Source organism: Notamacropus eugenii, chromosome 2 (assembly GCF_028372415.1).
Source record: "Notamacropus eugenii isolate mMacEug1 chromosome 2, mMacEug1.pri_v2, whole genome shotgun sequence".
Taxonomy (NCBI): domain Eukaryota; kingdom Metazoa; phylum Chordata; class Mammalia; order Diprotodontia; family Macropodidae; genus Notamacropus; species Notamacropus eugenii.
Window position 1 is genome coordinate 226,995,561 of NC_092873.1, and position 144,179 is coordinate 227,139,739.

Below are 144,179 nucleotides of genomic sequence, written 5' to 3' on the forward strand. Positions count from 1 at the left end.
CTTGAAGGAAGATGATGGTGATCAGGGAGAGAATTCTAGAAGTAGTTGGCAACCAATACAAAAGCCAGAAGGAGGAAAATAGAATGTCCTGTTTCCGTCATTGCAAGTAGGCCAGTGCAGCTAGATTAGAGAGGCATGGACCTGGGTGTCAGGTGTAAGAAGCCTGGAAAGCAGGGAGGAAGGGACAAGGTGATGAAGGGCTTCATTAAGAGAGAAGACTTGAAACAGCTACTGGAGGGGAGGAACAGAAGAAACAGGGAAGAACAAAAGGACCCTTTGCCTTGAGGTCATGAGAACCCTCTAATGGTACCGAGGGAAGGAGGGGATGTCTTTCCATCCAGATTAAAAGACTATCAGCAGGTCAGATGTGGCAACTCCTAAAGTAATTTGTAAGAATAGCTGCATTGTCTCACCCCTTTAACTGAATCCAAATCCTCTACTGCTGTAAATTTTTTCCAGGTTTTGGTGTTCCAACAGCACGTCATTGATTTTCACAACAGGTGCTAACACAATATTTGCCTACTAAGTGATAACAAAGAAGTCAAATAAAATTGGTAACAAAGAGTTCGTTTGAGGAGCGCCAGTACACATACCAGCCACCAAAGGCTCCACAAAGCTTCAGACTTAAGAGGAATCACCCACTCATTAGCTCAATTCTAGCTTTTCCCCTATGTAACTGAATCATAACATTGACACTAAATACCAGTAGGCAAAAACACTAGTGTTTATGTAAGAGCAGTTATAATCAATGTTTTAATTACTCACCAATTTATTCTTTATCCCCCTTGCAGGCTTGTGCTAATTTGCTAAGGCGTCTATGTAAAACCTGTAACACAGGCAGGCTGAGAGAACTCCAAGGCCAACCACTGGTAAGTTTATTGGCCAATGTGGGAAGGCTGTTCGCAGTTTCAACTAAGCTCTGTTTAACAGGGATGTTGGACTATATGAGGGGGCTGAAGGGGTCTATTTCCTAAAACACTAAAGTGATCTTATCTTTCTTCCCCATCACATTTGACCCTGTAATCTATTTACCTATGTGCATGTTGTGTTTTCCTCTCCCTTCTCATATAATGGAAGCTCCAACAATATTCATTTTTAAAGTTTATATCTTCTCCAATGCCTAGAGTAATGCTTGACACTTTTAGGTGCTTATGGAATTAAATGGTTCAGTTCTTTAGGAAACGTTGTAGATATGGGGTATAAAGGCAATCACTAAATTAACTTTCCCAGTAAATTGTCTTGCTAAAGATGACCAATCTTTCTGACTCAGGTTGAACTTCACAAGGCCAGGGGTGGTAGATAAAGCAACAGGGGTAACAAGGGTCACCCAGATGCTTGATTTTCAGAATTTCCCACTATGTCATAGTCCCACAGATCAGCTTCTTGGCAAATGTTACCTTTCCCTTCTCAGAATTGATTAACCACATCTTTTCTCCATAAAATTGCAATAATCACCAGTATTCAGATAAGAACCAATTTAACTTAGCCCTAAATTTCCAATCACTTCTGTCACAATGCCAAGATTGTTACTAAATTTCAGTCACACTAAAATTGTACTTGCATGTAGATAGACTCTGCTTGATCAATGAGATTAAAGGCAATAGTTAAAACAATTTGGGAATGTTTTGCCATTTATAAAAATAACTTCATGGAAACAAGGAATACTTAAAGAAGGTGGAGGATCGCAGAAACAATCTAGTCCAGACTCCTTTCATAGATAATGTATCTGCATTTCAGAAAGGGTGGTATAATATGTTAAAGGTAACTACCAATAGTAAACAAATAACAGTCAGAAATTAAAATCTGAACTTACTCCTAAAAATCTCGTATTCTTTAGAGCAGCAGCACATAGAAATGGTGCCATTGACTTATATGGATCTATGTATTCTCATAGAGATCCCTGTGGTGCTCCAATTAACTCAAAAAATGCATATTAATATTATCCATGTTGTACTGTGTTTTCATTTATTTTGTTAAATATTTCTCAATTACATTTTACTCTAGTTTGGGCTGTGCTTAGGAGTGTTACAGGCTGCGAGTGCCCATGGGCTGTCCACAGGACAGAATCATCCTGCAGCATGTGGAAGCCTGGAACTGAATAGAGCAGGCTGGAGTCAGGAGAGTTAAGGATCAAATAGAAGTTTAAATTCCAAGTGAGGGAAGCAGTTTGTTAGCAAGGAACAGAAGCAAAGAACTAGCTCAGCACTCTCTTAACCTGGGGTGGGGGTGGGGTGAGTGGGCAGGAAGCTGGAACAGAGCAGGTAAGAGCCTCCTGGCCTGTGGAGTCCAGAACCAAACAGAACAAGCTGGAACTGTTGGTTAGGGGAACAGAGCACGCAGAAAGGATAGCCTTACCATAGAGACCTGAGATGAATAGGGTCACTGCAGGGCTCTTGAGGATTTTCCTCACAAAGAATCAAGAGCTTGACCAAAGCAGGAGCTTGGAGATTTGAGCAGGAACAAGGGCAAAGGGTTCATCAGACAAGGCCCTGGTTGGACCCCGGAGAAATAAATGATCTGGTTTATTCCTACTGGTGCCAGAGACTGTCACGGTTTGGTTCTATGTTTAATCCCACTTCTTCTACTAACTAATATCAACGAAATGGAACTGGTCTCTAACCTGTGGATGGTTGGAGCTGAACAGAGGAGGCTAGAGACAGGAGAGTCAAGGATCTAACTGAAGTTTAATTTTAAAGTGAGGGAAGTGGTTTGCAAGGAAGGACACATGCACTAGAGCCCCACCTCTAGTGGCAGAGTGAGGTGAGGGAAGACCTGAGGCAGCGTGGGGAGATCTCAGTACACATACCTATGGCTTCATAGTGACCTGTAACCCTGACAATGAGGGGTAACAGTAACAATGAGACAAGTTTGATTCATAGCAGGGCTTCATGACCACAGCATGGATACAGCAGATGCTTGTCTAAGCTCAGAGAACACCTAGTGTTGATAAAAGGAATGCAATAATTATATGAAACAGTTTTGGGCTTTTGCTGTGGCTGAGATCATCCAGAGGGTGAGAGTAATGGATTATTGCTACCAAGCTCAGGGCACCATTGCTTGCTGGGCCTTAGTTATGGAAATCAGGATGTCTCCTAATATCTTGACAGGGTCTTGTGTTTGACAACTCTATAGTATAGCATACTGGATTGTGTGTGTGTGTGTGTGTGTGTGTGTGTGTGTGTGTATCTAAATCTATTATATAATCCACACAGAGAACGCTCAGCATAGAACACCTTCCACCAAAGTACTTTGACAAATCCTCTGTAACATATTGGGAAAGAGAGATATTAAGAGGTTAAGTGATTTGTTACCTGTAGGCAATAGTCACCCTTGGATCTCAGGCCAGTTTTCAAGCCACTCTGCAGTATTTCCCTTCAGATGGAATAAACATGAGCAAATGAAGATTGGACTCAATACAAATTTGATTCTCTGACTAGACTTTCTGTTGACATGCTTTTTGAAAATTCTCAGTAACAAGTATCCATATACATCAAGCTATTCAGAATGCCTTTGGTATCCCTGAGCTCTTGGGATACTCAACTCTCCTAAAAGATGTGCACACAGGTAAATACATGGTATTGATGTTTGTCATCGTGGGGAATCAATCACACTGCACTCTGGACTCTATGCCTTTGAAAACCTGACAGGTTGACAAATATAGTCCTTCAATGGGACTTGCTGTTAAAGAAAAAAATTTTAAAAAGCTATTTGTATTCATTTCTAAAGTGTTTTTAGTGTGACTCTAATTGGCAGGTAACAGTATTCACTTAGCAATCTGAGGAGTGAATGTCATTAGGATGATTAATGTACATCAATAATTCTCACTTTGTGAATCTACAAATCCTATATTTCTTATAACTATCTTGGCACTTTTACTCCCAGTCTTTAAGATGGATTTAATGCAGAGGACTTTAGCAAGTCTTTTATTTAGTGGAGTAGATTAACTTTATAAAACAGAATTGTGTTATTTTAATATACTATGAAGCATCTCATTTATTAGTTTAATTTAATTAAGAATGCTAATGCATCTGAAGGAAAGCATGCAAAATTTGGGAATATTAGTCTCTGATATTTTATTGTTTGATAATCTTCAAAGTTTAGCAATATATCTTCCTGTCAGAGGGAATGGAAGTTTCATGGTAAAAGTGCTGAAATATTCTTTTGGAAATTCCTTTTTCACCACAATTAACCTTTCCCCCCTTTTGAAAACTCAATGTCAACATGTCAGACTGCTATTTAAGTGGACATATAATATCTGGTTCTGTTCAGAGCCAGCTTTATCATCTCAATTTCTCTTCCAAATGGATTTACTTTTTCAACCTTCTTAGAATAATAGTACAGCTCCTATCCCAAAGCCCAGTTATGGGCCTTTCTCCTTACTGGTAGAACTGAAGTCCCTGCACTCTGTGGGTGCAGGGAGTGGGGCAGATTTGGAGATCAAAGAACTTCATTCTTGGTAAATTCCTCTTGGTACTCTTCTGGGCAAGTTTCTTTGGGGGGCTTATCAACCTTCAAGTCTATAGCTCTTCAAATGTCAAGTTGCTTCTGGCTTCCACTCCAAGAGAGAAGATAAGATGCCAACCCTATTTCAGGTTCATGAAGGAAAAGACTAGGAAGAGAAGACCCTTCCTCTACCTCCAGCTAGCTACCCTAGTGACTTCAGGCTTTCCCCTTGAGGGAGATCCAGGAAACTCTCTCTTAGTTAATTTGAGTTATCTTGCTTCCAAGGGGAGAGTTCCTTTATTCTGCATTGTTTGGTAAATGTTCTCTGAAGTTTGCCTTGTCTGATTTGTTTCACTATGGTTTGGATAAATGTGTTTCTTTGTTATTCACCATGTGTGTTCATTGTGGAAAATGATCAAGCCTTAGCTATGTGGCTTGGAGGACTTTCTTCCAACCAATGAAAATGAAAAAAAGAGAAGTTAGATTTAATACCTAGATGATGTCCCCTACAACAACAATATTTAAGGGAGGAGGCAGATATACTTCTAGACGAAGTACCTCTCTCTGGGGAGAGCAGAGCAGGCCCCACCTTCCTGTTTCCCCTCTGGGCAGTAATTCAAGTTTGCCTTGGAAAAGGGTTAGGAGAGAATAGGCTAGAGGTATCTATTCTTCTTTGAGATGCACAAGAACAGTCCTTCTCTACACTTAGGGTTTTCACTGTTCATATGGGGCCTCTCTCTTTCCCTATAATAGCTCACATTTAAATAACCCTATTCATTTGGAAGTGTGCTTTCCTCAGGACAATTTCCTGAAGTAGAATTATTCCTGTGTTACTTCCACTTTACACATGAGGAAAAGGAGGTTTGGAGTAGTTAAATGATTAGCCCACAGTCACAGGGAAGCAAGTGGGAGAGTAGAATTTCCTTCTCTTTTCAAGTCTATGATCATAGATTACCAAGTCTGTAATTATTACAGATAATTACTATCAACCAATATATATTTATTAAGTTTCTGTTACATATCTGGTAGTATGCTAGGTTCTGGTGTTCTAGCAACAAAATAGCATCGCTTTGTCATCAAGCAGGCTACATTCTAACAGTGAAAATAGTGTGGGTTCATATAGGTATATAGAAGACATGCAAAAGCTACAGGATATAACCTTGCAGGGGAAGACCCTGGAAGATGGGGAGGTGAGGCCCAAAAGGTGTCTGCGATGCTTGAGCTGATTCTTGAAGGAAAGGAAAACTTTTGAGAGACATAGTATCTAAAAATGAAACTACTTAGTTCCAGATTGGATGGTTTCTGTGGGTACTGCTTTTATGGCTAGAGCTTACTAATATTAGATATTTTGTTAAAATTCACTGAGTCATTTTTTAGATACTAAGAAGTGGTACTTTATGTGGCAAAAGAAAGGTATAAAACAATCCCCAAACTCCACTTAGAATCACTACATAGAATGTTTGTTGGATATTCTGAGGAGAACCTATGGATATTCTGAAGAGAACCTTGGACCCAGCATGCACAAAAATCAAAAAGGGTGAGAGGGCTTGGATCAAAGAAAATGTAGCTACATTGAAGGGATGAAGCCCTTTTAATTATCTTGCTTTTCTCTATTGTTGGGGAATGTATATCCTATTTCCCTGGTGAATAAATCCTAGAAAAACACCTTCTGTAAGGGCAAGCAAAGTAGGATGTTTTGTTATTTTTAGTATAATCAAGTGCCTGTGGTTGAATCTTTCCTTTATCAACCAAGAATCTTTACTAGGATCTTCCCCACCCATTAATGGACCTGTCAATTAAAGGGAGTTTGACAGGGAAGATTTTAGGAAGGCCCACACCTTCTGTTAATGAGGCACAGTTCTGAAGAGTTGGGATGCCCTCTGGCTCTAAAAAAGGTATAAATATTCTGTGTTAAGGTTTTACTTTGGGGTTTAGCTTTTGGAAGAAGCTTTATGTGCCAGATGAGACTCTGGGAAGCTGCTAAGGAGAACCCCTAGCTTTGAAAACTCAGATGTTGGTGCTTCCTTCTCTAGCAATTATGGTCAGACAGTAGGACATGTCTGTTGATTTGTGATATATATATTGCTTATGTCAGACAGTTTAGAAGTGCTGTCTGTTGATTTTCTGAACTAAGTGAATGATATGTGCTTGATTAAAGGAGATTGTTAACCTCTCAAAATATGCCTTTCCTTTCAGAAAAGCAGATCAAAGAACCTGTGATAGCAGAACCTCCTGTGTATGTTGGGGTGTTTACTGATACACCTTCTTATTTCAAGAGGGAAAGTTGGATTATATTTCAGAATCAAGCATTGAGTATCCTGGGAGCATCAGAATGGGGAGAAATACACATACACACACACACACACACACATACACATACACACACATCCATGTATACCATATTCACATCAAGTGCTATTATACCGTGAGATATCATGATGTCAAATATACATATATATATATATATCAAATATATGTGTGTGTTTCTGTGTCTGTGCGTGTGTGTAATTATATCTTACAAATGTGTGTGTATCAGGTAGAGGAGTCCATATGTGTGTGTGTGTATATATATATGCACCACACATATATGTCTACACACCCACACCCACACCTACATACTCAAAGAGTTCTCCTAAACTTGGGAGCAAAGCTAACATAAATATCAAGGTTAGGGGTTTATTTCCTAAAACAAGAGTATTACTGATCAAAAAACTTAAGAAAAACTGAAATAAGAAAGTCCTGTGGTCAAGGACAAGGTCTGTGGAATTATTTCTGTGAAGTTGGAATCCCTAAAAAGCTTGAGATCAGCAAAGATAGCTCATGTCTAAAACCTTCATACAGGCTGCTGAGTGCACATGGAAGGAGGGAGAGGCACATTTTTTCCCTGACAAAGGATAAGGAGCTAGCTACTTACAGGCTGATTTTTAGCCATATAAACTATAGGCTGTATTTTGGCATAAAACAGAAAAATCACCTTCCCTCCACTAAATACCTTCTTGAGTTACTGCCTGCTTGGGTTTGAGTGCTGAGAAGAATGAAAAAACTTAGAGCCTGAACTAAATGTATTTATTTGTTTATCTTAGAGATAGGCCTATCTTGCTAGTTACCAATTGATTCCTTATGGATGGAGAATCCTTGATTCTTGGAAACAACATTGTTAGTATCTAAGTTAATGCTGAACATTAGGAAGCATATTGTAGAGGAAAGAGAAGTAGGTTTGGAATCACAAAGATTTACATTCAAATCTTACCTTTGAAACATACAGTGTGACAGTGGGCACATTAGTTAACCTCTCCTTACACTTAGGCACCTAAGATTAGATGTACAAAGGAACTAATTGTCCACATACTGATGAAGTCACAAATCTTGCCAAAAACAAAACCCAAAACAACTGTTAACAGCAAAATAAGAACAACAAGAAACAGGCAGATGCACACATGATAATCAAGCATAGAAAAAGATACAAAAACAAAGGCTGATAAAAATTTATTTCAATTTGACACTTCAGACTTTTGACTTGAATGTATGATCATCCTTGCTACTGTTCCCTTTTAGGACGCATATGTTAAAAGTGTCTGGCATAGATGATTTGGTAACACAAAAATGTTATTTTGTCAGATTTAGGAGGAAATCACCAATAGAGATGCTGGTCATAAAAATTCATTGTTACAACAGCTGCTTGATTGTAGAATTATTGCATAAAAAACTTATAAATACTTGTGAGTTGCACATTTATTTAGAGAGAAAGTAGAAGTTGGAACTTTTTTAATTATTTAAAAATATTTTCAGTAATGAGGCCAAAACAAATTTCAGAATAACTGACTGGTTTCCAAAAAAGGCTAAGGCAATGCAGTATGTCTGTAGTCAAGAATATTGTGTTGCTTAAGAGTGAAGTGCATGCCAAAATCTACAGCACTGAGGATTGTGAAGTCCTTACTTCATTGCTTTGTTTTAGGTTATAGTATTATTATAACTACTGATTAAGTAGTTGTGGAAATACTTGGAAGCCCAAGGGCATTTTTGGAGCCTAATCAGAAGTCAGTCATCATAGGATCCTGTTCATTAAGTAATAGGATATTCACAGTGTCATCAAGGGACTCTGAATTATTACCTAGCCTTAAACATTGAATGGGCTTTGCCTCAGATAAGTTGAAATCCGGGAAGAACCTTAGCTTACAATGGTCAAGGTCTCCCACTTCATCTGGCACCATCTCCAGTCCTCTTGACATATATGTATATATATAAATATACAGAGAGAGAGAGAGAGAGAGAGAGAGAGAGAGAGAGAAAGATACCTATACAGATCTACCTATCTATCTATCTATCTATCTATCTATCTATCTATCTATCTATCTATCTATCTATCTATCTATCTATCCATCCATCTAGATAGATAGATAGATAGATAGATAGATAGATAGATAGATAGATAGATAGATAGATAGATATCTTGTCAATGAACTGAGGTAGCTCTGGAGAAAAGAGTATGGCTGCTGACTTTGCACAGCCTTGCCTCACTTAAATCCAATTTACTTTCAAGTCAAAACATCATCTTCCTGATGTTATTGGTCCTCTTTGAGAAAGGCAACAAATTAGTACCACATCACACTTTTAGATGGAGGCAGCTAGGTGGTACAGTGGATAGAGCACCAGGCCTGGTGTCAGGAGGACTTGAGTAGAAATCTATTCTGAGACACTAGCTGCATGATCCTGGGCAACTCATTTGCCTCACTTTTCTCATCTGTAAAATGAGCTGGAGAATCAAATGACAAACCACTCCAATATCTTTGCCAAGAAAGCTACAAATGGAGTCATGAAGATTTGGACACAACTAAAATGACTGTAAAACAACATCCTTTTAGATATACCATCATTATCAGTTGAATTCTCTTGACTTAGAAGAGAAACCATTTACTCCCACATATCTAGTCTACTTGAAAAAAAAAACAGAAGAAAATCAAGATTTGATTAAAATCAGAGTAAGAGAGAGAGAGGACTTCCTTGATCTGTTTCAATAGGGGAAATCATGTTCAAGTTGTCCCAGCACCCCAGAGCAATTTGATAATCCACTTATTTTGTAATTAATAATCATTAAACATTTCTCTTCTGAGAACTAATTGTTTGGTAACTAATTTTTTTTCTTATGCTAGTCATCTATGGTAACAGCTGGACATGTCAGAAGAGTTAATATGCATGGAGTTAACCATTATTCTTCTGGACATTCCTTCTTCATTTTGCTCTTCAACAACTCAGGTTTTTGGAGGAGGATAGATTCAATGTTTTCACTTTGTTGCAACAAAATAAGGGGCATGAAATTCTTATTTAAAGCATTTTTAAGCTTAGAATAAAATATTACAGTTGAAAGAGCACTGTATTTGGAGATTGGGTTCAGATTCTTTCCCTCTGCCACATAATATCTACATGACCTTTAGCAAGTGATGTCAATTTTCTGGCCTTCTATTTTCTCTTTTGTAAAATCTGGGGGTTTAGATTAGATACCAATCTTCTCCTAATTGCCAAATCCTCATTCTTGACATTTCTGCTGTCTTGAACACTAGAGATCACTCTCATTTCTTTGATATGATCCTTTTTCTAGGTTTTCGGAACATCACTCTCTCATTTCTCCTCCTACCTATCATACTTCTCCTCAATCTCTTTTGCTGGACACTCATCCAGGGATATGTGCTCTCATCCTAGGGCTTATAGGGCTTTGTTCTTATAGGTCTTTGTTGTTATAGGTCTTTGTTCTGGGCCCTCTTTTCTTCTCCCTCTATAATATTTCACTTGGAGAAGCTCTTATGGATTAGATTTATTTCTGTGCTGATAATTCTCAAATTTACCTATCCAGCTTAGCTTTTCTGTTTATCTCCATTCTTGCATCTCTAACAATCTTTCAGACATCTTGAACTGGTTATCCAATAGACATCTTAAATTCTACCTGTGCCAAATTGAATTCAATATCTTTCCTTTTAAAACCTTTTTGTCTCTAAACTTCCCTATTCCTGTCAAGTACATGACCATAATCCAGTCTCTCAGGCTCAAAACCTAGGTGTCATCCTCAACCCCTCACTGTCTCACTCCATCCCCCTACCGAATTCAGTCTGTGGTTAAGGTCTGTCAATTTCACCTTTGCCACATCTCTTGAATCCAACACTTTATTTCTCTAAAACTGTCACCATTCTGGTGCAGACTTTCAATAACTACTAGACTGTTTAAATAGTCTGATGGTCTGCCTCAAGTCTCTCACCCTTCAATCCACTCTTTGTTCAGCCCGCAATGTGATTTTTCTAATATTCAGGTTTGACCATGTCACCACCTTAGTCTATAAATTCCAGTGGTTTTCTATTGCCTTCAGGATTTAATCTTCTGTTTAACACCCAAAACCCTTTCTAAGCTCCTCCCCTTACCTTTCTAGTCTTCCCATACTTTATTTCTCACCATATACTCTGATCCAGTGACACTGGCCTCCTGGCTAATAAAGAAATAAGACTCCCTCTTAGCTCTGGGAATTTTCTCTGGCTAAATCCGCATGCCAAGAATGTTCTTTCTCCTCATTTCTCTATGCTTGCTTCCCTGGTTTCCTTCGAATCCCATATCAAATCCCATCTTCCAGCCTTCCCTGTTATTTTCTTCTTATCATGATAAAGTAGAATTGGAATAAATGATCTCTAAGGTCATTTCAAGCTATGAAATATACAAACTATGAAAACCTCTATACAAATGATTATTCATGATTTTTTTTGGATAAATTAGACATTAATTTTCTTATTGGATTTATTTCTCTTATCCTTCCTTACCCCTCTCCTTTTTTTTTTCAATTAGGCCTATGACTTCATTGACAAAGGGAACTTCCTATTCAGAAACTCCTTCTACCAATGCATAACATCATCTGCCTTACACCTCAGTCTTAGAAGACTGCCTGGTGAATTGAAAGGTTAAGTGTCTTGCCAAAGCTCACAGAGTCAGTATATGTCAGAGACAGGAATTTTTTCATATCTTGCTGGCTATAAGGCAAACTTCTTATCCACTATAAAATAAGGTAATTGGAGCAAGGACTATTTTGTTTTTGTCTAAATTTCAGTATTTTATACATATAACAAGAGATCAATAAATACTTTGATAGACTGATATGCCATTCTGCCACTTCCATCCTTATAATTAGCTGACTATAGCAATGCATTATCAATTTGTTACTACAACTTTTCTTCTAGTTCACCCTAAAAATTTTTTATCCCTAAATTATCAAGTTTTTATGAGAGGAGACATTTGAGAAGTTATTTGAAGCATGGGATAATAGGATACCTACAATCCTATGGCTTAAAATTGTATAAGGGAAATCAGCCTAGGAGTAATAAGAAGCTCCCAAAAATGAAATTTGGAAGCAACAAAGGAAAAATTCAGATGAAGAGAAAAAGGCAAATTATCTAAACAGTCTTATGTTTACATGACGAATACACAGGAAGCTCATCATGCAATTGAAATATTTAAAAATCTTAAATAGAAGATGAGAACAAAGGTAAAAGGATGAATATAAAATAAAGAATGTAAGAATAATATCAGGAGAGTGAGGGTCCAAAAAAAGTCAAAAGTGTAAATGAAAACTCAGGGCATCAAAGAGTTTTGTTTCTCTGTTGTGTTGTATTTATGTTTTTTTTTTAACTGGGAAAAAGAATCAAAGAATAATAAGATTGGTACTCAGAGAAGGTCTGACGAAGATAATTGACAATTGAAAGAAGGCAAATCTGCTCAATTCATTTTATTTCTATTTTCTTTAATTGCTGGACATGGATCTGTGAATCTCTCTTATGAGTTGAAATGTTAAGCATGTTTCATTGTAGAAAAATCCATAAAAAGAAATGTTAAGGGAGAAGACAGCAAAAGGTCATTTACTCTAAATATATAACATGCTTCAAAGCTTGTGAGCTTGACTTGGATTCCTTGCAAAATTCTAGAATGTATTATTAAAGGGATGTTTAGTGAATATCTGTGTACCACTTTATTAATTATTAACTAAAAGGAAGATGTCCTTTAACTTTGACATTATACCACTAACTTGGACCATTCTATTTGACTTGTGTTTTGCCAACTCTCCATGTAGGCTTTATTTATATTGTTGTCTTCATTGGGTGTGTTCCTATTGCCTCTCTTTACTTTGTATCATTTCTTACAAGTCTCATGTTTATTTGAAATCTGTATATTTATAATTCCTTCTGATACATCAATATTCCATAATACTCATACTGTATAATTTATTCACCCAGTTCCCAATCACCGGATACATTTTACTTCTATGTTTTTTTAAAACAATTAAAAGAACTAAGAACATGTTTGTACATGTGGTTCTTTTCTTGCCATTAATAGATTTCTTGGAACATATTCAAATTAATAGAATCAAAATAGTAGGGGTAATTTAGTGATTGTTCTTCATTAATTGCATATTATTTTCCAGAATGGTCAAACCACCCTGAGACTAGTGAATTAGTATGTGTACCTTCCTGCATTCATCTTCTATCAATAATTCTTCCTACCTTTTAATATCTCTGAAATACTTTTTATGTGTATCATTCAGACTTTGGATATATTTCTATTTTCATTTCTCTGAATACTACTAGTATTGAGTATATTAAATTGTTATAATTACTTTTTCTTCTAAAGAAGTTTTGTTGAAGATGGCAGAGTAGAAAGACGCACATACACATCGCTCCGAACCCACAACCCACAGAACGGCTACAGGGGAGAAACTCACGGCGAATTCTGCACCCAAAGGCCACAGAATATTGGAGCGAGGGAGATTTCTGTTCCAGAGGGACCTGCAAACCTCTCGCGGGGGGTCCTTCGCGCTGCGGACTGGGCGCTGGGACTGGGAGCTGAGGGCAGCCCTGCTGCGGCCGTGGCACCGAGAAGAAAAGATCCCAGCGGGCTTCGGGAACGGGATCTCCAGCAGCCACGCGGGTCCCTCCACCCACAGAGGGACCTGCAAACCTCTCACAAAAGGTCCGTTGCGCTTCAGATGCGGAGCCCAGCCCAGTGCAGACCTGCTGCAGCCACGGCACCAAGAGAAACAGACCTGAGCAGGCTTCAGGGACGGGATCTCCAGCGGCTGCACAAGTCCCTCCGCCCACAGGTGACGGGGGTAGGTGAGAGAGTCTCTTTGGTGGGTCGAGAGGGGAGTGGGGTACCCCCATGATTCAGGCCCCCCCAGGAGGTAGAAGCTGAGAGGCGGCTGCAGACAGGGGCTCCCCAAGTGGGCGGGAGCCTGAATCCATTGTGGAAGGTCTGTGCATAAACCCCCTGAGGGAACTGAGCCTGAGAGGCGGCCCTGCCCTGACCTGACCACCTGAACATAATCTCATACTGAATAGCAGCCCTGCCCCGCCAAAAGCCCTAAGGCTGGAAGCAGCATTTGAATCTCAGTCCCCAAACGCTGGCTGGGAGGATCAGGAGGTGAGGTGGGTGTGAGGAGATTATTCAGAGGTCAAGTCACTGGCTGGGAAAATGCCCAGAAAAGGGAAAAGAAATAAGACTATTGAAGGCTACTTTCTTGGAGAACAGGCATTTCCTCCCTTCCTTTCTGATGAGGAAGAACAATGCTTACCATCAGGCAAAGACACAGAAATCAAGGCTTCTGTGTCCCAGCCCACCCAATGGGCTCAGGCCATGGAAGATCTCAAAAAGAATTTTGAAAATCAAGTTAGAGAGGCGGAGGAAAAACTGGGAAGAGAAATGAGAGAGATGAAAGAAAAGCATGAACAGCAGATCAGCTCCCTGCTAAAGGAGACCCAAAAAAATGTTGAAGAAATTAACACCTTGAAAACTAGCCTAACTCAATTGGCAAAAGAGGCTCAAAAAGCCAATGAGGAGAAGAATGCTTTCAAAAGCAGAATTAGCCAAATGGAAAAGGAGATTCAAAAGCTCACTGAAGAAAATAGTTCTTTCAAAACTAGAATGGCACAGATGGAGGCTAAGGACTTTGCGAGAAAGCATGATATCACAGAACAAAGAGAGAAGAATGGAAAAATGGAAGATAATGTGAAATATCTCATTGGAAAAACAATTGACCTGGAAAATAGATTCAGGAGAGACAATGTAAAAATTTTGGGACTACCTGAAAGCCATGATCAAAAGAAGAGCCTAGACATCATCTTCCATGAAATTATCAAGGAAAACTGCCCTGAGATTCTAGAACCAGAGGGCAAAATAAATATTCAAGGAATCCACAGAACACTGCATGAAAGAGATCCAAAAAGAGAAACTCCTAGGAACATTGTCGCCAAATTCCAGAGTTCCCAGGTCAAGGAGAAAATATTGCAAGCAGCTAGAGAGAAACAATTCAAGTATTGTGGAAATACAATCAGGATAACACAAGATCTAGCACCCTCTACATTAAGGGATCGAAGGGCATGGAATAGGATATTTCAGAAGTCAAAGGAACTAGGACTAAAACCAAGAATCACCTACCCAGCAAAACTGAGTATAACACTTCAGGGGAAAAAATGGTGTTTCAATGAAATAGAGGATTTTCAAGCATTCTTGATGAAAAGACCAGAGCTGAAAAGAAAATTTGACTTTCAAACACAAGAATGAAGAGAACCATGAAAAGGTGAACAGCAAAGAGAAGTCATAAGGGACTTACTAAAGATGAACTGTTTACATTCCTACATGGAAAGACAATATTTGTAACTCTTGAAACATTTCAGTATCTGAGTACTGGGTGGGATTACACACACACACATGCACACACGCACACATACATAGAGACAGGGTGCACAGAGTGAATTGAAGAGGATGGGATCATATCTTAAAAAAAATGAAATCAAGCAATGAGAGAGAAATATATTGGGAGGAGAAAGGGAGAAATTGAGTGGGGCAAATTATCTCTCATAAAAGAGGCAAGCAAAAGACTCATTAGTGGAGGGATAAAGAGGGGAGGTGAGAGAAAAACATGAAGTCTACTCTCATCACATTCCACTAAAGGAAAGAATAAAATGCACACTCATTTTGGTAGGAAAACCTATCTCACAATACAGGAAAGTGGGGGATAAGGGGATAAGCAGGGTGGGGGGGATGACAGAAGGGAGGGCATGGGGAGGAGAATGCAATCCGAGGTCGACACTCATGGGGAGGGATAGGATCAAAAGAGAACAGAAGTAATGGGGGACAGGATAGGATGGAGGGAAATATAGTTAGTCTTATACAACACAACTATTATGGAAGTCATTTGCAAAACTACACAGATTTGGCCTATATTGAATTGCTTGCCTTCCAAAGGGAAGGGGTGGAGAGGGAGGGAGGTAAAGAAGTTGGAACTCGAAGTGTTAGGATCAACTGTAATGTTCTCACCACTAGGTAATAAGAAATACAGGTAAAGGGGTATAGAAAGCTATTTGGCCCTACAGGACAAAAGAGAAGATGGAGACAAGGGCAGAGAGGGATGATAGAAGAGAGAGTAGATTGGTCACTGGGGCAATTAGAATGCTTGGTGTTGGGGGGGGGAGGGGATAAAAGGGGAGAAAATTTGTAACCCAAAATTTTGTGAAAATGAATGTTAAAAGTTAAATAAAAAAAAAAAAGAAATTTTGTTCATGTTGTTTGACTACTTGTCCATGGGGAAATGACTAAATTGTACAACTAGGTTGCACAGTGGAAAGAGCACTTCCTGACTTAGACTCAGGAAGACTCATCTTTCTAAGTTCAAACCTGATGTCAGACATTTCCTAGCTATATGACCCTGTACAAAGTCACTTAACCCTGTTTGCCTCTGTTTCCTCATCTGTAAAATGAGCTGGAGAAGAAATGGCAAACCACTTCAGTTTGTTTGCCAAGAAAATCCCAAAATAGGGTCAAGTAGAGTTGGTCATGACCAAAATGACTGCAGAATAAAAAATTAGTTTCATCAAGAAATATTTGATACAGAAATATCCCTTCAAACCCTCTATATATTTCCTATAATTCCAGTTGCACTGATTGTATTTGTGCAAAACCTTCACAATTTAATATAATCTGTATTACGTGTTTTGTCTTTTGTAATATCTTCTTTACATACTTATATATTTTACCCTGAATCAAAATTGTGAAAGTTATGACCTTCCATTTCTTGGTTTTTATACTATGGCTTTTTAATAACATGGATCACTTATCCATTTTGAATTGAATATACTACAAGATGTGAAATGCTGACTTTTTACTTTTCTCAAAATGTTTTCTAGTTTTTCAAATAATTAATTTTGAATTCTATGTCCTTTATCCTGTAATTTGTGTCTGAACAATAAATTATCATATGCATGTTTCTATATATTGCTTTTCTAGTTTATTTTACTTTTCTACTTATTCATACCAAATAATTTCAATAATTACTGCTTAATATTATAGTTTATCAAGCAGTGACAAGGCACCCTCCCTCCCTCTCCAATTTGGTATTACTGACCTTTTATCACAACAAATGAATCTTGTCATTTTATCTAATTGAATAAAGAACATCCTTGTTAATTTGATTGATGTAGCACTTATTCCGTACAGTATTTCAGATAGCAACATCATTTTTTATCATATTCACATGTCTGAAGCACGAAAATTGAGTATTTCTCTAATTTTGTGTTCTATTTCTGTGAAAACGGATGGCAGTTGTATTTATGTAAGTCCTGTTCTTGGTAGGTTAATTCTTAGCTTTTTAATGCATTTCCGTTGCTAAATGTATTAGTCTTTTTTTTTTTTTTACATTGCCTCTTTCTCCTGGATTTCATTAGTAATAAGTAGAAAAGGTAATGCTCTTGCTACTTTACTGAAGCTATTCATTGTCTTGATTAGTTTTTAATTGATTCTCTAGATTTTCCTAACAAAACATCATGTTAACTGCAAATAAATTGTTTTGCCTTCTCTGTATCTTTGCTTATTCTCATACTTTATTTCATTTGTCATTGTTCTAGCCAGTGTTTCCAAGGCCATTTCAAATAATAATGAGCACAGTGGGCCTGCTTGCTTTCCTCATGATTTAATTGGGAGAGCTTCCAGTACTTTTCCTTAAAAACAATGTTAGCTCTAGGTATATAAAGAGACTTTTAAATAACATTGATGAGAAAACATTCCTTTAAGTTTATTGATTTGGTTATGCTCAGTTTATTTTCAAATGTTTTATCAAAGTTTATCCATATAATTGGAAAATTTTTATTATTTTGTTAATAATATAAAGTTATACAAAAGTGGTCATTTCTCTAATCAATTAAGTGAATTTACCAATGAGTTAGATGAGTTTGTGGGGTAGCCAAATATTTAATGCCTTTCCCATTTCTGTTTATGGGCTCATAAATATTTCAAAAGTCCCAAATGTTTTCTTTATCTCTTTGTGAGTCTTTTGCATTTGTTCCTATTTTCTATGGACTGAAATAAATCCAATCCTCTGTCCATATACATTTGTTGCCTTCATGCATACATAGGTTTTGAGAACTTAATCACCCACATTTATACAAGCCTAGATGTTTCATGAAGACTCTCCTAAAGAAACACTGTATAGGCCAACAGGTCTGATGAGATATTAATATGTATGAGTAAGTTCTGCCTATATTATACCATACCTAGTTCATGAGAGTCAATAGCCTTGGGAGTAGGGAGTGGAAAATTAAGCATGGATTACAATATAATATATTGTGTTTAAAATATTCCTGTTGTTGCAACATCCTTACATCCTTGTTGCAAATTCAATCCAGACATAGTGAATATTATTTTAAACATATAATATTTTTCTTTTCTATTTTTTTTGCCTAAAAGTTTAAAAACAATGTTCATTTTTGGTATTGCTCTAAAGCTTACTTTCTTTGATTTTTCTCTTCTTGTTTTGGGTATGAGGTCAATATTTCCTGCGTGGGAGTTTCATAAGGTGGCTTTTCTATTTTCATTGAAGGTTTATTGCCACATAGGGCTAATTTGTTATGTGAATGTTTGATAGAATTCACTTATAAAATGAATGGTATGAATGTTTTTTTCATTGCCTTAGAAAATTTGTTTAAAATTTTTCTAAATTCTCCTTCTGATTCTGCGTGAATTAGACTATATTCTCTGTGTTGTTACACTGAATATTTTATATTTTTGTAAAAGGAAATGATACATTTCATATATATTTTAATCTTGTTTGCAAATAGTAATATCTTACATTTTTCCATATTTACTCTACATTTGTCATGAATTCTCTCCTATGATTATTTATTTTTGGTAATTTGTTGCCTATTTTGGATCACACTTGTTAATGACTTAATTTTATTTATATTTGTAACAAAAAGCTCATTTGTTTTATTAGTAAAATTGTCCTTATAGTTTACTTTTTGTTTCTTTAAGTTTCAAAATTTCTTCTATGATTCTGGTTTTGGAATTTTTAAATTGTTTATTAGGTTACTTTTAGATGCATGTACATTTCATTATTCTTTCTCACTTTTTTTTAGCATAAGTAACACATTCTCCTACACATTTTCCTCTAAGTATAGCTTTAGTTATATATCACAGTTTTTTTATATGAATTACTATTGTTAAATTTTTTCTTTAGCATAATTATTTGGTTCCATCATTTGTTATCTGACCTAGTTATCTTCCCTTATCAACTACTTTTTGTCTTGTGTTGTGGATAATAAAATGGTGTTTTACATTTTTGTCTTATGCATTTATGAGTTAGAACAACCTATTTATGCTTTAACACATGATCAATTTTTCTAATTATTTTCATGATACTAAAAGATTCATCATAGTATCATATAATTAGAGCCAGAAGGAGCCCTTAGGATGTTGTCTATTGTAATGTCCTGATTGTATAGATGAGGGAATTGAGGGCATTAGAACAGCAAGTGGTTCATTGTGGGGAATTGAGTGAACCACATTGACTTCGTCTCATGACTCAATTCTGGAGCTAGCTCAGTTCCAAATTACATCCTCTGGAGGAGAGGGAGACTTTATTTGATTGTGGAAATTGGAAGAAAACCTTATTGAATTATTTGAACCTAGCCCTGTATGGATAGACCACCTCTTACTGCTTAGAGGTCCTTAACCAAGAACTTAGGTCAGGCTGACCAGAAACTCAATCAGATCCAATGACTAACGCAAAGAGTTTTCTCATAATTGCGCATCTCAGGTAACCCATGTATTTTATCTGAAAACTGACTCTGTATTGATCGATTAGTTTTTCTTTTCTGTTTCTTTGGTTATTTATAGACAGTTAGTAGATGGTGAGGGACAGGACACCTCTTTTTCTGAATTCAGAGTATTACACCTTTTTACTCCCCTCCTCCCAACTTGGAAAGTTCCTAATCTTTCATCCAATTGGAAATCTTATTACATAATGTTATATTGTTTCTTTTTAATTAATTGGAATTATTTAATTAATTGTTTTTAATGTATAAAAGTCTGTCTCCTCTGGTATTTGGGTTCCACACCTAAACTGGAAGTCCAGTTTGCTTTGTTAGGGAATTGATATACATTGCTTAATAAATCAATATATTCTGAAGATCAAACCTTTGTTTTCTCAGTCATTTTATCTTTCACTCATCACACAAGAGAGAACTGAAGGTAAGATTATTTTAGTAACTTTTCTAGAGTCACAAAGCAAGTATGTGAGAAATCTAGGATATAAGTACAAATCTACAGACATCATGTCTGGCTGAGATTTTTGTCCCTCACAATCAAGACCTCATTTGATCAATGACAAAGGTCTACAATACATGGTATTTTTAATATTCTCTTCAAATCTTTATTTTGTGTCTTCCTGTTAGATTTGTAAAATTCTGAAAGTGGCCCATTGAAATCAACTACAACTATTATTTAACTACATCTTTTTAAAAATGCTATTAGTTTTTTTAAGGCATATATATATATGTATACATATATATATGTATATATATACATATATATATATCCACACCCACACCCACACATATGTGTGTTTGTATATGTGTATATATACATATATGTATACACACCCATACCCAAATATATATATATATTTACATATATATATATATATGTATGTATACAAACACATATATGTGTGTGGTGAAATATTGATAGTATCATTAATTTTAGATGGTAAGGATTTTTAGTTTTGCCTTCTCTAGGATGATAGCCTCTCCTATAGAAAAATAAACAAACATTTTTCAATGTTTTCTTAAAAATTTCGCGTTGAAATTTAACAAAATAAACTAAACTTGTTTAGTAACTATTTGAATTTAATTAATTTCACTTTATATGATATTTAAATAGCTTTTCACTCAATCCTCTAAATTCTCATTAGCATTTTTTGTTCATTCTCATTCACTTTTTCTCTTATTTGGTCAAGGGTAATGTGTACTGCAGGACAGCTAGGTGGTGAAGTGCATAAAACTCTGAGCCTGAACTCAGGAACCTGAGTTCAAATCTGACCTTAGACACTTCTTAGTTCTATGACCCTGGGCCAGTCACCTAATATGTTTTCTTTAGTTTCCTCATCTGTAAAATGACCTGAAGGAAAAAAATGGAACTCCAGAACTTTTGACAAGAAAACCTCCCAGAAAATTAAAAAGTGTTCAATGTGACTAAACAGCAACACCCAAGTGTATACTGCATTTTTTTGTTCTGATTTTTTTGTTTTGCAGTATTGCACAAAGTGAAAGGTCTTTCAAATTACCTTGTAGTCTTCATTCTTAATGGTTTTAATTGTATCCTAATGTGTTTTGTATATACAGATGACTATATTATTTTGAGAGGCAAGGAGTGTTTTTTTTTAATTAGGCTTCCATACTCTATTATATAGGAAAATTCTTTTTACAATCATACTCATACTTGTTTGTTTCTTCCCCTTCAAATCTTTTTTTTTAAAAAGATTTTAGCTTTGAATTTTTTAACATTTTTGTTTAAAGTTTTGAGTTGCAAAATCTATCCATCCATACCTCCTTCCCTTCTTACCTGCCAGAAATGGTAATCAATCAGATAGATGGTTAAACATGTGCAATTTTACAAAACACTTCCATATTAGCCATTTTGAACAAGAAGACTTGAATAAAAGAAAAGAAATGAAAGTGAAAAATAGTATGCCTCTGTAGTCATACAACATCAGTTCTTTCTCTGGAGTTGGATAACGTGCTTCATAATTGTTCCTTTGGAATTGTCTTGGATCATTCTATTGCTTGGATCTTTGGGTTTACCATATGCTAGATTACTATAGTAAGTGACTATAGTATAACATAATACGATATGATACAATGCATATCTAATCTATTCCATTGATCGAGCATTTCATTTCTTAGCCAGTAAAGATTGTTTTCATAATTACTGTTTTCCAATATAGTTTGAGATCTTGTACGGCTAGACAACCTTTCACATTTGTTGTTGTTGCTGTTGATTCCCTTGATAGGCATGAGATTTTGTTCTTCCAGATGAATTTAATTATTTTTTTCTAGCTCTATAAAATAAGTTTTTGAAGTTTGATTAGTATGACACTGCATAAATGGATTAATTTAGGTAGAATTATCATTTTATTTTTACAGTCTCGGCCTACCCATGAGTAATTGATATATTTCTAATTATTTAGATCTGACTTTATTTGCATGAAAAATGTTTTGTAGTTATGTTCGTATAGTTCCTGGGTTTGTCTTGGCAGGCAGACTTCCAAGTATTTTATATTATCTATTTTTAATGGAATTTGTCTATCTCTTGCTGTTGGATTTTTTTGGTAATATATAGAAATGCTGTTGATTTATGTAGGTTTATTTTATATCCTGCAACTTTGCTAAGCTTGTTAATAATTTCAAATATTTTTTAGTTGATTCTCTAAGATTTTCCAAGTATAACATCATACCATCTGCTAAGAGCGATTATTGTGTTTTCTCATTGCCTATTCTAATCCCTTCAGTTTCTTTTTCTTCTTTTATTGCTAAAGCTAACATTTCTAGTACAATATTAAAAATTAAAGGTGATAATGGGCATCTTTGTTTCTTGATTGTATGGGGAAGGCTTCTAGCTTAGCATCATTATAGATAACATTTGTTGATCGTTTTAGATAAATATTACTTATCATTTTAAGATAAGCTCCATTTCTTCCTATGCTCTCTAGCGTTTTAAATAGGAATGAGTGCTGTATTTTATCAAAGGATTTTTTTTTGCATCTATTAAGATAATCATGACATTTTGGTTGATTTTATTATTGATATGGTTAATTTGAATAATATTCTTCATATTGAACCAGCCCTGCTCTCCTGGTATAAATCCCACCTGGTCATTGTATATGATAGCAGTGATATACTGCTGTAATCTCTTTGCTGGCATTTTATTTAAAAGTTTTGTCTTTCATGGTTTGGGTATCAGCACCTTCACTTAAATCTAATTCCATTACATGTCATGGCATCACCTCCCTGATGTCATGGTCCTCTTCAAGACTGAAGGACAAACAACAATATCAGTACCACATTTGTGTCATGAAAGGATACCTCCAATTTTTCAAAATACTATATTTAATATTGGGATTAATTTTTCTATGAATGTTTCATAGAATTCACTTGTGAATGCATCTGGTCCTGGGGATTTTTTCAAAGGAAATTTATTGATGGCTTATTCAATTTCTTTTTCTAAGTTTGGGTTATTTAAATTTTTTATTTCTTCTATTAATCTTGGTTATTTATATTTTTGCAAATAGTCATACTTTTCATTTAGATTGTCAAATGTATTGACATATAATTGGCCAAAATATCTCCTAGATGGTGGCAGGAAGCCAGGAATTTGCTGGAGCTCTTCCCAGTTTCCCTCAGAAATAACATTAAATCACACCTCTAAGTGGATTTTGGAGTGACAGGACACACAAACACATGGAGTAGAATAATGTTCCAGCTTGTGATAACTTTAAAAAAGAGATCAGGAAAGGTCTGTCTCATTTGGGTAAATGAGAAACACAGCCCAGTATAGATGGTGTCTGGGCAAGCCAACAGGAGGCTTGCCATAGCATAGATTAGCAACCAAGGTCTCTCAGTCCTGGCTCAGCAGGTGAGTAGTGAGGCCTCCAGTCTCATCACAGAAGGTATATTGGGAGCCCCAGAACAACAGCACATCTAGACTGGGTCATCCCCAGCACAATGAACAAACTGCAGGCACCTGAGGCCCCAGCATTGAAAGCTAGTGACCAAGCCCTTGGCCCCCAGCATGAAAAACTTGGGAGAGTGCCCCCTGTGCCCTAGGGGAAGTGACAAAATAGGCTAAAAGAGAAGTAAGGAACAGAAAAGAGCCCTGACCATAGAAAGCTACTATGGAAACACAAACTCAGAAGAGGACAATGGTGTCAAGATCCCTACATGTGAAACCTCAAAAAGGAATATGAATTGGTCTTAAGCCTAAAAAGTACTCTTTGAAGAGCTCCAAAAGCATTTCAAAAATCAAGTGAGAAAAGTAGAAGAAAAATTAGGGGAAAAATGAGAATTTTTTTTAAAAAAGAATGAACAGTTTGAAAAAGGAAGTTCAAAAACTGACTGAAGGAAAAATAGAATAGGCCAAATAAAAAAATAGAATAGGCCAAATAGAAGGAAAACAATCCACTGAAAGAAACAAACTGACTGTTTGCCCCAGACCCCACATTCCCCTCTGTCATAATAGCTTTTTCATGTCTTTTTATGTGGGATAATTTACACCATTCATTCTCTCCCTCCTCCAGCTCCTCCTTCTTGTAGTGCAGTTTTCTTTTTCACCTCTTTATTTATTTGTTTGTTTGCACACATTCCATTAAAGTCACCTTATTTCTATACCTGCTGTCTACATATACTCCTTTACAAAAATAAAGTTCTTAAGAGTTACAAATAATACATTGCCATTTAGAATTATAAACAGTTTAACTGTATTGAATTTCTTATATTTTCTCTTTCTTATTTCCTGTTTTACCTTTTTATGTTTCCCTTGAATCTCATATTTGGAGATCAAATATTTGTATTTAACTCTGGTATTTTAATTAGAAATGCTTAAAAGTCCTTTATTTTGTTAAATGTTCATTTTTATCCCCTGAAAGATAATATTCAATTTTGCTGGGTAGGTGACTTTTGGTTTTCTTTTATTGGTGCCTATAGTAGTTTATTTTACTTCAGTTGATCTCTTCCCCAATCCTACATACTGCCCTGGACAGCCACTTTCCCCTTAATTATAGCCAATTTAACTTATTTAAAAATCCATTCCTTTCACTTTATTTATTTGTACATCACAGACAAAGATTTGATCTGAACCTTTAAATTCCAAGCTGTTGACTCTCTCTTGCCTACCTCTTATTTCTTTTCCCAATTTTTCTTCTACCTCTCTTTAATGACTTTTAAAATCCTTGTGCTCTTCCAGGAAGGCTTTTTGGGCTTGGGGTCAATTTATATTTCCCTTTGAGGTTTCAGATTTCAGTATATTGACTATGTTGTCTTCTTCTGAGTTTGTGTTTTAATCTTTCCTATCATCATAATAATTCTCTATGGTCAATGTTCCTTTCTGCTTCTTGTTCATGTTTGCCTATTTCCTGGCTTTTAAAGTTGAGATCTCTTCTTGAAGTACAGGGGTCACTGTTCCAAGCTTTTTGTGCTGGAGTCCAGGGGCCTAATCCCTGGTTTTGTGTGTTGCAGTCTTAGGTACTGGCAAATGAGAGATCTGTGGGGTCTCGTTGGTTACCTGGTACTGAACTGGAGTTGGTAGTGGTGGCTGGTATGTGCTGAGGCCAGGTGGAAATTTTCTGTGTTTCCCCAGGGCTACAATGAAACACAGGAGGTTCAGCTGCTAGAGGATGCCTGTTCACCTGCCTGTTCAGCTGTGGTGAAACATGTGGAGGTGCCACTCTGGGAGGACACCTACCTACCCAGGACCTCACTGAAGTACTTGGAGGTCTGCTGCTGAAGGATGCCTGCCTGTGCAGGGCTGCATGGTGTAGATGGTAGCTTGAGTGGGAGTCTGCTGGTTCTTCTGGCTAGGCTAAGGTACGTGGCGGGGGAGGGAGAGAGAGGGGGGTCCTACTGTTGGCATTTGTCTGCTCCACCACCCTGGGGCTCAGGGTCTCCTGCTGGTTTGGTGGGATGGGGGCTTGCCCCCAGCTTGTTGGGAAATCTCTTGTCCTGGAATGTGCTCCCTTTTTACCTTAGTGAAATGGAATTTCTTGATGATCCTCTAAGTTTACTAGTTTAAGAGACTGTTCCATCCTGCCTTTTTGCTGGCTCTGTTGTTCCAGAATTTTTCCTGGGGCAATATTTTCCAGTTTTTAAAGAGGTCAAAAAGGGAGAGGGATAGAGATTTACTGCTTACTCTGCCAAACGTAGTGCCAATGCAATATTCATTGCTCCTATACCAGCTCTGAATATGCAGGTACAATTCTGAATGGCAAAATGCAACAAAATCTTCATATGGAAGACTGAACTAAACATTTATTCAAACACCTGAAAGTCGAATCTCAACACCAGAAAACCAAATCCATCACAGCAAAGATGAAATCCATACATGATAACAATGCAGGAGGCAATACCATCCCCAAACCTTCCCTCAGTTAGGTTTCCCATGAACCAATTCCATGAAACAGATCACAAACAGTCTCTCCCACTCATGCTAGTTGCTGCCTTTCCCATCTCTGATTGCTCTCTGACCAACTTCCTCTCAGCTCTGCTCTAGCTCTTCCCCTTCCTGTTCCATGTGACTCAGGCTTCTATGTGACTTAAGGACCTATTAATGGATGGGAAAGATCTTCCCATTAAGAAGCAAAATTACATTAATAATAAGCAAAACTGCATTATCAATAACATACCATCTTGGCTCTCAGAAGTCTGAGGTCAGATTTTATCTTCTTGACTCCAGGTCCATCACTTTATCCATTGTAATATATCCATTGTGATATCCACTGTGATATCTGATATAATAAATACTACCTTTAGAAATATTGTGAATGACATACCATCTATTCATAAATTTAAAAAAATAAACAACTCCAAAACTCAAACACAAATTCCCTTGTGAGCCTATTAGAAACAAGAAATTGATTGAGTGAAACAAAGTTAGATTTCCTTTGCACTTTAAAAAATATAGATAAATGTTTTTGAATGATGCCATGCCATAGTGTTATCTATATTGGATTACATTAGGAGAACTGTTTTATGATCCTCACTCAGTCACTAATTACTGTGTACTTTGGACAAATCACTTTGTTTATTGGATCCAAAATAACAGTTGAATTTAACCCTTCTATCCACCAATTCATATAATTCTATTATTTGTAATCTAATGAAAAATCAAGATTTAGTTTTTTCAAATAATGTTCATTTTATAGCTTGGATTTTAGCTAATCATGTGAAATTTTAGCTAATTTTAGATAAATAGTGAAATATATCTTATGACTAATACATCTAATATAGTGAAATATATCTTATTTATACTTCCAAAAACCTTTTGCCAATGCCATAAGAATAAGCAGAAGCAAATTATGAGAGTTCTGTGGATATTATATCATAACATTTTATAGTTTTGTCATCATTCAAGTGAGTTTCCATGTATAAAATATTAAGCATTCTTTCAACATTGTGCTGAAACTACATTTCATCCTAGGTTGACAGATGCTGAAAATGTTCTTAATATAAGCCACTGTGTTACCATAGAAGTAAATGAAATCAAAACATGCCCATATAAGATTCTTTATTACAATAATTAGAGATTCAAGGACTTACTTTTGTGCTACTTGTTTGTTTTTTGAGTGCTAACTCTTAGCACTCTGCTAAATAATTGTAGCAGTCAACGTTAGAAGAATGAATGTTACTAACATTTAAGTGGGGAGAAGGATGACATAGCCACATACATGTTGCCTGATGACCATTTTCTCCCATTCATACCAAAACAAGCCCATCTACCTCCCTATATCTATAGCCACATATGTATATGTACATAGATAAACATACATATCTGTCTATATGCATATATATGTATATATGCATGGATATATAGGGAAGTGTGCAGATATATCTCCATCTATTTATTTCCATCTCTCTCCCTCTCCTATCTCTGTCTCTGTCTTTATCTCTGTTTCTCTGTCTGTCTATGTCTCTTTGTCTCTTCCCTTTCCTCCCTTTCTGCCATTAGAATGACATGACTAGATTTCTTTCAATGTCAGTTGAACATTTTGCCATTAATTACTTGCTTTTTTCCATAATAGTGATCTGCATGCCAGTGTTACATAAAAACAATTCATCCACAATGCCCATCAGATTATTTAAGAATGCAAACTTTGCCCAGGGAGGGAAAAAGTGAGAGATCATTGGCTCTTTAGAACCCCTTGTAAGTTTGATCACCATGGTAACTCCTCTGTTTTCCTTCAGCTTTAACAGAATGAAAGCCAAGGCTCCTACAAAAATTAGCCTCTCCACAAGATACTGCAGCTGACCTAGGCTTGGTAGGAACAAATAATTTTTTATTGATGAGAACTGTCATGTCATTGTGAAAAAAAAAATGTTAAAATCCTATTTTTATCAATTTATCCCCCTCATCAATACGTTAGATTAAGACATGGATGCCAGGCTTAGCAAATGTACAGATGACACAAATATATGAGGGACTGTGAATATATCAAATGATAATATCAGGATTCAACCAGATCATGTCAGGCTAGAATAAGGACTGAATATAAGGACTGAAAAAAAGACTGAATGCAAAGGATGACACAATATACTACCTAGTTATTTTAGTGTTATACTCTGCTCTATTAAAACCTTAAACGATGTAAACTCCTTGATGCCAGGGACTGCTTTTCATATTGTCCTTTTATCATTAGTATGTAGCAAAATGTACACAGAAGGAACTTAATAAGTGTTTTTTGGATTGCCTTGAAAGTTCATGTTTCATGTCTTTACCAATAATTCTTTTAAATTAAAGGAATGTGCTTATAATTAGAGACACTGAGACACAACAGAAATGGCGAGTGATAACCTTCTGTTAACATAACAATAGTTTATATATATATATATATAACGCTTTAAAGTTTGCAAAGTGCCATACATATATCTCATTTTATCCTCACTATAACCCTGGGAAGTAGCTGCTATGAACCCCATTTTATAGAAGAGTAAACAGGCAAAGAGCCAGCTACATGGCACAGTGAACAGAGCACTAGACTTGGAGTCAGGGAGGCTCATTGTAATAGCAAGGACTCGGCATACATAGCAGGGCTTGCTGTGCAAGTTCTTAGATCTGCTTTTCTAGAAGGAAAGCAAATTTTGAGAGGGCAACAATGACTTTAATCAAGCACATATATCATTCACTTAGTTCAGGGAAAAAGTCAGCACCCTGAACTTCAGAGAAAATGTAAACAGAAATTACAAGCAGAAATTGCAAACATAAAGACCAACAGACAGGGCTCCAACTGTCTGACCATAGACAATACATGCATCATTACCAGAGAGAGAAGTACTGGGTTTTCAAAGCCAGGGGGCTCCTTAGTGGCTACCTATAGTCTCCTCTGGAACACCAACCTTCTTCCAAAAAATAAGCCCCAAAGCAAAACCTTACTGTAGAGTATATACACATTTTTCAGAGCTGGAGGCATGACCCTAGTGACCCAGTGCCTCATTAGAAATTAACAAAAGGTGTCTGAGGCCTATTAATGGGCAGGGAAGATCTTTAGCTGTTTCCCCCACTCACCATCAATCTTACATTAATATTATACTCATCTTCATGAGTTCAAATCTGTCCTCAGATGCTTACTAGCTGTGTGACCCTGGGCTAGTCACTTAACTCTGTTTGTCTCAGTTTCATATGTATAAAATGAGCTGGAAGAGGAAATGGCAAACCACTACAGTATCTTTGCCAAGAAAACCCCCAAAAGGGGTCACAAAGACTTGGTCATAGCTGAAAATGACTAGCCAACAAACAAAAACCTGAGGCAAACAGTGTTTAATTTATTTGGTCAGGGGCACAAAGAAAGTATATGATGTAGAATTTAAACTCAGACCTTCCCAATTTCAGGCCCAGTGTTCTAACCACTGCCTCACCTGTTAACTAATAGCTAGTCTCCTTACTCTCTTCCTCAAAACATTAGTAACATACAATAATTCAGTGGATCTTCTTATGCACCAAATATCACTTCTTTTTAAATGAGATGGTTATAGAAAGAATCCAAATTTTCATCATTCAGTTAGGCATCTGATTTCCTCAGTGGATAGGGTACTGGAGTAAGGAAGATCTAAGTTCAAATTTGGCCTCAGAGGATTATTAGATGTGGGACCTTGGTTAAGTCACAATCTCTGTTTGTCTCGGTTTCCTCAGCAGTAAAATGGGGATAATGATAGCACTGACCTTCCAAGGTAGTTGTGAGGATAAAAGAGATTACATTTATAAAACACTTCATACAGTGCTTGGGGTGTCATAAGTCTTTGTTCCCTTCCTCTTTCATTCCTCCATTGAAATAGGCTTGATAGTAAATCAGATATGTTCAAACCTAAAAGAATTGCCAACTTTGAGGTAAGAAAGTTGGAGCAAAATGGTATACTATTGATCAGAAGTCTTGATGTTATACATGCAATACCTAGGGAGTGATACATCAGAAGTCAGAGATGTGTAAGGAGTCAATAGCTCAGCACCAAGAGTTTTTCCTATATTTTCTGGAGAGATGAAGAGAGGTTTCTGTTTTTGCTGATTATTTTTTAATAGGGAATATTGCTGATGACTGTGCTCTTTTTTACTGGTACTTCTCTTGGGGTCTTTATTCTTGATAATACTATCCTCAGGATAACTGAATCCCAGGAGGAATGTTCCCATCGTCTCTTTTAAAGGAATTTGTTAGATTTAACATTTTCCAGACATACTGGAAACTTTACTTATGCGCCAAAATTAGGAGTGAAACTGACTAGAAGCAGAAAGTCCCTGTCCTAGGGAAGGAAATGCAAAAAGTAAACAAATGGTATAAATAGCTAGGGAATTTAGGCCTGTGGTTAGCAAAGAGGTCTGAATGTTCAATTGAAAGTTTTTTATCTGATTTACAATCTCAGTTTACTCACTAACTAGAAGGCCTAGAAGAAATAGTTTACCCTCTGTTAAGTTTCCCTTTATTAAAAATGTGCATCTCTCCAAAACTAATGATTTTCCCTCTAATGTTTTTTTTTTTTTTTAAAGCAGTATAGCCTAAATGATAGAATGATTAATTTGGCATCAGGGGACTTGGGTTCAGATCAGAAACTTCTTGGCTATGTGATTATTGGCACATCGCTTAACCTTCCTAGAAACTGAGTTTTCAGATCTGGAAAATGGAGTCCATAATGTGTGTACTATCTACCTCCCAGGGTTGTTGTGGGTAAAGCAGTTTGTAAATCTGAAAACATAATATAAGGGAATTATGTTATCTGAAGTTGAATCAAATCATCAAGCATATGTGAAGTACCCACTGTGTGCCAGGCACTGTGGTAAACTCTGGGCATTCAAATACAAACAAACAGAAAGACAGTCCTTGACCTCAAGGAACTTACATTATGATGAAGGAAGACAAAACAATAAAAAAGGTTGCTGAAAAAGGGTAGAGAGGCACATTGTAATAAAGTCTGGAAAATGAAAGATTGCTGGTCTGAGTCCTTCCTCAAAATGCAAGTTTTAGGAGGATCTCATCAATGGTAAAAGAGAGTCAGAGGAGGAGAGGGAGAAGGCAACTGAAACATGGTTGCAAATTCCTTCCAGACTTTATTATTTATTTATACTAGAATTTATATGAGAATCATTACTTTCTAATTGCCCTATGGCTGTCCTTATTTGGGTATTTTATTGCAATTTTAAGTATAATTTTAGGAAAGTTAAAACAGAGATGAAAATTAACATATCTTTCATCATACCAGCCATCAATTATCATACCCTACTTTATGATGTTTGTGGCTATAATTATCCAAAGCACAGCCTTTCAAAGTGATGTCAGAAATATTTTTCATTTTCTGAAAACTTGACAGTGAGTAATTTTTTACAAATTCAGTTTCTTTAGTTCTCATCAAAAAAACTCTTCTCTACTATCCTAAGACTTCTGGGTTCTAGGTTCACTACAGTAACTATCATTAGATAGATTCCATTGCCCCAAGTACTAAATAATGCATTGGGGTGTTTATAATGAAGGGAATTATTTTAATCAATGATAACATTAAGTGTTTTACATTAATCACATTATTTTCCATGGCAATATTTGTGAGACACCTGTCTTTTAAAACTGCCAATGATGATTAGAATATGAGATCTCTGAGGGTAGAAACCCAGTTTTTCCTTCAGATCCCTAGTGCAAAGCACTGAAATAGTGTCATTCTTTTAATGGCATAGAAGAAGTGCACAATAAATGCTCGTTTACTGCATGACAAAAATTTGTAATAATCACATAACGTGGCAAAAATTTTTTTAAATGTTTTGGGGACAAGCTAGCAGAATGATACTAAAAATAAAGAGAATTTAGGTTCACTTTTCTTTGAGCATTATTCCTTGATAAATACAATAGACCATTTCTACAAAGTAGGAAATAAAGTAAAATTCTGTATTTTCAATCCCTCTTTTTATTCAGATAACCCTTTTAAGATTAGATATGTTCTCCCATATGAAAACATAATCATGAAATATCATAAAATCATTTGCAATGTTACAAATGTTTTAAAACAAAGCAAAATAGTTAAGTATGATAATATAATATTATAAATGAAAGAAAATTCAAACCATCTATTTGAAAAGCTCAATGGTAATTGTCACATGAGATGATGGTATAACAATATGTGAGAGAAAGTAAGAAGGGCATTAAATTGCCTGCCTCATTCTGTGAATCATCATTTTGCTGTTTTGAGCTCTGTGTCCTGCAGAGTGAGAAACATTTTCTCTTTTGGCATATAGTTGTTTTTTTGTCTGTTTCAAGAGACAAAATTATACTTCAATGATGCCAACAAAACCAAATGGCGTGTAAATACACCTCAGAAGGATAATATGTTACCAAATCCTGTCATTTCTTCCTTCATGATATCCTGAATTTAATCTTTCCTTTCCATTCCAATTGCCGATATCCTAGACTATGTTCTGATCTTACATTTTGGTAACTGAAATAACCTGCTGGGTTAACTATACTGGCTTTAGTTTCTCTTTCCCTCCTTCACAGCAGTCCCTTGCTCATGAATCTACTCCCTATTATCAACCACATTAGGTCCACAACTTTTCATCTGATTTTTAAAATATTCTCTCATTTGGTTCACCATATATCTACATACTCTCCCAGCAAATGTACTATATTCCTTGGTCAGGACAGGCTTCTCACACAGACCAGGCAAGGTTTTACTTAGGCTATTAGTCAAAAGAAAATTGTTTTCCACCTTCCCTTTGGTTAAGAGTCAGCTCTATCCCCTATGCCTGGAATGTTCATCTTCCTTACTTTTGCTTCCTGAATTCTGTGCATTCCTTCAAGATTCAATTCAAATTCTCCTTTCTATAGGAGTTCTTTTCCAGCCCCTCCTCTTGCCAGTCTCTTCCCTCTAGGATTACCTCTCATTTTATCTATGTCTACCTTACATGTATATAATTGTTTGAATTTTGTTTCCACCCTTAGAATGTGAGCTTCTTGAGGGCAGGAACAATTTTTTTGTCTTCTTTTGTATCCCCAGTATTTACTAAAGTGTGTAACCTACAGTAAGCATTTATTAAACACTGTCTCTGACTTCAAGTTAAGTGTTCTAAATCAAGCACTTACGATATTGTCTGTGAAATTGTCCATCATCCCCACTTTCTTGTCCTGCATGATTTTTATTAAATCTACCTATTAATCTTCCAAGAAAATCTATCTAACATGCTTTAAGCTTTAGCTGAATATTGAATATTAAACCATTGACATAAACAAGATTCTCCCTAGATCATTCATTATAAAGCTATTATAAAGCCCCATTGAACCTTTTATAACTAGTCTATTTTAGCATGTTTTAGATTTAGAGTCAGAGAACTGATGTCAGAAGGAACCTTGGTGACAGTTCAAATCTCTTATTTTACAAATGAGTCAAATGATGCCCTAGAAGAGATAGCTGAGCTGTGGTGGAGACAGCATTATATAATACAGATTTCTAAATTCATGATTCATCCCTTTTCTGAATCCTGTTTCCCTTAATGCCTCAGGTATCACTCAATTATTCTTTGTTTCATTTGGTTAATTTTATCTTTGTATTTATATTATGGGTTCCTTAAAGACAGGGGTACCCATGTTTCCCCTGTAGCACCTAGATGGGCTCTACAATTCTTGGTACAAAAAAGTGTTCAGTAAGTAACTATTGTTTTACAGATGAGAAAATTGACACTTAAAGAGGTTACTAAAAGATTTGCCCAGGCACTTGACAATTATTTGATTAATTGTTCATTAATTCTTATAAGAATTAGAACAGATTCTTGGACTGGTAACTTTTTCTCCCAAGGAAGCATTATTTATATTTGGCAGAGAGAAGTTAATTAAGGGAGCACAGTATGGTATTTGTGTACTGTTAGGTACTGCTTCCAATCACCTCCACCTAGATATTTTAGCCAATGGGTTTTGTTGAATGCTTGGTTCAATGGCATGGCAGGTGGGGCTGCTTAAACATTGCAGTCTCATAGAGTCAACAAGAAGTTGTAGAATCATAGTGTTTTAGAGCTTGAAGTGATTGGAATGTCTTACACTAAGGTTTCCAGCCCTGGAGTACTGGGAAAGTTACTTTTGAAAGGGATGTGGGACAAAACAACACAAAACAAATGAAAGAACATAGGGTTAAAGAAATGAAATGTTGAGGGTATTAAGATGGTATAGACTTCCCTCCTGTGCACTCTCCCAGGTCAGTTCTGTCTCTATCAGCCTTACTCCTAGAATTCCCCCTCCACTTATATAAGGAAACAGAGAAGAAATATGACAGGACATCAGTTATTATAAAGGTCCTGCATAGTCATATACCTTTAGCTTAAATATAAAAGAATATATGTCTTCAGGTCAGAATGTTTTAGGGAAATCTGGCTTTATAATGAATGATCTAGGGAGAATCTTGTTTATGTCAATGGTTTAATATTCAATATTCAGCTAAAACTTAAAGCATGTTAGACAGATTTTCTCGAAAGATTAATAGGTAGATTTAACAAAAATCATGCAGGACAAGAAAGTGGGGATGATGGATAATTTCACAGACAGTATGGTAAGTGCTTAATTTAGAATAGTTAACTTGAAGTCAGAGAAATGCAATGTGGGTTCAAATCTCATCTCAGATATTTAATTTGTATGACCATGGGCAAGTCTTTAATAACACCAGGACCCCAAATGGGCCTCAACTTAGCCAGGGGAATGGGAAGACTCCAACTCTAAGAACTTCCACATGCTTCAGCATAGTCCAAGGTAAATAGGCAACCTTTAGCAGCAAGACAATGATGTGCTTTAGTATAGACCCAGGGAAACACAGAAACATCACACTAGCCTCAGCATGATCCAGACAACACCATTAGGACCCTCACTAAGCACCAGGTAAACTGCCAGACCTCTATAATCTCCAGCACCACAGCCACCCCCTCTTGCAACCCCTCAATGCAGAACCAGATGTAAGGATCCCCTGTGGGTCTCAGAGTAACATCCATGCATCACCAGGTAAATAGCCTGGACCTTCATCATCTGGCACAATGCCTGAGGCAGTGCCCCTTCCACTCTGCAGCAGAGTTAAAATTTAAAAGAAAAGAAAAAGGCAAAAAAAAGATGATCAAACAATAACAATAACAAACAAATAAAAGAATCTGACCATTGAAAGTTATTGGTGAGAAGGAAGATAAAGACACAAACTCAGAAGAGGACAACAACATCAAAATACCTGAAGACAAAATCCCAAATTAAAGCAGTAAGTGGTCTCAGGCCCAGAAAGAACTCATGGAAGTCATTAAAAGGAAATTTAAAACTAATATATCAGAGGCAAAAAAATATTCGGAAAAGAATTGAGAATGATACAAGAGACTTATGTAAAAAAAGAGTAAACAGTTTGGGTGGGGTGAACCTGCTTTAATAGTAGAACTGGTCATATGGAAAAGGAGATACAAAAGCTAATTAAGGAAAACAACTTCTTAAAAGTTAGAATTGGGCAAGTGGAAGCTAATGACTCTGTGAAACTTGAAAAATCAATCAAACAAACTCAACAGAATGAAAAAATAGAAGAAAATGTAAAATACCTCCTCAGATAAAACCACTGACCTGGAAAATAGATCCAGGAGACACAACATCAGAATCAGTGGACTGCCTGAAAGCCATAATCAAAAGGAGATCTTGACAGCATCTTTCAATAAATCATCAAGGAAAACTGTCCTGATATCCTAGAGCCAGAAAGTAAAATAGGCATTAAAACAATCCACCAATCACCTCAGGAAAGATATCCCAAAATAAAACCTCCAAGGAATGTTGTAACCAAATTTCAGAACTATCAGGTTAAAGAAAAAAATACTGCAAGTGGCCATAAAGAAAAAATTCAAATATCAGGAATTGTATTTAGGATTATACTTTCAGAATTTAGCAGCTGAAACATTATAGGATTGGGGATCAAGGAAATAAAAAGTCATCCAATAAAATGAAAGATTTCAAGATTTCATAAGCAGACAACTGGGATTGAATAACAACAACACCAAAAATGATAGCCAATATAAAGATCCAAGGGAAATCTAAAAGAAAATAAAAGAAAACACAAGAGATTCAATGGAACTGAACTATTTATATCCCTTCATCAAGAACTGGTTGTTCTTGATAAGTGTACCACTAATAATTCTGCTAGAAGGAATATAAATAGATGGAGGGTATGGTATAAGATGAATTTGAAGGAATGACATAAAAAATAAATGATGAAGAAAAGCTGTTCAATGAGTAGAGAAGGAAGGGAAATGTAGAATGAGGTAAATTATTTCCCATGTAGAGGGTCAAAAAGCTATTACATTAGAGGAGAAAATGGGAGGGTGGGAAATGAACATCTCTTGAACCTAACTCTCATCAGCATTGGCTCAAAGAAGGAATAATATACAGAATTAGTTGAATATAGGAATCTATTTTATCCATTAGTGAAGTTTGAGGGGCAAAGTTTTAGTAAAGAAGGCGAGACTTACACAGGACAGGGCAAGCCAAACACAATTGAAGAGGGGGAAAGTAAAAGGAGAGAGAAGACAAAAAGGAGGATAAACAGGATGAAGTAGTAATCACAACTGTGAATGTGAATGGGGTGAATTCTCCCATAAAATGGAAATGGATAATAGAGTGGATGAAAAACCAGAACCCTACAATATGTTATTTAGAAGAAACACTCTTGAAGCAAGAAATGCATACAGATTAAAGGTAATGGGTTGGAGAAGAATCTAGTGTGGTTCAGCTGAAGTTAAAAAGAAAGCAGGGGTAGCAACCCTGATCTCAGATATAACAAAATCAAAAATAAACCTAATTAAAAGAGATAAGGTAGGAAACTTCAACTCACTAAATGGTACCATAGACAATGAATTAATATCAATAATAAACATGTATGCCACAAATAATATGATATTCAAATTCTTAAAGAAGTTAAGTAGGCTATAGTTTCATGACAAAACAAGAGATAGAAAACATTACAAAATGTAAAATTGACAATTTTGATTATATTAAACTAAAAAATGTTTGTACAAATGAAACTAATGCAACCTAGTTTACAAGGAAAGCAGAAAGCTAGGAAACAATCTTTACAGCAAATGTCTCTCATAAAGGCCTCATTTCTCAAATGTATAGAGGACTGAATTTATAAGAATAAATAAGTCATTTCCCATTTGATAGATAAGTGGTCACAGGATATGAACAAGCAGTTTTCAGATGAAGAAATCAAAGTTATGTATAGGTATATGAAGAAGTGCTCTAATTCACTTTTAATTAGAAAAATACAAATAAAACAACTCTGAGATACCACCTCAAACATATCAGCTTGGTTAATATGACAAAAAAAGTAAAATGATAAATTTTGGAGAGGATGTGGGAAAATTTGGACACAGATGCACTGTTGGTAGAATTCTGAACAGATCCAACCACTCTTGTAGAGCATTTTAGAAATATGCCTAAAGGGCAATCTGAACTGTGCATACCTTTTGATCTATCAATACCACTATTAGGTCTGTATCCCAAACAGATCATATAAAAGAGAAAAGGACCTACATTTGCAAAATATTTATGACATTGTTTTGTGGTGGAAAAGTATTGGAAATTGAGGGGTTGTCCATCAATTCAGGAATGGATGAACAAGTTGTGGTATATGAATGTGATGAAATACTATTATACAATAATAAATGATGAACAGGCAGATTTTTAAAAAAAGTGGAAAGACTTGTACAAATCAATGCAAAGTGAAATGAGCAGAAACAGGAAAGCATTGTACACAAAATCAGCAACGCTGTTTGATGAGCAACTCTGAATGACTCAGCTCTTAACTACAACATAATGATCTAAGACAAGGACAAAGAACCCAGAAGGGAAAATGTTACCCACGTCCAGATAAAAAACTTATGAACTCTGAATGCAAATCAATGCATACTTTTTCCATACTTTTTTGTTTTTTTGTTTTTTTCCTTTTTATCTGTTTCTTCTTTCAAAACTGTGACTAATATGGAAATGTGTTGTACATGATAGCACATATATAATCTATATTAAATTGCCTGCTATTTTAGAAAGTGGGGGTGGAGGAAGTGAGAAGAATTTGGAACTCAAAATCTTGTAAAGATTAACGTTAAAAATTGTCGACATTTAATTGGGAAAAATAAAATACCATTAAGAGAAGACAACCTTGTATCTTTCAAAGCAAAACTATATTATAAACAACAAGATGGACCAGAAAGGTCTATTATTGATCAAAGCTGATATAACATTAATTATGAGAGAATACATGATAGCTGACTTCTCTTCCAAGAAGAATAATCATCATAATCATAAAAATAAAGTGGAGATGCCAATAAATCATGGTTGAGAAATCATTGAGGCTCATGATAGGTGGAAAGAGAACATTTATTTGCTTTAAATGAATTTGAGTCTCAGGCAAAAACAATTTTCATGACGAGGTACTAAAAGACATCACAGATATGACTAATGAATCTTTGTTAGTAATATTTAAGGTATATAGTAGAAAAGGAGGTTACAGATGACAGGAAGATAAATGTTCCAGTTTTTAAAATTAGACTATTTAGAGACTCAGAGAACTTTATGATACTGTCTGGAAACTAGAGACTGGTAAGTTTGACATTTATCTATGGCAAAATACTAGAATTAATCATTAAGTAGCTGATTTTTTTGTTCACATAGGCAATTAGAAAAAAAAATACTATCATCACTAGAAGCAAATATGTAGTCACTAAGAATAGGTATGGGATTGAATAGTTTAGAAATGCCCTATGCCAATGCATAATTGACCAAGACACTGCGAGGGTAAATGTATTGCCTATGTTGAACAAAGGCAAGGCTTTAAATCCAAGTCTTCCTGATTCCATGGCAAATCCTGATGCTAAAGTTCTTATCCATTTATATATATCAATCATGATTGTTCATAGAGTGTTGAATGATGGCACTCAAAAAAATATTTTCTAATGGACTATTATCACTCTGGAGGAAAATCTTCAGCAAAAAGCATCATAATTTATCTCCTTGACCCTTTCCTGCTCAACATTTGTATCAACAACTTGAATAAGACAGTGTAGTACAGAGGATTGAGTGTTCCTGATTCCAGGTGGGAAGACTTGGTTGGATTCAAACTGCACCTTTACACTTTTGTGTTAATAAGTCACTTAAACTCTCTGAGCTTTCTAATTTGTTAAACAGGAATAATACTTGCAGCGATGCTTAGCTCACATCGCTAAGTGAGAATCAAATGCAGTAGTGTATGTAAAAGAAATTCTTGACCTTTAAAGAGTTAATTGTTATTATTGAGATGTAGAAGGCATACTGATCAAATTTATAGCTGACACAAAACTTAGAGGAGTACATAATAGACTGCATGACAGAATCAACATTCAAACACATGGGTTGAACTAGTAGATGCAAACAAAAGAAAAGTGGTATTTTAAAAAGGTTAAATATAAATTCTGTATTTAGAAGAATGAATTTTATGATCATCATAAGATGGAGACAGCTTATGAAAAAAAAATCTGTATTTGTTAATGCCAAAAAGTCAGTCAATAAACATTTATATATACTACATACCAGGTACTATGTTAAGCATGGAGGATACAGAGAAAAGCAAAGAACAAACAGAATAACAGATTCTTTGATGAGTTTAGCCTGAGAATGTCTTAAAGCAAAATGAGCAGTACATTGTGGACACACATAGGTTTTAACATATTAGTAATGAAAAATTGTATAAGAGAAGCAGCATAAAAAGATAACATTAGAGAAAGGCATCATGGGAAAATATGCCTTGGCAAGAGTGAGGGATGACTAATGTCTGATGACATCTGATGACTGATGACCCTTGGGCTCCATCAGTATATACAGGTGAGAATCAGCCAATTGCTAGCTCTAGTATTTTGAGACAGAACTGATTCTCTCTGACTACTGATTGACTCAATCTATGTCCTGGGAATTTCTTATTTATTGTGTTTCACTTATATAAGAAATCCAAGACTTTCCTGATGAAAATTAGTTTAGAAAACTTCAATTAATCCTGCTATGTAAGGTTAGCAAACTCTTCAATCACAGCACTCTTGTGATTGATAAGGATTGCAGGCCAAGTCACTCACTGATTGACTGCCACTAAGCTCCCCCTCTCACTTAGTCTTGTGAATCTGTCTAGCAACAACAATAATATACAAGTTATAGACCCAGATCTCTGGATCTTCAATCAGGATATGAATCCCATGGTATGATCAAGGACATGCTCCATGGGCATGAATGGCTGGAGAGCCACATCCTTGTATGTCTATGAGCATTAAACTTCCTGACTTGTGATCCTTTGTGCTCTTGAGCACTCTTAATTACTCTCCAAAAATTTATTCACAACACAGAAGGTCAAGTATTTTAGAGAAAGGCCCTTACTACATTGTGTGGCACCCTTATAACACATTTCTAGAAGAATATGAACAAGAATTTTGGGAGGGCAAAGAAGGACTTCAATATATCACTGAAGAGAATGCCCAAATCAATAAGATTTTAGATTTATTAAAGTATTAAAGTTTCAAAATATATACTTGGCACTGTGTTGGATTCTCAAAATAATAAAATACTATGGAGAGAGTCACTGTAACCAAGGACCTTACATTCTGTAGGGGTATGTAACATGAACATAAATAAGCCAGGAAAATTGAGGAAGAAGAGGCCCACTAATGGTAGGAGGAATTAGAGCTTCAGTGATAAAGAGAACATCTAAGCTGAGCCTTCAAAAAAAAGCATGAATTCTGGGAGTTAGAAAGGATGCATTCTGGCCATGGTGAACAACTTGTGTAAAATATGAGGAGTAGGAGATGGAGCATCAAGTTCAGAGAACAGTTAGTAGCCCAGCCTTACTGGAACATGGAGTCCATAAGTAGGAATACTGTGAAATAAGAATAGAAAGATGAGTAGGAGTAAGATCATGGAGAGCTTTAAATATTTTTAAAATATTATTCTTTCCTTTTTTCTTTTTTATTTCTTTTCTTTTATTATCTACATAATAGAGAGCCACTGAAGATTTTTGAATAGGAGTATGATATTGTCAGATCTATTTCTAATGGCTATTTTGGCAACTGTGTGGGGGAGGAATCCTAATGGAAAAGCATTCTTATCTCTTCTCCAACTCATCTCTTTCCAGATCCTATTCCTTGATTACTCCTACCATCTGCCTCCTCCAATCTGGCTTATGTGCTACAAGAAAGAACTAGAGGAAGTAACACAATTGTAAGAATTGGTAACACTACAAATTTGTTCTCTAAGCTAAACTGTGCGTGTGTATGTGTGTGTTCGTGTTCACGTTTGTGTTCATCTTTCGTTGCCAAAGAAGACCATGCCATCAGAGAAATAATGACATGACTTGCATTTGACTTTGTTTTGAGTGAGGGAGGGCTGTGCAGGTCACTAGCCTCACTTCTCCTCCAGAGCCATCTGGGTCACTGTTGAAGGGTAAGTAAGTTTATTCTTCCATCCTCCCCCACCTCTAAATGTTTCCCTGTCTCACTCCCTACAGAAACTCATTCAAATATTTTCTTTTTAAGGTTTCTAGTTTTCCCTCCCAAATCTCTCAAAGGAAACTTATCATCTTACTTGACTGAAAAAAAAATAAGGCTATTTGCCATGAGGTCCTCTTTCTTTCCTTCTCTCAAAACTTCTTGCAGATTTTTCCCCTTCTATTTCCCCCTCCAATCTCTGATAATGAGGTAACCCTTTTCCTTGCCAAAGCCAAATCCTTTATTTTTGCCCTTCATCTGATTTCCTCCTTTCTTCTCTAACATATTACTTCCTCACTCTCTCAATCAACTGAATTCTTTTAATAAACTTTAACCTCTCCCTAGTTACTAGCTCCTTTTCTCCTGACTTCAGACATGCCCAAGTATCCCCCAACTTAATACAAGTAAACAAACAAACCCTTCCCTAGATTCTCCAATTTCATCAAGCCAACACATTGTATTTCTTTCTTAGCTAAACTATAAAATAAGAACAAGAAACCTGTGTACATTTGTTGCCTCTATTTCTTCCTCTCCAAGTCATAAATCCTTTGGAATCTGGCTTACAACCTCACCACTCAAGTCTGATGCAGATTCTCTGATTTAAGAACAAATTGTTCTTGCCTGTTTATAGCATTTGATAATGCTGACCATGTTCAAGAATATCTTCATGGATATTCCATCTTCCCTTCATTTTTGTAACACTACTCTCTCTTGGTTCTCCTCCTATCACTGGCATCTAGGTGGTATGGTAGATGAAGAACTGGACCTGGAGTCAGAATATTTAAGTTCCGATGTTGCCTTAGACATTGTGTGACTCTGAGCAAGTCACTTACCTCTACTACAATTTCCCTAACTGGAAAATGGGGATAATACTAACACCTATGTCCTAGGGTTGTTGTGATAATCAAGTTAGATAGTTTATGTATAGTAGACCCTTAATAAATGCACATTTCCTTATTCATCTGTCTGGGTTTCCATTTTCAGTCTTCTTTAAGGGACTATCCGTACCATGTTCTGTAATTGTGTGCATTTCCCAAGTTATTGTCTCCAGTGTGTTATTATTTTCTACACCTTCTCAGGGACCTCAATGGTTTTGTCATATTTCTGTAAGTAGGAGAAAAGGGATAGATGCTGTAGAGGGAGATTTGACTACATTTATGTCTGAATGGATACAGGGGATGATGAAGAGGGAAGAGTCAAGTATTACTCCTAAGTTATAAATCTGGATACTTTGGATGATAAAGTTATTCTTAACACAAATAAGTAAATTTAGAAGAAGTGTGTGTGTACACTCACACACAGACACACATACATACATAAACACACATGTGTATATATATGCATATATTTGTATGTATGTATACATTTATAAATTTTGCTTTGGACATGTGAATTTGAATGTCTATGGGGCATTCAGGAGAAACTATCCAACAAGCAGCTGATTATGTGTAGCTGGAATTCAGAAGAGAAATTAGGACTTGAAAGAAAGATTTAGGAATCATCACTGTAGATTTCCTTAAACCCATGGAAGCTGATGATATCATCAAAAGAGATGAAATAAAGAGGGAAAAGAAAATGGCATCCTATACAACACTGACATTAAGGCAGGTGAGGGAGGATTATTTAGCATAGGAAGACAGAGAGTGGTCATGCAATTTATTTGAGAACCAGGAAACAGTAGTGTCAGATGCTCACCCCCCCCCAAAAAAACCCAAAAAACAACAGTGTACCTAGGAGGAAAGAGTGATCAACAACATCAAAAGGGGCAAGGAGGTCAGGGACATTGAAGACTGAGAGCAAAGAATTGAACTTAACAATCAAGAAATCACTGATTATATTAGAAAGAACATGCTCACAATTAGTGGAAATTAAAGAAAATAATAGAATGAGTTATCTTATGGATACTGAGCTTCTCAGTCACTAGAAGTAATAATGTAGAGGCTAGATGACGATCTGTGAATGATACTCCAGAAGAAATCCCTAAAGGATTTAGAGTTTGGAATAAATCTTCTTTAAGGTATTTTCCAATAAGATTCCATAATTCTCTGGTTTTAGATTATTATCCAGCTTCCTTGTTTGGCAAACAAAATAGCTTAGATTAGAACTCAGGTTCCTGACTATTAGTTTAGTTTCTATAATACTATGCTTCATCTCCTAATCAAAGGTGAATTAATTGTGTGTTTCATTGTCATATATGATTACTTTGAATCAGTGTACAAAGATCATGTAGATTAACTGTTCATTTGAGTAACATGGCAAGGATTTTATGGAAGAATTATATTATGTACTCACAAAGACAGGATGGTCCTTGGAGTCAATCTCAGGATTGTTACTACTGAATTATTATGTTGTTACAGTAAAAAGAAATGATGGATGCATATTTCAAATTCTACTGGCAGTTAATGGAGAAATTATTTGATATTTAATTTTTCACTCAATATGCAGCTATTTTGAAGTTATTATGTGAAAATAGGCATATAGTATATGTACCTAAGACAATCTGAAAGGATCAAAACAATGTAGATAAAGATTACACTCATTATGTCAAAAGTGGAATAAAGTTTTCACAGCATATAGTTTATAGTCAATACATATTTTCTTTACACATTTCCCTTCCTTTTACCAGGTGATTTCTGAATTAACTAGGGATTCATTTCAAGTTCTCCAGATAATACATGATATGCTATCCTGGGAAAGTTTCAGCTTCTTTTCTGAAATAACATCAGAAACCAATGTTTAGAACTTAGTACTATGTCCTTGCCAAGTTTCCTGTCCTAATGATCTTAAGTTTCAATAATGGATGTCATGTAGATTAATTGCAAGGTACATTGGGAGCTATATGAACTTATCACACAGCTTATATCACAGATTTATTTTCTCCCTGACCTCTAAATTAAAATGTCACTTGTTTTAAGAATGCCCAGCTTAGTACTGAGATAGAAATGAAAATATACTATATCCAATTGAAACTACAGGGTAAAAATTGAGGTGGGTCAGAGTTAAATAAGCACATTTAAAAATTGCACTATACATAGAAATTAATCAGTTGGATTTATAAAGGCCAAAAAATGACACAAACCTTAATTTTTCATTATTTATTTATTTATTTATTTTTATTTTTTATTTTTATTTATTTTTTTTTAATTTAATTTTTAACATTTATTTTCACAAAATTTTGGGTTACAAATTTTCTCCCCTTTTATCCCCTCCCCCCCCAAACCCAAGAATTCTAATTGCCCCTGTGTCCAATCTGCTCTCTCTTCTATCCTCCCTCTCTGCCCTTGTCTCCGTCTTCTCTTTTGTCTTGTAGGGCCAGATAGCTTTCTTGACCCCTTAACCTGTATTTCTTATTTCCCAGTGGTAAGAACATTACATTTGATCCTAACACTTTGAGTTCCAACTTCTTTAGCTCCCTCCCTCTCCACCCCTTCCCTCTGGAAGACAAGCAATTCAATATAGGCCAAATCTGTGTAGTTTTGCAAATGATTTCCATACTAGTTGTGTTGTATAGGACTAACTATATTTCCCTCCATCTATCCTGTCCCCCATTACTTCTATTCTCTTATGATCCTTTCCCTCCCCATGAGTGTCGACCTCAGATTGCATTCTCCTCCCCATGCCCTCCCCTCTATCCTCCCCCCCACCCTGCTTGTGCCCTTGTCCCCCACTCTCCTGTATTGTGAGATAGGTTTTCCTACCAAAATGAGTGTGCATTTTATTCTTTCCTTTAGTGGAATGTGATGAGAGTAGACCTCATGTTTTCCTCTCGCCTCCCCTCTTTATCTCTCCACTAATGAGTCTTTTGCTTGCCTCTTTTATGAGAGATAATTTGCCCCATTCAATTTCTCCCTTTCTCCTCCCAATATATTTCTCTCTCATTGCTTGATTTAATTTTTTTTAAGATATGATCCCATCCTCTTCAATTCACTCTGTGCACTCTGTCTCTATGTATGTGTGCGTGTGTGCATGTGTGTGTGTGTACTCCCACCCAGTACCCAGATACTGAAATGTTTCAAGAGTTACAAATATTGTCTTTCCATGTAGGAATGTAAACAGTTCAACTTTAGTAAGTCCCTTATGACTTCTCTTTGCTGTTCACCTTTTCATGGTTCTCTTCATTCTTGTGTTTGAAAGTCAAATTTTCTTTTCAGCTCTGGTCTTTTCATCAAGAAAATTTGAAAATCCTCTATTTCGTTGAAAGACCATTTTTTCTCCTGAAGTATTATACTCAGTTTTGCTGGGTAGGTGATTCTTGGTTTTAGTCCTAGTTCCTTTGACTTCTGGAATATCCTATTCCATTCCCTTCGATCCCTTAATGTAGAGGGTGCTAGATCTTGTGTTATCCTGATTGTATTTCCACAATATTTGAATTGTTTCTTTCTAGCTGCTTGCAATATTTTCTCTTTCACCTGGGAATTCTGGAATTTGGCCACAATGTTCCTAGGAGTTTCTCTTTTTGGATCTCTTTTATGCAGTGTTCTGTGGATTCCTTGAATATTTATTTTGCCCTCTGATTCTAGAATCTCAGGGCAGTTTTCCTTGTTAATTTCATGGAAGATGATGTCTAGGCTCTTCTTTTGATCATGGTTTTCAGGTAGTCCCAGAATTTTTACATTGTCTCTCCTGAATCTATTTTCCAGGTCAGTTGTTTTTCCAATAAGATATTTCACATTATCTTCCATTTTTCCAATCTTCTTGCTATGTTCTGTGATATCTGTCTTTCTCACAAAGTCCTTAGCGTCCATCTGTGCCATTCTAGTTTTGAAAGAACTATTTTCTTCAGTGAGCTTTTGAATCTCCTTTTCCATTTGGCTAATTCTGCTTTTGAAAGCATTCTTCTCCTCATTGGCTTTTTGAACCTCTTTTGCCAATTGAGTTAGGCTAGTTTTCAAGGTGTTAATTTCTTCAACATTTTTTTGGGTCTCCTTTAGCAGAGAGCTGATCTGCTTTTCATGCTTCTCTTTCATCCCTCTCATTTCTCTTCCCAGTTTTTCCTCCACCTCTCTAACTTGATTTTCAAAATTCTTTTTGAGCTCTTCCATGGCCTGAGCCCATTGGGTGGGCTGGGACACAGAATCCATGATTTCTGTGTCTTTGCCTGATGGTAAGCATTGTTCTTCCTCATCAGAAAGGAAGGGAGGAAATGTCTGTTCTCCAAAAAAGTAGCCTTCAATAGTTTTATTTCTTTTCCCTTTTCTGGGCATTCTCCCCAGCCAGTGACTTGAGCTCTGAATATTCTCCTCACACCCACCTCACCTCCTGGTCCTCCCAGCCAGCATTTGGGGACTGAGATTCAAATGCTGCTTCCAGCCTTAGGGCTTTTGGCGGGGCAGGGCTGCTATTCAGTATGAGATTATGTTCAGGTGGTCAGGTCAGGGCAGGGCCGCCTCTCAGGCTCAGTTCCCTCAGGGGGTTTATGTACACACCTTCCACAATGGATCCAGGCTCCCGCCCGCTTGGGGAGCCCCTGTCTGCAGCCGCATCTCAGCTTCTATCTCCCGGGGGGGCCCGATCCATGGGGGCACCCCACTCCCCTCTCGATCCGCCAAAGAGACTCTCTCACCGACCCCCATCACCTGTGGGTGGAGGGGATTGTGCCGCCACTGGAGATCCCGTCCCTGAAGCCTGCTCGGGTCTGTACCTCTCTGAGCCGCAGCCGCCGCAGGTCTGGGCTGGGCTCTGCGTCTGCAGCGCAATGGACCTTTTGCGAGAGGTTTGCAGGTCCCTCTGTGGGTGGAGGGACCCGCGTGGCCACTGGAGATCCTGTCCCCGAAGCCTGCTCGGATCTTTTCCTCTCAGTGCCATGGCCACGGCAGGGCTGCACTCAGCTCCCAGTCCCAGCGCCTAGTCCGCAGCACAAAGGACCCCCTGTGAGAGGTTTGTAGGTCTCTCCAGAACTGAAATCTCCCTCGTTCCAATATTCTGTGGCCTCTGGGTGCAGAATTCACGGTGAGTTGGTCCCCTCTAGCCGTTCTGTGGGTTGTGGGTTCAGAGCTATGTGTATGTGTGTCTTTCTACTCCGCCATCTTGGCTCCGCCGCAATTTTTCATTATTTGTAAGAAGAAAAACATGGGGAAAAATATGATCAATTACGGTACTGTTTGGTAAATTTCTTCCATAGTCATTGAATGGTACTCCTGAGGCCCAATATAGTTCACCAAATACCTGGCTTATACTTTGTCTTTATATGACCATGTAACCTGTCACATCATAATCATTTTGGCATTTTTTAAAAATTAGCTAATGATTTCTTCATGGCCAGTTAAATTAGTTTTATGATGGTGAGTCCAATCCAACTATTAAAATGGCAAAAATAAACTGATTCGCAACTATATATTCTAGAGGAGTTTATGGTAATAGATAAAACACTGGATAATGTCCACAATATGGATGAACAAGAATAGATTTCATTGTTTAAGGCTCTTTTTACACTTCTATTGTAAAGGTTATATATTGCCCAGTTCAATGACTTATGCCTTAATTAAAAATTTCAAGCTTGACATTTTTGCCTAAGCCTGATAGAGTAAAATGAAGGCTTTGTGCAAGTCCATTAAAATGGCAGAAATAAAAAGATTCTCATGCATTCATGGACATGTAACCCTAATTAAAACTTAATTTCATTTGGAAAAGAAAGAAAACCAAGTAATCTATATAGTTGTGAGAGGAGTCACCATGATGTAATAAATTGACAACTGGCTTTGAAGACAGTTGAGGTTCCAGAGTGAATAGAAAGCTAGGCCTAAGATCTGGAAGACTTGAGTTCAAAATCAGTCTCAGAAATTTGCTAGCTGTGTGACACTGGGCAAGTCAATTAATCTCTGCCTGCCTTACTTACCATAACTAAAATAGGGATAATAATAGCACCTACCTCAGGGTTGTTATGGAGATCAAATGATATAACATTTGTGTGTTTATTTGTACTATTGCCTTTGTATTATATTATTGGATATTTGTATATTTGTATATTCATATCTATATATCTCACTGCTGTGTCACCTTTCTGTCCTCAGTTTCCATACCCTTATCATCTAGGGAAGCTAGATATTTTTTCAGATTTCTTCTGCTACTAATATTCTAAGATTCACTGTGGAAAAGTAAAACTTTTTGCTTTATCTTTTACATATTTTAAACGTGAAAGAGACAAGTCCCTTACTCTTAGCTCAGGTTCAGAAGAAGGAATTTCATTTTCTCTGCGTTGTCTCTGGCATCATATTCATCTATTCAGCTCTCTTCTTTGTGTTAAGAAAACATGTACTTCCTGCATGTGAGGAAATCAAAGTGCAATCTTTCAACAAATGGTTGCCAAACATGGAGTAAATGAACAATGTTATTTAAGAGTTGATCATTGACTTCTCTTTAATGCATGAACAAAATAAGGAGTAGGCTAAGGTGTTCCAGGCAAAGAGCAAGTAAACAAGTGGAATCTCTAAGCACTTACCTTATCTGCTACATCTCATGCAGTGGTTCATTGAACTCTTTGCTCCTCAGGGCCTAAATCATTTCCTGGTGGTAAGCTAGGCACTGAGAAATTAAGACCAGCTGAGTAAGGGAGGCTACAATGTACAAGGGACAGTGCTCATGAAGAGCAATCAGTAAATTTAGAAATCTACTTCTGACAATTAATTAATTCACTATGTGAAGCAGGGTATCATCTCTTTGAGCCTCAGTTGTTTTCATCTGTAAAATAAGAATAAACAAAGCCTAGATATATACTTAATTTATCTCAAAGGATCATATGAATATATATGACTAGCAGCGTAAAAGATAGACTAATGAAATGAATGAAAAAGCATTTTTTAAGTGCTTTCTACATACGATACTCTTTTAAGTAATGGATACCCCAAAGTTCTTAGTGAATTTTTAAGCTATCAAAGCTTTAAAATATTATTTAAACTATTAACGCTTAAAAATGTACTAAACCTTTGCCACACTGTGTACAAATATGAAAAGCAAGAGAGTTCTTGTTCCTCAAGGAGCTTACATTCTAATAGAAGATAATACAGAAGAGAAGTGGCTAAGGAGCGGGCTTTTGGTCTGGAAAGCCACCAGGATGGTCTGTAGAAGTCACAGGGTAATAGATTGTCAAAAGTATAAGACACGATTGATTAATAAAAGTATAAAAATGATGTAAGTGTGCTTTTACAATTTAGTGGACTTTGGCCATACAGAAGTTAAGAAACACTCATTTCTGGAACTTTAACATGCTGGGAAAATGACTTCAGGTAGTTTATACTTTATTATAATTTACATTCAGGAAATGGTTGTATGGTTAATGCTGGAATCCTATTAATCATAAAATCATAATCGGATTCCAAGATTGGGACCAAAAAAGGCAGGAGGATCAGAGAAAAGAGGTGAGATGATGTAATGGCAAGCAAAGTAGGATCTTTTGCTGTTTTTGTTTTAGCATAATCAAATGCCTTTGATTGAATCTTGCCTTTATCAACCAAGAGTCTTTACCAGGAGTAAGATAGAGAAACAAGAGTTCCTTTAATTAGAAATAGTATAGGTATTTGCATTGTTAATTATTTTAATGTGATTACAGATCTTCCCCACTCATTAATGGGCCTGGGAAGATTTGAAGGAAGGCCCACACTTTTTGTTAAGTTTCTAATGAGGCACTGATTCTCAAGGGTTGTGATGCCTTCTGGCATGAAAAAGTGTGTAGACTCTGAGATGAGGTTTGACTTTGGGGCTTAGTTTTTGAAAGAAGGTTTGTGTGTCAGATGAGACTCTGGGAAGCCACTAATCAGCTCTCCTCTGGCTTATGAAAACCCAGATGTTGCTGCTTCCTTTTCTGACAGGCAGTTCTGTCTGTCTGCTGATTTCTGATGTATATATTGCTTATTGTCAGACAGTTTGGAAGCACTATCTGTTCATTTAGATTTCTCTGTATTTTCTCTGAAGTTAAGGGTGCTGATTTTTTTCCCTTAAACTAAGTGAATGGTATATGTGCTTGATTAAACTGATTGTTGACCCCTTGAAAGTTGCTTTCCTTTGACAAATCCAGATCTAAGAATCTGTGATAGCAGGTCCTCCTATGTATATCAGGGTGCTTGCTGACACAGATGAGTTCAGAAACAAGTTCAACTTAGATAAATACCCAGAAGACCAGTCTAGAAATGGGGTACAAATCAAAGCAAAGAAGTAGATTGAAATCATGAAGCCTTAAATAGAAGGAAGAAAGCAAAAGGCAAATGGAAGGGCTCAGGAAATCCATAGTTTTCAGCCAGGCACCAGCAGCAAAAAGACCTTGATATTGAGAAGGGGTGGGTCAGGCACCTCCAGCATATATATCATCATTCATCGTCTCTGCTACTTTCCAGTCCAAAACATCCCTCTTTGAATACCATTCCTCTAAATGTGTCATATCCCTCTATTAGAGTATCAACTCCTTGTGGTCAGGAACTGTCTTCACTTTTATATTTATATCATTGGGGCTTAGCACAGTGTTTAGATCATAATAAATTGTATCTTAATAAATATGTTTTATTCATTTACTCCCAGCCAGTATGATTCACATACACTTCCTAATAGGAGGGATCCCATCCTAAAGAGTAGTCAATTGACTGTGCAGACACTTGTCATACTTGGAAGTTCCTGGAACTGAGGGAAGTTGCTATCACTGAACCTGATTCTGTTCTGATTGAAACTGTCTTTGGGGGAGGTAAAAGTGGAATTTCCCTCTACTCCTCCATGCCCTTCCCTCCCACCAAGTATATTGTTCATGTGCAACCCCTGTAGTACAGCCCTCAAATGGAATTTGATTTATGATGTATGGGGCACAGCTACTTTATACATGAGTCCAGAAGGGTGTGGAGAGTGATGGGAATCAAATTAGACTTTGCCAATGAGAGCCTACAAGCTTTTATATTTTGTGTCTTGGTACTGAGAAAGATTGAACCCACTAAGGGTTATGTTAGAGTTAGCTTTGAAATTTTTCAAGTATGAATTGTTATCAGATTGGTTAAAATTTTAAGCAAAACTCCATTGCAAGCCTAGACCATATAACTTGCTGTGACATACTCTATATATTTAGTTGCTGATTTTTATATTGGAGTATTTTGGGGTCTCAGATTATGATAAAATAATGCCCAAAGCAATTGGTCCATATTATACACAAACTGTTAGAGTTCAGTTACTAAATTGAAGGATTCACTCCTCCACCCCAAACCCCAACTGTGTCAGAACAAAAATATATTTAGCTGCAAATATGTAGAAGTAGGATATTTTGAGGGACTGAGGGAAAGTGCAGGAAGTCATGATAATGATTTTTTTTAAAGAAAAGATTAATTTTTTTTAAATTCTTTTTTTAGATGAAGGGAATGTGTGACTCTAAATTAATCCCCTTCACATCAATGTTTTCCTAGGATATGCTGTCTCCCATTTGGGTTATAATCATCTAAAAATGGGATTATAGAGAAGCAAAGGCTAGTTCATCTACAGAGAAGTACAAATAGGTGAACTATAAAACAGGCACTAGATTTCCTCTGGGTGGAAATTCTGTGTTTGTATGTGTGTATGTGGGGGGGAGACAGAGGGCATGATGGGCAAAACCACAGCAATATGAAGCACCAGGAAGGCTATTATGGACTAATAGACTATGGAATTATCAGAGTAATGAAAATGGCAAAGTTCAGGAGGGTAATCTATATAAATCAAAGTCTCTTCAGAAAAGATCAGATCTAAAGATATTATCTGATCTTCCCTCCGGAATCAAAATGAATGGAAAATAATACCAATAATAACAAACAAAAAATAGCTATAATGTATAAGTAGACAAGGAAGAAGCAACAAGTTTCTAAGATCAAATGCTTGTCAAGGTCAGATAAAAAATGGCTGATCATCCAGACTATCAGAGATGGAAGCTTTGGTTTATGCCATTCCTTCCATGCAGGCTACCTATTTTTCACTAGATATAATCAAATCTTTTTTCAAGACCCAAATGGAGCTCTACCTATTCCACATTTCTTTCATCCTAAAATGAACAAACAAAAAGCCAAAACAAACCCAAAACAAAGAAACAAAAACAACTATCCTTTTGACTATCTGTACCAATGATTATCCTGTAGCTCCCTTTCACTTCATAGCTAAACTCTTGGAGAAGGATATGTATACTAGGTGCTTCTTTTCCTTTCTTTTCTAAGTTTTAAAATTTATTTTAAACTTAAGAACAAAATAAGAAAACTATAAAATTTTACCATGTACAGAGCAGAACATGAAAAGATTCAGTATAAGGATTTCAAGAATGTCTGTATAATTAATACTAACCATTGTTTCCAAATATGTGCGGCTTTCTTTGCCTCCTTGCAGATCTTCTGTTTTCTGCTATGTACTTTTTAATTTGTTTTTTCCTATCCCCCCCCCCACCCCAGGAAGGCTAGAATTAAGCATGGAAATATAGACATATGCATACATGCACACACACACATAAAACATACACATACACACATATGTGTGTATATAAATATATATATATATATATATATACATATGCTCACATATATATACTCATTCACATGTGTGTAAGACCAAACAATGCTCATTTCTACTTGATATCTGTTTTTCTGAAGGTAGATAGCATCTTCTTTCTAAAATTTTTTTGTTTGTTTATTTATTTTAGTTTTCAACATTCATTTCCACAAAATTTTGAGTTCCAAATTTTCTCCCCATCTCTCCTCTCCCCCCACCCTAAAATGCCATGAATTCTGATTACCCCTTCTCCAAATCTCCCCTCCCTTCTATCACACACCTCCCTTCCCTTATCCCCATCTTTTCTCTTTTCTTGTAGGGCAAGATAGGTTTCTATACCCCATTACCAGTATTTCTTATTTCCCAAGTTGTGCGCAAAAACAATTCTCAACATTTGTTCCTAAAACTTTGGGTTCCAGCTTTTCTCCCTTCCTCCCTCTACACCCATCCCCACTGAGAAGGCAAGCAATTCAATGCAGGCTATATATGTATAGCTTTGCAAAAGACTTCCATAATAGTCAGGTTGTATAAGACTAACTATATTTCCCTCCATCCTATTCTGCCCCCCATTTATTCTATTCTCTCTTTTGACCTTGTCTGTCCTGAAACGTATTTACTTCTAATTATTTCCTTATCCCATTTGCCCTCCCTTCTATTATCTCCCACTTCACTTATCCCCTTCTCCCCTACTTTCCTGTAGTGTAAAATAGATTTCCATATCAAAGTGAGTGTGCATGGTATTCCCTGCTTAAACCAAATGTGCTTGAGGGTAAGCATCACTTTTTCCTTCTCATCTCTCCCCTTTTACCCTCCAATGAAAAAGCTTTCTTTGCCTCTTTTATGAGACATAATTTGCCCCATTACAGTTATCCCTTTGTCCTCCAAACATATTCTTCTCTCACCTCTTAATTTTATTTTTTTAGATATCATACTTTCCTATTTAACTCACCTTGTGCTCTCTATCTATACATGTGTGTATAATCCCTCCACCTACTCAAATACTGGGAAAAGTTTCAACAGTTACAAATATTATCTTTCCACATAGGAATGAAAACAGCTCAACTTTAGTAAGTCTCATGATTTCTCTTTCCTGTTTACCTTTTCATGCTTCTCTTTATTCTTGTGTTTGAAAGTCAAATTTTCTATTCAGCTCTGGTCTTCTCATCAAGAATGCCTGAAAGTCCTCTATTTCTTTGAATGAGCATTTTTTCCTCTGAAATATTTTATTCAGTTTTGTTGGTAGGTGATTCTTGGTTTTAATCCCAGTTCCTTTGACTTCTGGAATATCATCTTCCAAGCCTTTCAATCCCTTAATGTACAAGCTGCTTGGTCTTGTGTTATCCTGATTTTATTTCCACGGTACCTGAATTGTTTCTTTCTAGCTGCTTGCAATATTTTCTCCTTGACCTGGGAACTCTGGGATTTGGCTACAATATTCCTAAGAGTTTCTCTTTTTGGATCTCTTTCAGGAGGTGATTGGTAGGTTCTTTCAATATTTATTTTACCCTCTGGTTCTAGAATATCAGAGCAGTTTTCCTTAATAATTTCATGAAAGATGATGCCTAGGCTCTTCTTTTGGTCATGGCTTTCAAGTAGTCCCATAATTTTTAAACTATCTCTCTTGGATCTATTTTCCAGGTCAGTTGTTTTTCCAATGAGATATTTCACATTATCTTCCATTTTCTCATTCTTTTGGTTTTGCTTTGTGATTTCTTGGTTTCTCATAAAGTCATTAGTCTCCATCTGTTCCATTCTCATTTTTAAAGAACTATTTTCTTCAGTGAGCTTTTGAATCTTCTTTTCTGATTTTGCTGATTTTGCTTTTTAAAGCATTCTTCTCATCATTGGCTTTTTGAACCTCTTTTGCCAAATGAGTTAGCCTATTTTTCAAGGTGTTATTTTCTTCAGTATTTTTTGAGTCTCCTTTAGCAAGCTGTTGACTCACTTTTCATGGTTTTCTTGCATCACTCTCATTTCTCTTCCCAATATTTCCTCCACCTCTCTTACTTCATTTTCAAAATCCTTTTTGAGTTCTTCCATGGCCTGAGATCGTTGCATATTTATTGTGAAGGTTTTGGATGCAGAAGCCTTGCCTATTAGGTCTTCCTATTATGCTATGCATTGTTTTTCCTCATCAGAAAGGATGGAAGAAAATACCCATTCACCAAGAACATAGCATTCTATAGTCTTATTTTTTTTCCCCTTTATTGGACATTTTCCCAGCCAGTTACTCAACTTTTAAGTCCTTTGTTGAGAAGAGGGTATAATCTGGGGACCTGTAAGTTCTCAGTTCCTCCAAGGTGGCACAATCAAAGGAGAGGAGTTTACTCCTCTCCTGGCCTGCACTCTGTTCTGGGAGCAAACACAAGCACTTTTTCTGCCCAAGATCTGATCGTAGGTTTCCCTTTCAGAACCTCCTCCAGCTCCACCAGCACTCATTCTCACCCCAGGGCCACCACTCAGGGCTGAGATCCACATCTGCTATGTGATTCCCCCAGGGGCTTTAGGCTGAGGGCTCCTAAAATGGTTGCTGTGCTGAGTGACTGCTGCCACCTTGGGGTCTCTGGAGTCAGACCACAGTTCTCTTCTCAAGCAGGTGAAAGAACTTTCTCCCTCACCTTTGAAGCTGCCTTTGGCATTTGTGGGTTGAGGGATCAGGGAACTACAGCTGCTGCCAGGGATTCCATGTGCCCTAGGCCTGCTTTAGTCCTATCTCTGCTGTGTGGCCAAGACCAGGCTGTGTTCTACTCTGAGACTCTTGTGATAGACCTTTCCTGTTTGCCTTTCAGGCTGCCTTGGACTGGAAATCTCTTTTACTCTGTCTTTTGTGTGTGTGTGTGGCTTCTGCTGCTCTAGAATTTGTTTAGGACCATTTTTTGCACATATTTTATGGGCTACGGTGGGGAGCTTCTACAAGTTGGTCCTCCTACTCCATCTTGACTCTTCTCCCATTAGCATCTTATTTCATAAATCCAAATCTTTCTCTGTTTTTGCAAATCAACTAGCTTACCATTTCCTACACCACAGCAATATTTCAGCCTAATTCCATTGTATCAGAGAGATCATCTATGAAAGTTTTCCCCCAATTTTCCACATTCCTTCCATTCTTGGATGTATAGATTTTATTTACACAAGAAAATTTTAATTTAAAATAATCAAAATTATCCATTTCACATTTCAGCCATGCTCTCACCTATAATACGGTTCAAGGTTTGATAGTACTGATTTTTCTTCCTTGACATTTTTTTCTTTGAAGTTCCTGACCTTTTATTCTTTTATTCTTCTGAATGAACTTTGTTCTTTTTTTCTAACTCATTTTCTTTTAAACCCTCTGCCATGTCCATTATTTTCTTTTTTTGGCTATTATATAGATTTATTGGGGGCTATAAATCTGCCCTCCTACCCACCCTATTTCTCACCCCTGCCATGGGAGAAGGAGACCAGCTTGAGTTGGAGGAATTAGGTACTCCCAGAGGTTATCATCATCCCCAAGGCAAGGGGACAGTTCACCAGCTTCCCTGGGGGGAGGAGGGTATAGAGTAGCATGGTCCAGGTCCCAGCCCTCTCCTCCTCTACTCTCTAGCTGTCAGGGAGTGACTGACATGGGGTTCCCAAGAATTCTGAGGGGTCCCTCAGTTAAGAGAGGAGTTGTCATCATCGCTTTTATTCCCACAGCCCCACTCATCCCAATTCTCAATCGCTGTGCTTTCATTGATGTTCTCCATGCTGAACAAACAGCTTTGGCAAGGTCACACTGGGCAGGGGACTCAGTCCTGGGAACATCTATGGCTTGAAATGATGCCAATGCTTTTGTTTCCATTCTGGATACTTAATGCATGTCTCAAATATCTTCATCACCTTGGGAGCCAAGAACAGATGAATTATTTATTATCCACTTGGGAATGAGTGCTTGCAGTCTACCTGGGCCAGGTAGGTGATGACATAGTGCTTGGGGCCTATGTTTTGCATGAGGAAGCCCCTTCTGGATACACACAGTTATTAGAAAATCTTTTTGGAGTGGGTATTTTGAGTGCTTGACTGTGTAGATCGTGATATTGTAAATGGCTCCCATGGGTAACTAGGAATGGAATGTGATGACATGAAGGTTCTTCAGGGGTTTTGGACATCTCCAGAAATAGCAGCCCACATTAACATTCATAGTCAGACAAGTCATATCAAAACTCTCAGTCATATTGCTGTCCCACTTCTTATAGTATTTGATGTCATGTAACACTACATGGACAGTATTAACTGGTACATCTTGGGACTTCACCTGGCACCTGATCTTGTGAAAGGGCCTGTCTAGCTCCTCAACTATCATCCACACTCTCAGGCCATCTTTGCTCAAGATCAGGTTCCAGCCTGTTTCATCCTCACTCTCAGTCCTAAAGTTCTGGAAGCCATTGGGCACCTGCATGCTTTCTCTGCCCAGTGCTAGTCAGGGGTCTAGGGTCCATGAGGGCTTGAGAATTCCATGGGGAAAGGGGGAAATGAAGGAAAGGGACCACAAGGGCCATGATTCTCACTGGGGAAGAAGCCACTGCCATGGATGACTTATCCTTCTCTGGACCTATTCCAGTGGGTACCTTTCTCTGGGCCTGGGGTTCAAGAGCTTCAGCCTCTGGTGCCACTGTGGGAGCAACCCAGGGTCACTCCTCTCATTTCTTACCACATCATTCCACTGAAATTGCCTTTTCCAGAGTTGCCAATAATCTATATTAATCTCAATTATTATTAATCTCAATCTTAATTCTTCTTGACTTCTTTGGAACATTTGACCTGATTGTTCTGCAATGTTCTCTTGGTTTTAAGCAAGTGAATGCAATAAGATGAGCTACTAACAGGAATGTAAAACCTGAGATCAATGAGTTATTTCTCTCCCACCCTGTCCCCCACTCCCACCTTTCATTTTTCATTCTGTAATATGGCTTCTTTCACAGTTGACATAACAGTAGGATGAGTTTATTCCCCTTGGGGCCAAACATAAGAGGAAGTTTCTGGGTCAAGGAAGAAGGATGGTGGATCTATGTGGGAATACTGTCCCAATAACTTTTATCCAAATTCAAGAACATACCAGAAGCAAATGGTCAGGCAGAAAACAAGAACCAGCGGCATTAAAATATATGCCCTGCTGACTATTCAAAGAATCATGGATTTCTAGCTGAAAATAATCTCAGAGGCTATCGAGTCCAACCCTTTCTTTTTCAGATGAAGAAACTGAGGCTTAAGGGGATTAAGAAATTTACCTAAAGTCATACATGGAGCAAATGGAAGAGGTGGAATTTGAACTCTGGTCCTTTGACTGCTAGTCCCACAAACTTAATTTTGGCATGCGTTCAATTTATTTCTAGTATGAGCAAAACCAAGGAAGTGATTATATACAGTCATGTCTATGGATCATTTGATCATTTAGTGACTGCTTAGCTTTAATTAGTTATTGATTTAACTGGGTCAGAAGATTCAAGGACTGATGATGTGTTGTAATGATATTTAAAAATTAAAAGTTATGATGAATCTTTGCAGGAGCTATTAATGGTGCTGTACACACCGAGCAATCTTGCAGTGGACATGTACACAGTGTCAAATTTTGCTATATAACCTAAGAATAAGAGTTGTCCCATAAGGTGGGGAGTTTCCAAAAGAGCTCAATTTGCACCATCTCCTAAGAGTATATACTTTGGTGTCACAAATTGTGTATGCAAAGATGGCTTCTCATGTATTCAATTCACAATATTGCAGATTTTATAGCTAGAATGTACCTTAGAGGTCATCTGTTGTTACTGATTTTGTTCAGTGGTGTGTGACCCTTTGTGACCTCCATTTGGGGTTTTCTTGGCAAAGATCCTGGAGTGCTTTGCCATTTCCTTCTCCAGCCTATCTTACAGATGAGGAAATTGAGGTCAACAGGTTAAGTGACTCGACCAGGGTCATATAGCTAGTAAGTGCATTCCTGACTCCAGGCCTGGTGCTCCATCCACTATGCCACCTAGCTACTGTGGAAGTGATCTTGTCCATTGTTATTATATAGATGAGGCTACAGAGACCCAATGAAATTAAATAATGCATCCAAGGCCACACAGGTTGTAAGTAGCAGAGCTGGGATTTAAACTTGGGTCTTTTGTCTCCAAATTTATCACAGTACCCAATTTCACAAGCATTTACTGAGGACCAGACACTATGGTAGGACCTGAGAATATAGACAGAAATCAAACATTCCTTTCCTCTGAAGTAGTTAATTGGAGAAAAATATGTACACAGACACTGAAGTAAACTATAGGGTATTCCAAAAGTCACAGTGCATCATTAAGCCTTGATAATTTAATGCTGCTCTGTGACTTTTAGGATACCTTATGTATTTGAAAAGTAAGTATGATACATATACATATATGTGTGTGTGTGTGTGTGTGTGTGTGTGTGTGTGTGTGTGTGTGTATGAGGGAATGTACTCTTTGTTTTAGGGGAATATCCTAGTGGAAATCCTCTGATTTTAGTACTTCACTAAATTAATTTGCTCTAAGGTAGTTGTTTCCACTTTATATTGAAAGATAAATCAATGTGGGTTCATTGAGTTGTAGTTTTAGGAGTTCAGAGTACACTGAATCTGGGGTCATCATATTCCAAGGATACCTATGGAAATTAGAGGTGGGTGGGTGGCCCAACATTAAATTGAAATACTAATGAATCCTTTCTTCCAGATATTCTTACAGAGCTAAAATTTCTTAGAATAACTTAGTTTCTTCCCTTGTGAAGGAAAGAGATTGGAGACCCTGGAATTATATTGTTTGGCCCTAAGGGTATAGCACTCTGAGTGGCAGGTGGGAGAAGCAGTTCTCCAAAGCATATTATGTATTCCTTTCTCCTGATTCATTTAGAACATTTGTTCTTTCTTTCACTAAACCTTTATTAAGAGCTTGAATGGATGAATATTTTACAAATACATGAAAATTAATTCAATGAATATATATTACAGGTGTACTATGTACAAGGGGTATATAGGCATTCATGAAGGACTAGACCTCTGGTTTGAGGGTTTGCTGAGTCCTTTTCAGGGCTATTTATCTTCCTTTGGTATCTACCCATCACCCAACTCTCACTTATGGCTCCAAGAGACTACAGAATGTACAGTGGCCACATTCTGGTAAATCATCTCGTTGGACAGGCTAAACCAGGTTGAGGGTAACTGACAGCTGTCAAACCCATCAGTGAGTTAGGGGGATGTCTACCCCCAGGCATATGAAGCCTTCCCCCAGCAGAATAGGGGGATGTGAAAAATATTGCTATGGCCATGAAAGAGGCAGAAACTGGTGCTATGGAGCACTTAGGATTGGTCTAAAAAAAGCCAAGCTTCCCCACCCCTGCTCTGAGCAATATACCTCTGTTTCCTCAGTTCCTCAACTGCCAAATGGGGAAAATCCAAGTAGGGTTGTTTTGAGAATCAAAAAATTAGAAAAAATAATAAATGCATATTTCCTTCCTTCTTGAAGGAGATGATATAAGTCAAATAATCAGTCTATTTAGAGGATAAATGCAAGGTAAAATATACATTTCATAATAACTGCATTAGACAGTTGCATAACAAAGTGTCATGAGAGATTCATTCATTAAGGAAAACAGGCAGGAATAGATAAGGGAAGGCTTCAGAAGTCTGATTAAGATGAATGGGTAAATTAATTAACAAAACATCATGTAAAGAAACCTAGATTTAGGTTGTAGTAGTAGCAGTAGCAGCAGCAGTAGTAGTGGTGGTGGTAGTAGTAGTAGTAGTAGCCATAGTAGTAGTAGTAGCAGTAGTAGTAGTAGTAGTATGAATAGATTAACACTGAGAAAACTTAGTAACTATAAAATCTGAGTTTGAGGCCACAAGGCCACACAAGTTCAAAATAGAGAACCAAATAAAGATTCCCAGTAGTATGGAACTTTCCAAAGGACAATATAAATGAGAAGCCATGATCCTGTTACAGAGATCACCTTCCACTTTCTGGATCAATTTCATAAGTAACATTAACAACACACAGGTCACATCAGTTGATAAGATTTGATCACCAGTAATTTAAGAACTGGCAAAGGCACAAGTCTAAAGCTACTACAGCTCCATTGCCACTGAAATAAGTGAGGCTGATGAATGAGGGGGAGTAGATGGACAAACAATTGTTCTATATCTAAATAGGAACAACCCCAAAAAACACAGAGGAAAGCAACAATAACAACAACCAACCCCCAGAGAAAACAACCACAACAAACCCAAACAATCAAGCAGACCTTTGTAGGAGAACAGTGAAGTATAACTTGAAACAATATGACTTAGGCTGCTGAGGATCATACAGGTTAAATGTAACAATTCAAAAATAGTGTACTCAGTATGAGGAAAAGCAATGCAAAATCTCTGAGGCAAAGAACTAGAGAAGTAAATAAAAACAAATCAACCAAAGGTAACCACAGGTGCTCATCTGAGTAGTTACTTAGTGAGGCAAAACTGTTCTGTCTCTATTTGCACTTATACGAATTTATAACACCATTAGCAGAATAATTTGTCTGTAAGGGATTATATTATATAAAGATAAAAATACATTTAATAAGAGCTTGAATGAATGAATGTTTTACAAATACATGAAAAGTAATTCAATAAATATTTATTATACACACATAATTATACATACACACACATACACACACACCCATACATCCCATCGGTGACACTATTCCTAGATGACTCAGAACTCTGAGCAAAATCAATGGAAAGATGCATTTGGCTACACAGAGTCCTATGGTTTCAGTTTATAATGGTGGTTAAATAGAATACTATCCTTGCCAACCCATTCAACATAATTGAGATAATGCAGAAATCTGCCCTAGAGCAGAAATGAGAAGGGCCAGTAATACTGATGCTAAAATGCTATATTTTTCCAAAGACAGGATGAAATATTTTGAATAAAAAATATTATTTGATTGTATACCCTGCTAAATTGGCAGCTTTTTGGGTTGCCCTTCCGTGAGTCCCTATGTTTTAGAGAGACCACATTCAAGGCTTAGGAAATTGACAAATTGAGTGAAATACTAGCTTTGAAAGGTGACACTTCATAGGATCATAGATTTTGAGCTAGATCACAGATTTAAAGTTCATGAATCCAGTCCTTTCCTTCATTTTATAAATGAGGAAATTAAAATCAGGCAGATTAAATGATTTGTCCAGCAGAACTAGGATTAGAACTAATGTCTTCTGACTCCAAGTTGAGCATTTTTTCCTCAGCTGTACCAGACAGCCTCCCTCTTTAAATGCTACTATTCTTGTCCATTAAATAATACTGTTTTGTGACTTCATATTTAAGGCCCATATTTGGATCCTAAGATTTGCTCTGTTTCGCTGTGGTTTGGTGGGAGTCTTCTTAAATTAGCATTATTTCCATCACTCTCAGCAATTCCTGGACTTCTGTTTCAATTTACCTAGAACAACACACTACAATTACACTATACTTTATTCTTTTCCACCCTAGAATTGCTGTCTCGTACCCCCACCTCCGTCCTCCTCTCCCTGCCACAATCCTCTCCATCCCCACCCCATATACATATACCACCTTGAATTTAAATTCAATTTTTCAATAAGGTCATCTGTGATTATTGCTGCACTGAATTTGACCTGACAGTGTATTGTAGTCATAAAAGGACTGAAATTTTGAATAATGCCACTTTGCTTGCAGTTGCTGGCTAAGTAACCCTGCTAAGGTTTCCAAAGGTAAGAATCAGTTGCACTGATTAACTCAAATGAACAATATTTGAAAGGCAAATAATAATGACGTCCTTGAGCAGGGCATGTCCCCCATTCCTTATGTGTCACTGTTCCTAATCACACCTGCACAGGTTGATAATCAATTATTTAATGCAGAACATTAAGGCTAGCATTAGAATCTGGATGAGGATAAAAAGAAATTCTGGAAATGTTTCTTACAATGGCTGTGGCACTATTACAATGTGCTGGATGCCTTCCCAACCTGCAATTAGATCGTGATTCTTTGCATGTGTTTGTGTATAGATCACTATGGATGCCTAAGAAAGAAATTTATAATTTACATAACCTGGATCTGTGCACAGTGCTTACTTTCGAGAATGTATGAACTTGAGCAAGCCAATCTCTATGGGCCCCAGTTTATTTACCCACAAAATGACTTACATGATCTCTGAACCATCTTTCAGCTTTCAGATGTAATTTTATTTTTCAGTTCCTAAGAAGAGTGATATATCTGAGCTTAAAATGAAGTCTAAGCCACTTAAAGACAATCATTTTCATATTCATCTTCTTTGAATAACATTGTCACATGTTGTTCATTATAATTACCTTTAAAATATAGTTATGTATTTACAAATCACATATGTACTACTTATCCATTCATTTCTGTTACTTCATTGTGATACAGAAATGATTGTGTTCTTGAAGGCTTTTCAGGTAGAGAGCAAAAACTTGTAGACTCAAATGAGATAGAATGGTGTTGTGTTTGTCCTTTGTTGCCAAAGAAGACCATGCCAGCAGAAAAATGATGACATGACTTGCACTTGACTTTGTTTTGAGTGAGGGAGGGCTGTGCAGGTCACCAGCCTCACTTCTCTTCCAGAGCCATCTGAATCCAGTGATCAGATATTCATCAGGATGACTGGAGATGACTCAGGATGCACTGGGAGACCTTGTGCCCTTGAGGCCAAGGTTTTTGCAGGTACTCACTTAGGTGAAGCAACGCCCATTCATTGAACAGGCCTGTTTAAGAAGTATCCAGGGCATAGCCCCTTTGCTGAGGTCAATAAAAAGAATGACATCAGACTGGCTGGGAAACAGTAGTAGATAATATTGATAATCACTGTAAAGCTAGGAGGTCCAGAGGAGCCCTTAGGCAGGGGCCCATTAGAGTCCCAGTTTCAGAATGCAGTAGATTTAAAGTTTTGGGACAGGAAGAAAAATGAAAGGGAAAGGGAAAAGGAAAGAAAAGGAAGCAGTAAAACCCAAGTCAACTGCACATCTTTTGGTCATCCAAATTTACCTTCCTTTGGAGAGGAGAAGGAAGGGGAGGGGGAGGCAGACAGGAGAGGAGAAATTGAGTTACCCAGCTAGCTGGGTCCCCGTTCAGCCAGCTGCATCTACTCACAGGACTGTGTTCATCCTTTATTGCCACAGAAGATCATGCCATCAGAGAAATGATGATATGACTTGCACTTGACTTTGTTTTTAGTGAGGAAGGGCTGTGCAGGTCACCAGACACTCTTCTCCTCCAGAGGCATCTAGAATGATGTAAGGGCAAGAAAAGGTGGAATCTTTTGTTATGTTTTGTTTTAGACAATCGAGTAACTCTGATTGAATCTTGTCTTTATCAACCAAGAGTTGTTAGAAATAGCATATGTATTTGTGTTGTTAATGTGATTGAAGATCTTCCCCACCCATTAATAGGTCTACCCATTAAAGGAAGTTTGATTACGGAAGATTTATAGGAAGGCCCACACCTTTTGCTAATGAGGCACTGGTTCTCAAGAGTTGGTATGCCTTCTGACTCTAAAAGAGGTATAAATACTCTGACTTAAGGTATTACTTTGGGACTTAGTTTTTGGAAGAAGTTTCATATGCCAGATGAGACTCTGGGAAGCTGCTAAGGAGCCCCCAAACTTTGAAAACCCAGATGTTGGTACTTCCCTCTCTGGCAACTATGGTCAGACAGTTGAACCTGTCTGTTGATTTGTGATATATGTCTTGCTTATGTCAGAGAGTTCTGAAGTGCTGTCTGTTGATTTTCTGAACTAAGTGAATGATATATGTGCTTGATTAAAGGAAATTGTTAACCCCTCAAAAGTTACCTTTCCTTTTAGAGAAGCAAATCAAAGAATCTGTAATAGCAGAATCCCCTGTATATGTCATGGTGCTTACTGATACAAATGGATAATAGTATAAGCACAGTGAAGATCAATCAAATAAGTATTATTCATTTAGTACTTATTAAATATTAGAACCTATGCTAGACACTGGAGACATGAAGACAAAATGGAAACAGTTCTCTTCAAGGAGCCCCTATTCGTTAAAAGAGAGAGTTGAACACAGGTCTTTCTAGCACTGAAGCCACCTTACTAACCTCCAAATCAAACTACCTCACTATTTAAGGAATACCTTCAAACATATAAGATCAAAAAGTAGTCTTTCCAGTATACAGTCAAAAGATATGAATGGTCAATTCTCAAAAGAAGAAATGGAAGATAACACCTATTTAAAATGCCCCAAAGCAATAATAATAAGGAAATGAAAACAACTGTTTTGTTATATTTCACTCCCACTGAATTGACAAAGATGACTCCCCAAAAAGGAAAATGACAACTGTTGTAGAGGAGGGGATATGGTAACACAGATATACTAATGTGCTGTTGGTAGAGGTTTGAATTGGTCAAGATACTCTATAAAGCACTTAATAATTCTATTCCTTAAATCACTGAACTGTGCAAAACCTTTGATCCAGTGATGCCATTGCTAGACATATATACCCAAAAATATAGAAAAGAAAAGTGCACACATACACACAGTCATATATACATACATATATATACATATACAAAAATTCACAATGGAATACTTAAATGGGCAAAGAACTGAAAATGAAGGCAGGTGTCCATCAGTTGGTGAATGGCTGACCAGTTATGACAACTAAGCACCAATGATGATGAAATATGCTTCCCAATTCTTGGTACAGAGGTAAAGGAGAAGAGATGCAGAATGAAGTATACTTTTTTGGATGTCATCAGTATTTGGATTTATTTTGCTTTATTATGTTAACTTGTAAGAGGGAGTTCTTTTTTCTTTAGGGAGAAAAGAGAGGGGCGCATTTAGAGATAGTAATGCCAGGACCAGGAAGGAAAAAAAAAGTCAATTAAGCATTTAAAGAAAATAGAACATCTTAGAAATAAATTCAGAGTCCAACACATACAAGAAAGACACTTTGGGAACTAGCATAATAAGAATAGAAGATATATTTTTTAAAAAAAATTATATGCAATAAGATTCATGGTTTCACATACAATAGTATTCTCTTTTCCTCTTTGTTATTTATGGATATGTTCATGCTCATTCATGTTGAGCAAGTTCCAAATAAAAAAAAATTCAAAAAGAATGCTCATTAAAGTATTTTCTGTGGGTGAAGCTTCCTTTCTAAACCCTGATATATTTTCACTCTAGCTCTTTACGGAATATTCCAAATTTGCGTATGATCTTTTAAAGGGGGAGACATCTAAATACAACTGTTTCTCAGCTATTGTCCTAATCATTTGGGAGAGTTAAAAGAGTTTCACAGGAGATTTGAAGCAGGGTTTACCACAAACTCTTAGATCCCTTGTTTTATCTTTAAGAATAACCCTGAAGAACTAAGCAATAAAGAAAATATGGATCTCTTTCCATAAATGCTCTTATTTCCTACAAATGTAATTCAAGCCATTGTCCAATATCTGCCTAGGGAATCACATCTAAGTTGAAGGTAAAGTGGAAATGAAAGATAAATGCATCCACAGGAGATACCTGGAGTCCATGGGCAAGTGGCTAAATTAAGAGAAAGAAAGAATAATGGTGAGATAAGAAGCCAAACAAATAGTAGTAGATATTTTTGGAAGGCTATGTGAGATTTTTGTTTTAGGAGCTTGAGAGACTCTGGAGAAATTTTGGGGACAGAACCAAGATGGCAGAGTGAGAGCAACTACTCATGTAAACTGTAAGACAAACCCCTTCAGTTACCTCTACAAAGAGAATCTGAGCAAATTTTAGAGTGCCAGAATCCAATAGGAGGCAGACTGTGGCAGATTTCCAACCCAGGACAGACTGGAAGGTTGATGGGAAGGATCTGTCGTACTGGGCTGGAGGAGTGCACAGCACACAGCACACAGCACACAGCATACCGGCTGTACCAATGCAGACCCCACCATAGCAAAGCCAAGCAGGAAGCCCAGGGTGAGCTTAAGCAGCAGCAGCCCTGCAGAATATCAGACATATCAGCCCAGAACTGCAGTTCAGTGGAACTGAGCTAAAAAGAACCACAGAACCCCAGGTAACTGCAGCAGTCACTACTGAGATGATCAGCCCACAGAATAAATGTCTGTAAGTCACCTACTTGAACTTCCCACAGTCACAATGGCAGAGTGATCTGTAAATGCTCTACCCCTTCACTTGTTGAGCTAGAAAAACCCATAGAATATTTCCTCAGGAAAAATTCTGGAACAGTGAGGTCAGCCAAAGGAGCAAACTGTCTCTTAGCCTGGGAGGTTAGGAAAATCTCAAAGGGAGGGTCCCGTTTGCTGTGGTTGAAGGAGACTAGTGCAAAACTGGAGCTGTCCCAGATAGCCCCACCTCACTGAATCAGGAGGAGATCCTGAGCTACAGCAGGGTGGAGCTTAACATTGTCAACGCCAGCACCCCAGCCATGCCTCAGCACAGACAAGGGAAAAGGGAAGACACTAGTGCAAACACTAATTCACCAACCACTGAGCCTACCTGTGCTCAGAAAAGGAGACTTCCTGTGGCTAGACCACCTCTCCCTCACACTTAACATGATTAGCTCCAAGGTAACTCCAAGGAAACTCAGAAAGACTTCAGCTGGTCTCTGCTTTGGCACTTCAGTCAGCTCAACATCAGGTAAGGTACAGCATTTTAGCTTCTAGCTGAAAGAACCACAGGCCAAGACACAAACCCTCAAACTCTAAGCACAAGAATGGTGGAACAGAGCCCCCTGTGCCCCATAAGCAGAGATCTACATTAAAAGCCAGGAAAAGTATGATCATCATGAGCAAGAAGCAAACCACAAAAGATAAGACCATAGAATCTGTCTACGGCGACAAGGACCAAAACATGAATAGCAAAGAGGTCAGCACTAAGACCGCATTCCCATTTGAAACCTTCAGAAGGGAATATGAACTAGTCTCAAGCCCAAAGGGCATTCTTGGAAGAGCTCAAGGATTTTAAAACCCAAAATGGGTAAGTAGAAGAAAAACTAGCCAATGTTTTTCAAAATATGAAAAAAGAAAAGAAGAATTTAAAAGGAAAATTGGACTAATGGAAAATGATGCACAAAACCCAACTGGGAAAATTGGACAAATGGGAAAGGAAGTGTAAAAATAAACTGGAGAAAATAACTCCTTAAAAAGAACAATTGGACAAATGGAAAAGGAGATACAAAAGTTAACTGAAGGAAACAATTTGACAAAATCTAGAACTGAATAAGCAGAAGCTAATGACTCTATGAGACATAAAGAATCAGTCAAACAATCTAAAGAATGAAAAAATAGAAGGAAAATGGAAAATTTCTAATTGGAAAAACAATTGACCTGGAAAATAGATCCAGGAGAGAAAATTCTAAGAATTATTGGTCTACCAGAAAGTCATGATGAAATCTCCTGGACAATATCTTCCAAGAAATCATCAAGGAAAACTGCCCAGACATCCTAGATCCAGAGGACACAGTAGTCAGGGAAAGAATCCACTATTCACCTCCTAAAAGTGATACCAAACTGAAAACACCAAGGAATATTGTTGCCAAATTCCAAAATTATCAAGTGAAGGAGAAAATACTGAAATCAGGCAGAAAGAAACAATTTAAATATTGAGGAGCTATAGTCAGGATCACACAGGACCTTGTAGCTTCTACATTAAAAGATTGAAGGGATTGGATGGAATATGATATTCTGTAAAGCAAAGGAGCTGAGACTACAACCAAGGATCAATTATGCAACAAAATTTAGCATAATATTTCAGTCAAGAAGGTAGACATTCAATGAAATAAGGGATTTCCAGACCTTCATAAACAGAGGGAAAAAAATCTTATTATTCAATATGGGCAAACTATTTACATTCCTGGAAGGGAATATAATACTTGTTAATCTTGAGAATTTTGTATTTCTTATGATATATAAAAAGGATATACACAGATAGAGGGAGTGGGTATAAAGTAAATGATGCAAAAATAAAAATGTGATTTAAAGGTGTGAAGGGATTGTAACAAGAGATGTGAAAGGGAGGAGGCAGAAAATGGAAAGTTCCATCACAGGAAGAGGCACAAAATTATAATACAGTAGAGGAATCAAGGGGAGGGAGATGAGCATTGTTTGATATTTACTCTCATCTGATTTGGTTCAAGGAGGGAACCACAAATTCAGTTAAGTATAGAAATCTAAGTAGCTCTATAGACAGTAAGAGGATGAAGTGGAAAAAAGGGAGGGGGATGTTAAAAGAGGGGAGAAATAGTAAGGGAAAAGGGGAGTAAAATGGAGGGGGGCTGAAAGAAGGGAAGAAAGACTAAGGGAGGCAGTGGTCAAAAATTAAAACTATTGTGGAGAGAAAGAGAGAACTAAAAGCATAAATGGGGGGAAAGAGGATGGAGGGAAAGACATAGATAGTAATCATAACTATGAATGTGAATGGGATGAACTCTCCCATAAAATGGAGACATATAGCAGAATGAATTGAAAACCATAATCTAACAATATGTGGTTTACAAGAAATGTATTTGAAACAGGGAGATACACACAGGGTGAAAAGTTGGAGAAGAATATATTACACTTCAGATGATGTAAAAAAAAAGGAGGGATAGCAATCACAGTCTCAGTCAAAGCAAAAGCAGAAATAGGTCAAATCAAAAGAGATAAGGAAGGGAACTTTATCCTGATAAAAGGCACCATAGACAATGGAGCAATATTATTACTACACATAAATGTTCCAAGTGGTATAGCATCCAGATTCTTAGAGGAGAAGTTAAGGAAGTTACAGGAAGAAATAGACAGCAAAACTATACTATTGGGGGACCTCAACCTCCTCCTCTCTGAACTTGATAAATCTAACCTCAAAATAAACAAGACAGAATGTAAGGAGGTGGATAAGACTCTGAATAATGTAGATATGATAGATCTCTGGAGAAAATTGAATGAGGACAGAAAGAAATACACCTTTTTCTCAGCAGTACATGGCATATATACAAAAATTGACCTTGTACTAGGGAAATGGTGTTCATGAGTGTCACTGGGAAAGGTGTATTGTAGGGTCTGTGGTATTGAATGGATTATTCAGTAATGTGTTTTTTTTCTTTCTGTTTCTTAAAACATAACAAAAACTTGTGATTTTATGAATTATGTGTCTATCTTCTTGGTTGTCCTGAAAAGGAAAGAAAAGAAAACATTGATTCTGAGTGAAGGCTTGAGTCAAGTAAAGCTAAAAAACTCCAAAAATGTATCTCTTGCTCTCCATTTTATAGTTGTAGCAAAAGGACACAACGGGTCATGAATTGCATCCCTCACTTACCACTCTAGAATCACTTATTAGATATAACACATTTTTTAAAAAAAAATCCTTATCTCTTTTTTGACTTTTCTTATTTGGACAAAATAGACGCTTGGATAGTGATTACATTAATAATCACACTGACTGTTCAACAATCTTTCAAGTTTCCTGCTTGTTATAAATGTAGGGCTCATTTTCACACCTCAGACACACACACACACACACACACAACACACATACCTGACATATTCTAGTATCTACTGTTTGTTCCCTAAGATTAACATCTCTAGTTAAAAAATCACAGAGAATAAAGCCAACAATAGTTACCATAATAAGTGACAAATCTCTTTATCTGAAAACTTACCACTTATGGACTGGTGAGAAGATGCCTTCTCTAGATAATCCTTTAGCATATATGAATATTCAAAGTGGTTTCACAGGTTATTTAGGGAGATTTAGTCCTCTCTTTCATGGTCAATCTGAATTTTTTTCTGTGAATCAGAGTTTCAGTAGTGGAAGGAATATTTGAACTTAAATAGTCCAACCCACAGATGAGAAGAATCTTCTGTACATAATACCCAACAAGTGAACATTCCAGCATTTGCATGAAGAAGTTCAGTGAGAAGGAACTCAGTGCCTCAAAAACCAAATTTTATCATTTCTGTAAAGTAAAATCTTAATAAATGTTTGTTGATTAATTGATACCTTACAAGGCAGCCCATTATACTTCAGAATAACACTGATAATAAGGAAATGTTTTCTTGTGTAAGGTGTGACTTTTTGGACTTTGCTATTTTTTCAGATTGAAAGTAGCAAAGCAAAGATAAATGAGAAATTTGCATGTGACAATAATCAAGTCCCATCTCTTCTCCCACGGTCACTACTCATGTTCATGCCCACATTATCTCTCTTACCTCTATTACTGCTATAGCCCTCTAATTATTTTCTCTGTGTCATTTCTCTCCCTGCTATAAACCATCTTCACCACAAAGCTGCCATAATGATTTTTCTAAAGCATAGATCTGATCTTGTCATTCCTTTGCTAAATAAAGTCCAAGGACTCCCTGTTACTTCCAGGATCAAATGTGAAGTCCTTTGTCATTTAATGGTCTTCAGAATTTGCTCTTTCCTTTTTAGTATTTTTATGTCTCACTCTTCCTCTTGGAAAATTGTGATCCAGCATGTTGTCTCTCAAATAACACATTATCTTCTCTCTCCATGTTTTTGTAGTCACTGGGTATTCCCTAAGCCTAGAATACTCATTCTCTGCACCCTTTTTTAATTGGAATCTGTGAGGTTCTTGAAGACAACTCAAATACCATCATTTGCTGGAGGATTTTCCCTGTCTTGCAGAAGCCATTGCTCTCTTTCCTAGTACCTTTACCTTTTAATCTATTCTCTCTATGAATACTTTGTATATACCTATTCATTTACATATCACCTTCCCATTAGATTATAAGCTTCTTGAGGGCAAGAGCTATTTTTGGCTACCTTTAGATCTGTTCTCAGAGCTTAGCATGCTGCTTGGCACATTGTAAAGTCCTAAGAAATGCTTGTTGATTAATTGATACCTTCCAAGTAAACCCATTCCGCTTTAGAATAGTGCTGATAATTAGGAAATTTTTTCCTTATGTGAGGGTATGACCTTTCAGATTTTGCTGAACAATACCTCGAGCAGCCAATCATAAAAGTTACCCCTAGAATCATGAATATAGTTATAATAGCCAAGCACTTTGGAAATGCAATATGATAGTATGGGTGTACTTTGGAATATTGAGACCAGAGAGAAATAGGAATAGGAGTATGTCTGGGGGTGCCCCATGAGACTTATATTAAGACTACATTTCCTTATTTTTTTCTATCTCTTTTCACATCACAACCCTTCATACACACACACACATATGTACATATGGATGTGTGTGGGTATATATAATGTCATGTCATTCAAGTGTTCTCTAGTCTTTCAACTTATCCTCACATGATATCAAGGCTCTTTACCCCCTTTTTACCCTTCTGTGAATATACCTTACTAATATACTTTGTAAAATGTAGCACCTCAAAGCCTATACAATAGTCCAGATATGATCAATCATTGGCAAATACATGGGACTATCAACTCTAATCCTTGATGCCACTTCTCTCTTAACTATTGCTTAAGATAAAATAAACCCCCTTGGTATGCATATCACATCATTGACTCATTTTTAGCTTGGCAGTACATCAGAGCAGCTAGATCTCTTTTAAATCAACTCATGTCATGGATTGGGAGTACTTTAGTGTGTAGGTATTTAACAAATCAGAGGCAGTGTGCATAATGGAAAGGATGCTGAACTTGGAGTCAAGTGGACATGAGAAAAAAATCCTACCTCTGACACATTAGCTATGTGACTACAATTAATTCATTTACCCTTTTGTTGCCTAAATTTCTTTATCTGTAAAATGAGAATAATAACATTTGTACCTATCTCAGAGGATCTACCTAGTGCAGGGGTGACTCATTAGGATGGAGTAGTTATGGTACTGGAGCTGGAATAGATACAGACAACCACATTGTACCTCTAATTCTGAAGTAGCGGCTTGGATCCAGCATATAATTTAATCTAAAACCTACAGTTTTAAAACCGGGTATGGATCTCTGACCAAGGAGAAATCTGCATTTCTGTCACCATAAACATATAGAACATTCCTTCTAGGAGAGATGGGTGGTACCAGAAAGACTATCAGAATTTCAAATAGAGGAAGTCCAAAACTATGTTTCTCAGACCCAAACTTGGGTCTGAAAAAGGCAGTGAGGATGTGAAGAGGGAGGTAGAAAGTATGAAAAGCTCCCCCAGATGTATAGAAACCTTACTTTGTTAAGATCAGAAAACTGTGTATAGTCCAGCTTAAAGTGCCCTGAGATCCTTAAAGAACATAGCACTCAATACCTGGAGGAAAAATAGAAGGTAATACAAAAGAAATACAAAGTAGAATCAAGTAAGGACCAGACTTTCACCCTGAAATCCACAGAACTTGGCCTGTAAAACTAAATCACAATTAAGGAAGGCAAGAAATATGAGTAAACAAAAAAGAATACTATCATAAAAAGCTATTAGATTGACTATGATGCCTACTTTGGAAAAGAGAATGACTTCAAAACATCTACATCCAAATTTCAATAAAACTCACAGCTTAGACAAAAATTCAGTTAGAATTACTGGGGTGAAGGAGAAAGAGGAAAGAGTTTAGGTGGTAAAAGAATTTAAAATCATTTTATAAATGAAATGAAAGCACTAGAGGAAAAAACTGGAAAAAGAAATGAGGATTATGGAAAAAATCATAAAACAGAAATGTTGAAGTAAAAATCAAGAGCTTCTAGTTGAAAGAATTGTTACTGCAAGTATACTGAAAGAAAAAAAATCAAGCGCAGGAAAGCTACACTTACGATTTCAGATGATTTTACAGCAACCACTAAAAATGAGCAGAAGACTTGAAAAGCAAAGACAAAAAAATGTAGGCTTACAATTTGAAAGGAAGCAACTGTAGACTTGAAGTAAAGGAAAAGCAGAACAAAACAAAACATGACAACACTTTTCTAAAATTTAAGAATTGTGTGAAGTAGATTGGGCTCATTTATTTGTTGGTGAATTCCTCCTTATTGGAGTCCTTTGAGCAAGAACAGTTTTTTAGTGCATTACAGAAGAAATTAATTTGGGGGTATGAATTGAACAATTTACTACTTAGGATCCCTTTCAACTCTGAAATTCTGTGATAGTAAGGAGTTCACCTGGACAGAACCATGTCAGCTTATTCAATTAGAAATTTACTTTCTCAAAGAGGTAACAAAATTGAAATCTTATGATTATATTTATACTATTTCTTTGTGTTTTATGTTATGACCTTTATTTTGTATTTAACATGATGATAAAGTCTGGCAGTGACCAAGAAATGTTCCTTTTCTTCTACCTGCTTCCTCTCTGTTCTCAGCTTGATAATATTCACAAGAATAATATTTGATTGAGAGAATGTTAGAAAACATTTGGCTGGAAGTCAGAACTGGTTCTGACTCTGTTTCACTATCTCTGACTCCACATAAATAGCTTAAATGTTGTGGCCTTCAGTAACCTAACTGCTAACATAAAAATGCCAAATTTCAACTTCTTTACCTACACTATTATATGAATGCCATTTTTCTAGGACAATACAGTCAACACAGAGCTAAATATGAGAGACTCCAGATGCAAGTAGACAGCTATTTATCCTGTTCATTGATGATCTTTCTATCACTAATTACAGAAATAATTTATTTCCAAATGCTGTCACAGAGTTCTTCTAAAATGCACTATTATATTTTGGGTGCAATGAATTACATTAGCTCACATATGTCCTTTAAGGTGAGCTTGAATCTAAATTGTTACAAGTTAAATGTATTTTATAGAATCAGCCCTAGACCTCAGCATCTGAACATTTGTCTTTGTGTCAAAATACCTAGCACTCAGATGTAATTTAACATGAGTAACTGTTTTTTTTTTTTTTGAAAGGGAAGCCAAAGAAAAGAGGTGATATCAGGTTAGACTTGAGTGACATTAGGAGGAATGAGAAACACATGTTTACATACCCCTATCCACACTATGCATACAAGTTAACATTATCAGGATTTCACTTTTAAGAAAACTAAAATCAACCTGAAATTGAAAATGAAAAGATATGAAGTGTGTCTAAGGAAACACAATACAGACTATAATAGGTCAATGTGAGGTTCATTTATCAAGTGATGTGTAGGAAGTAAGCATACAAATCATTTTAACAAAGAACAGAAGTGAGGAGGAAACATTCAAGTTCCTGTTCAAAGCTGCCAGAATGAAATTGACTAGACAAAGCACCCAGATGAAAAGAATTCAATTCTACAAGAGTTGTCCAATTGAGAATGACATTATTCATTGCTTGTTCTATCCTATAGTCCCATCAGTTATAGGCCTTTAATAAGTAAACAGCAGCAGCAGCAACACCAAAAAATAACTCCTGGACACTTATGAAACTTGAGAGGTCCTTTTTTTTTTTTAAATGATATGTATGAAGTGGCCTAAGTGTCTCAGATATTGCTGAAAGTTGAGTGTCAATGAGGCAAGGAGGGATGTAGTCACTGTTACTGCTTTAAAAGAAAAGTCAGGAGCTAGCATTTTTATAGTATCCTTACAATGTATCAATTTTTGTTACATAATATGAAGTAGGTTAATAGCATTAGTGCTGTTTTATAAAAAAACTGAGGCACAGAGATACAGATCAATGGCTAAATGGCTCACTGTTAGTTACATCTTAGCTCTAGTAAAGTACATGCTTATTTGATGTGAATTACCTGTTCTGGAGAGTCAAATGATCTGCCTAGTAGAGGGTAAATTATTTCAAATAAAGGAATACTTTGCTTTTAAGAGGGAACATATTTTCAGTGATTTCACTGTAGTATTTTGTCTATTACTAACACAAGAAATATACACTTTAGAAAAAAAATTAGAATTAAGCCAAATGTTATGCTCTAAGTTTCATTACCAGACGTGCTAGAGCATTTAAGTGTATATGTAATATGATTATTGAGCCAAATATACCTATATATTAAAGATTCATAATGTGCAGAATAAAAGGAAACTACTTTAATTTGGCATTGGAAGTGGTATGGTAAAGAGTGACTGGAGTCAGAGAACAGCACTTTCAAGCCTTGCTTTGCTGTTTATTACCTCTATGATTTTGGGAGTGTCACTTAGCCTCCTTGGACTTCAATTTCCATACTTATTAAATGAGTGATCCTCTTCTAGCCCCTAGATTTCTTATTCTATGATACATGCCCATCAAAAGCCCTAGAATGGATATTCTGGAAAAGACCTTAAAGATGATTTAGCAAAACTATTTTCTTTTACAAATAATTATAATAACTCACATTTATAGATAGTTTGTAAAACACTTTATTTATATATTGTCTCATTGATCCTCAAAACAACCCTGTAAGATACGAGCTTTTATAATTATATCTATTCCACAGGGAACCAGACTCACAAAATTAAAGTGGATTGTTCAGGATGACACAGCTCACAATAATGAATTAGGATTTGAACCAAGAATTCTGGATGCCAGGGCCAGTCCCAGGTCTTCCTGATGTCAATCCAGCATTCTATTCATTCTGCTACATTGCTTTTCAGCCATAGCCCAAATTTATGTTGTGTTTAATATTTATTTTCATCGTAACAGTCCTTCAAACAGCTGTCCATACTTTTTGCTTCCATCTTTTCTCTCCTCACTCCTTTACCATCTGACTTCTGACTTCATTCAACTGAAACTACTCTGTATAATGTTACCAATGTTATTTTAATTGTCATATCAGAAAGCCTTAGTTTTAATTCTCATGCTACTTGATTTATTGGGGGCATTGATATTTTAACCACCCACTCTTGGATATTCTTTGTTCAATGTGTTTTGTTAACATTCTTTCTTGTTTCTCTTTCTGTCTAACAACTCATTGTCAGTCGTTTACCAAAAAATTCACATCCTGCCCCGTAACTGGGTACAATCAAAATCTTTGTCCCAGATCCTCTTTTTGTTGTCTCCATGTTTTTTTTTTTTATTAGTAAGGCCATCACTTTCACATCAATTCAATCATTATTGCTAGGTGGATGGATTCTAAATCTTAAAGTTCATCTCAACTGTCTCTACTAAACCTGAGTTTTACGTCATCAGTTCCCTGTTGACCTTTTCAAATGTGATGTCCCATAGGTGTCACAAACTCTGTATTTCCAAAATAGAACACAATCTATTTCCTGAAAAAACCACCCCTTGTCCAAACTCCATCATTTCTGTTTAGAGTACCATTATTCTTTTTGTCACCAAGGTCCCCAGTCTCAGTCATCCTCAATTCTACATGTCCATACCCTTTCCTATTCCATCAGTGATTGTTTTGTTTTGTTTTTTTCTACCTCTATAACATCTCTCATGTTTGCCCCCTTTTTTCTATCTGCCCAACTACCTAGTTTGGGCCAGCATTTGGAACATGCTACACATTTGGGCTTGATTATCATTTTGTTGATTTTCTACACTGGGTTGATTGTGGGAAATCTCTACATCTTAACATACTACTAACTTCCCACAATTCCTCTGGAGTACTCATTTCCACCAGCCTTCCTCTACTTGTTAGACCTGTTTCCTTACTACCATGTCACATCACATTGCAACAAATCCTGATTGAGGCTTAGTTTCTGGATAAGGTCTGCTAAAGGGGTACTGTGTTCAATGAAATATGCATTGATGCACATGGCATATGGGAAAGTCAATGAGGAGGTGAATTAGATGGTCACTAATTGCTTTTACTGGTAAGTTATTTTCAGGAATAGTAGAAATGAATTTTAATAGGTAAGGAGAATCATTGAAATGAAAATCCTGGAATCTGGACTAAGGAGTGGCACTGTATCTGATATATTTTCATGCAAGGGAATGCAAAGATGAAAATGGAAGAATGATCTGTCCATCTTCCAATTCAGTGGGCACAATGGATGGAAAGCAGGATTGATGAGGAATAAGAAGAAGACTCAGAAGTCAATTATAATAATACTGGCTTAGGTGATAGATGTGGAAATAGGTATTGTTTTCAACTCCTCAACTATCCTGTGTTCTTTCGTACATTCTCTATGACACCTCCTGAGAGTATGGTGATGCTTTGATGTGCTTCAAGTTTTCTCTGATATTCCTTTGTGCTATTCAGAGCCTTCTGAGGTAATTTCTCTGATTTACCTTAGCTGAGATGGCACAGCAGGGTGTGGGGATTTGATGGTGCTCAAATATAAGAAAGCTTTTTGAAATTTCAAAGAAAACTCACAAAGCCCGGTGGTCTTAAGAGTTTCAAGGATGTGTTTTAATTTCCATAGAAACAAAGAAAAACAATAAAACATTTGGGAAATGACTGTAAGATGGAATTGAAGTTCTCAGTCCATCTTACAACTTGACTTTAGAGATCTTGCCTGTATGTCTGCAGGATTACCATTTCTCTAAATTCATTTGCAAATACATAGGAAAATAGTTCTATCATTACCATTATATTTATTTGTTGAATTCTCCAGCTATTAGAACTCATCTTACCCCTCAAAATTCTTTGAAATTATTTTGTATTTATTTATCTGCATATTTGTAGATTATAAACTTTTTGTTTGTATCTTTGGAGCCCCAGAGACTGGCACAGTTCCTGGTTTACTACAGATATTTAATAACTGCTTATGAAATTGAAAATATAGTAAGTGCAAATAAATTATTGTTAAATTGATTATATCTATGCATACATATCAGTGTATATTATATCATACATACGTATATGCACAAACACACACATATATATATACACATATATATATATATATATGTGAATATAGTTGTTCTAAGAATCTTGCCATCATGAAGCATGTGGCTGGTAAAACAGGTTTGTAGCTAGAGGCTAATGTTAACAAGAATTTTGTTGAGTTTCTATATTCATTTTTATTTTATATTAGCAAATATTAATAACATAGAGTATATCTGTACATTGACTAATGAATGTTCCCCTGTCATCTCTACAGTAGGGCATTGATTAATTTAAATATGTTGTTTTGAGCTCACAGTTCTCATTTGGCTAGTATTATGTGATACAATTGACCAAATTTATCTCTTCTGGTTTCTTTCATTTCTCATCATCTGGATAGGTCTAACAAGAGAATTAATTTCCAGAGGGAACACAACATTGTCTGCACCAAGTTATAAAGTCATCAATGAACATCCTTAAATATGGACAGTAACTTTTTTCTAATACAGAGGAATTTACCAGATGTTTTATTTTAAAATAAATATGATCTTGCAAAAGAGGTGAAAAAGACACATTGTACAAAGTAAATTTGTGCTTATAATTGAAGATATAGACTATGTGAGAAACAAGAAGGACAGAGTTACTGGGACATGTGGCAGTGAGGCTGCCATCACTAAAAAGTGGAAGTCACTTCAGTAGTTTTGTACCAAAATGTCCCTTTAAATAATTGCTTGTCTTTTAGAGTAAGTATAAAGGTAAATGTCAGAGCATCTCCATTTTACGCACTACTCCCTCACCTCTACACACACATCTAGATAGATAGATAGATAGATAGATAGATAGATAGATAGATAGATAGATAGATAGATAGATAAATTCACTTTAGCTTTGGGTAATGACATTAAAACTCAAGTAGACCAACTCCCCCATTTTCTCATTGAGGAAAATAAAGCCCAGGGAGGTAAATTCATTTTCTCAAAGAGCTAGAAGGAGAAACTGGTCTCCTGACTCCTAATCCAGTTTGTTCTTTCATCAGGATAGTCTAATTGCAATAAAAGAGGTCAAGTTTCTGAGATGTGGATACATTAAATAAAGAAAGTATAGTCACTTCCCAGATTTCTGAAGGAACTGCAGGAGTGGTCTCTGTAATCAACCAGATGGTTAAAAAAAGCATTTATAAATAATTAACACTTATCATATGGCCAAGATCGATTAGGTGCTGGAAATACAAATGCAAAAGATAGCTTATATTCTCTCATCTCTAATGCAAGTCCAAGGGACTATAGCTCAATCACCATCCCATTTAACTTCAGTTTGGATTGTAGTTTGAAGGCACATTGAGGGAACACTTTTTGCCCTACTTGCCTAATGAGCATATGAATATTTTTTACTTTATTTTCCCCACTCTGATTCAAGATGAATCATTGGACAGGATATTGTACATGAGCAAAATTCATAAAATAAAGCACTCTTGAGACATTCTGATCTTTCTTTCTGAATTCAATGAGATCATTTAGTCAGATGGTCTCTCTTCCTCTTCAGATTTCTAACAGCACTTTGTACAGACTTATCTTTTGTCATTATTGGCTAATAATAATATCATTTTGTAATTTTAATTATTTTTTGTTCAGATACATGTGAGTAATCTTTTCAGTGTCCCACATAACCTCCCACTCATATCTTTGCATAGTACAGTTCATCTTTATTTCCTAAGATAAACCTTCCCAAAGGGATCTATATAAAATGTTAGAGGTACCCATCTAAGTATTCCACTTTCCACCCTTCATCCCCCTCACTTCCATTCTCATAGTGTCGTGTGGGTATGGTCAGTAATCTGACTCATGACTAGCTCACCTTCTTTTCCAATCATATGTTTCCTGAATGATATCCCTTTCTTTATACCACTTCTAGCACAGAAATCATAGTTAATAGGCTACAGACTGATCTTGTCTGCAAGGCTTTTTTCATTGCCCTTTTGGTCATAAGCAATTTTTATTTTTAAATTTTGATAATGCATAATTTTTAGCCATATGACACAACTAGGAGAATATTTGTATTTAAAATACAGGTTTTGCATTATCAAGGAGCACCTTAAAATCATTAAAACCATGCAAAAGTTTCCAAATGTTATCCAGCCCAATCCTCCCTTTATTCTCTTCAGAATTCAGCTTATATTTTTGTCTATATTGCTTGCCCCTGAAACATGGATATATGGGAGAAAACATACTTGTATGTGTATGTGTTTCCCCATATAGTATAAATTTAAAATGGAAATAGATAGAGTTATTAATTTCTTATGTGGCAGGTAACATGGACACAAAGATTCAAAATTTAGCAGCTCTTCTTCTCAAGTAGCTTACATACCATGGGGGAGACAATATACTCCAACAGTGTCTACATATGTGCATAAAAATAAAGCTTAAAACTACACTAAGAATTTTGGGATATTATCTAGCAGTTTGTCTGTCTATATTTCTATCTCTTTATATATTTATCTATGTGTTTTGTAAGTGAATAAATATTAGAGTCCAAAGTTGTTGATATCCCTCTGGTCACCTACATTTGGAAATAATATAATTTCTGATATTTGCTAATATTTTGGCCTCTTACCACCTCTCTGAATTTAATCTCCTATACCTTTGACTAAAATGGCAGTGTGTTAAGAGCAGCAGGAGTCCAGAATCCCCACAAATCCGCCGAAAAGCTCTAAAAATGTACTAGGTTAGAGTGATAAATAAAATAAAAAATAAAAATGGCTCTTGGATTCTCTATATAGTCCACTATTCCACAAATTGACTGTCAGAAAATTGTATAGCCTCTGAGGAAAGATAAACCAGGGCAGGCAGAAGGCTCAGCGTGCAAGTAGTCTGGACACACCACATAAAACAGAGAAAGGCAACTTTTACCCCAGAGAGAACAGGAGACAGGGACATTCTAGCAACTAGGTAGCCTTCTTGAATCACAACAGTTGACAGGACCAGACTAGCACACAGGCATCTGTTTTACAGACAGGTAATGCCAGAATCATAACAGGAGCCAGCGCATGCCAGCATAAGGCTGAGGCAATTGTGCACCAAACACACAGGAGGCAACAGAAACAAAGCAGAACCCAAGTAGCCCTTGTTTAATCCAGAGCCCAGTAATCCTACACCTGAACTCACAATGTACAAATCAGTAGCCAAGATGTCTAGTGTACAGAGTACTCATGTAGAGCCATATCAAGAGCTTAAAAAGAAGAAATGGTCAGAGCAGTACCTGGGAAGCAAATCACTTGAAATCTTGAAGAAAGCCTCCCATCAGAGTAATTCAACAACCTCTAGTTGGGACAAGTCAAAATTCACAATATTGATGTTTGGGGTAGCTGGGACCCTGAAATAGCTACACGTGCATCCTGCCCAAATGAATCCAACCCAAGTCCCCTTTCAACCAGAGAAAAACAAAGTTACTGAAGATCTGCCATATTGGCCACACTGTTAAGGAAACTAAACATTTGTATGGTTAAACCAAGGAGATCCAGGTTGAATCTTGAACACTTTCATGGAAACAAGATGGATCTTACATACAGAAATACTGTGGGAGGTATCTAGGAGTGACCAAGTAGTCTGGAGTGACTGTAGGAGGGGTCTAGGGAAGATCTTCATGGGAGTGGCCAGTAGGTTAGGGTGACAGGAGGTCAGACAACTGAACCAAGAGAATGTGGTCTAGATAAGATCAAGGGTGGGAAGTAGTGGGAGCCAATCCTAGAGGTAACAGACAACAAAAGGCTGGGCTAGGTTAGTAGTAACAGAATTAGAAGATTGGGTTTCTACAATGAAAGGCCGGCCAGTGGAGAGGTTTATAGCCTGAAGCAAATGCCACAGACTTGAGCTAGTTGGAAAATTTAAGGATTGTTTAAGGGGGTTTCCAGATCTTGTACCCAGTCAACAGAAAGGAAAGGAATGAACTCTAAATTTGAGACTATGCAAAAAGTCAATAAAGAAGGTATTGCCACATCAACTAAGAGTAGGAGAAAGAGAAGAGTTCTGCAAAAGTATATTGTGCCAATTCAGAAACTGAACCTCAATATATGAATAAATTGGAAAACAATGTCAAATACAATGAAGAGATATAATTACCTGAGACAGACCTGAGAAATACACACAGAAGAAATGAAATTTCCAGAACACATATAAGTAGATCACAGGAGAGAATAATGACTTTGCCACAAGTGCTATGTATCATGAAGAAATGAAGTATATAAAATATAAAAATACATAAGATAAGAGTTAGGAAGGAAATAAAGGATAGGAGAATTAATACTTAGAATGAATGGTGGTAATGTTCAAGAAATGAATTTTGAAAATAATAATAGGACAAACAGAAATCAATGACTTGATGCATCAACAAGAAATTAAGTATTGGGGAAAAGAAAAAGAAAATATAAGGTATATATTATCAAAAAACAAGCGATCTAGAAAACAGTGAAAGGAAAAATCATTTACAAATCATCATAAATTGTTACCCAAAAATAAATCTGGACACTGTATACCAAGAGAAAAAAAATAATCAAATTGCTATCCCTCTAAAAGAAAACTAAAATGACATCTCCCATGAGTATCATTGCCAAAAATCCAGAACATCCAAGTAAAGGAAAAAATTGCAAGCTGCAAGAAAGAGGGCAAGTTCCTAGAAATTCCAATAATGATCATACAAAACTTGATGCGTATAGGACAAAAAAGCAAAGATCCTGGAATATGATAGTGCAAAAAAAATTTTTTTAAAGCTAAAGATAAATAAGGAAAATTTACCCTGTCAAACAACATAATTCTACAAGGGAAAAAAATGAGGCTTTGAAATAACAACAGCAAAAATTGAACATTCTTGAAGAGAAAGCCTGAGCTGAATAGAAGCTCTGAAAGGAGAATAAAAGAAGAGGGAAATGGAAAGAAAATAAATACATTTGAACTTAAGACATGGACAGACCAGCAACCAAGCAGTCCAGGCTATACTGTGATGAAGTCTTCATATTCCAATTGGAAAAGATACACTAGTATCTCAGGACCCAAATGACTGTAGCTTCAAAGCTGGAGTTCAGGCAAAACACTTGTCTGGGATGGTGTTGTACCTGTTTGTTGTTCTTAAGAGAAGAATACGACTGGGATAAACTTACTAATAAAATGGGAAGGAGATAGCAGAATAGATTATGAAGCAGTGAAAAAATATTCTCTTCATAGGGAAAACTTGAAATAGAAAGAGGTTGGATAAAATCTATCATATTTCAGATGTATTCAGAAAACCAGGGATAGCAATCAAGATCTCAGACAATGAAAAAGCAAATACAGACATGACTGAAAGATGTAACTAGCAAAACTCACTCCATTTAAAGGCAGCAAGATAATGAATCAATATCATTACTTAATATGTGCACTAAGTAGCTTAGAATATAAATTATCAAAGGAGAAGTTAAAGCACTTAATTGAAGAAATAGATATTAAAACTAAAACAATAGGGGACTTCAATGTATCTTCAAAGAGTAAGACAAACTTAAGGCAAAAAAGAGGAGGAAGAAGAAAGGAGGATAATAAGATTAAGAAATAATGTAATGGTGGTGGTGGTGGTGGTATTAGTAGTAATATTAGAAAAGTTAAATGAAATAGATCTTGAAAAGCTAAATGGGAACAAATAGAAGTACATATTGAAATTAGCTATACATAGTATCTTTATAAAAATTGACAATTTTTTAGAACTTCAAAGACAAATTACAAAAGAAGAAGAAATATTAGACATATACTCTATTGACCATAATATACACACATTCATGCATATACATATGCATAAAAATATGTGTGTGTGAGTGTGTGTGTGTGTGTATTCCATAAAGTACCTTGGAAAGAGCTGGGGGAAAAAATCAAAATCCCAACTAAATATCAAATCAGAAATTTTGAAAATCAAAGAAAAAATTGACATATTTGAAAGTAAAAAGAATTGATATATAAAACTAAGAGTTGTTAATAAAAAATAACTGACAAAATAGCTTGATTCATTATAAAGAAAAGAAGAAAACTGAATGATCACTATCTAAAAATAAAAGGATAATCTGCAGCTGAAGATGTAATAAAGGAAATGATTTATTCTGATTATAGTCCAATAAAACAAAGAACTTAAATGGATAAATATTTACAAAATATAAAATAAAATGATTAAAGGACCAGATAAAGATCTTTTTTATTAAATAGTCCACTGTCAGGAACAATCAGTAAATGAACTTTCAAAGGCAAAATAATATTCTGGGATCCAATCCAGACACTTGGTTCCCTACATAACCCTGGACAAGTCGTTTAACCCTCTCTTGCCTCAGTTTCCTCATCTACAACATTATCTGGAGAAGGAAAAAGCATACCATTCCAATATCTTTGCCAAGACAACCCCAAAAGGAGTCATGAAGAGTTGGACACTATGGGACAACAGGAGAAATAAATGAATGTTACTAAAGCATATTAATGAAAAAATACTAAATGATATAATCAAATAACTGCAATTTTATACAAAACAACACATACAATGGCAAGGTTGGCTTCCTGTCAAGAACTTGTGGCACCTTTGGAAAAAAAATTAATCATGTAATAGAACAAGAAATTTCTAATTAGAAAATATATTAAAACATTAAAAAAGCAAAATAGGAAAACAGAAATATTGTAATAATCCTTCTCTGATCACAGTGCAATAAAAACTATATTAAGTAAAGTTGCACTAAAAAGTATTCTAAATCAAAAGAAATAATTAACTTAATCCTAAAGAATTGATGGATCAAAGGGCACATTTCTAAGATCATAGATATTTTTATTAAAGATAATGCCAGTAATAAAACCATATAATAAAATTTTAAGTTTGCAATAGAAACAGTGTTTTAGGGGCAACGCATATCATTACCCCTAACAGTTCTAGTAACAAAAATTCAGAAAAAACCCTAGAAAACCAAAATATTTAAAACTCAAATAAAAATGAGAATAGAAATCTTGGCAATCAAGGAAGGAAGAAAGTAATGTATTTGAAAACAACTGAACATCAAATTAAAAATAGGAATTATTTTGTTAAAAATGATATACATAGTCTTTACTCAATTTTGCAAAAAAAAAGAAAAATAAATTTCCAGTATCAAAATTGATAGATGCAACTTCACAATAAATGAAGAAAAAGAATTTTGTTAGACTATTTTGCATATATGCAATTCTACCTAAATGAACTGACTTATTTAATATCATACAAATCAAACTACTGAAAGATTATTTTATAGAACAAAAAAAATGAAATTCGTGTGGAGGACAAAAAAGTCAAGAATCACAAGGGAAATGATGAAAAGATATGGGAACAAAGGTAACACTTCAGCATCAAATTTCAGACAGCACTATCATGGTCTCAAAATTTCTCAAAATTATTTCTTAAAATAATTTATGCTGGTTAAAAAATAGAAATTGATCAATAGAAGGGATCAGTTATTCAACATACAGAAGTAAATGTATCTAGTATCCTAGTATTTGATTTACAAAGACCTGATCTATTGAAAGAAGGGCTCGCAGTGATATTTAACAGAAGCTGCTGGAAAATTGGAAAGCAGTATAGAAGAAATTTATTTTAGACCAACACCTCAAATCTCATTATGACGAAAAGCTCCAAATGGTTATGTGACCTAGAGATAGAAGTTTACATAATAGACAAATTTTCGAAACAAAGGCAAAACTACCTATCAGAACTATGATTAGGATTACCATTAAAGGATAGGGAGTATCCCTGATGATAAAATGAATAATTTCTATTAAATATAATTAAAAAACAAGGTATTACACAAGCAAATTCAGTAAAACTAGAATTAAAGAGAAATAATTAACTGGGGGGAAATCATTATACATATAAGGAAGAGATCTAAACTTAGAATAAGGGTCATTCCTCAACTGATAAATGGTTTGAAGATATGAACATACAATTATTAAGAAAAGCAACCCATACTATCTATAGTCATATGAAAAAATGCTCCATATCACTATTAATTAAAGAAATTCAAATTGAAACAATTTTGTGATTTCTCCTCTCATGTATCAGATTGGCAACAATTGTACAAAGGGAAAATGATAAATGTAGTAGGGAATATGGAGAACCAAGTACATTGCTGAAGTTTGCTAAACCTATGAATTAGTAAAATATTCCTGAAAACAATATGGATTATGCCAAATAATGTATTACTTTTGATGTAATGATAACTGTTAGGTTTAATACCAAAAAATGATTAAAGAAGCTGCAAAAGGTCTTATATGTCAAAAAACATGTAATCACTTTTTACAGTGGCAAAACACCTTTTAAACTAGATGGATCCCAATCATTTTAGGAATGGCTGAATAAATTGGGGTACATGAATGTGATAGAGTTCTATTGTGCTGTTAGAAATAAGAAAATTGATTATTTCAAAAGAAGAGGAAAAATCTAAACTGATGAAGAATAAGAAAAGCAAAATTTAAACTAAAGTAAATAATAAAGTAATTAATACAAGTAATAAGTCATATTAGAAATAAATATTACAAAAATAGATGTATTCAAAAATTTGTATAAACTGATGAAGAATGAAATGTGCAGAACCAGAAAAATTTATAGAAAACACTAAAAAGATAAAATGTTTTGAGATTTGTTCGAATAATGATCAAAGTATAATACATAATACACACATACATGATACTAAAATGTATATGCACATAAATACATTTCTTTCTGTAACATATGTATGTATGTATAGGTATATCTATGCATGTACATAGAGATATGTATTAGGAAATCTAAAACATGATAGATTGTATAGATCTATGTGTGTATATATACACATATATATTAGTAAATTTTTATCCAATATATATTTTTTTAAATTTGTTTTCTTTTTAACTTATGGAGTAAAATGAGTATTTCCATAGCATAGTACAATAAAAAAAGATGATTGCACATGAAACTGCAAACCTACTATGCACAAATTGCTATTCCTTTTAAATATACCACAAAATGACCAAGCTAATTTTTTCGCCTTTTTTCTTCCCTCCCCCATACTCTAGAAATGGGTACCATGAGACACAAATACATGTATGTATGTATGTATATATTTATGTATTATGAATGATATACAGACATATATCTAATTAATCTATACATACTTCTATTTATCAATCTTTCTGCAGATGCAGATAGCACCTTTTTATTTTCTTTATATTTGTTTTGGGTATTTATAAAAATTTATTTATTCACTCAAAGTCCTTGTTAAAACACTATTTCTGTTATTGTGTACAATGTTTTCTTGTTTGGCTCTTCATTATTTCATGCAAGTCTTTCCATGTTTTTCTAAAAGTCATTGAACTTATCATTGCACAGTAGTATTCTATCACAATCATATACCGCAACTTATTCAGCTATTTCTCAATTTCTGGGCATCCCCACAATTTACTGGTTTTTTTGCTACTCCAAAGAGAGCTGCTATAAACATTTTAGGCATATAGGTTCTTTTCTTTTTTTCCCTAATCTTTGGAAATAGACTAAGTAGTAGTACTGCTGGGTATAGGTAGTTTAATAACTCTTAGAGAATAATTGCAGATATATATGCATATGATTTCATCAATAATGAACAGAGACTGGACCAGTAATTATATTGTTGTAGGGAACTAACATGAGAAAGTTCCCTCTTCCATTTCTGGTTAGCTTTTTTTTTTTTTTTTTTTGGTAGGATTATAGTTTAAAAGAGCTGCATAGAGCACTAAAACAGTGTGACTTGCCCAGGGTCACACAGTCATTATGTAATGGACATAAAACTTGAGCTAAGGTCTTCCTGGCTATAATACAATTTGTTTATTCATTGCACCATGCTGCCTGTTGAGTATATCTATATTTCTATATTTGTAGCTATCTATCTGTGTTGATTATATCAATAAATGCTGGGAAAACTTTTGAAAAAATCTGCCATCTTTTTCTGCTAAAAATAGGAAAACTTGTTTTTAAACCTAGGAACAATCAACCTTTTGAAAGATAGTATAGCAAGTACTCTCTATGTAAACCCAACAAGCAACACTGGATAAAATGCAGTGTGGCTAGGGACCTTTACAGTCACATTAGTGAAAAGCAAAGTTATCACCATGATGATTTGATATATTTCTAGAAATTCTAGCTACCTAAACAAGAAAAAATAATTTAGAGAATGAGCATAGGCAAAACAAGCCTGTGCTCACTGTGTACTCCTCTTTAAAGAGTAAGTAAACTTTTCACCTTTTATGGAGTCTCCCACTCTCTCCTACACACAAATTAAGGATTATCCCATTGCCCATTGGCCAGATATCTATTAACCAAATGAGAGTTTTCTACAAATTAATGTTTGCCTTCTACTAAATTCTTGGATATTTGATACATATTTCTATTCAAAATTAATTCAACAAAAAGATTGCACATCCCACCCCTTATCTATCTAAAGCCACCCTATTAAATATGTTCGAATCTGAGTGCAAGATCTATTAAATTTCACCACTTATCTATGTAAAACCACAGTATTAAGAATATTGGTAGCTGAATGCAAGATTCAGGAAGTTGGTGGTGATTTGGGACTGTGCTATGATTTTTTTTCCTATTCAAATTAACCTTCACAAGATGATATCTGAAGATGGCATATTACTTTACATGGAAATATTTCTGCTGACCTTAACTTGATGAAAAATAAACATGTTGATTTTTCATCTGGTTTAAATACTATGTATCTGTCAAATAGATAGAGTGAACCTAGATCATTGGCACATCTCTCATTTGCATGGCATTGGGCCACATCAAATCAAATTACCCCTCTTCATGCTAGCAGATGAGGGGGATAAATCATATTTCAGCTACATCCAGAAGAAAACTAACCCAGATAATATTACAGATTTTTTCAATGAATTTATAATGTATAATTGGTCATTTAAAAATTATTGTTATTGTTCACAGAATCATTGTTCTTGGGTCTGTGTCTGTTCTTGGCATATTATGAATTTGAAACTATGATTATATCTCAGACTGTCAATGAATACAGACCTTTGTTATAAATGCATTTCATGGAATAACTGGAAGTGAGTCATCCTCAGGCCCAGTTTCTAGCACAGAACATAAATAGACTGTTGGCTGCTGCTCAACATGATTATTTTAATAAAGATTTCTCTCACAGGCTTGCGTGCACGACATTGTTTTCTGATGTGGCAAGACAATCAGATGATAAACATAACCCTCAGCTCCCCAAGATAACTCCCTCTAACTTCCCAAATTGGAAGATACAAAATTGGCTGATGAACCAGAACTAGAAATGTAAAGATAACAAAAAGTGAATCATTTGAATTGTTTTAGTATTTCTTAGCATGCCAGGCACATCAAGCCCAATACATCTCCAATGCACCCCATGATGCCAGACAGATCACAATGTTCTGCTATTATTTCAATAGAACATTGAGATATCAAAGAAACCTGATAATAGTACAGAGATGGGGGGTGGGTGGAAAAGTAACAGTGGGACTGTTAAAAAATCAACTAATCCATTTACCAGAAATAGAATTCTTGACAAAAAATGAACATCCACAGTTTATCAGATATGAAACAGGTTCAAATTAAAATTTCACAGTCATTTATTAAGAACCTATTATGTTCAGGTCATTGTACTAGGTGCTGAGGAAAGAACAAAGATGAAATTGAATATGAGTCCTGCTCTGTGTTATGGAATATACACTTGTATAATTATACAAGTGGTGAAGTGGGAAGAGAGCTGGCTATATATTTAAAGAATGTAGTATCATATATTTAGAGGGGGAGGGATTATAAAGTCTACCTAGCCCAGTCCATTCATTTTATAAATGAGGAAATGAGACTTATGGAAGATGACTTGCTCATGGTAGAAAACTATTCTTGATTATTGAACGTTTGTCCATTTGGCAATGGGACATTGCTTAATTTAAGTTTAGGTAAGAGTATGGGACTCTATAAACATCCTACTACAATGCCTGATCAAGGCATAGAGGTATAGCAGGATAGAGAAAAGTATGGTAGCACCTACCATGCTTGCAAGACTGAGTAGAAGCCCAGTGAGACTTGTTATGGCCATTGAAAGTCCAGCCTAGCCAAGTTTAAAAAGACTCATCTTCAGACCACTGTCTATCAGTTAATGTTTTATTTTTTTTCTTTTTGACATAGTACATCAGGAAGACCTCCTTGCATATGTCACTCCATCTCCCGATTTCAGATATTTTCATTGGCTATCTCTCATGTCTGGATCCCTCTCCCTCCTTATCAATACCTCATATGTTCCATCTGAGATTACTCCCTATACATTCTGCGTATATCTTGTTTGCATACAGTTGTTTACATGTAGTCTTCCCCAATTGGAATGCAAACTCCTTGAGAGCAAGGAACATTTTTTTTTTTTTGCTTTTCTTTTTATCCTAGGTACTTACATTGTGCCTGGCATGTAGTAGGTTCCTAATAAATGCTAGTTGTCTACTATCATGACTGTGACTACCTACTAAGATAGAGACGATTTGTCATCAGAATGTGTGGAGATAGTACACTAATAAAACATAGATCCTTGAAGTAAGGTTTTTGAAGAAAAAGAAAGGAAGTAAAATGTGTGGCAGTGCCTTGATTTTTCTAAAACTCTGTTCAACTGAACACCATCATGGGAATTCCCTCTAGCATCACATAGTACCTTGTTTCGAAACTCCCTGATGTATTGTACATGTAATACTCTGTATTAAGTCTATCTATCAATCTATCATCTCTTTTATTGTATCCTTCTATTAAATGTTCAATCCTTTGATATTAATATCACAACTTTTCTAAACTTGATATTGTCCAATGAAGAAATAAAGAGATGATAACTCTGGAAAAAAGAGGCTAATGACTTTGTCTCAATTAAATCCAATTCATATGCTCGTCATGATATCACTGTGTGATGTGATAGGTTTTCTTCAAAAATGAACAATGAACAACACTATATGCCAAACATTATCTATGTCCTGGAATAAAAATGGAAAAGCAAGGCCATTGCTGTTCTCAAAGAACTCACATTCTCATTGCAGAAGATAGCACAGATAGGAGTGTTTAGCTCTAGAGCAGATGACAAGGTCAAAGGTCACTAGAGTGCATCAGCATACCAGCTGGCCATGCTTGAGTGTCTGGAGGGCATAGTAGAAGGGCAGATGGTCAGGGCTGGTGGTCTTTCAAGCACATAACACAGTACTCTGTGCTTAGTAGGTAGAGGTTTGTTTTTTGTCCTCTCCTTTCCTCCCCTCCTCTCCCCTCCTCTCTCCTCTCCTCTTTTTTCCTCATTATTCATACATTTACTAATGCTTTGAAATAGTACTTTGTAAAGTTCTAAAATAAATTACAAATGTTAAAATATTTGAATTATTTTCGGTCACTATGTCAAATGTAAATGGTTAATGCAATTCTTAAAAAGAGTATCTATTATTGTTGTAGAAACTGACTCCTGCTGAGCAAACTCCCAGGCCCAAAATAGATGACTTCACATTTATGATAATAGTTATGGTCTAGGAAGTTGTGTGCGGCTCTTTAAATTCAAATGAGTTATCCAAGGTCACATAGCTATCAAGGATCAGATGCAAGATTTGAACATTGGCCTTCTTTCCTCATAGTTGAGTACTTTATCCTCAAGACCACACTGACTTATATCAAGTATTATTCTATACTGTAGTTTTGAGAGTTAACCCATTATAATCACCACCAAAAACAACCAAAAGAATTATTCTAAGTCTTCTTAGCAATCATAAAATACAATTAGCATTTGTTTTCTGGTAGGGTTTAATTGAAATCAATTTATGTTAATGTGATATATTTAAAACCTGTGGTACCAACACAGTCCTAAGGGGAAAGCTTAACATTATAATTCATCACTTAGTGAGTATTCTGAAACCTGAAGTTTCAAGAGTTAGCAAATGAAGATTTGTGCCTAATACCCTTAGAAAACATGGACTTGTATCAAAAAAGATCTGGTTGTGTTCTAAGTTTGTAACAAACACAAGGACCGGAAAGAGAAAGTATATACCAAGAATCGTATTTTTCATGTAATTTATATTGTTTTAGAGATTTCCAAAGAGTTTAGAATAATAATAGCAATAATAATATCGTATTAAAATGACTCATTAATATTTACAGAGCACATCAAATAATTATATTTTTCCATAATTGAGTGGCTTTCTTGTGCATGCTGTCAAGTGTTTTTCAATCTCAAATTCAATTATTTATGGATGAGGCATGTGTGTGTGTGTGTGTGTGTGTGTGTGTGTGTGTGTGTGTGTGAGAGAGAGAGAGAGAGAGAAAGAGAGAGAGAGAGAATGGCATGCCTATATCCACATGAGTTGTCTAAGTGTCATTAACAAGTATAGAAATTTAATATTGCCCACTCATCTCCAAAGGAGACTTTGATTCATGCCTGGAAGAGAGCTAAGAGAAAGATTCATGAGGATGACCCTCTGTTCTCCTCCTCTCCTCCTCTTAACTGAATTTGTATCTTTCTTCTCTCCTCTTAAATATTACTGCTTTAGAGGCATGGTTTATGTTTAAAAAATTAAAAGCAATAAAATGAATAGCTTCTCTAGTCATTGTTTTTTTAAAGGATGTGGGTAACCTAACCTTCTATAATACACTTCTCAAGGCACTTATGTATCCTATGGTTAAGGGGATAGTGAAAAAAAATGGCAAAGCCTACCAAGCTTGCTAGGCTCTACAGCATGTAATGATCATCCAAGGACCAGGTCAACCAAATTCAGAAAGGCTTATGGTATGTACTGAGAGTGAGAGATAACTTTAATGGTCAAATTTTGTGTTTTATTCATGTCCACCTAATGTCAAAACACAGCGAATATGGTCACCAACCTGTTGGATGGATCCCCTGTGATAAACTTACAGGAGGATGTGAACAAGAATCGCATAGATTAGGCAGAAATGGTTGGGATAGGATCACAGATTCATCTGAGTATTTCAGGTACGTGTTTTTAGAGAGTTTAATAGTTTCTATAGAAGAAAAATCTTTTTAGAGAAATCTTTGAAAAATATGCTCCTGATCTTAAAGAGCTTATAGTCTACAGAGAATACAAAATTAATGAAGTAGGCAATTAATGGGTAACCAATATGCTTATATATCTTTAAAACTGGTAAAAAATACTTTGTAAATTCAATTCAACACACACATAAATATATTGCATATTTATTATGGGTAAAGCATTCTGGTGTCTATGGAGGATACAAAAGTAATGGTGATGTGCTGCTACATGGACCTGAGTGAGCAGGCTCCTTATCCCTTTTTACTCAATTGACCTTTGGTTCTACAGTTTCCTCTTCAGCCTCTTCCTTGGCTCCTCCCTTCTGGAGGAGGGGTTTTCCTCTTAAATTACCCACAGGAAACAAGGAGAAGGAAGCAAACAGTTCACAGTCTATCGCAAGCCAACTACTTATGCATTTCCAAGAAAGAAAGGTCCTAGATAAAGTCCCTGGCCTGGAAAGGTATGTGTGTGTGTATGTGTGTGTGTGTGTGTACACACCCCCATGCCCCCATAAATGTAGATAAAATTACATACACATATATGTGTGTATATGTGTATATGTATGTGTAGGTGTGCAAATATACAGATACACACATACATATATATATATATATATATATATATATAAATATCAACAGTTTTCATGGGTTATATCTGATTAATCACGAAGATAAATATTTTACCGTGCTTGTAAATCTTGGCCCAATTTTGTATCAGTGAAAAAAGGATATATGTATGTGTATCTATCTATCTGTTTGTCTCTCTGTCTGTCTCTCTGTCTATCTATCTATCTGTGTATATATGTATATATATATGTGTGTATGTATATATACATTTTTAAAAGATTCAACAATTTCTTAGGTAATATATGATTAATAATGATGATAAATATTTTTCAGTGTTCATAAATCTTAGCCTAATTTTGTATCAGTGAATAAAGTTATGGATTCTTTTATAAAATAATGGCGTTTTGTTTCTTCCTATCTATTATTTTTGAGATGATTTCTGCAGAAAGGAGAGGGAGGGCTTAGGCCTTAACATAACTTGGCTTCTTTTATCACTTTTTGAAAATAGAGCAGATTCCATGAAGCATCAACTAAGACCCTTTTTTAGTCTGAATATTTGTTTTCAAAACACATTATATGTTCAACTAAGACTTCCTTGTAATACCCATTTTCATTCAATTAAAAGCTACTAAAAACTACACAAACAGGTTTTTTCATACATACAAATATATAATTCATTCATCTATTTTGAGGATAGTTCATACATTTTAGTAAAGTCTACAAAAATACACCCACAAAAATAAAAAAATACACCTTAGACCTACTCAACATATTTGTCATCATTATAACAATTTAATGTATTTCCAGATATAATTTTTATGTCCTTTAATGTGAAAAAAACATGATAGAGATTTGAGAATTTTTTGTAGCAAGAATATTTTGGAAATTGTTGTTTTTACTGTTACAATGATTTTCTTCTTTTTTGTTCCCTGATACTTAATTGTCAAACCTGATGGCATTTTCTCAGTCTTCATCTCTTTTTAGACCACCTTCTTTTGCATATTTTCTCATTTCTGCATTTTTATGGTGTTAGCCTTACTCTAGATCTTGTTCTCACCTTTTACTTTCTCCCTCTCCCCAATTCTCTCACGATGGACCTCATCAGTTCCCATGGTTTTAATTATTAGTTCTATGAAGATAAGTCACAGATCTGTATAGCCCCATTCCATTTCCTGAGTGTCAGTCCATCAGCCTATTAAAGAATTTGAATTTTATGTCACAAAGATGACTTAAACTCAACAAGTACAAAGCAGAATTCATTATTTTTCCTTAAAATCCACTCCTGTCATAAATTAAAAATAAATTATGTTGAAGGAACTACCATGACTCTAGTCACCTATGTTCAAAACTTCAGAGTCACCTTGACTCCTTATGCATCCTCAACTAAAGTTCTAATCAGTTACCAAGTCTTATTGATTCTACCCCTATAAATTCTCTTGAGTCCGTACCATTCTCATTATTCAAGTAGCCACCACCTCTATTCAATTTCTCATTATCTGTCATCTGGACTTCAACAATGACCTCAATTAGTTTCTGTCTCAAGTCTCTCCCTACTCAGTCTAAAGTTATTCTCCTTCCTCCATTCTGCAATAAAGTTAAACTGATTTTCTTGTTATTCTTTAGGTTTCATCTTATATATCTACATCTTTGCATTGGCTATTTACCATGACTCCAGTTGTACATGCCTACATTACTTTTATTATTTTGTAAATATTTTCTATTGACATATATGTACATATTGTCTCTGCTTTAAGAACATTAACCTCCTTGAATACAGAGACATTTTTGTCTTTTTAGCTCTAAAAAGTCATATGTTGACAGGAACATAGTAGGCACTTTAATATTAGCTGATTAATTTCAAAGAGTGTTTGCATTTTGGCATTAGAGGGTTTTATTTGCAATCCAGTTTTGGAAAATACTACTGGCAAGTGATTGTGCTTCCCTATACCTCAAATTCCTTTTCTGTCTAGTGAGGGGGTTAGTCTGATAATACCAAAAAGTTCTTCCAGCTCTCAAATTAGGTTCCTAAGACCTAAATCCAAAAGTAGTTCCTTAGAGTGTATGATAGAGTGTATGATTTTTAAAAGCTTTGTTTAACATATAATTTTCTCTAAGCTCTGAATTTTAGTCATTTGAGATTGTCTATTTTATCATGTCAGAGTTTGTATTGTAGCAAATTTAGAAAAATATGCAATTTTCTAATAATTTTAATCATTGATTTATTCTTCTAGTGAATATAACTGGGACATTTTTCACAGCATAGTCATCTTATAAGAGCTTTCATATTTTGTTTCCTCTTCTTTCCCCTTGCAATGTACTTTCTATATACTATATAATAGAAACATGGCCTAAAGTCATTATACTATATTTCTACTCTACATTTATTTATATTTAACTTTTGTCACAAAATCTATGTGAAATGTTTGAAAGTGAAGAAGATTCCTGGAATAAATTTCAAATATACTTTGATATAAAGAAAACATTTTTCATTAAACAGAGAGATCATTAACATTTTCAAAGGGAAACTCTAAAATCCAATTTAAAATTCTAAAAAATATCAATAATATCAAAATGTTAGGAAACTACATCTAGATATAATATATATAAGTTGTGTACTTTTGATATTCCCTGACCTTAATTCATTTATTTCAGTTTAATTTATGAGTCTTTAAATGTGGAACTTTGCTTTAAAATTTTACAGACCTACTTCGTTTTGTATTTATTTTATGTGTTCTTTTGATTTCATTCTTAAATATGCTTATGATTATATAATTGAATTGATCTTCATAGAGAATTGTACTATTAGATGTTTAATGCCTGGGCTCTGCAAAAAAAGGCACACATTTTTCAGATCAGTCAGCAAAATTAACAGTTTATTCATATCTTTCTCAAATCCAAAGACAATAAAAGAAACAAAATTCCAAGCCTTGATTTGTGGCATTTGCTATTTCTTGAGGTGTGAATAAATGCTCACACTGAATGTTTAACTATCAGAGTTCAGAGAAGTTGGAGTTGGCTCTCACCAACCTTTCTGTGAGAGTCTTCCTTTTACCACTTCCTATTTGTTCATTCTTTTTTTTTTTAAAGACTCTCACTTTTTAGTAAGTAAATATACTATTCCTTTATTAGAATGAGTACAATTTAATGCATTCTTATTTTCCCTTATAAAAAACTTACAGTTTTTTCACACAAATCTATTAAGAATGAAGTATCTTACAGTGGTTCCAATTTTCTATACCAATTAACTTTTAAGATTTATTATTCACTCAACATCTGTTTTTTTAAACACATTTTGTCTTTGACAAAATTAAAAATCCCAATAAATATTCACCTTTGTTTCTCCAATGCAGAATATTACTTGAAGATTATTTTACAAAAATCACATTATAGAGTGATTTCAATTTTCTCTATGGTTGAGTTGTTTTAGTCATATCCAGACTCCCCAATCTGATTTCAGATTTTCTTGGCAAAGATATTGAAGTGGTTTGCCGTTTCCTTCTCCAGTTCCTTTTACAGATAAGGAAACTGAGGCAAACAGGGTTAAGTGATTTGCCTGGGCAGGTTCACAGAGCCAGTAGATATCTGAGGTGAGAATTCGACATCAGGTCTTCCTGATTTTAGGGCTGGTTCTCTATTCATTTTACCACTTTACTCCCTTGCTGCCCTTTCAACTCTTATCATTTCCCAATTTTGTAGTGTACTTGTAGAGGGCTTGAGCCAAGTATGGCCATAATCCCATTGAGACCAGATTGCTATAATTAAAAAAGTACCCTGGGGCAGCAGGCAAAGGAAGTAATTAATTACATGGGTTCAGGTAAACAGGATTCTAATAAGTTACTGAAGGAGAGTCAGAAAAAATGTAAAATTTGTAAAACAGAATTGCCAGAAATTGTAAAGATTCTTATCTTTACAAATGCCCAATCGATCTGTGATTGTATCATTCAGAGTTTAGCAATAAAAGCAATTTCAGTTTCAAAGTTCCTTTCTTTAATATTGTGAGATGCTTACATTATTCTGATTGCTATGGTCTAATTCAATTCAATCAACATTTATTAAGCAATTTCTGTGTTCTGGACAGTTAGTTGAATAGGCCCAAAGTCAGAAAGACTCCTCTTCATGAATTCAAATCTGGCCTTAGATACTAGCTGTTTGACCCTGTACATGTCACTTAACCCTATCTGCCTCAGTTTCTTTATTTGTAAAATATGTTGCATAAGGAAATATCAAACCACTGTAATATATCTTTGCCAAGAAAACACCAAATAGGGTTACAAAAAGTCAGACAAAACTGAAAACTGACAGAACAACAACATGTACCAGGCATTGTACTAGGTGGGTACTTAGGGATACAAAAAGAAGCAAAAGACAATCCCTGGCATTAAGGAGCTTACAATAGGGAAGACAACATGCAAACAGATATACATAGCAAGTTATATGCAGGACAAATGGGAAATAATTAACTAAGGTAGGTACTGGAACTAAACAAGGTTGCTAAAACCTGTTTAAGGTAGAATTTTAGCTAAGACTTAAAGGAAGCCAGGAAGGTCAGGAGTAGGAGCAGAGGAGGAACATTCCAGGAATGGAAACAGCTAGAGAAAATACCAGGAGCCAAGAAATGGAGTGTCTTGTTCATGGAACAGCCAGGATGCCAACGTCACAGGATCAGTGTATGTATTGGACAGTAAGGTGCAAGAGGTGTGATGATGTAGGAGAGGGTTAAGTTATGAAGGACTCTGAATGCCAAACAGAACATTTTGTATATGCTCCTGGAGGCAACAGGAAGCCATAGGAGTTTATTGAATATAGGTGTGTCATTTTAGTTGCTGAATGGGGAATAGATTGGAATGAGGAGAGACTTCAATAGGCAGATCCACCAGGAAGCTATTTCAGTAATCCAGGCTTGCACTGGAATGGTGGTAGTGTCAGAGAAAAGAAGGAAGCATATTCAAATGTTGTTAATGTGAAATCTGGAAACCTTGTCAGCTTGGATATGGGAAGGGAGAAATAGTGAGTAATATAGGATGACTCTTAGGTTGTGATCCTGATGTACTAGGATGATGGTGTTGCCTTCTACAGTAATAGGGAAAGTTAGAAGGGAGGAGAGGATTTAGAGAGAAAGGTAGTAAATTCTTTTTTGGACATATTGGGTTTAATATATCTACTGGACATCTAGTTCAAGATGACTGAAAAGCAGCTGGAGATATGAGATTGGAGGTCAGTCAAGAGATTGGTATAGAAAATGTAGATTTGGGGGGGCGGAGCCAAGATGGCAGAGTGAAAGCAACGACTCACCTAAGCTCCTGGACAAACTCCTCTGGATATCTCTGAAAGGAGAATCTGACCAGACTTTGGAGGTGTAGAATCCAGTGGGTGACAGACTTTGACAGATTCGGAGCCCAGGTTGGACTGGAAGGTCCACAGGAAGGATCTGTTCCGCGGGGGTAAGTCCCCAGCGCACAGCGCAGTGCGGTCAGCGCAGCAGGGCGGAAGGGACCTGAGAAGCCCGAGAGTGGCGGGCGAAACCAGCGGAGCAGGAGACAGGACAAACCGAGCTGGTGAGAGCCGCTGAGTGCCAGATATCAGCGCAGCAGCCCTTGAAACCTTCAGCCTGAAGACTAAACGTCTGTAAGTCACCTACTTGAACTTCCAGGAGCTAGGATGGCAGAGTGATCAGTAAATGCTCTCTCCTCCCCCCTGATGACCATGAAAGAACCATAAAATTCTTCCCTAGATAAATCCTGGATCAGCAGGAACAGCAGAAGGGGGCAAATAGTCTCATAACACCAGAGGCTAGAAAAATAGCAAAGGGGGATTCTTCCTACTGTGGCGGAGGCGATCTGGAAGGACAGACAACCCAGGGCAGAGAAAATTCGCACTGAGACCCAGGCAAGCCTCAGAGCCGGGAGACAAGCCCCAGGAGGGGCGGGAATATGCATTAGATTCTAGGCGTGCCCCAGCCCTCCAGAGGAAAAGGGAAGACAATAGGGAAGCTGGGATCACCATCCCCTGACCTTGCCCTTGCCTCAGGTCAGCTGAGGAGATCTCCTGAGACCAGACCACCCCTCCCACACACCTAACAAGCTAACCCCAGGGTTGATCTGGGAAACAAAAAAAAAAAGCCTGCTTTTAGCCTAGACACACATCAGCTCAACTTAAAGATCTGTACCTTCTGACTGAAAGAACCAGAAGCTACAACACTCAGCCAACACCATGAATCGGAAAAAGCAGACAAAAAGTGAAAAAACCATAGAATCTTTCTATGGGGATAAGGACCAAAACACAAACACCAAAGAGGTCAGAGCTGAGACTGTACTTCCATCTGAAACCTCAGATGGGACTATGACTTTCTCGCAAGCACAACTAGATTACCTGGAACATCTGAAGAAGGATATAAAAGAAAAACTGGCCAATGATTTTAAAATTATAAAAAAAGAATTCACTGATGAGAACATCACTCTGAAAAGGAAAATTGAACAAATGGAAAAGGAAGTTCAAAAATTAACTGGAGAGAATAATTCCCTAAAAGGAAGAGTTAATCAAATGGAAAAGGAAACCCAAAACCTAATTGGGAAAATTGATCAGATGGAAAAGGAAACCCAAAACCTAACTGGGAAAATTGGTCGAATGGAAAAAGAAGTACAAAAATTAAATGGAGAAAATAGCTCCTTAAAGGGAAAAATTGGTCAGATGGAAAAGGAGATGCAAAAGCTAACTGAAGAAAACAATACGATGAAGATTAGAATTGGGCAAGTAGAAACTAATGACTCAATGAGGCAACAAGAATCAGTCAAACAAAATCGAAAGAATGAAAAGATAGAAGAAAATGTAAAACATTTAATTGGAAAAACAACTGACCTGGAAAATAGATCCAGGAGAGAAAATTTAAGAATTATTGGCCTGCCAGAAACCCATGATGAAGAAAAGAGTCTGGACAATATCTTCCAGGAAATCATCAAGGAAAACTGCCCAGAAGTACTAGACTCAGAGGGCAAAATAGTCATCGAAAGAATCCACCGTTCCCCTCCCGAAAGGGATCCCAAACTCAAACCCCAAGAAATATAGTTGCCAAATTCCAGAGCTATCAAGTGAAGGAGAAAATACTACAAGCAGCTAGAAAGAAACAATTCAAATATCAAGGACACACAGTCAGGATCACACAGGACCTTGCAGCTTCTACATTAAAAGATTGAAAGAATTGGAACCCAATATTCCATAAGGCAAAGGAGTTGGGACTTCAACCAAGGATCAACTACCCAGCAAAGTTCAGCATAACATTTCAGGCAAGGAGAAAGTCATTCAACGAAATAAGGGATTTCCAGAGCTTCCTGACCAAAACACCAGAACTCAATAGACAACTTGATCTTCAAGTGCAGGTCTCCAGAGAATCATAAAAAGGTAAACAGAGGGGAAAAAACAAAAACAAAAACTTGCTACTCAATTAGGGTAAACTGTTTACCTCCCTATAAGGGAAGATGATACCTGTTAATCTTGAGAACTGTGCAGCTATTATGATAAAAGGGATATATGTAGAGGGAACGGGCATAAAGTAAATGATGTCATGTCAAAAATATGATTTAAGTATGAGAAGGGATTGTAATAGGAGGTGTGAAAAGGGGGAAGCAGAAAATGGCAAATTATATCACAGGAAGAAGTACAAAACTATAGTAGAGGGAAGGAGGGGAGGGAGATGAGCATTGTTTGAGAGGTACTCTCATCTGATTTGTTCAAAGGAGGGAACAATAATCTTAAGTAGATAATCCTAACTAGCTCTATAGGTAGTAGGAGGGGAAGGGGGAAGAAAGGGGAGGGTGGCTAAAAGGGAGGAAAGAAGCAATAAGAGTAAAGGGGAGTAAAAGGGAGGGGGGCTAAAAGAAGGAGGGGAAGGCTGCAGGAGGAGGGGGAGAAAAGTGAATACTATTGAGGAAGGGAAGGGAGACGGGAGAGCTAAAAGCACAAATGGTGGGAAAGAGGTTGGAGGGAAATACACAGATTGTAATCATAACTGTGAATGTGAATGGAATGAACTCTCCCATAAAACGGAGACGGATAGCAGAATGGATTAAAAGCCATAATCCAACAATATGCTGCTTACAAGAAACACATTTGAAACGGGGGGATACACATAGGATAAAAGTCAAAGGGTGGAGCAGAATATATTGTGCTTCAGCTCATGTAAGAAAGGCAGGAGTAGCAATCCTAATCTCAGACAAAGCGAAAGCAGAAATAGATCTAATCAAAAGGGATAAGGATGGAAACTATATCCTGCTAAAAGGCACCATAGACAATGAAGCAATATCATTACTAAATATGTATGCTCCAAGTGGTATAGCATCCAGATTCTTAGAGGAGAGGTTGGGGGAGTTGAAGGAAGAAATTGATAGCAAAACTATACTAGTGGGGGACCTCAACCTCCCCCTCTCTGAACTCAATAAATCCAACCTCAAAATAAACAAGAAAGAGGTTAAGGAGGTAAATAAAACTCTGGATAAGGTAGATATGATAGATCTTTGGAGAAAATTAAATGGGAATAGAAAGGAATACACCTTTTTCTCAGTGGTACATGGAACATTTACAAAAATTGACCATGTACTAGGACATAAAAATCTCACAATCCAGTGCAGAAAGGTAGAGATAATCAATGCATCCTTTTCAGATCATAATGCATTAAAAATTACATGTAATAAAAGGCCATGGAAAGAGAAACCAAAAATCAATTGGAAACTAAATAATCTAATTCTAAAGAAGGATTGGGTTAAAGAAGAAATCATAGAAACAATCAACAATTTCATTCAAGAGAATGACAATAGTGAGACAACATACCAAAACTTATGGGATACTGCAAAAGCAGTTATTAGGGGAAGTTTTATATCTTTGAATGCTTACATAAATAAAATAGAGAAAGAGGAGATCAATGACTTAGGCTTGCAGTTGAAAAAGCTAGAAAAAGAACAAATTGAAAATCCCCAAGTAAATACCAAATTAGAAATACTGAAAACCAAAGGAGAGATTAATAAAATTGAAATTAAGAAAACTATTGAATTAATAAATAAAACCAATAGTTGGTTCTATGAAAAAACTAATAAAATTGATAAACCTTTGGTCAATCTGATTAAAAAAAAGAAAGAAGAAAATCAAATTACTAATATTAAAAATGAAAGGGGTGAACTCACCTCCAATGAGGAGGAAATTAAAACAATAATTAGAAACTACTTTGCCCAACTTTATGCCCACAAATTCGATAATCTAAATGAGATGGATGAATATTTTAAAAAATACAAATTGCCCAGATTAACAGAAGAGGAAGTTGAATACTTAAACAACCCCATCTCAGAAAAAGAAATTGAACAAGCCATCAATGAACTCCCTAGGAAAAAATCTCCAGGGCCAGATGGATTCACAAGTGAATTCTATCAAACATTTAAAGAACAATTAATTCCAATTCTACATACACTATTTTTGAAAATTGGGGAAGAAGGAGTCCTCCCAAATTCTTTCTATGATACAAATATGGTTTTGATACCCAAACCAGGAAGAGATAAAACAGAGAAAGAAAATTATAGACCAATTTCCCTAATGAATATAGATGCAAAAATTTTAAATAAGATTTTAGCAAAACGAATACAGCATCTTATCATGAGATTAATACATTATGATCAGGTAGAATTCATACCAGGACTACAGGGCTGGTTCAATATTAGGAAAACTATTAGCACTATCGATCACATCAACAACAAAGCTAACAAAAACCACATGATTATCTCAATAGATGCAGAAAAAGCTTTTGACAAAATACAACACCCATTCCTACTAAAAACACTGGAGAATGTAGGAATAAAGGGAACTTTCCATAAAATAATAAGCAGTATCTATCTAAAACCTTCAGCAAGCATTATATGCAATGGGGATAAGCTAGATGCATTCCCAATAAGATAAGGGGTTAAACAAGGTTGTCCATTATCACCACTATTATTCAATATGGTACTAGAAATGTTAGCTATAACAATTAGACAAGATAAAGATATTCAAGGAATAAGAATAGCCAAAGAAGAAACTAAGTTATCACTCTTTGCAGATGATATGATGATTTACCTAGAGAATCCCAGAGATTCAAGTAAAAAACTACTTGAAATAATAAACAACTTTGGCAAAGTTGCAGGTTACAAAATAAACCCACACAAATCTTCTGCGTTCCTATATATTAGCAACAAATTCCAAAAGCAAGAGATAGAAAGAGAAATCCCATTTAAAGCTAGGGTAGACAGTCTAAAATACTTAGGAGTCTGCCTGCCAAAACAAACCCAGGGATTATATGAACACAATTACAACACACTTTTTGCACAAATAAAGTCAGATTTAAGTAAGTGGAAAAACATTAGTTGCTCATGGGTAGGCCGTGCTAATATAATAAAAATGACAATTCTACCCAAATTAATATACTTATTTAGTGCCATACCAATTAAACTATCAGACAATTACTTTTTAGAGCTGGATAAAATAATATCAAAATTCATTTGGAAAAACAAAAGGTCCAGAATATCAAAGGGACTAATGAAAAGAAATGCTTGGGAAGGTGGCCTAGCGCTACCAGACCTCAAACTGTACTATAAAGCAGCAATTATCAAAACCACTTGGTATTGGCTAAGAAACAGAGAGGTAGACAAGTGGAATAGACTTGGCACTCAAGATGCAGTAGGCAAGGAATATAGCAACCTTCTGTTTGATAAACCCAAGGACCCCAGCTTCTGGGATAAGAACTCATTGTTTGACAAAAATTGCTGGGAAAACTGGATAACAGCGTGGTGGAAATTAGGCATAGACCCATACCTGACACCGTACACAAGAATAAAGTCCAAATGGGTACATGATTTAGGTATAAAGATTGATACCATGAATAAACTGGAGAAGCAAGGAATAGTGTATTTATCAGATCTATGGAGAAGGGAAGAATTCTTTACTAAAGGAGAGATAGAATGCATTATGAAATGCAAAATGGATAACTTTGAGTACATTAAACTGAGAAGTTTTTGCACAACCAAACCCAATGCAACCAAAATCCGGAGGGATGTAGTAAATTGGGAAAAAATTTTTACAGCTAAGCTCGGGGATAAAGGCCTCATTTCTAGAATATATAGAGAACTGACCCAAATGTATAATCATACAAGTCATTCCCCAATTGATAAATGGTCAAAGGATATGAACAGGCAATTTTCAGAGGAAGAAATTAAAGCTATCTATAATCATATGAAAAAATGCTCTAAATCACTATTGGTTAGAGAGATGCAAATCAAAACAACTCTGAGGTACCACATCACACCTATAAGATTGGCAAACATGACAGAACAAGAAAATGATAAATGCTGGAGAGGATGTGGGAGAGTTGGAACACTAATTCATTGTTGGTGGAGCTGCGAGCGCATCCAACCATTCTGGAGAGCAATTTGGAACTATGCCCAAAGGGCTACAAAAATGTGCATACCCTTTGACCCAGCAATATCGCTACTAGGACTATATTCCCAAGAGATCATAAAAATGGGAAAGGGTCCCACATGTACAAAAATATTTATAGCAGCACTCTATGTAGTTGCCAAAAACTGGAAGTCAAGGGGATGTCCATCAATTGGGGAATGGCTGAATAAATTATGGTATATGAATGTAATGGAGTACTATTGTGCCATAAGAAATGATGAACAAGAAGACTTCAGAGAGGCCTGGAAGGACTTATATGACCTGATGCTGAGTGAAAGGAGCAGAACCAGGAGAACCTTGTGCACAGCAACGACCACAGTGTGTGAGAGTTTTTTCTGGTAGACTTGGATTTTTGTAATAACGCAAAAACTTCTTATAAAAAAAAAAAATCCCAAAGGTGGTTCTCAAGGCATAATGCCTTCCACACTCAGAGAAAGAAATATGGAAGTCACTCACAAAATGTAGCAGATCATGTATGTGTATGTGTTTGTGTATCATGCTCTGATTTGTTATACGATTTCTTTCATTTATTTTAGTCTGACTACATAGCATGACTATAGTGAAAATATACTCAATAGGAAAGTATATGTAGAATCTATACAGAAATGTATGCAGTCGTGGGGAGGGAGGGGGGGACTGGGGGGTAGGTGGGGGGGGATAAAATCTCAATTGTATGGCAGTGATTGTTAAACATTAAAAAATAAAAAAGAAAAAAAAAGAAAAAAAAGAAAATGTAGATTTGAGGCTCATCAATCTAAAGAAGGTAATTAAATACATGTGATCACCATGTGAAATAATATAGGAGAATAGACAAGGACCAAGATGAGTTCACCAAGCAAAATAATATAGAGGATAGAAGAGGACCCAGGACCGAACCCTCATGGATACCTATGATTAGAAGCCATGAGTCAGAGGAAGATCTAACAAAGGTAGAGAAGGAAGGGCCAGATAGGTAGGAGGAAAAGCAGGGGAGAGTGGTGTTCTAAAAACCTAGAGAGAAGAGAGTATCAAAGAGATCTAGATCTTGAAAGAATTTCACTGTAGGAGAGGACAGAGTAGTGCAGGGAATCTATCCATTGACTACCACTGTTTAGTCAGATCTTTTTTTATATATTCTTGTCCTACATTTGGCAACTTTATCTTTGTCAGCTAGGGAAACGCATACATACTACACTACCCATATAATAAATGCATATAAAACATATACACATGTTTTACATACATGTATCTGTCTAAAAATATATGTATACATTAATACATGCATATATTTATGTACATGCATGATATATCAACATATAAATAATATATTTTATAATATATATGCATAATATAATTAATTATATATGATATTGCATATATAGATAATTATACATATATACACTTTATATATGTATATAATATTATACATACATGTATATACCTCTTTCCTTATATTGGGTGAATCATTTTCATCATTTTGATATAATTTAATCATTGTGAATGGATGTTTTCATTGATCAAACATATTTTGTATTGTTACTCTATTGTCCTTTCCAACTTTGAATTATCTGAAATTTCATAAGTATATGTCTTTATCCAAGTGTTTGATAACAGCACATGACCAATCATGGATTCCTAAGGTACTCTCCTGGAAACCTCCAAAGTTGACAAAGATACCTTATTGACTACTCTTTAAGTTTGTCCCTCTCACCAATTCCAAATCTTCCTAATTTTAGTATTACCTAGACCAAACTTCTATATTTTTCACATTTATGATGTGAGGTTTTATTGAATGTTTCTCTAAAATCTTATGCAACTGCTTGTATGATATCCTCCCACCCCAACAACTAATTTATTAATCCAATCAGTGAATGAGGTTTTAGCACATTATTCCCCTCCATTCACTTTGAAATTCAGTTCATAGCCCTGTTTGCTGTCCTTCACATAGGATATTCCACCCTCTCCCCCATCTCCATGATTTTGTATTCACTATCTCTCATCCCTGCAAGTTTGTCCTTCCTAAACATTACTTTATTGTATTCAGTGCAAATCCAACTATTGCAAGAAAATATTTTAAATTCTCCCAGCTATCAATGTGTCCCCCTCCGAGCCTATCTTCCATCTACTTTATATTTATCTCGCATGTGCTTTTAAGATACTGTCTTCTTGTATTCCAGCACCAGGCTTGTAGTCAGGAAGATGAATATTCGTGAGATCAAATCTGGCTTCAGCCTCTTATTAGTGGGATAATCCTGGTCAAGAGACATAACCCTGTTTGCCTCAGTTTTCTCATCTGTCAAATAAATTGAGGAAGGAAATGACAAAGAATTCTAGTATTTTTGCCAAGAAAACTCAAATGGGGTCATAAAGAGTCGACATGAGTAACTGAACAGCAGACATATTGAGTTTAGGACTGAAAAGAACAAAAAAAGTCATTTTAAGTGAAGGGAAAAATTTAAATCAAATAAGATATCATTGCTGTTAGAGGTGAATACGCCTAGGAAAATAACTTTGTCTTAATGCAAACTGCTAAAATATGCATAGAAGTACAGATTTCATCTAAGTTTTTGGTAGTTTTAGACAGCAAATGAACTGTGATATAAAAAAGACAAATTACCTTATGGAAGTTAGAGAATGAAGGTTCAAATAACAGTTTAATAGTTCAAACGAGCAAACAAAAAAAAAATTATTTCACTTTCTCTGTCCTTTTAGTCTGTTCCTAATTCTGTTCTCTAATTGAAACACTGTACCTTTATTTGTTCCTTCTTTCTTTTATGTCCCTCATGAATGTAGTGTTAGTGTGCTGAATTTGCACTCTTGTACCCCATTGCTATGAGATAATATGTAAACTCTTTTCAAACCTGGAAAAGTAATAAAAGTGCTCGCATCAAACTCAACTCACTCTATGAACTTCTCTCCCTCATTCTTCACATCGTTCTGACTTTGGAGATGTCTCTTCCCTGACACTGGTTCTCTTGATTGGTGAGTTTTTATCCTGGTTCACAATGTCATGAGGGACCCTAGTCAAATTCACTTCAGTCTTGGCTCTACTTCTCCATGTCCCTGCCAGTCCAGCAACCACAGCCTTGCCCTTTACTTTCTCATCATTCCCCTTGCCTCTATTTTCTAGTTCCTGTGTAACAGTTGACTTCCTGTATTCTAATGAAAGCTCAAGGGCATGACTGTTTTTATTTGTATCCCCAGCACTTAGCTGGGGATACAGTATGTGGTATAAAGTAAGTGGTTAATAAATGTTCTTTTACTACCTGCTCCATCCATCTATTACAGTGATGCTGCTGTTTTTATTTTTGCATTTGTTGATCTTAATCCTACCTCTTTTTTACTTCTGTGGCTTCCTCTAAGAAATATCAGTCTTTGCTTGAAGCAATGTTTAATGGAAGAAGTATCTTGTGTTTCCTAATCAGTTACTGTGTCTAAAGCCAGAGTATCTGGTGTCCGCCTATTTTAATCCCATTTTACCACTCTCAGTACTCAGTAGCTTTGAGGGCTCATATATTTCCTCTTCTTTTTTTGTTAATAATTAATTTATTTGTTTTAAGTTTTCAACAATCACTTCTGTAAGTTTTAAATTTTTCTCTCCATCCTTTCCCCCTTTTCTTCCCACAGTGTCATGCAGTCTTATATAGGTTTGACATATACGTTCTAATTAAACACATTTTCACATTAGTCATGTTGGATAGAAGAAATAAAATGAATAGGAGAAACCATCAGGAAAAAACAAAACAAAACATAACCCAAGAGAAAATAGTCTGCTTCACTCTGTGTTCTGACTCTATAGTTCTTTCTCTGGATGTGGATGGTATTTTGCATTGAGTCTTTTGAAAATGTTTTAGGTCCTTGCATTGCTGTGAAGGGCTAAATCTATTATAACTAGTCCTCACACACTGTGGATGTTACTGTGTAGATATATTTCCTCTTCTGTGATGAGATATAGTCTAAGGCTGAGACATGCTTTTATGGAGAAGGTGATTCCATATTATGGAAATATGAACATTTTGTGTGTGTGTGTGTGTGTGTGTGTGTGTGTGTGTGTGTGTGTGTGTGTACAGTCAATGGAACCTGATGCACATTGTCACAATTAAACATCTATTCCCATGGAAACATTTTTTTAAAAAACAATTATATATTTATTTTGGATTTTCATCATTCACTTTTATAAGATTTTTGAATTCCAAATTTTTCTCCCTCCCTCCTTCCTGGCTCCTCCCAAAGGTAGCATGGAATATGATACAGGCTAACAATGTATAATCATATTAAAGATATTTCCACATTAGTCATGTTGTAAAAGAGGAATCAGAACAAAAGAGAAAAGACCATGAGAAATTAAAAAAAAAAAAAAGAGAAAATTGTATGCTTTGATCTGCATTCATACTCCATAGTTCTTTCTCTGGTTGTAGATAACATTTTCCATGATGAGTCTTTTGGAATTATCTTAGATCATTGTACTGCTGAGAAGAGCTAAGTCTATCAAAATTGCTTATTTCACAATGTCACTATTAACTGTGTACAATATGCTTCTGGTTCTGCTCACTTCACTCAGCATCAGTTCATGTAAATCTTTCCAGGTTTTTATGAAATCCTCTTGCTTATCATTTCTTATAGAATAATAGTATTCCATTACATTCATATACCATAGCTTGTTCAGTCATTCCTCAGTTGATGGGCATCCCCTCAATTTCCAGTTCTTGGTCACTACAAAAAGAGCTGCTATAAATGTTTTAATATATGTGGCTCCTTTTCCCGTTTATATGATCTCTTTCAGATACAGACTTAATAGTGGTATTGCTGGATCAAAATGTATGCACAATTTTATAGCCCTTTGGGCATAGTTCCAAATTGTTCTCTACAATGGTTGGATAAGTTCACAACTCTACCAACAACATATTAGTGTTCCGATTTCCCCATATCTCTAACATTTATCATTTTCCTTTTTTTGTTGTATTAACCAGTCTGATAGGTGTGAGGTGGTACCTCAGAGTTGTTTTGATTTGCTTCTCTCTAATCAATAGTGTTTTAGAACATTTTTTCCTTTGACTATAAATAACTTAAATTTCTTCATCTGAAAACTGCCTATTCATGTCCTTTGACCATTTATCAATTGCGGAATGATTTATGTAAGTTTTGCTCAGCTCTCTATACATTTGAGAAATGAAACCTTTTCCAGAGACTCTGGCTGTAAAAATTGTTTCTCAACTTTCTGGTTCCCTTCTAATCTTGGTTTCATAGGCTTTGTTTGTACAAAACCTTTTAAATTAAATATAATCAAAATTATCCATTTTGCCTTTCATAATGTTCTCTATCTCTCATTTGGTCATAGATTCTTCTCTTCTCCATAGATCTGACAGATAAACTATTCTTTGCTCTCCCATCTTGCTTAGATTATCACCTTTTATGTCTAAATTGTGTCCTCATTTCCACCTTATCTTGGTATACCATATAAAATGTGGGTCTCTGCCTAGTTTCTGCCATAATGTTTTCTAGTTTTCCCAGCCAGGAAATGTTCTTTAGTGATACATTTTCCTTTTGCCGTCAAGGATAAGACCCTTCCACCTCAACTACTTTCTGCATTTTCAACTCTTCTCCTCCATTGCTTTTATTTTTTTTTTTTTATAGCCATAGACTTAATGAGAGAATAGAGAAATTACTATACCTTCTGTATGTACTTTTAACCTGGTAGGTAGAGATGATGGTGAGGGGAGGAGAAGGTCATTTTCACTTCCCTTTTGTGTTGTTTTCTTTCCCCCCATTCATGTATGTTCACACTATGCAATCACTGTGACAAAATGTAATGGTTCTCTTACACATCATCATGGATTTCAGACTAAGTCGTATTAAATCAACTCTTCCTGCTTCTTTTCCCCTCTTAAAGAACTTTTAAATATTTAACTCCTTAGGTCGTTTTTTTTAATCCTTTGTTTATCTTTGTTCCATTCTTTTACCCATCAGTGCAATTTCTCATTATTTTTTCTTTAGGCAATAGCATATGAACACAATAACACTGATTTCATTACTTAGTATTTTTTTCAGTAAATGTATTTATGTTTCTTCTGTTTGGTGTGTTTTCAAGCAAACATTACTCAGCTTTGTTTTACTTTGTTATGTTAAGGCCTCATATTTCATGCTTTGCTGAAGTTCCAATACCTTTGTAACTGATTAGGGTCAACCTGGTAGAATATGATATTTGTGCTGGATCTTGAGTTTCTTTGCTATTTTGAAACAAACTGTTTCATTCTCATGTCTGATTTCTCATGACTGTGAGGTAATGCTGGATTTTTTGAATTGGTATTCCTTTGTACCTGAAGACCCTTTCTTAGCTACTAATTAGGAATGTGTTGTTTGTTATAGAAATTGTGAATTTTAAAAAATACATGTCTTAAAATTTCAAGTGTTGGTTTTCCCCTCCCCGCTGGTGGTGATGTGTGAATACCATCTTTCAATAGTTTGTGGTCTATATTCAAAAGTTTTAGACAACTTAAAATATCACTTGTGAGGTGATATTCATTTTTGATGTACTATGTCCTTTAGAAGTCCTATAATCCATAAGGTATCTTCAAATGAGTATGTTCAATTTCAGTCACTTTGACTTGTAAAAAATTCTAGTATTTTTCTAAGATTATTTAATTTTGCTTCTCTAATTCCAAATTTTCTTCTATTTCTATTTTATTTGTCGTATCATATCTGTCCTTCTATCTTTCATAACCCTTACACTTTTTTTTGAAAGATTAACCCTCAAGTATTCTAATATCTTTAGACTTTTGTCTTTTTAAACTTTTTCACTTATAGCTCTTATTTTTAGCATATTTTTTTCTTTAAAAAGTTTTGTCTTTTAAATGATACTAGCTTTTCTTATTATTGTTCAAATATCTGGGTGAATTTTGCAAGATTCTCTTTTTCAGTGCATAATTGTGGTTCATGTTCCTAAATAGAAAAATATCTTTTTGCTCACTGTGTTCTATTTTACTATTTATTATTTTTTGTATTTTACTATTTATTATTCCTTCTCATCCTCAGCCTTTTTAATTGGTTTATATGCTGGTGAACTCTCTGTTCAAGCTGTCTCTCTTGGACTTTTAATCCTTTAGCCTTTCTCATATTTTAGTATTCTGATGAACCTAGTTGACTCCTCATTTCTGTTCCCTTCATCCTTCCACTGTTGCACAAATAATCCTGAAGCTGAGTATTATCAGAATTCTAACACTGAGGGTAAGGCAATCTAGAATAAGTTCCTGCTCAAAGTAAACTCCTGGGGTGCAAGATTGACCTAAGAGCATTTCCCCCTTAGGTGCAAATATTCTGAGCTGTCAGCATTTTCTATACCTATCCTTTATTCTAATTGCTTCCTTTTTCGGAGGAATCAGAGTTTTCTGCCTCTTGCAGAATTCTGGAATGGTTTCTCCTATTAGATCCTGAAGTAAAGTTTTAAAGTTATTTAAAGTTGCTTGCTTTGCATATGCATCTGGTGTGATGCATAGTCACAGTTGGGGAGTAGGGACATTGATTAGGAACTCTAACTCTCTAACTACCATAGTCATGTATTCAGAAAGAGAGAGAGAGAGAGAGAGAGAGAGAGAGAGAGAGAGAGAGAGAGAGAGAGAGAGAGAGAGAGAGAGAGAGAGAGACAGACACAGACAGACAGAGACAGAGACAGAGAGATAGAGAGACAGAGAGAGATAGAGAGAGACAGAGAGCGCATATATTAAGCTATTACTTTGCAAGCCATAGTGCTAAGCACTAGGGAAATAAAGACATGAGAGTACTTCCTTCCAAGGACCTTAGATTCTAATGAGAGGGAGACCAGAGATAAATAGAGCTGGAAATAGATGGGAGGCAGCATGAAGATAAGACAAGGTGAAAGGCTTGGGGATGTCCACAAAGTACTGTAGAGTTCTGGAAATGAGCAAGAAATGATAAAAACTGGACTGTTAAATCCCAGGGTAGTTCTAAGGGTGTAATGCATGTTTTTGGTGCTCAGAGAGTAAAAAAAATGATGAGAAATAGCTTGGCCAAAGATGTACAGGAAAAATAATGTCACCTTCAGGAAAAATTGAGAGGCACAGAAATAGAGTAGAATTTTTGGGAAAGATTATGAGTCCTGTTTTAGATATGTTGAATTTGAGATGTCTGTGGAATATCTAATACAGTACACAGAAGGACAAGCAAGGACATGAAATATTGAAGTGAAATAGTCGAGGACAGGAAGTATCTGGGAGCAAGTGATAATATTAACATTCCAAAGGTTATACAACATATTCCCTTGATATTTTATCAGAAATAGTTTGATGTGGTTACAAAATTCCTTGAATAAAGTCTTCTCATTGAATTCTTATTATTGTTCTGTATGATGCAAATATTGCTATCCACACTTTGCTGATGATAAAAATGAGTATTAGAGAGACTTGTTGAAAACACAACATTTCCTTGAAATGGCTGAGCTAAGACTTCTCCCTCAAACTGTGTTTGTCCTTTGAAGCTTAAAGCTCTTTCCATTGTCCTATACTGTTCGCACAACTTATAATTAGTTCTAAGAAGACTTGGAGGTCTTCTAATTCAATCTTCTGATTTTAAAGATGAGGAAACTAAGTCCCTAAAAGGTGTAGTAATTTACTCAAGGTTACAAATACATTTACTTACAGAACTAAGAAATAAACCCAGGTCCTTTGATCCAAACCCAGATTCTTTTACTTGTTCTTAAATAAATAAGCAATCAGAGAATTAAATGAATGTATAGAAATAAAAAATAAAGTATTACTGATATTCAAGTGTTAGAGGTAAGTAAGAATTTTCATGTGGAAAACCTATGTCAGAACTTTCCCTAGTGAACACACTAAAAGATTAAAGTTGGAACTCAAATTTTCCTGGCTTTTCTTTGTGGTCTGTTTCAACAGTATCTCTCATCAGTTGTATTTGCTATGTAAGAAGAGGCCTAGTTTCTAAATAATGAGAAAGAAAGAACCTGATCCTGAAGTATTCTGAATATTGTAGTAATTTCTTGTTGTAGTGAAGTTGATGATTTTGGCTTTTTTAAAATTAATCCTATGAATGATTTAAAATTCAACTCTAACTGGTGACATACCTTCAAAGAAAAGATAGTTGTCTTTAGTATGGGGACCCAGACCAAGACTATAATGACAGAGATACTTGTTTCTTTCAGCCTCTATACTTTGGTGGTATATGAGATTTTTGATTTCCAGACCCAGCCTGATTCTGATTGGGATGGCTATTTGTGTTTCTGACCAATAATAAAAATGGTTTATGCTTCACAGAGGAGACCAGAAAATTTATAACTGACATAAAACACCCAGAACAAAGAAATAAACAAAAAAACAAACAAAATACCATTGCCATCCAGATGTTTTTCTTCTTCCTTTCTAGCTTTGTCACTTTGAAGAGGAACCTTCTGCTTAATAGATAAATACATAGAAGTTAAGGATTTCTTAGTCTTCTCCCCTCCTGCTGTTCCATAGCTATGTTTCTGTCTGACTCACCCTCTGTTCACAGAGCCACTTTTAACACCTCAGTGCTAAGTATCATGTCTCTAGGGTAGCCAGCCTAATTTTCCTCCTCCCTTCACCATGAAAAAAAAAAAAAAAAGAAGGAAGAAATGCAGAGCTGAAAGGGTAGGAAGAATTCTTGTTTGGCTCCACACGAGGTCTATTTATTGTTGTCTGGCTGCATGTAAGTAGCCGATTCATAGCTTGGGGTGGAAGCTTTATGAGTGACCCCATGTCTCCAGGAGCAATCTTATTTCTATACAGTTGTAATGTCCTGTTCAGAAGGAACAAAATAGACACAATTCTATTAAGAATGTGAAGTATCAGTGGTTCCACTTTTTGATATACTCAGTGTTGGAAACTTGAGACCTTTCAACTGCAGAGTAAGCTCAAGCCAAATCTTCAATGAAAGCCTAGGGCAGACAAAGGCACTAAGACTGGGGGCTCCAATTTGCCCAGGATGTCTAATTTCAGGTGACAATGAACAACACCTGGACACCAAAGGAGGAACAGTTATCTGCCTCTAGGGTCTCAGAAAGCAATTAAGTCTGCTATTTAGTCAGCCAGGTGTCAAAGCAGGAGCCAGGGTTAGGCTACTCCAAATCGGTACACATTTGGCACCATCAATTAGGGAACCAGAAGAGTTACATTTTCCTAAGGAATCATTTTGGGTAGTTTAAAACAGTAGAATTAATGACAATAGCACTGAGTGAGAAAAGTCACAAAATGCTAAAGTTTTAGTCCTACTTCTCTATATAATCATGGGTAATTTTCTTTATTTCTTTAAGCTTGTTTCTTCACCTAGAAAATGTGGACTGGAATATTTGCATTGCCTGCCTCATTTAGTTGTTGGTAAAGCCCTTTGTAAAGTATTCAATAAATCTAGCAATTATCATTATTAAGAATGTTCTGCATCTGAAGTAGTGTGCTCATTTTTAGGTGCTACATTATGTAGGATATTGCTACACTGGAGAACTCACTGAAGAGAGTGACTGTTGTGGTGTGGGGACTACAAAACCTTCCCAAAACCAAAAGAACAAAGGGGGGGGGGAGTTTTTTAGCATATAAAAGGGAATTAGAGCAATATGATGAGTTTCTTCAAGTATTTAATTGGATATTCCTGGAAGAAAGATTATACTTGTGCTTGCCCCTGAGGTCAGGACTAGGATCTGTGTGTAGAGGTTGCAGAGAGGTAGATTTTGCCATCTAGGCTAACGAAAATTTTCATAACAGTTAAAGCAAACTTAAAGTGGAATTGGGTGGTTCAGTAAGATAGAATGCCAGGCCTTGAGTCAGGAAGACACAACTTCCTGAGTTTGAATCTGGTCCCAGACACTTACTAGCTGTGTGACCCTCAGCAAGTCATTTATTCCCTGTTTGTCTAAGTTTCCTCATCTGTGAAATGGGCATAACAACATCATCTACGTCACAGGGTTGTTATGCAGATCAAATGAGATAATAGCTTAACACATAGTAACTGATATATTATTATCATTATTATTAATGCCAAACAGTGAGATTTGTATTTGATTTTTGAGGAGTTTAAGTGGCCAGAGAAGTAACTTTGGTAGGAATACTTTAGGAAAATCACTACTTTATGAAGGATTGATTAGAGAAGAAGAGAGAACTGGTGAAGAAAATTAACTAGGAGTCTCTTGTGAAGGTTCAGATGAGAGGTGATAAGGGCCTGAACCAGAGTAGTCAGCATGTGAGAGGAATGGAATGGACAAATGGGAAAGGTATTGTGAAAGTAAAACACTTCATGTTCAGTTGGCTATAGGAAGTGCTAGGGATTATAAAGGGGTTATGCAAATTTGAATAGTGAAAAGGAGAGACCACTGGAATTTTCTAATTGGAGTCTGGGTAATTTCTTGTTAGGGATGCTGTTTAAGAGTGATTTTTAATCTGGTAGGTTTTCAGTAGATGGCCACTGTGGTCTCTTCCAACTCCAAGATTCTGTTATTCTGTTTTTTATTAATAATAACATATCTGTTGAATTCAAGAAATTAAAAAAAGAAATACCTCCTAAGTGCTAGGAACTGTGCTTCTTGCTCCTATGTGGACGCAGTGCATAAAACAGTCTCTGCCCTCAAAGAGCTGACCTTCTATATGAAGGAAACAGTGAGTACACAGATAAATAGGAGAAAGAGGTAAATAATTGAATGAATGAGTAGGACTGTCAAAAACTCTAGGCAGGCAATATAAATAGCTTATTACCAACTGGAATGTGCTGTGAGATCTGCAGGTGAGTCATGTAGAAACCAGACTTAAAAAAAACACAAAAAACTAACTACCTGGAAAAGTATTATAAGAGGAAAACACTTAGTAAGCTATAGAGCCATAGAAACATTGTTACTAAATGGGAAAGTTAAAATGGAATACCAACTTCCACAATCCTTGACCCAACTCTAAATATTTTGGTTTTAAAATCCCCTCTCCCTCTCTCTTTATTTATCCTAGAATACTGATAGAAAATCATTATACCCGCTTGGTTGTGTGTGTCTGTGTGTTCATGTCTGTTAATTATGTGTATATGTATATGTTTGTTTGTATATGTGTATGCCACATCTGGACAAAATATCCTGTTATTTTTACAGGAACAATCTTTCCCTCATATATATGTGGAGAAACACTGTCTGTAGTAACAATAGAATATGTGGTCCAGATGTGATTCATACAGCCTACTCTCAGCAAACTCAGTAAACGTTCACTGACTCATTAATGGCATTCAAACTTTCATGGCCTGCTATTGCCATTTCCTGACATCCTTGGGTCATTCCTGCACAACCAAAACAAATCAGCCAACCAATCAAAGGCTAAGCAGTCGTGATTCTAGATTTCAAGCTGGTTTTCATAAACTACTTACAGTAGGAAGCTGTATTCAGCTAGTCTGGATTGGAGACCACATATTCCTCTATTGGACTGGAATCTAAATTCCCAATAATGTATTCACTTAACAGGCAACCACCCTCGATGACCAATGGCAACAAGGGGGTCTTGACAGAATTTGGAGTGAAATATCTGCATGCCATTTGCAAAGGGACATGCAGGTATTTTGATAATATATGAATGTTTATTTTAAATAATGGTAGTATAGATTAACTTCAGGTCAGAAAATACACTTCCTCTCTAGACACTCTGCATCTTGGCTTTTGCCAAAAGGGTGCACATACAAGAAACTGGCCGTCTTCCCTAGATCAGTTCAGTTTTCAGCTGTTGTCAATTTGGCCTCAGAGAGGTTTAGGAAGATGAATGAATCCCTGACTTTCAGTTCTCCATACTTCCCCTGGTTACAGGGTTATGTAAATCTCTCTATATAAATAACTTGTTTCTAATCTCCTTGTGTGGTCAGGCAAAGTGGCTAATAGATACTTAATTCACCCCCATCCCCAGGAGGCTTTGACTACCCCTCTTATAAATTCTTTCCTTTAGCTTTCTGAGACCCCGCTGTTTACTTCCTTCTTCCCTATTGCATGGTTTAAAACTCAGTTATAAGGCTTTTTGAATCAAACACCTGTTGCCTATGATTCTGATAGTAATTTGTCCAGAGAACATTCCATCTCACAGGGTCTGTGTGTGTGTATGTGTGTGTTTAAGACCAAATAAATAAATCTATTAAAAAAAAAAAAAAAACCTTTACTATGAAAGTGCTACAAAAAGCACAATGTACAACAAATTGGTCATTTGGTTGTTGCTTTAAAACGTAAAGTCTCCATATGCTGACTTTTGCATCATATGAAAACAAACCCAGCTTTTAAAATTAAAATTTGTTTCTAGAGAATACTGGCAGGCTAGTCCTTTCAGACAGCAACAAATTAACCACTGATTACATTTTACAATTATACATGTATTACAGGGATTAAAAGAATATCACATTATTTTTATTTAAATACCTGTATTTACATAAGCACTCTGGGAAAGAGTGGAATTCACTTTAGCCAAAAGTGATGTTTCAAAAATTCAATAATTTCTACATAGAACCCAGCTTCATTGATATTGCAAGCTCCTTGAGGCTATTGACCATGAATTTTTGTACTTTTAATATTTACTATGAGGTCTAGTTCATCTTGGGCATTCATTAAATATTGATGGATTATGATCTAAGAACAAATTCCAAAGTTCGACATCTCATTCCCCTCTCTGTCAGTTCTTTTCCTATTGTTCTTTTTCTTTTTTTTTTGTAAGCCACCTAAGAACCATTTCAGAGTCTTTACTGCATAAATGGTTGGTCTCTGCACTCTCTGTCTAGTAAGAACAAAGTGGCAGTAAAGATCAATAGGAATATTGCCCCAGGACTGCAGGCTGGAGACTTTAGCTGCTTCATTTGACTGTGCTTCAAAATGGGAAAGTGATAACAATGTTGCTGAGTTTAGAGGGAAAGCTAATTAGTTAATATCTGTAAAGACATTTTTTTTAAATGGAAAGGGTTATTCATCATCTGACTTTTTTTCATAGCAACTATCCACATTGTTTAAAAAAAGAAATAAAAAGAGAAAGTTATAAATCAGAATTTTTGAAATGAATTAAAAATATGAAATTTAGTCAATTTCACAATTTTCTGGTCCAGAATTTGTTTTCTTTAATTCATTAATAGTCATTTAGTCCAGAAATACATTACTTGGTTCTTCATTCTAAATATAGCCTTAGCTATGGTTTTGGTTCCTTCTACAGTGTACTTCCTTAAGCCAGGCAATAGATTGCTATGGAAATCTTACTCCTGTCCCACTTCTGGAATCCATAGAAATAACAAGATATTAGTAATATTTATTAACTGATCCCAGATAGAATGTGTAAGTGTGCTTCATTGACTGTGGAATCACAAACAACATTTGTAATGAACTGGGCATACTACGGAACTAAGGACAAGCAAACAAACAGAAACAAATACCAGATCTAAGGTAAATAGAACATTGCTCTTTTAGTTAGGCATAGTAACTTAAATCTTGATAAGTTAACTCACTGTATTCACCAGAAGGCCATATTGATTACAATGGCTTTATTGTTTTCAAACGGCCTGAATCTAGGTGTCTAACGAATTTAAAAGTCCCCTCCATTGACACCATCTTGATCTGAGTTATAGTTATTAAAAAAAAAAAAGCAATGAAAAGTTATTGCTATCTGACCTGTCCAGTTCCTATATACCATTGTGCTAATTTATATACTTTTGCAAATAGAAATCTGGTGTAGAAGAATTTTAATATACACTTTAGTTTGTTTCATAGATTACAAATAGGAAAAAAGGCACAGTTCAAAGATGGAACAATAGCATTCTGTTTATAACCAGCTAGTCTTGAAGGTGAGAGGCAATATGGAGTAGGAGGTAGAGAGTTGACCTTAGAGTCAGGAAGATATAGCTTCAAGTCTTGTCTTTGGTCTATCTGGACTTTGTGATCCTAGAGACATTACTTAGTCTTTCAGTGCTCCACACAACTTTCTAAGACTTTAAGTTGCCCAATTTTTGTCAGTGGAGGAAGTTTCCATACCAAGAGTTCCCTGAACCACATGTCTAGACCAAACAATAGCAACAACAAAAGATGAATTAGGTGAATATTTCCAGTGGAGCAATTTAACTGTCAAGTGAGAAACCAAATGTTCTTCCCACAGTTGTTCCTGTTTGCCTTTGGATGGTTTGGAAAAACCATGAGAATGATGTAAGTGGTATTTGTCTCTTCCTTAAACTCAGATTATAGTGGTTGGATATTTAAAAATATCACCAAACATCCTGCTTTCTTCAACATTAAATGTGACTTGACTTTTTCTACAGAATGAACTTTCAGGGAATTTTTTTTCTTTCTGGATTGAGCTCACAAGTTACTGTATTTTATTCATTTGAATTATGAACTATAATACTACATGTATTATACATATATATCTTACTATATTTAAAGCCATTTAAGACATTTTAGAATAATCACTGAAAATATTTCCTTCATACAAGTTTTATGTGATGAACAAAGAACACTTGAACTCTACATAATATGGTTCACTCAAATAGCCTCAGGATTTTATATATTCTCCTTGTCAAAGACAGATATGCAGAACACAGCTCTGGCTGTCATCTATTGCAGATGGTAGCTTGATGCACCTGTTCACCTTTGACCTTCCCCCTTCAACCTAATCCTGAATCTCACTGCTTACATGACATGTCAAATTGGACATCTCAACATCTCATGCTCATTACGGCTTAAACAAAGCTCCCATTTTTTCCCCCCTCAAAACTCCAAACAAGAAACTTCAGAGTCTTTTAGAATTATAAAATGTTCTTTATGCTCTATTTGTAGGCCATATCCTAATGTTGTCCCTTCATGGAAAATCTTAATTGTAATGATTGGTACCATTCATTTCTCCTTCACAACTATTTTCTAAGCCATGCTTAGATTGTCTTATGGAGTAATTGCTGATATATTCATATACTTTGACCCAAAGAAAACACTTTCTTTCCCCAAGGAGATCCAATACTTTACCAAAATATTCATAGAAGCACATTTAACTGAAAACAAATTAGGTGTTCATTTTTTTTTTTTTTGAGAAATGGATGACAAATTGTCAAATATAAGGATAATGGAATGTTATTGCACCATGTCAACAAATCAATGTAAGAAAATCAGAGAAACATGAGATGACTTGTCTGAACTGATGAAGAACAATTTACAGAGAATATAATGACTGTAACAATGTATCGAACACTAAAAGAAAGTTGAATGCTAACTAATTGTAATGACTAAACTTGACTTGGCAGAAAGATGAAGAACCATCTCCCTTTTCTCAGTGGAACCCTGGGGAACTGTGTGAGATGATTTGTACGCATTTACAGAAATATTCACAGTGTAAGTTGCTTATACTTAATAGCTTTTCTTTGCTATAATGAGGTTCTACTTTTTCCAAAGGGAGGAAAGATATACATAGAAAAAATGAAGATGCAAAAACAAAACCAGAAAAAATTTAAAACAATGTAACACAAAAACCAAGTGCAGAATTAGTATAGCTAACTTTCCAAGAACACTTCTTTGTAATAAGTTTCATATGCTGCACCGAAAACGTCATCCTTGTTTCCATGTTAGAGATGCCATCCTTGTCCATCAAAACAGAATCCTGGACTGTGAATCAGAAAACTTGGCCCAAGTCCAGATTCTTCCACTAACTTACAGTGTGACCTGGGGTAAAGCACTATGTAGTCTGGGATTCAGATTTCTAATTTGCAAAATCAAAATATTAGACTAGATAATTTTCCCTCTGTCCTTTCCTTCTAGCTTGCAAAGTCCATTTTCCTATTATTTTAAACTTCACAACTCTCTAATTATTTTGGCATAAAAAAGAACAGGTTTTGCACATATTCCCATACTAGGCTCCATTGGTTTAGTTCTTTCTCTTTCTGTGAGCTCTGACCTTGAAATGATTTTGTTCCTTCCTTATCTGATTTTCTCACAGGAATTTCAACAACTTTATTATTCCTGGAGTAGACACAGAACTCATAACAGAAAAAGACCTAATATCTTAAGTAATCAAAGAAGCATTTCCTGAATTAAATAAGAGAGAGTGAACATTTTCTTTACTTATCTTTCATTCAGAAAAAAATTTCATGCTATAAAAGCCATAAATAAAAAAGACTGCTCATAATATTCATATTCTGATTCACTTATTCTATGGCAATTATCAATCCCTAAAGAGAGCCACTGAAAAGAGGGGAAGGGGACAAGCACTTTTAAAGCACTGTTTCAGGTATTCTTTATTTATAATTGATTAATTTTTAGTTTTCAATATTCACTTCCACAAGATTTTAAGTTCCAAATTTTCTCCTCATTTCTCCCCTACCCCAAGACAGCATACATTCTGATTACCCCTCCCCCCAATCTGCTGTCCCTTCTATCACACCCCTCCTTTCTCTTATCCCCTCCCCTCTTCTTACTTTTACACAATATAGATTTCTATACCCCATTGAAAACAATTTTTTTATATTCACTTTTACAACTTTGATTTCCAACTTCTCCCCCTTCTTCTCTCCCCACCCACCTCCATTGAGAAAGCAAGTGATTCAATATAGGTGACACATATGTAGTCATGCAAAACATTCCATAACTATCATGTTATGAAAGATTATATTTCACTTCTTCCTACCCTGCCCCCCATTTATTCTAGTCTCTCTTTTGACCCTGTCCCACCCCAAAAGAGTTTACTTCTAATTACTCACTTCTCCCATTTGACCTCAATTCTATCATCACCTCCACTACCTTTTCCCCAATCCCTGCTTATCCCCTTCCTTCCTACTTTCCAGTAGTGTAAGATAGATTTTAATATCAAATTGAATGTTCATGTTATCCCCTCCTTAAGCCAAATCCAATGAGGTTCACTCTTTCCCTCTCATCTCCCCAGTCTTCCCCTATACTGAAATAGTTTTTTCCTTGCATCTCTTATATGAGAAATAATTTACCTCATTCTATTTCTCCCTTTCTCCTTCTCTCAATATATTCCTCTCTCACCCCTTAATTTTATCTTTTTAGATATCATCCCTTCATATTCAACTCACCCTGGACACTGTGTCTAATACATACACACATATACATACATATATACACACATACATATATATATGTGTGTATGTGTATATATGTATATATATTCCTTTTGAAATCTCTTTTAGGAGATGATCGGTAGATGCTTTCAATTTCTATTTTATCCTCTGGTTCTAGAATATCAGGGCAGTTTTCCTTGATAATTTCTTGAAAGGTGATGTCTAGGTTCTTTGTTTGATCATGGCTTTCAGGTAGCTCAACAAATTTTAAATTATCTCTCCTGGATCTATTTTCCAAGTCAGTTGCTTTTTGAATGAAATACTTCACATTATCTTCTACCTTTTTTTCATTCTTTTGGTTTTGTTTTATAATTTCTTGATTTCTCATAAAGTCTTTAGCTTCCATTTGCTCTATTCTGATTTTAAAGGAATTATTTTCTCCATGAGCTTTTGTGCCTCTTTCTATTTGGTCCAGTCTGCTTTTTAAGGTATTCTTCTCCTCATTGGCCTTTCATAACTCTTTTGCCATTTGGGTTAGTATATTTCTTAAGGTGTTATTTTCTTAATATTTGGGAGGGGGTCTCCTTTCACGAGCTATTGACTTATTTTTTATGATTTTCTCACATTACTCTCATTTTTCTTTCCATTTGTCCCTCTACTTCTCTTACTTGATTTTCAAAATCCTTTTTTAGCCCTTCCATGCCTTAAGATCAATTAATATCTTTCTTGGAGGCTTTGAATGCAGGAGCTTTGACTTGGTTGTCTTCTTCTAGTTGTATGTTTTGATCTTCCTTGTCACCAGTGATGTAAGAAAATATCTTTTCACAGAGGAAGTAAGAATCTATATTCTGTTCCCCCTCCTCCCTGCTGTTGCACATTTTCCCAGATAATGACTCAACTTTTGAGCTCTTTGTTAAGCAGAAAGATCCAGAAGCAGTCACCCAGCCAATTACTCGACTTTTGAGCTCTTTGTTAAGTGGAAGGTTCCAGGAGGCAGCTGCAAATTTGGCAGTTGCTGCCATTACTTTGGGTCTGGGCGCTGGGGCTGGGGCTGGACCACACTCCTCTCCCAGCCAGGTGAGAGACCCTTTCCACTGACCTACTAAACTATCTTTAGTGTTTGTGGGTTGAGAGTCTGGAAATTGCCATAACCACCAGTGAGTCAGTCCCCTAAGGCCTGCTCTAGCTTCATCCACATCAGCACAGCCCACACCAAACTGGACTCATCATCCAGCATGATGTGATAGACCCATCCTGTCTACCTTCCAAGTTGTCTTGGGCTGGAAATTTTCTTCAGTCTATCATTTTGTGGCTTCTACTATTCTAGAATTTGTTCAGAATCAAATTTTACAGGTTTTTTGGGGGGTTTAGGGGGAGAGTTCAGGCAGGTCCCTGATTCTACCCCACCATCTTGGCTCTACCTTCCAAAGTACCAACTGCTTATGATAATACTGATAAGTGAGATTCCCTCCTGGTCTAGGCTGGCTTTGTAGAGCTATGCAATGCTACTGATACTCTTGTGATTTGGGTACTTGCCAAACCTAGTGCCCACTCAAGAAGTGTATCACGTAAGAGGTTATCCAGTGCAACCCTGTGGTCAGAATTAACATTGTTAGAGCTAGAATGAATTAAATACTGTTTGCAGTCCATCTCAGCTTGCTGAATGAGATCCTTTAATTATTTTTCTTAAAAAAAATGTAGTATTGGTGACAATATAAATGAATTTTCAGCCCTATTCCTGATCCAAGTTGTTAGAGCCCTCCCTTGTACGGTTACTTTCCATCTACTCTCTCTTTATCTTGTATGTGCTTAGTTATTTATATGTTGTCCCCTTATTGGATTGTAAGCTCCTTGATGGCAGGTACTATTTTTTTTTTACCTTTTGGGTCTAGTACCTGACACAGTAAGGTCAATAATATTTTGTTGATTTTCTGATCTCAATTTGTGGCATGCTCAATGAAGGCAAATGAGGAAAACCTTATAATGATAATTGTACCTTGTGTTTCAATGTCAAGTTCTATGAAGACTTGGAATAAGTTTGCAAAATTACACAACATATTCTTGAATAGTCAGTTATTTAAAATCAAAGCTTTTTGTTGTTTAACAGAAAGAGTGCTAGACTTGGAATCACAAGATATCAGAGTCTGAAGCCCATTCCTGGGATAATAGCTGTGCTACTGGCCAAATCACATAAAGTCTCTGAATCTGTTTCTCTTTCCAGAAAAATGTGGATCATAATATACATCATAAATAGCTCAACAGGTTGCCATGAAGGTCAATAAGATTAAAAGATTTTTCAAACATTAAAATACTATAAGAATGACAGCTATTTTCTTTAGAGGATAACAAAAATCACATTGGAAAATATCATTTAGGATCAAGAAATGAAAGAGACCAGAGACTGGTAGACTGAATAATCCATACTTCATGAATATTTTCTTCTTGAGTAAAGGTGCTGGAAATGACAAATACCTAATAAAATGAAAATGATTGTCTTAGACAGCAGAATGGGAACTTACAAGTGTAGCAGTTATTTCAGTTAGCAATCTTTGTGTAGTCAGATCATAGACTACTTACAACAAAGGTAAAAGAAAATGTCAAATTAGAAGAAAGGATAAAGATGAGAAGTTATTGCATGTGATTATATCAGCTCTTACCTGACTTGTTTAAGTAAGTTGTCAGCTCCAAAACAATGGGAAATAGGTAAAAGTAAAGACATTGGCACTATCATCATTTCTTATGAAAATTTAAATAATGCAAAACATTTGTCACAAATAACTCCAAAACCCCCTCACTTGATATTGTTGCCAAGTAGAGAGATATGGCAATGAAGGCCAAATTTTTGGAGTGTTCTAAGTTGTAAGTCATTGGGACCTAAACAGTTGATTTCACTAAAAAATGTTGTGTTCCCTTACTAACTTCTTGGCTCTAATTCCTTGTTGGCCATTTTGTTCTACTTTTTCTGGTCAAAAGAAAAGTACTGACAGTGAAATCCAACCAAGCCCATGCATCCCAACGACATGACTGGATGAAACTGAAAGAAAACATATGATAATAGAATGGAACATATAGTGCTCCTAAAGTGTTTTATTCTCATTGGTAATACCAGTAGAATCACCACATTTAGATTCCCTTCCAACTGGCACCAAAGAAAAAAAGCTGATGTAGTAATAGTTAGCATATTACTCTTCAGAAGATATTTCAAGGAGTGCTTAGACCTCATCAATAATAAAGAAGAAACCTGTGTTAGACATTACATCATTTTAAGTTACTCTGTAATCAATTTGCTAGATGTCTTAAAGAAGGGAAGGTTACAAAAGAATGAATATCAATATAATATTTGAAGAAAGGTCCACAAAGGATATTCTAGTAATTACTAACCTATCTACTTATTTTCTGACATTTACAAATTTGTTATAACAAAAGCCTGCACATGCATCAAGAATATTCTCCATCTATAAAACAAATGAAAAAAAGCAAGAAAATAGGTTACTGTTGTTCCTCCCCAGGATAAATATCAGGCTCCTGGCTACTCTGCTGTGAATTCCTCCACCTCTCCCTCTTTACACCTGGAGGAATCGCTCAAATGTCTCCTGACAAGCACAAAGTACAAAGGGACTGTCTTCTTTGATTTAGAGTAGACAGTCTATCTACTAATGACCCTGGTTTCTCTATACAATTTGGGTAACTATTTCACAATATTAGATTTTCCTGAGCTTTCAAAATATTGAAAGTTCTATGCCCTTTTCCATTTCTTCAGTGTCAAAAATTCCAAGATGTTCTCTGACATAAAAATTCATCTTTTTAACACTAATATTCTGCCAGATTTTATAGGTGACATCATCCTGATTCCATTAAATCCTGCAACTTCTCAAAGTTTCCTGGAAGAACTTTAAAACAGTGAAAATAGTTTGACTTGACTATCCACATAGAAAAGACCAAATGGATCAAGAACTATTGTCTAGGTTATAACACACAAGTGTGACATGAAAGTACATAACTTGTCCATCACTATCCATATGTGATACAGATGGGTGATAAGTCGAGCCCAAAGTTGAATAGAAAGAAAGTGGATAAGATTCCCTTTGTCTACGTCCAAACTTGTGAAAATAAAGGCCATTTTAAAAAATATTATCATACTATTAATGTTGCTATATGTCAATGAGATATGGAACACAATAGGACCTCAATAATTTTAAATGAATTGCAAGAAAAATAGAGAGATAAGCAGTAGATATGTAAGTTGAAATATATAGCCAAAAAGGAATCTTGAAGATGAACAGGAAAAAGGCTGTTTACAAGGAAAACTATGATTGAAAGAAAAGATGGTTTGGCCATGAACACAGCCTACAGTATATTAGGCAAATCTCTTGTGATGAATTTTTGGGAAGACATAGCAAGTATATTTCAGTGTGTAGGCATGGAAACAATTTCCAAGTTGATGAGATCATTGATTCATTTTAGCGGTCTACTGGTAATGTTATATGTTGCATGACTTCAAATGGCCCAAAAAAGGAAGGAAGGAGATAAGTATTTATGAATCACTTACCATGGGCTAAGCACTGCGCTAAGCACTTTATAAATATCTCACTTGATCTCCCCAACAACCATGGGAAAAAGGCATTATTATTATCATCTGCATTTTGTAATTAAAAGAACCAAGGCAGACAGAAGTTAAATGACTTGTCCAGGGTCACATGACTAGTGAATGTCAGATTTGATCTCGGTTTCTCCTGATGACAAGCCCAGCATTCAGTCCACTGAGCCATCTAGCTGCCTTTGGTTATAAAGCTGTAGATTTTAATAGGTTGGAGCATATTTGAAAGGAATAAGTATAGTAAAAGATAACAGTAAGAAGTATTATTTGGAGGAAATATTTGGCTAATCATGCAGTAAGACTGAGATAAAAAAAGTTAAAGGTAAGTTTTACAGTAAAAAGGAGCTCTAAGATATTAGGTAGATCTTTTAAACATGATTTATGGGAAGGCATGGACAGAATGAGGAAAAATCAAAGGATTGACATTTGTACCATTGGAGGCAACACACTCATCTATGAAACCAGAGATTCATGGACATCTTCCAGTATATCTTTTCTACATGAATATTCCCTTAATATACCAGTCCAATGACACTATCAAATATAGAATATAGTCAACTTGATATGACTAGTTCCATTGGCTTGTAGTGATTTCTATCTTCCTTTCTAAGTTTAATTCAAGTTTAGCTTAGAAATAAACGTAGTAATCCATGGAACAAACTAGCTTAATTATCCCCTCTGAGATTGCTGTGATGTAGTATAGATTGGAGTTTGAATCTCTCACTTTTATCCTCTTCTCTCAGAACATATTATAGCCCCCTAGAACAGGTCCTCCTCACCTTTCATATATCTAAAAGCTTTGAAAATTAGTCTCCCTGAATCTCATCTCCTTCATCTTCCACATAATTGCCACATTGGCATTCCTAAAGCACAGGTCTGAACATGTTACTCTCCTGCTTCAGTGGTTCCCCATTGTCTCCAGGATAAAATGCACACTCCCCTATTTGGCATTCAAAAGCCCTTCACTATCTGCTTCAAGTCTATCCTTCTAGGCTGATTTATTACATTTTACTCACCTCAAGCACTCCAACCATATTGATCTACTGGTTGTTTTCCACACACAATATTCAGTCTCCCATCTCTGTATCTATATTTCCCTCTTTCTTTCCACTTTTTGGAATTCCTAGCTCCCTTCAAGGCTCAGATCAATTGCAACATCTTTCAAGAGGCCTTTGCTAATTTTCCTTAGTTATTAGCACTCCTTTCCCTCTGAAAAACTCTTTTTATGTATTTTATATATGATCTATATTTACTTATTTCAGAGTATGTTATGCCTATTCTGCTAAATTATAAGCCTCTTGAGGGTAAGTACTTTCTCACTTTTTTATTCCTCTGGCATGTAATAGGTACTTAATAAATGCTCTTTGATCAATTAATTTATCCTAATGTAAAATTCATTTGATCTTAGGAAGTTTAACTCATGAAAAATGAAGAAATTCTCCCTTACTATATTTTCACATATCTTGGACTTCAAGTCCTACCTAACCATGGTTTGTTCCAGGTCTTCACAACCTGTGGCCCACCAAAGACTTTCTGGCAGGCCATGAAGAATGGAGAGGAAAACATCCTTTGTACATAGAGGAAACCTTTTGGTGTGCCACAAGCAGCCCACGAGCTGCAAGAGGTCCACAAGCCACAGGTTGTGCAGGCCTGGTTCATTCTAAGTTCTCCTGTCTAAGGTCTCGAAAAGAAGACAGAAGAAAAGAAATAAGTTGAGTTATTCTGCTTTCTCTCTGTCATCTGTTGACATTACATCATCTGCCCCAAGCAGTGGGCATATCCCTTCCTTGTTCATCTGGATCTACCTAGTTAAAAAAAGCCTTTTTTGTTATCTTTAGCTTAGTTCTTTTTTCTTTTGCAAGCCTCAGCTCATTCTGGGCTTCTGCCATCCTGTAACTATTCTTATATATTTCACAATTTCTCAGAAAATATCTTTGCTTTTGTAGGATATGTAGAGCACTTAAAAAGAACATTGCTATATTCTATAAAACTTTATATTGTCTATATACATGACAATGCTGTAGCAGTATTTAATGTTCTAGGACTAATGTGTTAAAGAACTAATTTAAGAGCTGCTAGCCAAATATTTCAGCCTCAAGTTCTAATTAAGTAATAGCTTATGTATTCTGTTACTAGGCACATAACAATAGTCATTTGTGAGAAAACTCAGAATATATGGTATACACATGGAGAGGTATCAATTTTTAATATTCCAGGTTAAATAGAGCCAAAAGGCACTAGTGGGTTTGTTGTGTTGTCTTATTCTGATAAGTATTTGAGGTGCTTTGTTGGATGGGCTACATGTTCACCTTCATGTATCCGTTTAATTAGGCTACAAATGCAATTCATATGAATGAATTTGAAACAAGGGATTAGAGATGTAAAGGAAAAATAAATACTCAAGGAGTTTATAACCTGACAAGTGAGGATAAGACATGTAGGTACCTAAATGTTATGAAAGGGGGAATGTGAGAAGGGCAAAGGAAGGGCAAGGATGAATTTCTTTAAGAAAATTTTGAGGATAGAGTACATTCATTTGGGGGAAATAATAGATGACATCATGAAATCAGTGGTCCAAAAGTCAGGCTTTGAAGGAAGACAAGGATATACATAGAGTTAAGAGGTTTAGTCAAAGACATAGAGAATATTTCAATATTAAATTAACATTTGGGAGGCACACAAGTACTTCTTTAATTTTTCTGTCAAGGATAGACTCTATGCTGGCCCTTTGACCTCTAGTCACCAAATGATCTGCTCTAAGTCAACACCGCCATTTTAACATTCTATTATGATTACTATAGATTTGGAAAAATGTTCTTTTTCCAAAACAAAAACAAAAATAAACAAAAAGAAAGAAAGAAAACCATCTGTTGTTTCTCCCACATTAAAGATAAGTTCCAGATTCCTAACTCATTTAGGTCCTATGCTATTTAATATAAAACTCTAATAAAATACTAGCTGGCTTCATCTCCAGGTATATATGTCTCACATTTTCCATCTCTATTGGAAAACAATGGGCAAAACTTCCCCAAAAGACAAACTTCCAGAGGTCTCAGATTTACCCTGTTGCATTATTCACGTTTCCCCATGAGGGCTTTTTTTTTCTAGTCTGGTCATGGAGCATATTTTTAACTCATTTAAATGGTTTTAAAATGGTGTTCTGGTATGCTTTCCATTTATTTTTGGTACAGCTGAGCCTGATTACATGTTGATATTATAGACTAGGGTTAATACCTTAGGGGTTATATCATTTATATGTTGCTATGTTTCAAATGACATGATTTAACCCATGATCAAACATGCAGTCATGATCTACCTAATAGGTCCCTGCCCAAGCACCATTTAATGATTACTTTTTGGGTTCTTCTGGCTCAGAGAAAATGTAAATACTAACTGTTTCTCCTTTGGCCAGCAACCCTGGGAGTCTTCCCCTCCCAGTTTGATTTTTTTTAATTAAAGAGGCCATCCCTTGACTCACTTCATAAAGAGGCCTATTTCCTGAATGGGTTTTACCTCACTCAAAGTGGAAATTGAAAAGACCTTAACATAAAAGGGTCAATGTCTCCCACTGCATCCTAGGCAATCTCCAGTCCTGATGGATATCTGGCCACTGGATTCAGATGGTTCTGGAGGAACCTGGTGACTTTGCACAGCCTTCCCTCACTCAAATCAAATTCAATTGCAAGTCACATCATCATCTACCTGATGTCATGGTCGTCTTTGACAACAAAGGCCAAATCACACATATAACACAGCTCTAGTAGGCTTTAGAAATGATCTGAAGTCTTGGGGGGTAAATATAGGACTACCTAGTTTATTTCCTACAAATGGAAGGGGGACATTGCTACTTTTTTATCAGCTGAGTTTACCACCTCTCAACCTAGAAGTGCAGTGGCATTCCTCATGGGCCCAATCCCATTATTGATTAGAAAAGCAGCTTTGATCTACTCCATTTTTGACCTAGGCCAGTTTGCCTCTTCTTAGGCAGCCTAATGGCCTCCTACTTCCAGGTGCTCATCGTATCAGTGTCAATTTGTGAGAGAGCTGTTAAGTTTTAGCGATATTGCAGCTCAGAACTCCAGAATTCAAGTGCCAGCTTTAGTTTTCTCAGTAGCAGGAACTACAGGAATGCATCACAACCCTTGACCTCTTACTACTCTAATTTTGTGACATCCAAAGATAGGTAGGTCAGATCAATCCAAGACAGATGAGTAAACTGATTATTTCTTCCTGTCACCCATGATGATGTTCCTCTTTAGTTGATGAACTCCAAGTCTATCTATTATAACGATTGAACCTGTTAGTATGTACAAAAGAATCAATGAAAAAAATCCTTTGGCTATATAATTTCGACAAGTGTTATTTAAGTGTCTCATTCAAGAGATTGAATAAGGAACTGGAATGAAATAATACTTGTCAAAACTACATGTGTAAAGGTTTCTGTTTTTACTTTTCTCTCTTTACTTTTTTATTTCCTTTCCCTCTCCCTTCCCTTCCCTTCTCCTTTCCTTTCCTCCTTCCCTTCTCCCTTTACCTTCCCTTCCCCTTCCTTTCTTCTTTCCCTTTCCCCTTCCCCTTCTCTTTTCCTTCCCTTTCCCTTTCTCTTTCCCTTCTCTCCTTTCTTCTCTTCTTTCTTCAACAATAAAAACATATTTTTAAAACTTATTTTCTAAAGAACAATTTATACAGGGAACAAGATGTCCAGAAGAATAAATAGATCACCTTTTTTTTTTTTAAATTTAGTTTCCAGGTTGTATATTCACAGAGTGATTGGTTTCAGAAAGGCTAATATAAGTATACATGTGATAAGAGGGAATACATTTTTCCCTGAAAGCACATTGTGCTCTGTTTACCAATGTGTTATAATGGACAAAGCATTGAACTGGAAATAGAGCCAGTGTTCTAATTCTGCCAATAATTGCTCATACCCTTTGCTCTCTGCTTTATTTGGTGACTTATTACCTCACATTGTCCACTATATCTGGGGACAGGTAGGTGGCACAGTGGAAAGAAAACATGCTGGGCTCAGAGTCAGGAAGACCTGAGTTCAAATCTAGTCTCAGACACTAGCTAGCTGTTTGACCATGAGCAAGTCACTAACCTGTTTGCTTCACTTTCCTCATCTGCAAAAATGGTTATAATAATAGCCTACCTCCTAGCGCTGTTATGAGGATCAAATGAAATACTTTTTAAGTGCTTAGCACAATGCTTGACACATAGTAAGTGCTATACAAATGTTAGCTATAATTGTAATTATCATAATGTCAGGCCAACCAAGTTCCCCAGCTTTGTTTCACTTGCTCCTTGACAATGTCCTTATCAGCTACCTTGCCACTGCCTTCCTTTCTTTGCATCCTATCCACCTTTCACTCTGTGACAGTCACAGCAAGGAAGGGAAGCAATTCAAGATTTGGAGAATAGCCGGTTAAAATGCCCAGAGTCTTATCTATGAAATTAGAAGGAGATGAATTCCCTAATAGAAGAGGCCACCAGAGAATGTAAAGTATAAAAAGACAGGACAGATTGGGGGCAGGGTGCTAGGCTATGAAAAACTTTGAACACAAAACAGGAAATTTCATATTCAATCCTGGAGGGGTTATGGAAAACCATAAGAATTTATTGAGAAGAAGATGGGGGAAGTAACATAATTAGACCTTTATTTTAGGAAAACCACTTTGGTGTCTGAATTCATGATAGACTAATGGACCTATTCTAATGAACCAAGCATAATGTGATGATGGCCTGCCCTGGCAGGGTGCCAGGATCACAGGAGAGAAGAGACTATATTCGAAAGATGTTACAAAGGTGAAATCAACAGGTCTAAGCAACAGATTGACTATGGTAGGTAAGAGATAGGGAGGAGTAAAGGATGACATCTAGGTTGCAAAGTTTGGGAGACTGGGAATGATGTGGTAGAAAATACCACTGTGTTTAGATTCATAACACATAATTTCAGATTCCAAGTTCTGCCATTTGCGGACTATGCATATCAATTTAACTTCTCTGTTTTTCAGTTTTTTCATCTGTAACATGAGCCAATAATGCTTATCCAATTCAATTTAACAAGCATAGATTAAATATTTCCTATACACAAGGGGTTATGCCAGGTCTTTTGGATATAAACACAATAAATAATAAAAGTGAAAGAAAATCCCTGCTCAAAACAACACATATTGAGATAAATGAAGACTACACAGACAAAATAATTTCAGTTGGAAAAGTATAGTTGCACAATCAGGAAGATATCACTTCAGTTTCTGTTTCTGACACATGTTTGTCAACTGACTCTAGCTGCTGTTTGAGAAACTTCATGATACCATTTGGGGTTTTCTTGGCATAGAACTGGAGAGGTTTGCTATTTCTTTCTCTAGCTCGGTTCACAGTTGATGAAACTGAGGCAAACAAGGTTAAATGACTTGCCCAGGGTCACACACCTAGAAAGTATCTGAGATTGAATTTGAACTCTGGACTGTGAGTCTTTGAGTCTTCCTGCACTTTATATACTGTACCACCTAGCTGCCCCTCTGGCACTCTAAGCAAATCATGTAACTTCTCCCTTCTCCAGGAAGCTCTCCAATACTATAAATTGCAGTGCAAGTGAAAACTTGATAGAAGAAATTTTTTCACTGGAATTTTTTTGTTATAATATAATCAAAGTTCTGACACCCCCTAAAAATGTTTGAGGGCCATAATGCCTAAGAGGATTAAGAAAAGCTTTGGTGCTAGGATGAAGCCTTGAAAGTGGATGGGAATTCCAAGAGGCAGAGCCCATTCTAGGCATGACTTATACCTCACACAGTTGTTTGAGGAAAACTCTCTTCAAGTTTGATGTTATATAAATGTTAACCATTGTGATGAGCTCTCCTTAGGGATAAAAGAGAGAACAACCTCCCTAACTCCCATTTCCACCCAGGTTTTTTATTAGTGGATGATGAGAAAAACAGAAGAGACATTTTCTCAGGTTGGGCTGCTCCTGGGAGTTATACTCATAGACTGTAGCATTCTATTCCCACTACATTGGCAGTGCAATTCCTTTTTACTCTGAGTGTTTTATGTCCTCTGCTTACTGATGGCTTAGGGGAATAATAATAGTACCAACTGACACTTATAGAGTTCTTTAAAATTTGAAAAGCAATTTACATACATTAACTCTTTTGAGTCTTACAGTGATCAAGTGAGGTAATTGCTCCAGCCAATAGATTAAACTGGATGGTAGATTACTTATCCTAACTTCACTAGCATGATGCCACTCAAAGACTCTATCTGGGGACTCTCTCATGTGCCTTTGTTCCACTCTTCTCCCTCCCCCACCATGGTCTAAAGCTCACAGGATAATAAATCTAGAAATAGAAGGGAACCCAGAGGCCATCTAGTCCAAATTTTTCATTTTACAGATAAGGAAACTACAGTCCAGGGAAATCATTACTTGCCCAGGCAATATTGGGCAAGTTGTTTATTGAAACTATACTATATCCTTTATTAAAAGCTAGCCAATGACCATAAACTATAGAAAAACTCATAGTCCTGGTCTTTCTGTTTTTGTGATTCAATTTACAAATGAATATGAAAACACCAAGGCCAATATGACACAGAAAGAAAAATGAGGAGTCATTAAATATTACAGAAAGGAAATGTAAACTAACAAGCAATAAATCCAACAATGTATGCAAATAGAAAATAGAAAAGTAATGAGAAGGAAATTAACTAAGATGTATATAAAAAGCAATACCTGTCATTTGAGGCAACAGAATGGGAACTTTGAATAGACCAAAGATAGATATATTCATTTCCTGAAAATTGTGGAGAATGTTCTTGAGTCCACAGATGAATCTCCAAGTCTTCTTTTTGTTGACTCTCGTCTTATGTCAGTCATCCTCTAACATTTTATGTTGGTGGTAAAGGATTCTTGTTCTATATTGGTTCAATGGATGAAGGGATTCCTTGTTACTCTCTCTCCAAAGAGAGAGATGAATGAGATGTCTATAATTTATCACAGTTGAGAAAATGTGATATGGCGGAGCACTTGCTGAGGAGTTTGGAGACCTGGGTTCTAATCCTGTCTCTGTTATTTTGAATATCTCTGTAAGTTAGGATAAACAACCTTATCTTTCTAGGTGTTATTTTCCTCTTTTGTACAATAAAGGCTGGCCAAAATAATGTCAAATGTCACTTTGAATTATAAAATATAATGAGCACTAACATAATTTTTTGTGGATTTTTACTGATCTAACATTCTGGAAAAATTTGGAATTGTGCCCCCCAAAAGTCACTAATCCATGCATTCTCTTAGACAAAGTGATTGCTAATGAGAAGTATAAACTCCAAGGTTAAAAAGATAGAAAGACTCTGAATTACCAACGTATTAATAGCAACAATTGCAATAGATGTGAACATGCAATGTATATATATGTACACACATATGCATGTGTGTTTTTGTGTATATATATGTAGATATATATGTTCATATATACATACATACACATAAGTGTGTGTATGATCATTGATTAAATACTGAGTGAACAAACTGTGCTGTGTGAATTCAAGGGCACAGTGAATGCAGAAAATTCAGAGAAATGGTGAAAGTTATGTGAAATGTTATAGAGGGAAGTAAAAGTGAGAGAATATACTGTGATAATATAATTCAAGAGAAATGACTGTGATAATATGAAAGTAAGAATAAGTAATAGAGACCTGAATTCTGAGTAATTAGAATAATTAGTCTTGGCCTTACAGAACTGATGATGAAATATGCTTTCCTTTTTTCACTAGAGAGTTGGGAATATTAAGAGATGGAATGTTTCATTTGAACATGGTTGATATTGCTGTGTGTAGCACCAATGTGATATTCACACTTGTGGTGGTCATGAATATCCTGGAGCAATTCTGAATGGTGAAATATCACAGACTCTCCACATGGAAAGCAGAACCAAAATATTTATTCAGACACCAGAAAGCCAAATCCATCATAGTAACAAAGACATCTATACCCAATAACAATGCAAAGACAACACCATCCACCAGCCTTCCTCCTGCTAAGCTTCCCACAAACCAGCTCCATTAAACAAATCACAAGCAGGCTCTTTCACTCATGCTAGCCAGCTATGTGCATCCTCCCTACCACTGACTGCTCTTAAAACTAACTTCCTCTGAGCTCTGCTCTAGCTCCACTTCTTCCTGTTCTACCCATTCAGCAAACTCTTCCCACCACAGGCTCCATGTGACTCAGACTCATGTGACTCAGGTAGGCTACATGACCTGAAAGATCTCCCCATTTAAATTACCATCACACTGTGTGTGTTTATGCTTAACTAGTTTTCCTTGTTATTCACATGAGTTTATTGTATTTGTAATGTTTTCAAGAACTTGGTTTGTCAAGGGGTTTCTATGTGGAGTAGAAGGAAGTGCATAACAAAAACGAAAGGCAATAATAAACATTCTTTTAATAAATTAATTATACTAAATAACATTTAATGTGATCCCCATTAACAGGAAACTTTTAGTACACCAGAACAGTAACTAATCTGCTGTTATGATCTTAAAAAAAATGTCTCTCTTTTGCTCTTCTCTTCTCCCTCCTTTTTTTTTTTTTTTTTTTAGCTGCCAGGTAACTAAAATTCAGTCAATTTATTGCTAACTATAGGAATAGCTTATCATAGAAATTTGATAGTGCCTGCTTCACCTGCTCCTTTTACATTAGCACTTTTTAAATTTCGGTGTGTATATGTGCATGTTCATGTGTGTGTGTGTGTGTGTGTTGTGTACTCTTTGGGGCAACCTATATTGTTTATGTATGTATATATATATATATATATATATATATATATATATATACACATATATATATATACACACATATAGTGTTATATATACATACATATAATAACATACATTGAATATAATACATAATTGAAGTGAATGTTATTTGTTAGCAGTTAGTGAAAATAAAACATTTTTCCCATCTTATTTCATAGATTGCTTGAAATCTGTCAAAGGGGTCCATGGATCCCAAATCTGGCCAAGGGATCTATAGATTCCAACTTTAAAATAATCCTCTTAAAATATGATCAGTGTTATTTTAAAAATAATTATCTTATTTTTAAGAGTTTGACTTTTTCAATCTGCCTTAAATTCTTTTGGAAGAAGGCAGGGCACAAATACTAAACATTTTGTTTTTGATTTTATTCATCCTTCATCCTCAAAGAGAACCAATGATATCACCATGTTGGGGTGAGGTTACAATATATTTGGCTCTGGCTAAGCATTCCAATATCAGTTCTGAAGGCTCTATCGCACTTTGGGCACAAATAGTCTGTATTAACATTTGAGATGGAGTTGTCTCTAAATTTCCACAGCTCACATTTTTTTTTTTTTTGAGCTTCTGCAATTCTGCTTTTAACATAGCAGAGCCCCTTCTTTGATGCTGTGCTCCATGCTAGATGGTCCTGTTCTAGGATCTTCCATGTCTCACAATTGATATCAAAGTTCATGAGAAAAACTTTGGAAGTGTCATTTTTACCACCTTTTCTGATTACCATATGAGGACTTGCCTTGTATGAGTTCTCCATAAAATAATCTTTTAGGTAAATTTGTAGATAATAACTGAGAAGAATCAATGGTAGCTTTACAAAGATCCTAATTATTATCAAGAAGATGTGAATGTAGTCTGTGAAACTATATCTATAATAACAAAAATAGAAATAATAATTATGAACTAAGTTACCATACCAGTCAGTATAATGCTCCTAATAACCAAAATATAAGTAGGATGGAGTACAGATTGAGGCTGTCCCATTCAAAGCCATTGTAACGCAGAGGATAGAGAGCAAGTGATGTTTCTTTGTGTCTTGGTACTATAAGAAGGCAAGATATATCACAACTGTTCAAAAATACCATTACTTCTACTGAAAATGCTTCAATATAAATAGCCTAATCTGTATATGAAAACAGTAAAACTTTAAATGTGATTGCTAGGAAATCCTAATTCCCAGGACTGCTTTGTGATTTTTTGAGCAAATGTATTTTGCTTTATTATGATTTAGTGGGCAGAATTGAGGACTTTGTTAATCACCTAAAGCTATAAGTGGGATATTTACAAATGCGAACTGAGTAGGTGAGAAAGGAGATCTAACAAAAGACCTGAGAGACAGGTAGAGAAAAGGCTTTACCTTTCACTTCATTGCCATCTGCTACTGGAACAGTTGATTGATCTAGCTATATTACTATACTGTGAATTGTTGACTAGCACATGGATCTTATCCTCTGATCTTATCCAAAGGAGTTGAACTAGGAAAGCTATGCATATTTCAGGCTAAGGTTTTCTGCTTTTTCCTAAAGAGTAGAGCTCTGCTTTAGCAGCAAAGAGGAATGCTACAACTTTGCAGAAGAGTGGAACAGTCAAGAGAAAAGTGTCCCTGACAAGAAGAGTGACAAAAACCTCAAGAGTAGCCTGACTTTAACAATGGAATAATTCAGCCTTGAATCAGCTGAAATTATGAATGGAGGTAACTGTTTAAAACTGATATTATACACATCAACAAATTTTTTGTGTAGACTGACCCTGAAGAAATTTTATCAAGGCCCTCAATTTAAAATTTTTGAGTTCCCTTGGACATATATGTTCTCCACACATGTGCCCCACTACTGTGCTACTTTAAGTGTTTGACTTTGTCCATTCTCCGCACTCCCCAATGGATACAATGTTTGTACCCAAATTAAAAATTATGCTATACTTATTCTTGCTGGGCCTTCTGTTTACTAAACATTTTAATTGAACTAATAAAATTATCTAGAAGATTTGCTCAAAAGAAAGTGCATTGGTGGTGACTCAAAACTGGAAACGTACAGTATTAGATATATCATCATCCATAAGAGTATTTCCTTATAATCCAGGGAAAATTAATTATATTAGGTACCAACTTCTTGGGAATCTCTAACCCAGTAGTTTGGATATAAGAATGAATGAATAAGCTCTTCCATGGGAAAAAGAGAGAGAAGAGAGGACAAAGGGGGCAGGCATCCATTATATATGATTCTTAAATTTTATTTTATGATCTATGTGTGACTCATTGTGCCAGCATTACAATAACAAGGCCTAAATCATTAGATTATCCTAAGCTAAACTGGGTCCTCAAAACTGTTCAACATAATATTTCTCCAATATATAAAATTTATTTAATTAAAATATCACCTGGGCTCTATAACATGTTTAATGAATATGAAGTTATGATTGAAAATGAAGGTGCAAGCTTGAAACAAATTCAACCAATGCATTTAGACATACCTTTGTTTTATCTACAGAAAGAAACACCAATAAAGCATAAAATTATCAACCAGAAAGTTAGGGCAGTTTATTTCAGAAAACTCACTAGCACTCTGAAATCAAAACTCAAGAGAAAAATGAGTTTAAAGCAACTGAAATTTATTCAAGTCTTAATATACACATTTAGAACTTCAAAATGAACCATAATAGATTTTCAAAGTGAGCTAACAGTAATTATACCACATTAATGGAAAACATGTTACACTATTTAGTTCTATAATAACAAAAGCGGAGAACAAATATGTATTATTTTATTTTCTTATTGTAAGCTAAAGCGTTTTATTTCTAGTCTAAGAAATGGAAACCAGAGTAGAACCCAAAAAGTCCACTGGTCACATCGATACAAACTAAACCAACATTCTATTGAAAGAAAATTGATGAACAAGATATTAGTCATATTACTGTATTTATAGAAGCAGTTGGTTTTCTGATGCTAATTCAGGAACAGGTAATTGAAGCCAGAAATTGCAGAAGGTATTTTATCCCTGAGAAGGCTGAACTTGTACATCAGAGTTGTCTTTTATATCTATCCTTTATAAACTAGCATGATAGCCATCATAATACAAATATAATCCCCCAAATATTATTGAATAGTCAAGAGATAAAACATACTGGAATTTGAACATCATTAAAGACAGAACATTTGAGTACAGCTTTATAAAGGAAACATATAAATTTAAGTATATACATTTAAGAAGGTTCTCAATAGATATTGCTATGCCAAATACTCAGTAGCAGCAAAGACTTTCTGAAAATATGCATTTTAACAGACAAAATCAAAACTATGTAAGATCAAAATGAGGTACATAATATCACCATCATCCTGTTTGCTATTGGAATTTTCTTGGAAATTCTTTCAGTCTATTTCTCAGATCACTTTTCCTATCAATGTATATTTTATTTTATAAAAGCAGTTACTGAAACTACCTTTGTAATAGTCCAAAGAACATTTATTATAAAAGATTAATTGTAAGACAGTAACTTTTCTAGGATGATTTCTATTTGAAGTTCATTAAAAAAGATGAGAACAAGATTAAAATAATGATGATAATAAAATCAACATCTACGATGTGAACCGCAATTTATCAGATACGGATTAGACCTATGATTTCATTACTGTTTCCTCCCAGAAGAACCTCCTTCTACCAATTCAGAATGGCAGCTTTTCTAAAACCTATATTCTTTGTCTGTTGCCTAGAGCACCAAGAGATTAAGTGACTTATCCCAGGCCATACTAGTATGTGTCAGATGGGATACTTGATCTACAGTCTTTCTAGGTCAAAAGTCAGCTGAGGATGGATGTGGGGGTAGTGGTAGAGCCAAGATGGCAGAGAGAAGTCTGAAAATTGTCTTAGTTCTCCCTAGCTTCCCTCAGGAAAAAAAAAATCTAAATCAAGTCTCTAAATGGATTCTGGAATGACAGAACCTGTAAAAAGAGAGAGCGAAACATTTTCCCAGCTTAAGACAACTTAGAAGGAATTCAGTAAAGGTCTGTCTCACTTGGGTAAAAAGGGAGTGGAGCTCAGCATATAGAATGTCTGGGAAAACTAGTGGGAGGCTCTTGGACACAGCATAGATCAGCAACCCAGGTCCCTCAGTCTTGGCTCAGCAGGCCAGTGGTACAGCTGGTTAGCTTTGAGGCCTCCTGTCTCTGGCACAGAAGGCAAATTGCCAGCTCTGGAACTAGGCAACGGCAGATGTGACTGGGTAAGGAAACCCCAGCACAGTTGGCAAATAGCCAGCACCTGAGTACCATTTGCAAAAAGTCAGTTACCAAGCTCCTGCTCCTTGCAGAAGAACCTTGAGACAGGGATCCCTGTGCTCCAGAAGCAGAGTTCACCTTTAAAAAAATAAGCAAAAACCCAAAAAGAACCTTGAAATCTATTATGGTAACAGGTAAGATCAAAACAGAAACTCTGAAGAGAACAACAGTGTCAAAATGCCTACATGTGAAGCCTCAAGGGGAATATGAATTGGTCTCAAATCCCAAAAGTCTTCTTGGAAGAGTTCACAAAGGATTTTAAAATCAAGTAGGAAAAGTAGAAGAAAAACTGGGAAAAGAAATGAGAGATATGCATGAGAATTATAAAGAAAAAGTGTCAAGATTGGAAAAAGAAGCACAAAAATTAACTGAGGAAGATAACCCTCTAAAAAATAGAATTGGAGAAATGGAAAAAAAAATTGAGAAAAACAACTCTGTTAAAAGTAAAATTGTCCAAATGGAAAAGGAGGTAAAAAAGCTAACTAAAATAAGTCTAAAATGTTAGAATTGAGGAAGTGGAAGCTGATGACTCTCTGAGACATAAAGAGTCAGTCAAACACAAATAAAAGAAAAAAAATAGAAGAAAATGTAAAAATATCTTTGGAAAAGCAAATGACCTGGAAAATAGTTCTGGGAGAAATAATTTAAGAATTTCAGAACTACCTGAAAACTATCATCAGATCAAGAGCCTGGACAATACTTTTCAAGAAATTTTTGAGGAAAACTGCTCTGATATCCAGAGAGTAAAATAGTGATCGAAACAATTCACTGATCACCCCCTGAAAGAGATCCTGAAATGAAAACTTTGAGGAACATTGTAGCCAAATTCCAGAATTATCAGGTCAAGGAGAAAATACTAGTAGTTAGAAAGAAACAATTCAAATATCATGGAACTGCAGTCAAGATTATGCAGGACTTAGCAGCTTCTACATTAAAGGATCAGAGGGTTTCAATACAGTATTCCAGAAGGCAACGGGGCTTGGATTACAACCAAGAATTAACTACCAGGAAAATTGAGAGACTATTTCAGGAGAAAAATGGATATTCAATGAAGTAGGAGACTTTCCTGATGAAAAGACCAGAGGTGAACAGAAAGTTTGATCTTCAAAGATAAAACTCAAGAGAAGCATAAAATATGTAAATAGGAAAGAAAAAAGAAACATTATTCAATAAGATTAAATTGTTTTTATCCCTACACAGGAAGATAATGCTTATAACTCTTGAGAACTGTATCTCAATCAGGGAAATTAGAACAACACATAAACAAATTAGAACAATACATAGACAGCGGGCATGGCTGTAAGTTGACCTTGATGTGATGATATTAAAAAAAAAAAATTGAGTGAGAAAAAAGATTGTACTGAATGAAGTACAAAGAGGGAAGCAGAATAGGGTAAATTGCATCACATGAGGTTCAAAAAAGGTAAAGAAGGGAGGTGGTAAGCATTATTTGAAACTCACTGTCATGGATTTGGCTCAGAGAAGGAATAACATATACACTCAGTTGAGTAAAGAAATTTATCTCACCCTACAGGGAAGCCGGAAGGGAAAGGTGAAACAGAGTGAGGGAGCCAAGACAGTGAAAGTGGGGTCAGATGGTAGAAGTAGAAGAGAAAAGGGGAAAGAAGAGGGGAGCTGATGGTCAGAAGGAAAATACAGAAGGCACAGGGTGAAATGAGAAACAAAAGTATAAATAGGAGGAAAAATAAGATGTAGGGAAGTAAACAGTAATCAAACCTGTGAATGTGAATGGGATGAACTCTTCCATAAAATGGAAGTAGATAGAAGAGTGGATTAAAAATCAGGAGAATCGTACATTATGTTGTTTATAAGAAGCACATTTGAAGCAG

The 144,179-nt window shown here is 35.9% G+C and overlaps 1 long non-coding RNA gene and 1 pseudogene across 1 annotated transcript; one reads left to right on the forward strand and one right to left on the reverse strand.

Moving 5' to 3' along the window:
- The first annotated feature begins 27,740 nt into the window (after window positions 1-27,740).
- Window positions 27,741-79,085, forward strand: LOC140523837 (uncharacterized). The gene is made up of 3 exons (XR_011973487.1): window positions 27,741-27,820; window positions 41,169-41,254; window positions 78,952-79,085. It is a non-coding gene; the product is annotated as an uncharacterized lncRNA (long non-coding RNA).
- On the reverse strand, window positions 56,625-57,468 carry LOC140523836 (START domain-containing protein 10 pseudogene; annotated as a pseudogene).
- Window positions 79,086-144,179: the final 65,094 nt, after the last annotated feature.